The following is a 121,896-nucleotide window of genomic DNA, read 5'->3' on the forward strand; positions in this document are numbered from 1 at the left end:
GCAACATAATTAAATAAGTGTGGTTATAATAGGCCGGAGCGTATCGAAAGTTGTACAGTCGAGCTACGGCAGCTCAACAAACTGTGCAGAGAATGCTGGTGATAGTCCTGCAGCTGGGTACCCCGGTTACGGACAACACTCTTCTCTACGGGAAAGGGACCTAAGTGTCCCTTCACCCTGAATCTCGACGAGTGCGATCAAAAAAAAAAAATTAATTCTACCGATGCCGTCTGCCAGAATACCAGGAGACATATCTAGCCAGAGCACAATCTGCACCAACTCCTAAGAGTTATGTGGCAGTCCCACCATCCCACCAGGTATAGTTAGAAAATTTGTGGCTACAAATGTAAGCAAGGGAAAACAGCTCTGAGGGGCTCGGGAAGCCATAACGGCTACTTTCTTGGTCGTCGCGTCCCCAACGTGCTTACCCACATGTTCCCGTCTAAAGATGAGCAGTTGGTTATCCGGGGAACGACCCGAGACGAGATATTCTTTGGTCAGCGGCGTACCCCCCTCCATCACAGTCTCCGTACATCGAGACTCCCAGGGTAAGAATCAAGCAACCCGTAGCCAGCTCTTCATCATCAGGAATAATAATAAAGAATAGCCTGGAAGTTTCACCACTGGCACTTTTTAGGGCCATCATAAGTATTTACGTTCCCTACTTAACCATCAATTTTATCGGTTCTTTTTAGGGGCCACCTAAGTTTAAACTACCTTGCCAACAAATACATTTTTATTACCATTTCCGGAAGCGATTCGTCGACTAAAAGACTATATTAACTAGAGACGGGCACTATTAAACCAAGTCAGCCATTCACTAGCAGACGTCACCTGCAAAGTTGTTCTTCGCAAGGCTGGAAAACCCGGTGACTGACGACCCTATACTACCCTCTCGACTCTAAGTATCAACCAGGAATCAGTGATCCTCTCCAAGGTCTGCGTTGGGCAAACCTACAACAGCTATGAAGGAAAAAAAACTTGAGCCAACGGGACAGCCTCCACTGGACAAGTATCACTAACCAATCTCCCCATCTAAGATCACCAAAACAACTGAATCTGCAAATAAAAAAGGTGCTTTAGACACCAACGTCTTCGACGTTATACCGGGAGACGTTGGGAAAGAGCACTACAACTAGCCCCAAAGCTTCGGACTTTGTAATTTTTCTCCCAATCAGTCTGGGTCTTCAACAGTAAGCCAGAGAAGATCACCCTGAGGTATCCAGGCAGTCACAATTGCTGTTAACTGCAGTCAAGAAAGAGTTAACTTAAGAAGCTCACCGGTCTTTTTTAGGGCCATCGGACGTCGAACTACCTTGCCAACAAATGTATTAAAATTAACAAAGTTGACTGAAAATAGCCTTTAGGGGTCATAAAAGTCGTAAGCTTGCCAATAGTCGCAAAAGGGTAAATTGGAAAGAAAACTTCAAATGTATCTAATGAATACGATTTGTGGCGTCAAGAAACTGACATAGAAAATTTATCGAGATTGAAACAGCAGCGTCAAAATCGACAACTTAAGAGTCCATTACGTGAGAGATCAGCTTTTCATTGTACCCTTACAGCAATCTCTGAAATCTTTGAAGATCCTACTTTAGATTTTTAAATAAGTAGAAAATGTATTTCTGTTTTTGTGGCAATAAAAATGTTGGGTTTAAGGTCCAGGACTTAGTTGCTCTGGTAATAAAATTGTGAGATATGAGAAAAAAAAATTTTTTTTTAATATAATTTTTTTGGGGGTTTAAAATCTTAACAGCTTTAAAAAATAGCCCTTTTTGTGAATTACACAGAAAAAACTGTAAATCAACAACTTCTTATAGCCATCGATTATTTTATGGCATAAAGAACGCACGGTACTTTTCAGCATAATTATTTTTTTGAATTTTTACACCTTATTATTTGACCAAATAAACTACATGGATTCTGAAAAAATATGTTTTTAATAAGAAGATTTTTGTTCTGAGATGTATCGGGAATATGTGTAAAATTTTCTAACTAAAAATGTTTCACATTACATGTCAACACACTACGGTGTTTTATTTAGTAAGTCTCGGGCGAAGCCGAGACGGGGGGCTGCTAGTTTACGAATATGTTGTTGAAAATCTTTTGGGCAATAAGTTTCAGTTCCCCTGTAAACTACATAAAGAGGATGCAATATCCAAATCTATCTATTATTACACTAGCATGAGAATGAGACAGTACGTTAACATACAAAATAAGGATGTTTTAAAAAAAAGTAGAGAGAAAAAAAAGTAATCAAAATTGGTTTCAACCTAACTTTTAATTCATTAATTTATTGCCTCCGTTGTATCTTATTCTCCGTATTAGTAGTAGATTGTGAAATTTGTAAATAAATAGAGTTACGATTTTATCAAATAGATTTTATATCTATATATTGTGCCTTTCTTTCTCATATGCCATCTGACGAGTGTGATCGGTACTGCCAAAAAACTGCAACCCGTTGGAGGTGGTACTTCGTACCACCTGTCTTATCTTACTCCGTGCTTCGTATATAACAGATATTTTCGTATAAATACTTTATCCCTACTCTAAAACAACAGTATTTATGTTTTAGGCCAGGTATTAATAAACATATAATACAATCAATATTTACGCGACTATCTTATTAAAATTGTTATAAGACAATTAATGGTATATTCGTGTATATCTCGTCAAGCTACCCCAAATTCATTCCAAGCACTGGTCTCTCCCGCCACTCCGCCGCTGTATGCCTGTCGGCACGCTTGCCTACCGCACGGTAAACTTAAAGATTGCTTTTTGATACCAAAAATAGCAATAAGAAACTGAAATACTTTTTTTTGGGGGATTCCGATTTCTGTGGCGCCGTGATCTGAGTGTGGTTTTTTGTATATTTTGATGCCAGGAATACAGGAAAAATAATTTAAAAATTCCTTCTTATCTCCTTTTCGAGATATCGAAGTCGAAAGTCGAAAAAATCGTACTTTGTAAAAATTGTATATTAGGGTTATTACTTACTAATTTTTCTTAAATTTCTACTGGTGTACTTTTTGATTTTACTTCATTTTAAATGTATGTTTCTTCTTCAAAAATGTTTCGTGTGTTTTTTTTTCTTAAGTAAAACATGATAAACATAATAACAATTAAAAAACAAATACTTTCCACTAACAGAAAAAAATAATGCAGATCTTTAGCGTTACCCAGATTCGAGTGCGACACGAGGAGGTAAACCTACGTGCACTCCAATGTGTGTATGTGTAAGCCTAGCATGTATATTTGTGAATTTCTCTTACTCTTACATGAAGAGCGTATCAGATACCAAGCTGATGAGAATAGATAATACACTTTGATCTGTGTCAGTGTGCCGGGAAGCGATGGTAAAATTAACTGAAATTTCATCATTTTTAAATCAATAAATAATATCAATTTATCAAGCGTTTTCAAGAATTTGAATTTTGAATAGTCCTTACGTAAAAAGCGTATCAGATACCAAGCTGATGAGAATAGATAATATACTTTGATCTGTGTCAGTGTGCCGGGAAGCGATGGTAAAATTAACTGAAATTTCATCATTTTTAAATCAATAAATAATATCAATTTATCAAGCGTTTTCAAGAATTTGAATTTTGAATAGTCCTTACGTAAAAAGCGTATCAGATACCAAGCTGATGAGAATAGATAATATACTTTGATCTGTGTCAGTGTGCCGGGAAGCGATGGTAAAATTAACAGAAATTTCATCATTTTTAAATCAATAAATAATATCAATTTATCAAGTGTTTTTATATTAAAATCAAATATATTTAAAATGTGTTTTTCGAAAATCGAGATGCTACATTTCGAAAAAAAAACAAATAGAATGGTTTTCATTTTTTTTTTCATATTTATTACTATCAAATAAGCAAGAAATAACCCTAATATCACATGTATACAAAATACGATTTTTTCGACTTTCGAGTTCGATATCTCGAAAAGGAGATAAGAAGGAATTTTTTAATTATTTTTCCTGTATTTCTGGCATTAAAATATACAAGAAACCACACTCAGATCACGGCGCCACAGAAATCGGAATCTCCCCTCTTTTTCATATTTATTACCATCAAATAAGCAAGAAATAACCCTAATATCACATGTATACAAAATACGATTTTTTCGACTTTCGAGTTCAATATCTCGAAAAGGAGATGAGAAGGAATTTTTAAATTATTTTTTCTGTATTCCTGGCATCAAAATATACAAAAAACCACACTCAGATCACGGCGCCACAGAAATCGGAATCGTGCCCTTTTTTTAACAAAATAAATCTACTTAGCTTATACCTCACCAAATTTCAGGAATCAACAACGTAAAATACGCTGTCACAAACTTAAAAAAAAAAAAATTTTCTCGGCTCCAGAAGGTCTTAAAGTAAAAGTATTTGTTTTTTTTTTTTAAATTCGTAAAAAAATATCAGCTTTTCTACTGTGCCAGAGTAAATCCTTAATATTTATACTTAAAAAAGTTATATGACTTCTTACGTCTGTTATAAACCAATATGATTAAAGAAATCATTATAAAATCGGTAAAATTTAATTTTTTTTTTTAAGTTTGACGGTATACTAAGTTTAAATAATTTTTTGAATTTTTAAGCCAGGTTTAATTAAAATTAGACGGTATCAGAAACTTTGGGGCGTTATGAAACTAAGCTCTTTCAAAAATTTCGATCGTTAATAACAAAAAGTTTAAAACCGATTATTTTGAAATTTGGTATACTTCTTTGTATTAGTGATATAAATGTATTCTGAAAGTTTCAAGTCCGTAGATTATACTTATGTGTTCGACATGTTGTTATTGGTATTTTGATTTTTAGATGCTACATAAGAGACCTATTTTGCTTTCAACTTTTTGCCCTAACCACACGGTGTGCGAGGAGTCTTCCGTGCGGGCTCCTTGCAAAGTTCCCCTTAGACGACTTAGTCATCCATCCTACTGAGGTACTATTTACAAGACGCAGCGATTGTCTCAAGCACGCCCCAGCTATTATCAAGTTTAATAGAAAGATATTTTCCAATGAACCATCTAATTCGCTGTACCAACCTTCTTATGACCAACAGAGACTTTTACTCGGTGAGCTGGACATTTAGCTTTCCTTCGAAAAGGAAAATTAAGCCCCTGGAGGTCCAGACACCACCAGAAAAATCGACTATTAGTTTTAAAACACGGGTAAGTGGTGTTTCGGCATCCTGAGTACTCGTTCCATCGAAAAAGCCTGAGAAAAATATCTCGAAAATTTTCGACGGGATTTAAACCCACAACCCCTCGAGTATCTCCGGCTAAGATGCTAGCAAGTTAACCACTAAACCATCGAAGCTCTTTGTGTTTGAGATATTTGAGATATTTAATGTATGAAAAAAATGGATTTTTGACGTTAAACGCAATTTATTAATGAACAAAAAAACGTAGCGACTTTTAACCACCATTTTTTTGTAGATAATTATAAGGAGAACAAAAATCTGTAAGGCATATATGGCAAAAAATGCACTGGAGAAGACGTATTGTGTAAAAAGTAAAAAAGTAATTTTTTTCCCAGAAGTTGTTAAATTAACAAATGCCCCCCTACTAACTCAAACTGTGGATAACGAAATTCGTAATTAAAGAATTTTCTTACTATTTATACGAAAATAAAAAGGCGTCGTGACGGAAAAGTTCGTTATTGAGGGTAGAAGAGCCTTGTTGACTGAGCTAATATAACAATAAAGTAAACGAGTGCTATGCTAGCGTATAAATGTCAGCGTGATCAGAGTAGAGAGATACAGCTGCGTGTGGGCCCCATCCATCCTTGTCTTGCCGACGATTGGCTGATGCACTCAGCAAGGCATCCTTACAGAACAAGCTGGCGTCCCTAGAAGTCCCTACCCATACCTTTAACCTGAGCCACGACCACTTCTCACATAACTTAAATATAAGGTCTTGTATATCATAGATATGATTGACGATAACTTCGTGGGCTAACCCTCCCAAACGGAAATTGTAAGTAGGCGATCAGTACTTAGGCTGCCTCTCTTGCCAACTGAGGTCCTACGTTGGCAGCGTCAGGTTAAGGTGGCGTTTGGTAGGCCCTAAGTAGGCTGCCTCCATTGACGTAACATAACCACCTTTCAATCGATAAATATAGATATGTACATATATGAATACACATTGTATTATGATTAAACAAAAGTTATGCTACATTTCAAATGAATCATACTTAATTTTTTCATGAAAATTTTTCATCACGGCTCTGTTGATCACGTGTAGTTACAAAAATATAAAATTAAGATAAATAGGAATTTTATATAAATAAAAATACAAATATCACCTTAAAAATATCTCTCATTCACAATTGATATAAAGTTTACAATATGAACATGTAATTCGTCAGTTAATTCTGAGTAACTGCCAAATAATCACTAAGGAATTGATACAAATTAAATGCTTACACTGCAAATTACTTTTTTTCTCGCAAAAACATATTGATTCAATTTAATGGCAGATAAACTTGATTTGACGGCGGACCTCTAAAGGACAATGTACAGCTGTTGAATGTTAAATTTCATAATCTTAGTACGATTTTTAAATAGTTTTTATTGAAATTTTTTGAAGCACCAATTATTATTTCTAATTGAGTACTTTGAGAAACTTTGTTTAGTTGGCAACAAATTTAATATCGATTAATTTTGTCAGTCTCATATATGTATAAGAAAACTCATTAATCATTTGTATAGGGCTCAATGAAAGACACTTGTAACTTGTGTACCTGTGTGTAATTTTACGCTACAGTTTACACTGCAACTTTAGCTGATATAACTATATATCATAGACATATAATGAATAGACTGCTTATTAGTAGCCGGGGCAGTGAAGCTCGCGTAGAAAGAGAGACAAGACGAGGGCAATTAGTCTTTCTCTCTCGCACACTCAGAGAGTGGGGGCGGAAGGCAGACGGACGGAGAAGGGGCACAGTTGCATACATATGTAAACATATATATAAATGCATAATGTTTGTTTACTCAGTAGCAGACGATGCAGTGCACAGGCGACAGCTGTATTATACGTGCTTTAATTCATTTATGTCAACAAAATAAATATATCTTATTTCTCAAATTACCCCAATGCGTAGATGATAGATGATTTCTAAATAATTTCAAAGAATAATTAAAAATTATAGTTTTGTACAATTTACTAATGTACACTATTGACCAGAAAACAATGTAATTTTATTAGTTTTCATTCTGATTCTTTTCATTTCATCCTTGTATCGCAAGCACTCGTTGTGTATACGAAAATTGAAGAATTCATTTAATATAATCTTCATAAGTTGTGTTCTATGATCAAACATTGCTAGCTGATCGTATATGTGATATCTCCATCATTAAAAAGTGTTTTTGGCAGTTGTCTAAAACATTTACTAATCAGAAAATCTATGATCATTTTTTCTGTAAACAGATTATTCTTATACATTCTCAGAACCCTTTCGACTGTCTTACAGATAGTGTTAAAAAAATCATCTGAAGAGAAATGGTCGCTGCATATTACAGCACCACTGTATAGCAAGATTCTCGACCAACACTTTGTAACCATTCTTTTTTCTTTGTTCATCTTTTGGAATCCTCGAAAATTATATTTTTATTTTCAGTTGCATCTTATAAAATACCTAATTCTTTAAGTCATCGGAAGACTTTAAGTAACTTACTTATGAAAAGATCGGTTGCTATTAGCTGAACTTTGCTCTGCTGTACATACTATACATAATTTTACTATTGTACAAAATAATTAACTTGCTTCCAAAATATTTATAATTAAAACTATCCTGAGAATTGCTCAGCTGTATCATGCATCAACCTATATGACCTGCACTGCATCGTCTGCTACTGAGTAAACAAACATCATGCATACATATATGTGTTTACATATATATGTAACTGTGCCCATTCTCCATCCGTCTGCCTCGCGCCCCCCTCCCCGAGTGTGCGAGAGAGAAAGACTGACTGCCCTCGTCTTCTCTCTCTTTCTACGCGAGCTTCACTGCCCCGGCTACTACTAAGCAGTCTATTCTTTATATGTCTATGCTGTATATACTATTCGAGAAGTAAGATAAAGGTAGGTTATGTAGGCTGCCTATAGGCATTATAATGAGTACTTCACGAACGCCCCCTGACGTGCCTACTTGTGCCCTCAGTAGACTGCCAGCTGCCTAAGACGCCTAAGTAGGGCCTTATGAACTAGAGAGGCAACCGACTTTCATTTCTGTGCGGGCTATTGCTCTAGCCAAATGGTCTGGCTTTTGATTTCCGTTCATTTTTTTTTTTTTTTTTCTATTAGCACAATTTTAATAAGTTTTCGAATTGACAAAAAGGTTTTATTTTTGTTTACATTAATTCTTAGGTACATGATAACTGTCATTATTAAGCACAATTTCAGCAAAGCTTACTCATAAATTACTGTTTTTATTAAAAACTGCTTATAATTGTCTTTTCTGAAGTGAAAACTTCTTATGGCGCGTTGGGCACTTTTGTTGGTGAGCATTTTTAGCCGTTCTTGCGACAGACGAGATTTTACACAGATATACTCCGCGTGTATATGTATACTGTACGCGCTCTTTGCATGGGCATTCGTTTTGTGCTCTCGCGACAGACGGGATTACATACCTATATGTATACTCAGAGTGTATAGGTATGTGAGAGCGCTGCATGCTATACGCAGCAGCGTATTATTCATTTTTTTCACTATCACAGTCCATGCTTGATCGCACATAGCGCCGCTGCCTGGATCTCACTGCGAACTATTTGGCGCGAGAATTCAAATTCAAAATCGTATGATTTTTTCAGCGGACAGTAGGTGCAGAAATTCAAATTCGAAATAAATCTTTGTATGTATTGGCTAATTAATGCCTAAAAATATTGGATAATGTTGTATGATTACATACATAAATAGTATACCAAGAATTCTTTCGAATTTGAATTTCCGCGCCTACTGTCTGTTGAAAAAATCATACGATTTTGAATTCGAATTCTCGCGCGAAGTAGTTTCCGGTGGGATCCAGTCAGCGGCGCTATGTGCGATCAAGTGTATTTATGTATTAACCAACATAAAATCCGGGCACTTGCGAGAAGGTCGAGTTAAATGGTTAGACATCTAGCAGATGGTTGGAAAAGGACGGAGAGCCGAAGTGTACATGTGTGTGAAAGGGTCCCCACACAAGCATGAACTGTGAGCGTGGAATAATGCTCAGAGTCTCAGACCAACGCTGATACGCAGTCTTTGCATGGGCATTCGTTCGTGCCCTCGCGACAGACGAGATTGAGAGTTTTTTATATTTATTTGTAAATGAATTTTAAATGGGAAATTTGTTTATTTAAATATCTCATTTGACTTGTGTTGCTGCTATGGCATTGTGTTCAAAAAATTGATAAATTTTGTATTTACTTTTTATTAATATTTACTCATTTGAATATAACCACTTCCTTTGAATATAGTTTCTAAATTATTATACTTCATGTCCATTTAAAAAGTGCCCACATTGCTTTGATAAACTTGATTTTTTATGTACAATTTCTCATGTCGCGAGCGCACCTAAAAATGCTCACCCAAAAAAGTGCCCAACGTGCCATAAGTACAAGTTTTCACTTCTGCCTGCACTCCCGGAGTGCTACTTGTACTTGGTTATCTGTGAACCATAGTACACATAAAATGGAATGCCACGTTTATATAATTATACATTTACATGTGTAATGTTTTAACACCAAACCAAAATTTTCACAAATACTTTGTAGAAAGTAGTGATATATGGCAAGATAATGTCACTTAAATTAAAATCAATATGTTATGTTGAAATTTTTATTATTTTTCTGTTAAGAGCAAAAAACTACTCAATAATAAATAGTTTATAAATGTATACTAATTTCTTACAGTCCTAATATTTTGCACCTGTAAACATTTCGTTATTGTTTAGGTAAAAACAAAAATTATCGCTTGAAATTAAACCAAAAATCACTCGATTGACAATAAATAGTATAATATTCATGATGATTCTATACAGTCTAAATAACTACATCAGTTTTTGATAACTGACGACTTGCGTAAATAAATTAATTTGTATTTTATTCTATTTTGTATTATATTTATTCCCTCAATGATAAAATTTTAAGACTCTTAAGAGTCATACTTAACGAAAGTCATCACCTAACAAAGCTGACTGTGTACTTCGTGGCTCTCGGAAGTGTCAAGTGACAACCGAAGCGAGTCGCTATGTCTAAACACGTGAAGTCAGCAAGTACCGGCTCCATATCATGTAAGACAAAGAAGTTTCAATTAAAGCTTCGCGCAAGGTGCACTTCTTCGTGCGGCTTTTTAGTTAGTAGCTTTCCATCGCTCATCGAGTGTGATTCTTAATTATTAGTTCAATATTTCAATCTAAGTTGTTATAATTGTTTGATAAATTCATTGTAATTTATTGTGAAGCTAAGAAAAAAAACAAGTATACCAGATAGTGCAGAACACTTCAGTAGTTAAAACAAAATTGAATTAATAATATCAAAAGAAACGGTACTGAAGGATCGTACAGAATTTAACCTACAAAAAGACAAGGTACGTTGACACATATACTTTACAAAGCATAACACTTTTTTTTCCCTCCCCAGTATACAAACAAACAAATAGTTAGACAGTCTGCTAGTCCCGCAGCCCGTTAGGGAGCGTGAGACCCAAATCCACAACTATCCAGTTTTTACCAAATAATAAGGTTCAATAATTAAGATTAATTATTTAACACAAAAAGGTTAAGTCATTAATTATTTGTTTGTTTATTAGATGGTACTTTATTACTATTTAAAAAAAAAAAAAAAATCATTCAAAGAAGCACGTGAATGACATAACAACCCATATAGTGCAGTGTGCGTGGACGTGAATATGCTGTCCCTTTGCGGAGAGCATAATGTGTGCGGTATTTTGGTATAATTAAAAAAAAAAGAAACAAGTAATTAATAATACATTAAAAAATAAACGATAAAATAAATAAGAAAAGCTTACCATTATGAAGTAAAAAATTGAAAAATGAGATAACATTGTGTATTAAATAATAGAAAACATAAAAATAAGTGATCTCTTAAACTACACACACAGATACACAGCTTGACATCAGATCTTCTCATGGAAGCGGTCTATCTATTCCTAACCTGAATCTGCTAGTCAATGCGATTCATTTTCTTAGTCCTGCTTCAATAGCGGACATTCTAAATCCAGGATCTGCTTATTCGAGCGATCTTTTCCTAATTCACAAGAACACAGTAACACAGTAAATAAAATATACATGTATATATATATATTGAAACGTTAGGCCACATTAGTAGGCTAGGGTAGGTAGGAAAGCAAGGAAAGGGGGAAAGAGCGTTAAAGGGCTTAAGTGGGAAAACGGTAAGGGAAAGTAGGGGAACGGGAAAAAGGCCGAGAGGATTAGCTTGGGTCAGCGAACGCGCGTGAGGTGTTTTCTGCCGTCTCTCCTTGTTTCCGTTTGTTTTGGTACGAAAATTTGTGTGTTGGAGTGATTGGGTGATCCACCGATACCGTGGACATCGGCGACCTGTGGAGGGAGATAATTCGACGTCGCGGTACAGTGTTAGTGCCGTGACCCTGCTTCTGAACCAGCGGACAAGGTTGAGCCAAGACTAACCCCAACGACCTTGACCTTTGAACGCAGCCAGTAGGGACGCCTACTGGCCTCTGCGTACTCACTCCAACAGCGTCTAGTTTCCGCCTATTTAAGGCACCGACGAGGAGCGACCCCCCGCATTGCTGTAAGTACCTGCCAATAGGCAGTTTATTGTAAAGGGTAGCGGCCCTAGATTAGCCCGCGTAGGTCTGCCCGGTTTGCGTTTTCGCGCCACGAGCCCGTCGAGCAATCGCGCTCGACGTGCGAGAACACACACCTACACCCGCGAGTACAATTTGTAATTTTTTATATACTTAATTGAATATATTTCTCATTTTAAACTTACTCGCGAGTGCTTCCTTTTGTGTGTGCCCGATCCCTTTTGTGTCGTGCTAAAGTCGTCGCGAGAGGCGACAACGTGCAAGGTCACCGCGATATTTGGCCCCAGCGGTGTCTCAGAGAGCGAGACCCGCGCATAACGTTTATTGAAGGTGTCGCCGAGAGTACCCGGGCAACACAGGCCCGGTCGAGGTTGCGAATTTCGCCTCGTAATTTCACATCGGCTGCACCCCGTAACAATATATATAGCCATATTATTTTGATATAAATACATAATTTTTTTTTCTCCTCAGAGAGAAGTGTTACGTACAGGTAGATGGAAAAAACGGAAAAGTATGCCTGTAGAGTAAATCATTCTAGTGTACCATGCATGTGTGTACGCGTGCGTAACTGCGTATTGGTGCGCATACGGAGACAGCCAGACAGGCCAAAGGCCGAATGGTTTTGCAACATACGGAGTCGAGCCCGAGCATTGTTGATTACCGAACATATGCTCATCTTACTAATATATAAAGCAAAGTCGCTAAAACCGTTGTAATCGCTAACCGCGAAAACTACTGAACCGATTTTGCTGAAATTTTGCACACTGATTCATGATACTTCCTAGATGGTTTTAGTATAGTTTTTATCTTGAAAAATTTAATAACAATAGCAATAAATAAGCTCAAATTTTTGCAAAAATACGCCAGCTTTTCACTTTAGTTCAGTAAAATCCGCTAGGTGGCGTCGACATAAAATCGAAGCTACCTGCAACAGAATTAAATAAGTGTGGTTATAATAAGCCGGAGCGTCTCGATAGGGATGTAGTTGAGCTTCGGCAGTTCAACGAGCTGTATAGAGAATGCTGATGATAGTCTTGCAGCTGGGTATCCCGGTTACGGACGACACTCTTCTCTAAGGGGTAAGGGACCTAGATGTCCATTTACCCTGAATCTCGAAGAGTGCGATAAAAAAAAAAAGATTACTTCCAACCGATGCCGTCTCTGCCACAATACCAGGAGACATATCTAGCCAGAGCACAATCTGCACCAACTCTTCAGAGTTGTGTGGCAGTCCCACCATCCCACCAGGTATAGTTAGGGAATTTGTGGCTACAAATGTAAGCAAGGGAAAACAGCTCTGAGGGGCACAAGCAGCCACAACGGCTACCTTCTTGGTCGTCGGGTCCCCAACGCGCTTACCCACATGTTCCCGTCTAACGACGAGCGGTTGGTTATCCGGGGAACGACCCGAGACGAGATATTCTTTGGTCAGCGGCGTACCTCCCTCCATCACAGTTTCCGTACATAGAGACTCCCAGGGTAAAAATCAAGCAACCCGTAGCCAGCTCTTCATCATCAGGAATAATAATAAAGAATAGCCTGGAAATTTCACCACTGGTGCTTTTTAGGGCCATTATAAGTATTTACGTTCCCTACTTAACCATCAATTTTATCGGAACCTTTTAGGATCCACCTAAGTGTAAACTACCTTGCCAACAAATACATTTTTATTACCATTTCCGGAAGCGATTCGTCGACTAAAAGACTATATTAACTAGAGACGGGCACTATTAAACCAAGTCAGCCATTCACTAGCAGACGTCACCTGCGAAGTTGTTCTTCGCAAGGCTGGAAAACCCGGTGACTGACGACCCTATACTACCCTCTCGACTCTAAGTATCAACCAGGAATCAGTGATCCTCTCCAAGGTCTGCGTTGGGCAAACCTACAACAGCTATGAAGGAAGAAAAACTTGAGCCAACGGGACAGCCTCCACTGGACAAGTATCACTAACCAATCTCCCCATCTAAGATCACCAAAACAACTGAATCTGCAAATAAAAAAGGTGCTTTAGACACCAACGTCTTCGACGTTATACCGGGAGACGTTGGGAAAGAGCACTACAACTAGCCCCAAAGCTTCGGACTTTGTAATTTTTCTCCCAATCAGTTTGGGTCTTCAACAGCAAGCCAGAGAAGATCACCCTGAGGTATCCAGGCAGTCACAATTGCTGTTAACTGCAGTCAAGAAAGAGTTAACTTATGAAGCTCATCGGTCTTTTTTAGGGCCATCGGACGTCGAACTACCTTGCCAACAAACATATTAGAACTTAACAAAGTTGACAGAAAACAGCTTTTAGGGGTCACAAAAATTTTAAGCATACCAAAAGTCGCAAGAGGGTGAATTGGAAGAAAAACTTTAAGTGTAAATAATAAATAAAATTTTACTTAGGCGTCAAGAAACTGACGCAGAAAATTTATCGAAATTGAAACAGCAGCGTCAAAATCGACAACTGAAGAGTCTATTACGTGAGAGATCAGCTTTTCATTGTACCCTCACAGCAATCTCTGAAATCTTTAAAGATCCTACTTCAGATTTTTTAATGAGTAGAAAATGTATTTGTGTTTTTGTGGCAATAAAAATGTAGGGTTTAAGGTCCAGGACTTTGTTGCTCTGGTAATAAAGTTGTGAGATATGAGAAAAAAAATTTTTTTTTTAATAGAAATTTTTTGGGGGTTTAAAATCTTAACAGCTTTAAAAAATAGCCGTTTTCGTGAATTACACGGGAGAAACTGTAAATCAACGGCTTCTTATGGCCACCGATTATTTTATGGCATAAAGAACGCACGGTACTTTTTATCATAATTATTTTTTTGAATTTTTACACCATATTATTTGACCAAATAAACTGCATGGATTCCGAAAAAAATATGTTTTTAATAAGAAGATTTTTGTTCTGAGATGTATCAGGAATATGTGTAAAATTTTTAACTAAAAATGTTTCACATTACATGTCAACACACTACGGTGTTTTATTTAGTAAGTCTCGGGCGAAGCCGAGACGGGGGGCTGCTAGTCTCTGTATATAAACTACACGTTATAGGTTGGGTGCACTCCGACTCCCGCGCTCTCCCGAGGCTTGCTACTGAAACATCGTGGTGAAAAAAATTCAAAAAATACACTAACAAAGCTGATTGACCAGAATTAATTTTTTTTTTCTTGCGTTTTAATGGAATCTTTTTTAAGGCTTATAATTAGTCTTCGAATGTACCTAAGTACTATTTTCACGTAAGTTTTTTTCAGCGCAAGAGAATGCTTGTATAAGCCCCAAAAAATCATTTTTCACTTTGGCTGCAAGTCGGCAGGACCGTTTCTCATCTGACACTAAATAGTCTTTTTTAATGATCTTAACGTCAATGAGTCAAAATTATTTGTTATATTGAGCTGAATATAAAAAAATGGATGGATTTGCAACTTATGAATTTTTGCCCATTACTGAAAATATATTATGTTTGAGCAATAAAAAGAAGGGGAAAGTTTTGTGTGAGAGTAATCATGTACATGATGTGATAGAACAGAATAAAACAAGCTCTGGGCTACATAATATAGAGGCGAAATGCATTACCCACACCAGAATTCATATTTTTCCTTACAAAATTAGATTGGCAGTAATAATAAAAAATGGTATTTTGTATTTTTCTTGTAAATGAACATAACCTCAAACTGTTTTAGTTGACAGATGACATAATTGTTGAAAATGCAGTTTATTCATGCAAATGTGGTTTAGGAGCATGTAAGCATGAACAAACTGCATTTTTAAAAATTCTGCCATGTGTCAACTAAAATACAGTTTAAGGTTAGGTTTATTTACAAGAAAAATACAAAATACCATTTTTTTATTACTGCCATTCTAATTTTTTAATTCTAATAATATAATAAATATCTAATAGTTGTGTATTACTTGTAGAATTGTAAAAATACTAGTAGCGTAGTAAAGTGAAGTTTGTTATTTTTTATTGAAATTTCATTTTCGCATTATCTGCAGGCGCAGGAAAAATCGAAAAAAAGGCATACTACCGTTTGTGTATTAAAGCTCTACTGTTTCTGGTGTCAGTTGTAAATTAATCAACCCATCGTTTCTAATGTAAAATTAAGTTGCAGTTTTATGTAGCAAATAAATATACGGTAAGATTGCAATGTTATTATTAGTGCACCATATGCATAATTCTGTTTTTCATAACCTCGCCGTCAGCATATGGCCAAAGACGAAATGAGACAATGTAAAATAAAACGAAATCGTGTTATCGGAAAGCCATATATACGAATGTGTTTTTATTGCTTGAGATAACTCAAAAGGTTAGTGGAGTGTATACGTATACACTAGTAGTACTGCCTTATTACGTACTTACTACTATTATTAATTTACAGCCTCTCATTGCGTGCATCCGGAAGGAAAAGTACATACATGAAAATTTTCTATGATGGCACAGTAAACTCATCAGGCAGTACCTTTGATAAAGATTATTATTGTTTATAGGAGAACACGTGCAACATTGGGATGCGATGAATAAATCACACCCTGGCAATCAACTGACAGAAATATTGTGCCACTCCAGTTATTAATCGCATAAATTTAAAATAAAAAATTAACATAAATACTGGGCAAGTATTTTTATCACGAAATAAAAGCTTATACTTTGTACAAGATATTGTTTCCTTTTTATAGATAAGCCTCGTATTTTAATTACTGTTGCACTAGAAATGTAACTCGTTTCATCCATTCCCAGCGTGTTCGTGATTTTTACTACGAACATAGTGTATTCACTACACAATGAAAATTTAAGCCACCTGGTTGGAAAATTACAAGACTGATAGTATTCTGTCTACCGCTGTCGCAGTTGTTATAATTCGTAAATATACTATAAACAGGTTTTCTTCTTAATTATTACTATTCACGTAGTAATTTTTCTAGAAGTATTTTAACTGTATCCATAGTTAACCTACTGAAAATATTCAGGTGACTTTTCATGTTATTTATCAGGTGACTTGTCAGATCAAAAGTCGTGCCAATTTACCATATAAAAGTGTCATGTAGAATTGTCAAATGAAAGTATCATGTGGATTTTTATAAGCTAGATTTTCGGCGATTCAAAAATGAAAAAGTAGAACTTCTACTTTTAACTGCTTAAAAGCTATTAGAATAGCTAATATAAATAGTTAAAAAAAAAAAAGCATCCAGTAAAGGGATTGGTACCTGGTCCAGATCATTGGTAGTCGAGTGTCTTTACCACTTGGCCAGAATGGATTAGACATTTGGGACAGAATTTACGTCCTTATCAGGTACATCTAAAACTAATGTTTACTTTACGATTTCGTGAATAACATTTACCAGCTCAGTTACCTAATTGATAATTAACTTTTTGTCAATGTACATTTTATATTATTTCGTGTCTTTTAATACGTTCGTCAACAGTAAATTTAGTAATTGATTTTACAACTACTTTTCGTTCACGGATTTTACTTAAACTTTACATATACTTTTGATTCCCAAGGAAAATAGTCTATTTATCAAAGTGTAATAAATTTGTTTTAACTGCTACAACAAAGTTGTGTATTACCTTTTCCTCTTTAATACTTTAATGTGCTTATCGAATACCAACAGAAATGTCTCAATGATAATGCTTTTTACAATTTCCAATTCTAGTTAAGATAACAATTTCCAAATTTTTGTTTGAATCTAATAGTTTTCGAAAAAATCTTATTTTATGTATACACTTCGTTGCTGGAATTTATATAATTTATCAGAGTACTATACAAATAAGTGAAAAATTATTTTTTCTGCTTGTATTCGATACGCACATAAAAGTAATAAAAAGGAACAGGTAATCTACATCTTTGTCGCAGCAATGACAACAAATTTATTACACTTTATAGACTATTTTCCTTTGGAATCAAAAGTATATGTAAGGTTTAAGTAAAATCCTTGAACAAAAAGTAGTTGTAAAATCGATTACTAAATTTACTGTTGAAGAACGTATTAAAAGACACGAAACAATATAAAATGTACATTTACAAAAAGGTAATTATCAATTAGGTAACTAAGGCGGTAAATGTTATTCACGAAATCATAAAGTAAACGTTAGTTTTAGATGTACCTGATAAGGACGTAAATTCTGTCCCAAGTGTCTAATCCATTCTGGCCAAGTGTTAAAGACACTCGACTACCAATGATCCGAACCAGGTTCAAATTTCTTTACTGCAGCTAAGGGATGCTTTTTTATATTTTTTTACTATTTATATTAGCTATTTTAACAGCTTTTAAGCAGTTAGAAGTACAAGTCTTACTTTTTCATTTTTGAATCACCAAAAATCAAGCTTATAAAAATCCACATGACAATTCTACATGACACTTCTATATGGTCAATTGGCACGACTTTTGACCTGACATGCCACCTGGCAAATAACATGACAAGTCACCTGAATATTTTCAGTAGGGTAATATCCTACCTCTAGCATTGGTCGGATTATTTCCAATGCGTAGCGTAGTAATTTTACTACAAATTTTTTTACTGTGTAGGGATTGTGTAATTGCCCGATCAGAAATTTAAGGACGTACACGGTAGAGATAGCGGGGTGGAAACATTGCGGGGCAAGGGGAAACCAGCGATGAGTGAAGATTTGACAACGCCGTACGGGTCTTCAATGTGTGAGTGTTCATGTACACGCATCATCAGGTGTCTGCTCGTCTGCTGCGTTGGTTATGACAGTGTTATGCGTGTATATGTTCAATGTTTTTGTGATAAAGCAGTAAGTATTTGACTTTGATTCGTTATGAAAATGTACTGAAAATGGAACAAATAAGTAATATTAAAAAGACTTGTGACCATTGTATTTATATTCGTAGATTTCATTCGTGTAAAAATGCCCAAAGCCAAACAGTATAACCTCCAAAGTACGACAAATGAGAAACGAACAGAAATAATCATAAATTTTAAATTTTATAAGAAAAATAAATAACGTGTTATTAAAATAAATTGTTATTTTCTTATGGGGAGAGGTGGGCGTAATGTATTTACGCTCATCATACACATGTATAAGATTGTATTTTATACGAAAATGTGTAAAATCTACGATAATATTGAAACATTTACTGATTGATGTCCCAGAGCATTTTGAATTTTCCGCCACTTGCGACGTTGCCATTTCGTTTCTATCAAACGTTTATTTATTTTTTTATACATTAATAAATCAGACAATCGTCGTGAAACTTGGTGTGCATTAAACTCATAACATTATCTGTGACAAAAAAAAATTGACGAAATTTACTAGGCCAAGTTGCTTAAAACTGAGTTTTAATCAGTTTTCCCATAAGCGACCGTGTTAAACTGACTGAGCTTTGAAATTGAATACCTAGAAAAGAAAACAGACGAATCTTTTAAAATTTTGACTCGTTTACTGCAACAACAACAAGAACGTCTGGTCAAAATTTCGGAAAAATTCACTGGAAAATTCTATCTCTACCGAACGTCCTTAACTAGGCTGCCTCGGTAGTTAGAGGGGGACTAGGTAGGCCCAAGGTAAGCTTTGTTACGGTGGAATTGGTAGGGACTAGGTAGGAAGCCTATCTAGGTATCTTCCATCTCATTCTTTCTTATACTGTAGCTACAATATACACAATTGATGCGAATGACAGCCATTTCGAAGCAGTGTGTGTAAGATAATTAACTGACATGTTAAGGGTTCTCTGCATTTTTATTGAATAGTTTTTAAAATTTTTTTCTGTAAAATTAGTGAGACAGTGAAACGCTCGTTGTCATTAAGTAAGAAAAGGGTCAAGAGATATCGTGCTTAAAAACATGTAATTGTAAATGAGCAAGAAAAATTAATACATGGCTCCAATATTCGCGCAAATTACGATGGGTCATTGTGTTATTGGATCAAAATTAAAATGCTGAGGACTAAAACATTAAAAATATTCTCACAGTTTTATTTAATTGACACTATTTTTTCCCTACTGTATTTTTTTACATTGTTAAAATAATTAATTTTTTTAATAAAAAAGTTACCATTGTTGTAATATATACTATTTTTTATTCTCCTAGTCTAAGAATTCATTATTGAAGTACAGTATATTACGCACACCTAGCGAGTGAGGTCAAGGAGCACAGCAGAACATATGTTTGAAGCATTTTCGGTGGGGGTATGCAGAAAATACTAGAGAGGTTTCCTCGGTAGGCCAAATCTAAGCCACGTTACATAGCACCATCTGCCTCTATACTTTTCCTTTACTAAGACCTCTGAAAAAAATTCTCTACGATTTTGGCTGAACACACCACTACCGTTTCAGCGGCTCGGCCAGTGGTAACTGGTAGTTGCAGAGAAGGGAGATTGCCAGTGCCTATGTTAAAGAGTGTGCCGATGTTTCGGCGCTGACTTGAGCGCCAATCCATCGTGGCCAGCAGAGGAACCGTGCACATGTTTTCTATTGGCTGGCGGCTTGTAGGCTCGGCTCGCGGGGAGAGGTAAGGGGAGATCAGTGAGGGAGACATGAGAATCCAAATGTGTGCATCGGTGATGGAGATGGAGATGGAGGAGGAGAAGCTAAACCTATATGTATACAACGGGCTACATATCTATAGCTGTAGTTGTACACTGCTAATACGGAAAAGAGCTGCGCGTATTACTTTTCTCGCTTTTCCTCCCTGAAAGAAAGATAAGCTTTTTAAATGCAGTTGATCATTCGTTCAACTATAATAAACAAAAACATAATTGTCAGGTTATTAGCAATTTTTTTTTTTCATTTTTTAAAAAATGACAAGCTCAACGCAATTAACATATTATTATACTTTATTAATAAACGAACGCCTTTATCCAAATAATGCGGTGCGCTCAATTGTTCTTCACTTTTACGATAAGTGAAATTATTGAATAATAAATGAAGGCATTCACCACAACGACACTGTACGCTCAAATATTTTTTGTGCTCAGTAATATTATTTACTAATATACTGAACGCATTCATCCAAACGCCCCATTGCGCTATCTTTATTATTTAATTAATTTTTTCTTTTTCACCATTAATACATAATAGCTTAACGGCAGTAATGCGATAAAGCTTAAATTAAATCTTAAGCTTCGAAACTTTACGATAAACATATGTAACTTTTAGTCTCTTCTGACCGTGAGCTTCGATAGCTCAGGTGGCTAGAGCTGCGTGAGCGTACAATTTCGTTTTGCGGCAGCGGGTTCTAATCTCACTCGGAGCAAATTTTTTTTTTTTATTATTACAACATTACTAAAAAGGTTTAACACTTCTTTTTCATGATTACTTACGTATTTTGTTTGACCAGTGACCAAAAACATTTTTTTAAATTACTTTTCATGAAAAAGTAATTATAAAAAAATAAAGTTATTATAGCTTTGTTTGTGGTAATACCTGTAATGATTTATTATAAAAAAATGTACGCTCTCTCTGTAGTTTTTCCGGGCTTGAGACCGGCACACTAAATGTGGCCACATTACGCGCGCGTTTTTTTAAATTTATTTTTTATAATTTGTTGAGTGCTCGACAAATTTATTGAAAATACTATTCTAAGACAAATTAAACAATGAAAACTACTGATTAAGTAATAGAACGAATTAATAAAAACTGCGAATTTTTGTAACTCTTATAATTTGAAGTACTGATTTGTAAGTTGAATTGTTTTCCGAAAGCACTATAATTATTTCATCAAGCGATTATCTTACGACTCGAATTTAAAGATATAATACAATTCTCAGTGACGCATTCATTATGTACATAATTATAAAAATAATAAATATCGTGTAGTGAACAAAATTTTTACAGAAATTTAAATTCGTGACTCCTATCACACACAGCAGCGCATCCTATCTCGTTTGTATCCTATTTAAAGCGAGAAATTATTTACATTTATTACAGCTAATATTAATAATAATAATAGTAAAAGAAAAAAAAAATAATAATAATTTCTACTAAATGTTATGTACAACACAAAAACAATCTACATTCTTTGGCACTACAACAAGAAATTCTTTCTACATGACTTTCTAAGACATACTAATCAATCATTTTTAATGTACAATAGATGAAAAAAAAAGTATTGTGTTCATAATTTTTAAAAAAAGCTTAAAACTACTTTTTGGAATACTTTCGAGCAATTCAAGAATTCATTAACGTCATTAATTGTAATGCAAACTAAAATATGAAATTTTGCTGTACGATTCTTCTACAATAAAATACAGTACGTTTACTTTATTTAGCACTAGTAATAGAATTTAACATATGTAACTTAACAAAATTATTTAACATTGTAACTATATCTACTAAAAACGTCACCCAAAGGTTACCTCGAGCATTGAATTACAAAAAATCAAATTATCAATGTTTTTAATCTTAAAACCGACATTAAACCTCAAATATTTTGTCACAAATTATTTGAAAAATAAGATGCCAGAATGATGAATTATTTCCATATTTCTATAACACTTAATTACCTTAAGACTACAAAATAAATATTTACATATGTATACGCAACATGTTATCGATGTTTTACGATTCGCAATTTCTTATTTTTAGTGACAAACTCATTATCTAAATCATGCCTTTTACTGTGATTATGATCACTTGTCTTCCGATAAATTTTGACTAATAACAGCTTTTCTAACGCAAACAATCTGTGGTTGTAACATTTATTGGTTTTATCAAACCATTCAGGAAATTTCTCATTCGTGTATTTTTCGACAATTTCTTTCAAATTTAAAAGCAATTTTCTTTGATACCAAACACTTAAGTGGTGATCGTTAAAAGCATGCAACTGGCAACTTATTATTTTAACAAAGTAATCACTCGCTCTAGTTAAATAAGCGATGCTGGGCAAATTCGGATCTGAATGAGGATATTCCCTTTTTTCTAAATATATTTCGCTGTCACTTAATTGCTCTGTCAAAGGCTTACACATAATTTTTTCACAATCAGAACACTTATTTTTTATTAGCAACGCTTTACATACATAGCCACTGAGAAATGTAATCGAATTTTGTTCGAACAAATGTTTTTCTTCGAAATCTGGCGCTGTACTAGAATCAATGGGTACAAATGATTGCATTATTTCAGCAACATTTAAAAGTTCATTAATTTCGTCAACTTCAGCAGAGTTATATTCAGGTAACATAACACTTTCTTCTACATGTGGATTAAAATTTAGATCAAAATTTGATTGTTCACTGTTTTCAGTTGTACCCAACGATGTTGTTTCATTAGTATTTACAGGTTTTGCACTCAGTGAAACCGATGAGTGAGTTTCATTTAAAATAACATTACCTCGCTTACTGGTACCAATATCATCAGTTGATAAGACGTGTCTAAAACTTAAACGATACATTCTGCAGGTAGGATTAAAATTAAAACCGCATCTTCCTCGAAATTTGGAATGAGAATGTTCAACGCTATCTTGGTTGCAAAGACCTGTCGCGAGCGCAAAGTTAGGAAAATCTGAATTTAAATCTTGATAAAGTAAAGTTAAAGCTCTTACTGTTTGTGGTAAACCAGTAAAACAAGGTGGTCTCGAGCGTCTAATACAAGTTTTACCCGTAGAGCTTTTAGTTACAACCACAGTATACCATTTTTCAGACCAATCAATAAATGAATTTAAGCGTTCCAGGATCTCTGGATTGTCATTGGATAAAGGGCGTTTCTGTTTGTCAACTGTGCGCAAAGAATAACTATTGCAAGCATCTATTACTGCATCTAATGTCTCGATAAATTGTACAGATTTTGCCGCAGTATCTGATGCTAACCCATGAGGATCCTGAGAAGTAGTATGAACAGCAGCAGCCATGCGACGACTCAACAGTTGCATAGCTGATTTAACATTCATAACTTCAAAATTGTTTGGTGTGAAATGGCTTTGATTTAAATATCCTAATACGTTTGATGTACAGTTATTTGAGTCAAGCTTCCACGTCTCAAGTATATCTCTGAAGTTCATGACAATTTCATCATTTACATATATATACCTATGAGATCTCAATTGAACAAGCAATCTTTTAATAAGGTGAGGCCAATCAAAAATTACATAAATTTTACGATCATCAAGATGAAAAAAAGGTTCTTTAACGGATGAATTTAGCAATTTCCAAGCAAGTTTTTGATTATTAGAACCCTGATCGCAAACAATGGCCTTAACATTCGCTCCTATCTTAAATAAAGCCCTTAACGTTTCCAACAAAATATCGTATAATTCTTCGCACGATGCACCATGTTCATTAAATCCATAAGACAATAATTGGCGCCAAGGATTTTTTGCATTTATACTATCCAAACAGAATAATAACGCGTGATTTGCTAATTTCGATCCCCTTCGATTCTCACCCATATCAACAAACCCTTCAATTAAATCTTGAGCTTTAGAATACTCTTCACCGGATTTTATAGACATTTCATCGAATTTCAAAGCACACACACGTTCTTCAGGAGGTAACGACGTAAGCATTTTATCAAGCATTTGCAATACTACATTGTTTAATCCCGGTAAAACATCGTATTCAGCGACCCACCCTCTAACCGTTGATTCTCCGGCCAACCGCACTTTAAGGTCCCGCAACCGACTGTAACACGCTGCTGAATGATAATAAATAATTTTACAAAGGTTTCTTTCTTCTTCATTATACTCGGTTTTGTCTCGTTTTAATTGCATTTTAATTAAAGTAGTTGCAGCTTTAGAAAGACCTTTGCCTTCTAAGATGTCGTCGATGGTACGAATTTCTGTGTTCATTAAATTTTCGATGGAGTGTTCCTTACGTTTAACTTGTTGTTTTAAATTTTTAATTAATCTTTGGTAGTTGGCTTTGTCGTCTTCTAAATCTGCAACTCTTTTTCGGAGTCTAAGAATCATCTGCCGAGCTTTGAGTAAAGTAGATTTTGATTTAATCTTTGAAGAAGTTGTATCAGTTATATTTGAAGAAGAATTAGCTGTATCAGACACTTTAAAATCGGTCGTTGGAACATTACAAACGTTAGAAACATTGTTAATGCGACTATCAAATTTTTCAGTCTTATTCTCTTGACTGTCCCTCTCATAACTTAAGTATTTTTCATTACTCTCAACATCTTCAAAATCAAAAAATAATCTTTTACCGGATGGATACGTTACATCGCTTGGTCTTTTTCTGAGAATCGGAATTTTTTCTACGTCATTCACGCCGAAAGTTTGTTCACTATTTACAGCAAAACTTTGTTCGATATGGAAATCAACTGATACTTCGATGGGATTAATTTGAACGCCTTGACATTCGTTTAGCGATTCTGATGCCCCATCAGCATTATCTGACGAGACATCAGCATTACTAAATGATGCTGAAGACGCATTGTCAACTAAAGCCGTTGTTTCTGTAAGTAACATATTTTTTACTTTAGATCGCTGCTGTGTGTGTGCTACGTGATATTTTTGCATATAATTGTCATAAACAACTTTTGCTTCAGGAGCCTGCCAATGAATAGGAGTACTGTTCCGTTTTAAACCCTTTATTTTGCCGGTATTGTCTTTCACTAAATCAGCATCATTAATATGTCCGTCACAAATTCCCGCAGATCGCTTGGAAGACGGTGCCCAGAATTTCATTGCAGTGTTACCTGTTAGAAAAAATATTTCTGGCTGGTACAATCAGTTTCGATATTAAAAATTATTCTTGATTGATTGGATGGCGTCTATCATTTACTTAAATGATCGCCAATAATGTAAAAATATTATCTGAATATTTCAAGTATTTTTTATTATAAACGGAAAAATCCTACACTTGAAATTATTGTGGATTATATATCTACCCCATCCATGCCGTTCTTAAGCATAATTCTGCTTTTAACAACTTATGATGTACTATGAGGATTGTTACACTCAACTAACATTCTGGGAAAGATATTAATTAGTTTTAAGAAATTCGTTTTTGAAGTTATACTTCTATAGGCACGTTATGCGTGAGAGTAAATCAACGATTTCAGATTGACGACCTTGAGAAAATGTGTAACGGAAGTGGATTTTGCATGTTACTCCCTCTTCACCCCCCCCCCTTTGACGTACTTCCGGTTCCATTTGCACCATACAACACCTCAGCAAATAGTTTCATTATTAATTATTATTAATTTATGACGTTTACAATACATATATAATTGTTTATACGATTTTTACATATTTTTTCAACACTTTTAAGAATTAAAAAAAAAAATGTTTGTATACTGTAAATACAATAATTGATTTTTATTGCGTTTTATTCTTTCACAATTTTCACTATGAGATTAAGGTAATTTTGTGACTTAAGGACGTACATCACATAGTTAGCGGGAGAAAAGTTCTGAAAGATGAGAAGAGCGCAAATATATGCAGCAACACTGGCGGTTATTTTTCTCATATGGATGGACTAACATAAACTAACACACACGCTTTAACGCATACTTGACCCTTTCTTTCTTGCGTTATTAAAAAAATAACAACTTGTAAATCTATTTCAAAATTAAATAGGTTTATCTAAAAGTAATCATACGAAAAAAATTTGGAGATTTCTACAGATCATAATTATAAATGCAATTCTAAATTATTTTTCAATAAGGTTACATGTCATATTGAGATATGAAAAAAAAAAACATAAAAAAAAGGACACAGTTAGACAAGCTGCAAATTCCAATTCTGCGGTAAAAGAATGAAGCCATGGCGAGTGCACGTAAAAACTAATAACGTACAGAAATACACACGAAAACACACATATGTATTTGCCTTATCACCAAACTAATTTATATCTATAACTAAAAAATACCTGAGTTCGTAATCCAAACAGATTGTCGCTTCTTGTTGTCTGCAGGGAATCGACGCAACGTATGTCCATTGTGAGGGCCGTTGTGGCAGTGACAATTTTGGCACCTTGCATAAACGCTGTTTTTTTCCATTTTTCTGTTGTACTCGCTTCAACTATAACAAGTATATACAACGGCAGAAAAATGCTACATAATCGTAAAACACAGCAAAAAAATAGCAGGTACACTGAACGCATACATTGTGGAAAAAAAAAAAAAATGAATGTCAGAAAAGAAACGTAATTAATACTCTCCCTGCTAAGATAAATCTCCTATGACGAAGTATAAATATCTTGAAGTGATCGTTGCCAAAAACTGCACAACACTGTATACTAATTACTAAAAATTAGTGTCACGGTAATATATGATTAATGCAAGAAAACTCTCTAAGCAAGACTGATTTGCGCGATCGACAGCACCGTCAATCAGTATGATAAAAACAAAACAGACGCGGTTGAGAACAAAACAACAGCGCTGCGGGTAGTAACGCGCTAATACAGTTATATATATATATATATGTCTATGTAGATGGGTGTACTGTTTGATCATGCGCGCAACACAGCGCGTTGCGCGCACCGAGCAGATATGAAATGTCATATGCTTTTTTGAAATTGGCAAGAAATAACTGATAATGCTAATTTATTTTCTAGAAACTTAAATTATATACAGAATTAAAAAAGTGTTGAATAGTGCAATATAATATTAAATATTACTAATTTTAATAACTGGACAAATGTGTTTTTCTTTTTATAATTCAATGAATGATCAACTGCACTTGAAAATCTTGTACTTAATGCGACAAATGATTTTTTTAGCCGTGAATGGAAAAAAATTTTCTTGGATCGTATACTAATATTGAAAAAAAATAAAAAAATGTTTTTGGTCACTGGTCAAACAAAATACGTAAGTAATCATGAAAAAGAAGTGTTAAACCTTTTTAGTAATGTTGTAATAATAAAAAAAAAAATTTGCTCCGAGTGAGATTAGAACCCGCTGCCGCAAAACGAAATTGTACGCTCACGCAGCTCTAGCCACCTGAGCTATCGAAGCTCACGGTCAGAAGAGACTAAAAGTTACATATGTTTATCGTAAAGTTTCGAAGCTTAAGATTTAATTTAAGCTTTATCGCATTACTGCCGTTAAGCTATTATGTATTAATGGTGAAAAAGAAAAAATTAATTAAATAATAAAGATAGCGCAATGGGGCGTTTGGATGAATGCGTTCAGTATATTAGTAAATAATATTACTGAGCACAAAAAATATTTGAGCGTACAGTGTCGTTGTGGTGAATGCCTTCATTTATTATTCAATAATTTCACTTATCGTAAAAGTGAAGAACAATTGAGCGCACCGCATTATTTGGATAAAGGCGTTCGTTTATTAATAAAGCATAATAATATGTTAATTGCGTTGAGCTTGTCATTTTTTAAAAAATGAAAAAAAAAAATTGCTAATAACCTGACAATTATGTTTTTGTTTATTATAGTTGAACGAATGATCAACTGCATTTAAAAAGCTTATCTTTCTTTCAGGGAGGAAAAGCGAGAAAAGTAATACGCGCAGCTCTTTTCCGTATTAGCAGTGTACAACTACAGCTATAGATATGTAGCCCGTTGTATACATATAGGTTTAGCTTCTCCTCCTCCATCTCCATCTCCATCACCGATGCACACATTTGGATTCTCATGTCTCCCTCACTGATCTCCCCTTACCTCTCCCCGCGAGCCGAGCCTACAAGCCGCCAGCCAATAGAAAACATGTGCACGGTTCCTCTGCTGGCCACGATACAGTCTGCTACACAGCCGAAAGTAAATTAAAACCTAACCTAAAACCCAAATACGCAATATTAATATTATATAGCTTTAGTTTATCTGTATATGTATAAATACGTCATAAGAATTAATATCGTTTTGATGCATATACAACTAGCCTGTGGTGTATACAAATCAAAATTAAGCCATAAACACTTTTACGTTTTGTGTGTTTCTAATACATTATGTTGTTTTGTGTACATACACTACAAAACTGAACTTAAAATAGTTATTCAATACATATATATTTTGTACAGTTCATTAAATGACAAATAAAACTTCCTGGAGTATGCACTTCCTGAATGGCTTGCTTACACTGTACTTCCGGCAGTGTAGCAGACTGTATGTGGCGGCAGTGTAACTATAGCAGACGAGCCAAGCCAAAACGGCCTGGCACAATGCTGTTTTAGTATTGCAGCAACTACCACTAGCCGAACCGCTGAAACGGCGGTGGTGTGTTCAGCCAAAACGTAGAGAATTTTTTTCAGTGCTAGGCCGCCTAGGTATAGGTACAAGCTAGACCCCCACTAAGCTTTCCGATCGGGCGTGATTCAAGATCGTTCTCCAATAACTTTTTGGCAACTTAAACATGACATACGATATTATAAGACACTATAAAGTTGCCGGTGAGTTGTCGGAAAAAAATACTAAAAACTGGAACACACGCTGAGTAGTAACTCTACTTATATCTTTTTTTTATATTATAGTGTACTAAGTACTGAGTAGTACCATAGACATATAAAGAATAGACTGCTTATTAGTAGCCGGGGCAGTGAAGCTCGCGTAGAAAGAGAGAGAAGACGAGGGCAGTCAGTCTTTCTCTCTCGCACACTCGGGGCGGGGGGCGCGAGGCAGACGGATGGAGAATGGGCACAGTTACATATATATGTAAACACATATATGTATGCATGATGTTTGTTTACTCAGTAGCAGACGATGCAGTGCAGGTCATATAGGTTGATGCATGATACAGCTGAGCAATTCTCAGGATAGTTTTAATTATAAATATTTTGGAAGCAAGTTAATTATTTTGTACAATAGTAAAATTATGTATAGTATGTACAGCAGAGCAAAGTTCAGCTAATAGCAACCGATCTTTTCATAAGTAAGTTACTTAAAGTCTTCCGATGACTTAAAGAATTAGGTATTTTATAAGATGCAACTGAAAATAAAAATATAATTTTCGAGGATTCCAAAAGATGAACAAAGAAAAAAGAATGGTTACAAAGTGTTGGTCGAGAATCTTGCTATACAGTGGTGCTGTAATATGCAGCGACCATTTCTCTTCAGATGATTTTTTTAACACTATCTGTAAGACAGTCGAAAGGGTTCTAAGAATGTATAAGAATAATCTGTTTACAGAAAAAAAGATCATAGATTTTCTGATTAGTAAATGTTTCAGACAACTGCCAAGAACACTTTTTAATGATGGAGATCACATATACGATCAGCTAGCAATGTTTGATCATAGAACACAAATTATGAAGATTATATTAGATAAATTCTTCAATTTACGTATCCACCACGAGTGCTCGCGATACAAGGATGAAATGAAAAGAATCAGGATGAAAAATAACAAAATTACATTGTTTTCTGGTCAATAGTGTACATTAATAAATTATACAAAACTTTAATTTTTAATTTTTCTTTGAAATTATTTAAAAATCAATTATCATCTACGCATTGGGGTAATTTGAGAAATAAGATATATTTATTTTGTTGACATGAATGAATTAAAGCACGTATAATACAGCTGTCGCCTGTGCACTGCATCGTCTGCTACTGAGTAAACAAACATTATGCATTTATATATATGTTTACATATATATGCAACTGTGCCCCTTCTCCGTCCGTCTGCCTTCCGCCCCCACTCCCCGAGTGTGCGAGAGAGAAATACTAATTGCCCTCGTCTTCTCTCTCTTTCTACGCGAGCTTCACTGCCCCGGCTGCTAATAAGCAGTCTATTCATTATATGTCTATGAGTAGTACTGACACTGCTGATCCCATCTGGATTATGTGTGGCAACCCAGCCGAAACACCCAGCGTCATCTTCCAGACGCAAGCAGAAGCTCTTAACTCGAGAGCCCTTCTAGAGCAGGTTCAATCACTGGTGCGCACGCGGCGCAAGCTGTTCCCATCTCTCTTCAACCTCAGGACAACGGACCGCTTCAGCTATGGCGTTGGAGAGGAGAGCAGCGGCCGTTCTCTTGTGCTTTAGAGCTCGAGGAGCCAAGTTGGCCAGCGCGCAAGGCCTCTCCGCCGAGCCCAGCATGAGTGCCAAGCACTTTCACACTTTAAGCAACACTTCCAAGTTAATCCCTTTTAATCAAAGAAATCCTATGTAATAAATAGAGTTTAAGACGTTGATAAGTTTAATATAAAGGTTGCAACCAATTCAGTCTACTTATTTCTCCTCACACCTGCTCCTGCTCATACCTCACGAGTTCCCCTAAATATGTACACTTCTATATCTATAACGCACAAGAGCTAAAGAGCAAGAGCAAGAGCGGCGTGTGGTCGGCTGTGTCCAAATAGGTACAATAACATTATTATACCTCTATGACTGTGTCACTGTGTGCTTTACGTTCTTGGCGATATGGATATAATAGACCGTGAGGCGAGCTTAAAAAAGCATGTCATACGAAACCACTTAGAACTTTTTTTTTAGTTAGTTTATAGTGGTAGTAATTGATAATGCCATGTCTGGCAGTCAGCGGCGGGGGCGTTTAATTTGTGCACATTTTTAAAGTGGACGAAAATTATGGTTTTTACCAACGACACGAAACCAGTTAAAAATTTTTTTTTTATTTGTTTGTAACATGCAAGTTACAATAAATTTATGCCAGACATCGTAGATGGGGGCATTCTTCCCGCCAGACCGCCCGCAACAGGACGATTTTGGAGAAATTTCTGCGTAATACGAAACCGGTTCAAATTTTAATATGGTGTTTTTAAATTATTATTATTTATAAGTATAAATACGCCAGACACGTGCAGTAGGGCTAAAAAGCTACCAGACAGCCCGAAACAGGGAAGATTTGACCGCTATCTCCGGGTACTACGAAACCACTTGATTTTTAGAGTACATCCTAATTGTATACGTTGTACATTTAATTTTTCTAGTGCCAGACACAATACAGTGGGGCCATTTTATTTTTAAGAATATTTTATACTCCAAGAACCATCGATAAAGCTGCTTTTTCGTGCTGGCCCACGTACACTAACCAGATATTGATTAGTTCCCCGCGAAATTGAAATTCTGCTATTTATTCAAAACATTCCAATAAAAGTATCAATTTTAACGACGAAGTAAAAATTTTGCAATAAATCACTTGGCAAATTTATAACTATTTTTGAATTGTCGATATCGTTTAGGTAAAGTAGTTAAAGCATTTTCATTTCGTGAGAAAAGTGTGCGATGTGCTTATGTACAAAATAAACATTATACATTGAGCGGTAAACTACGCGATACCAAAAACATAAACACTGACAGAGGACAAAAAGAGGAGAAGAGAAAGAATGAAAAGAAGAAGAAGAACAAGTGACTAGATACAGAGAGAATAAGAGAAATAGAGATTGCTGATTCATGTATAAACAGCGTGCGTGCGAGTGTGCTTCTACAAAGTTTTCGAGGAAAAAGAACGTCGTAGAAGAAATGAGAATTCTGTAGAGTACTCTATAGGTAGACCAACCGAGAAACTTCTGAATTAGAAAGTTGTTGGAGAAGAAGGCGTTTTTGATATTTTATGTAATTTGACCTGCTGATTACGATAAAAATGAATAAAAAATTTTTCGAGTCGTGGATCAATATTGAAATCGCATTTGAAATTTTATTTTGCTTATATCTCAGTAACGATAAGAGCTATAGTAAAAATATAAATAACAGCGTATAGAGCGGAAAAATACCTATCAATTTGGTCTATTTGAATTATTTAGACAAGCACAAAATTTTGAGAAAAAAAAATTGTAAAGAAGATTTTGTACTTAACTTGTAAGAGTAAGTGAGACAGAGAGAGCGACCGAGTCCCCTGCACCCAGCAGTGTCCCCCACTACTCCACCGACAGTAGCAGCGAAGGAGAGAGAGAACCAGAGATAATGTGAGTGTTTGTATGTGTGGCTGCTGCACACGTGCACACACGGCAACACGGCTTATCCAACGGTGAAAGAAGCACCAACTCACTCAATCCACTGAAATATCATTTGAACCTTCTTGTATGCCTATACAGATTTTTTAGACGACCGGCTCACACGTTTTTAAAGTAGCCACAAAAAATTGATAATGGAAACTGTTTTTTCCTTTATATATGGATTTTTTTCACTATTTTGATAATTTCCTGTCGATTAAGCATAAGCTTCGTATGAAATTTTTTTAATGAAAATCCGTTTTTTTTTATCATTTACTATTTTTATTGACTACTAATTATTTTGAAAATTGTACATAAGATAAAGTTTGAATGGACAAAAGTGACTTTTATGAAATAAACTCATGAAAAGTAACTGAAAATCAAAATAATTTTAAACAGGTAAAACTGGAATTTTTATGTAGAATTTTAAAAGATGCACAGCTTGATGTATTTCAGAATTTTGAGTACTCTATGCTCAACATTACATAAAAATGCAACGATACAATAAATTATAACGCGTACAAGAACTATTATTTTGTTTTTCAAAAATCAAAACTTGAGATTTCAGCATGATCCAGTTTAATTTGTATATTATACCTAAATTATGCCCAAATTAAAATAAAAAATTTAAAACACGAGGTAATGCACAACAAACTATTTATATAATAATCTCACTATTATAAAAAAAACATACTCATAATTTGGGCCTAAGAACTATGTTGAAAATATTTTTCTGCAGAAAATTTAAAAAAACTGAAAATTTTTGAATCAATCCACAATCATTGAAAAAGTTGGTTATGTTACATATAATTTTGGTTAAAACGCGCATAAAAAAAATCGATTGCGACTGTCAATTTTTTTTTCCATGTTTTCATATATCATCTTTAGAAATAAACAAGAATTGTAGTTTATTAGCCAGTACACTTATGTATAAATAGTTAATAGTTTAGCATTCGTTGAAACGTTTTTCCATTTTCTTAACCAAAAATTAACAATTCTACAAAATAATACGGACAAGTAAAAATATTTTTTTTCTCTACAGGATATTTAAAAGCATCGAGTATTGCCGGTTTCAAAATCGCACCCCTGCAGCCAGCCAACGACGAGCAGAGATTATTTACAGGGCAGTGCAAGGGAAAAAGTACTGTTTATTCATAATGGTTCCATAAATATATACAAATTAAACTGGATCATGCTGAAATCTCAAGTTTTGATTTTTGAAAAACAAAATTATAGTTCTTGTACGCGTTATAATTTATTGTATCGTTGCATTTTTATATAATGTTGAGCATAGAGTATTCAAAATTCCGAAATACATCAAGCTGTGCATCTTTTAAAATTCTATATAAATAATCCAGTTTTACCTGTTTAAAATTATTTTGATTTTCAGTTACTTTTCATGAGTTTATTTCATAAAAAGACACTTTTGTCCATTCAAACTTTATCTTATGTACAATTTTCAAAATAATATGTAGTCAATAAAAATAGTAAATGATGAAAGAAAACGGATTTTCATTAAAAAAATTTCATACTAAGCTTATGCTTAATCGACAGGAAATTATCAAAATCGTGAGAAAAATCCATATATAAAGGAAAAAACAGTTTTCATTATCAATTTTTTGTGGCTACTTTAAAAACGTGTGAGCCGGTCGTCTAAAAAATCTGTATAGGCATACAAGAAGGTTCAAACGATATTTCAGTGGATTGAGTGAGTTGGTGCTTCTTTCACCGTTGGATAAGCCGTGTTGCCGTGTGTGCACGTGTGCAGTAGCCACACATACAAACACTCACATTATCTCTGGTTCTCTCTCTCCTTCGCTGCTACTGTCGGTGGAGTAGTGGGGGACACTGCTGGGTGCAGGGGACTCGGTCGCTCTCCCTGTCTCACTTACTCTTACAAGTTAAGTACAAAATCTTCTTTACATTTTTTTTTCTCGAAATTTTGTGCTTGTCTAAATAATTCAAATAGACCAAATTGATAGGTATTTTTCCGCTCTATACGCTGTTATTTATATTTTTACTATAGCTCTTATCGTTACTGAGATATAAGCAAAATAAAATTTTAAATGCGATTTTAATATTTATCCACGACTCGAAAAATTTTTTATTTATTTTAATGTAATCAGCTGGTCAAATTACATAAAATATCAAAAACGCCTTCTTCTCCAACAACTTTCTAATTCAGAAGTTTCTCGGTTGGTCTAAGGTGGTCCTCAACAAACAAGGCCGAGTAATTTTGCAGCAGAGTTAAGAAACGAAAAATTCAAAGTAGCTATAGTAAATTTTTTTATTGACGAATGGGCTTCCGAAAGTGCAGCAAGAATCACACAAAATAAACATGTCCATCTTACTTTTGATAAATGCTACAAGTATCAAGTTTTACGTGGACGGGTAGTTCGGACCGTGATTGAAGACCACATGACTGGCCATGAGGAAGCAGACACCAAAATGGTTTATCATGTATGTCAAGTTATTGGAAAGAAAAACATCGTCATACGCACTATAAGCGATACAGATGTAGTAGTTATCATGCTTGGCAACATGCACAACATGATAAGTGATTCTTACATTTGGATTTTATTCGGTACAGGTAATTTACAATTTTTTATTGAATTTAACACATAAGCGCCCGCGGGGACGATTTTCCACACCAAAGTTCAGAGAGTCACGGTATGCAGAATTCGAGCGAAAAAATCGTTTACTTGGGCGCTACTGGATCACCATACACCGTTTTCAACGATAACAGTTTTTTAATGTGACAAATAATAGGTACTCACGAAAGGTATATTGATGTCAAAGAAGTCTGCGAACGCATGGGACGCAAAATGTGTAAGGCATTGCCGGCATTTCATGCGTTTACCGGGTGCGATCAGAACCCTGCATTCTATCGGCAAGGGAAAAGTAAGCCCTTACACATTTTAAGAAAAAATCCTCAATTCATGAGAGCTTTCAGTGACATCAATGGCTTTGATTGTTTCCATCTTTTTCAACAGTTTGTGTGCAGGTAATTTTATTCAATTCGTCAATATTTTTATTGATGATAATTTTAAGTGGAAAAGAAAACAATGTAACATATACTATCTCTATTCAAAATTCAAAACTCTTTCCAGAATGTATTCATTAAAGGGTATCGACGATGTTGACGACGGAAGGCTGGTTATCTTTCAAAAATCCTATAATTTCAAAAACATCAACGATTCATTTTTAAAATCAATCAAAGCCTGTGACGCGTCGTCTTTTCCACCGTCGAAACAAGAACTACTGCAGCACGTTCTGCGAACGAAATACATCAGTAGTATTTGGTGCAATGCCTATTTAAGACAACCCTCAAAATTACATCCGGAGAACTGCGGATGGGTCTTAAACGGTGCAGAATATGATTTCAATTGGTTTGAGGGTCATATGCTACCCAGAACGATCGCGGATGTAATAATAGATAATCCGGAGTCGGTCACTGTTGACGGTGTTTATAAAAAATTTTAATTTCAAATTGTATATTCCTTTTCATAGTCTTTCTACAACGATCTTTTTTTTTTTTTTAGAAACTTCTGAGGAAGCCGAAATCAGTAGCGTCGATTCGGGTGAGGAGATGGACGACAGTGGAAGTAACAGCGAAGACGAGAACAACTTTTTGTAATTACATGAAGGAGTCAGAGTAACTTAGTGTAATGATATTTTACTTCTTCTGGCGACTTTATTTACGAATGTGGCGAGTGTCATGTTTTAAAATAATTTTTCGAAATACTAAGTAGCGATAAGTCGATTTTTCCTTTTTTTTTTTTAAACAATTTCAATAAATCGCACGCAAAACATGTCTTATTATAATTTTATAATTTTTTTTTTTTAATTATGTTACTAGTAAAACTGCATTCTCTAGAGTCTTACATGAGTGTGTCGTGTACTGGTTATAATTTGTTACATTTGATCCCACCTGCTTTCAAGATATATCAAACGTTTAAATAAAGTATTATTTATAAATTGTACAGCTATTTGTTACTTTAATAGTTAGTCCTTACCACCTCTACAGAGCCGGATTATAGGGTAGGCAAAGTAGGCACTGCCTATGGGCCCCCACCAATAAAAGGCCCCCACCAACCGCCACCAACGACAAAAGAAAAAATTTTTTTTAATAAAATAAATAAAATAAATGACCATGAGTAAGCGACTTAACCCCAACAGTAACAACTAGTAGAAACCACAGGCGAGCGACGGAACCCCACCAATTAGTTAGAGAATCTTAAAGTACAAGCGAGTATTTTGTCCAAAGCTTTGTTCTGTGTGTATTTTATTGAATTTATAAAATTAATGAATTAAATTTTTGTAAATTATTTTTATAAATTAAATAAATCAATTTAATTTATAAAAATAATAAATACAAGTGATGTATTATTAAAATTTTTTTTAGTAATTCATAGAAAACAGTACTACAAAAATTTAACGACTCAATTATATTATTTTATAAATAAATTATTCATCTAAAATACTTAATAATGTAGATAAAATAATGTTTAAACGTAAAATGCGCTCTTCTGATTTTTTCACATGGTTTTTGTTAATTCATAACATAAATGTGACAAGATAATAATAATACTTTATATTGTCTGATTTATCTGATTGAAAGCGATCAGTATTTCAAACAAGATTGAACTTGTAGGTATAATAGTTAGATACATTTTTGGTTTTAAGATATATTTTCCGCGGGCATTTAAAGGAGTGGCATCACTACCTTACCGATCTTAGGTAACGTATCGATAGAATTAGATCTTCTTGTTGTAGTAAAGCATTGAAAAGTGATCCCTGCAGAAGTTTTCTCTAGTACTTTCTCTCAGAGATTCTTTTTCTCACGTTGTACTTACCTACAGTTTTTATTTCTGTACAAGTTTCGTTTTTGTCCCTTGTCCGTACAAGTTACAAGTTCTGTTACTAGAAAAACTGTAAAAAGTATATAATTTTAGGTACAAAAATTTAACAATGATGTAATTTGTTTTGTAAACAAAATAACCTCGAAATTATAATTGCAAATAATAAATTACTTTTAAAAAGCACGTAATATTTAATTTTCTAAGACGTAAGTTTTTCATTAAAAGTTTTTTTCGTTTGATACATCATATCATATTTATTAATCAAGTGTTTCAAATTAAAATTCAGCCTACACATAGAAGAATCATGTGTGATAGATCAATCGATCGTCATAAATCAAAGCGTATTTACAAATCTGGTCACGAAAAGTTGAAAGAGAAACAAGAAAAACAAAAAAAACAAGACGATGTCATATCACGAACACCTAAAATGACAAGTTTTTTTTTCACTCAAGAAAGAAGCATAGAACTCGATGAAGTACAAGTGGGTTCTTCAAGCACCAGTAAAGAGGTAAATAGAAGAAAAAAAACAAATATATAGGGAATTTGTAACAAGGTGTCTTAACTTTTTTGAAAAAATCAATTTACTTCATGAATACATCGGCCTAAGCTTAAGCTGTAGCTCAGTCTGATTTTTCGTTCTTGTAAAAGATGTGTTGGGGGACTGCTTTAGGGTGAACTAACAAGCATTTTTTGTATCGACTTCAAGAAAATCCGAGCAATTTGACTTAATTCTAGTTAAATCTAGTCGAGTCAGCCGATCATTATCTTTTTTTTTTTACGGGTATTTTAAAGTTTATTTTTAGACGAAGACGATTCATCAAAATCTTGCATTTACCATTTCATTGCAATTAATTAAAATAAAATGAAAATAATGAAAAAGCTTTTTCTAACCGACGTATTGTTTCTACCTGTTATTAGCTCAACATAAAAAAACGACCAGCTGACTCAACTAAAATTAATTGGAATCGCTCAGAACTGCTTGGAGTTGCGACTTAAAGAACGCGCGATATTGCGCGGCAGGAGCTGTTTCGAGCTGTTCGGGTTCGGCTCAAAACAGTCTCCGAACAAGCTAATGATTGTGTCGTTTCATTGTCAACTCGTCCAGCTTAATTCATTATAATTCAATAACGATTTTTTTTTATTTATTACAAAACTTGATAACCTTTTACCAAGTGACTCAACTTATTCAACCTATCACCCCTATACAGCACAATAGCACATATTTTTAATACCTTACTCGAAAATATTAAAAGTTGTAACGTTTGTCATTTAACCTGACAATATTATCCTTAGTACAAAATTCACATCCAATTTTTAATTTTTTGGGCTAATTGTCTTCCTTCAATGAATTCATCAGGAGTCACCAGGGTAAGTTTTTGCAACATTTTCCCTGGTGACTCCCCATGAATTTATTAAAGAAAGATGAGGCCAAAAAATTGAAAATTAAATGTGAATTAAAAAGGTTTCAGGTAATTTGTTGAATTTTTCCTGAAGTTTATCAGAAAAATTGAATAAAATCTTATCCACAAAATCGCATAATTTTCAGTACCAATCATATTATTGTCACGTGAAATTAAGGTTTTTATAATTTTTAATACAAATAAATTTTCTAGTAAAATATTGAAAATATGTACGTATAATAAAATGTCAATACAAATATATAGGAATGATAGACTGCCTTAAAAAATGTCACGCTGACACGCTTGATCTTTTCAGACTTTTATTCATCGATCGTTTTCCTGAAACTGGTATATTCTAGTTTTGCCATGAATTTCCGAAAAAAATGAAATATTTATACAATACCCTCTAGTAGTCTTTTAATTTAATTATTGATTATAATTACTTTACAAATATACTTTTAAGGTCCAACTAGAAGTGATAGAAAACGATCGAACAGAGAAAGAACAAGAGGAAACAAATCTGTTTGATAGTGAGAACAATGAGTTCAGTGGAAATAAGAGAGAAAGAAACAGTCGTCAACAACCATCGAAAGTTACACCAAATAGCTTTGAAGTGCTTCAAAATTATGAGAATATAGTTAAAGCCGACCGTGACGCTACAATCGATTTGTCAAAGTTTGATTTAGATATCTCTGAGTGGCATGAACACAATATAAGTGAATTGATTGATTATTGGATAAAAAAAGGAAGCTCCGAAATTCAATACAACAACTCAGACTTATTGAATCGTAACTCATTTATACAAAAAGACATACATAGTTCTAGAAAATGAACTTCGTCAATGTTTGAGAGAAATATTAAGAATGGAGACTCAATTAAAAGGACATGGTTATGTTTCTCTCCTGTAACCGGAAAATTATATTGTTTCCACTGCATAATTTTTAATTTAATGCAATCACAGTTTACTCGTGAAGGGTATTGTGATTGGAAAAATGCCCACCATCGCCTACATGAGCATGAAAAATCACAAGCTCATTTAGACGCAGTTTATGCATTTACAATGAGAGCTTCTTCTCTTGATTTGATACGTGACGATTTAAAAAAACAGATAGGAAATGAAAAAAATTATTGGCGTCGAGTTTTAAAAAGAGTTATTGACGTAATTATTTTTTTAGCCAAGCGAAATCTTCCTTTTCAAGGAGAAAGTGAAGTTATAGGTATGCCTAATAACGGAAACTTTTTAGGTATTATTGAACTACTAGTTAAATATGACGATTTTTTATCAGCTCATTTACAAAAGTTCGCCAACTGCGGGAAAGGAAAAGTAAATTATTTGTCTTCGACGATTTGTAACGAGTTGATAGAAATTATTAATGAAAAATTAATGAAAGAAATTGTTACTAGTATAAAAAAATCGAAATACTTTTCGATTTCAGTTGATTCAACAACAGACGTAGGTCATACTAACCAATTATGTTTAACTATTCGTTACATTGAAAACGACGAACCAGTGGAAAGGTTCCTAATATTTTTGCAAAATAAGGGCTACAAAGCTATAAATATGTTCGATGCTATTAAGACATTTTTAAACTCTCATAATTTAGATTTACAAAATTGTCGTGGACAGTCGTACGACAACGCATCTGTTATGAGCGGACAGTATAATGGTTAAAAAGCGTTCGTAGATCGTGAAAATCAATTAGCTTTGTGGATACCTTGTTTTGCTCATTCTTTGAATTTAATCGGTACAGCTGCTATGACGTGTTGTTTAGAGGCAACAAAATTTTTTAATATTTTTGAAAGTATTTATACTTTTTTTACGGACTCTTCCGACCGCTATCATGTTTTATCTGAAAAATTAAAAAAAAGTTCAAAAGGTAAAGATCGAGTGCTAATTCCTAAAAGAGTAAGTTCGACAAGATGGGAATCTCGAGCTGAAGCAGTACGATCGTTTTCTAAGGGTTTTGATGCATACAGGACTATTTTACAAGAACTCTCACAGGATAACGTTGAAGCAAAAGGTTTGTATAAATATCTTACGAGATTAGAAACTAGCATATATATCTTTTTTGGAATGATATTCTGGAGCGAGTTCAAGCGAGTAGTCTCAAGTTACAAAGCTGTGATACAGATTTAAACACGTCCATAGCTCTTTGAAAATCTCTGAAATCTTTTATAGAATCCTCAAGAGACAATTTCGATAATTTCGAGGAATTGGGAAAAAAATGTCTGAAAATAATGAGTATGAGTCAAAACAAAAAAGAGTACGCAAACAAAACGTAAGAAAAAATCCTCTTGATTACGGAAGATCTGAAGGCATTCAGTTGAGTGGTTCACAACAATTTAGAGTTGAGTCTTACATTCCTGTTATTGATCAAATACTTGCATCATTAAATCAAAAGAATTAGAGTTCTATGAAAATGACTTAGATAGTAACTTAGTGAATGAACTAGTACAATTCAAAGAATTTGCTAAAGATTTTATTAATGATTCCGACGAAAATAGTAAAGACAAAATCAGTTATGAACTTTAATTGTTCAAATTAATCGCTAAAAAAAAATTGATAGACATTTTTCCTAATGTGTTTACTCTATTAAGGTGGTTCTTCACGAGGGTGCCGTATCAAAGCGACACGGGACCCTGTGGTTTTCTAATTTTCGATTAGCTTATTATTTGCAACCTAAAATATGTTTTACTGGCACTTGACTAAAATATCATTGCATTTACGTACAAATAAACAAGCTAATAAAGTCAGAGTAAGAGTTATAAAAAAATTTTTTTTTGATGTAAGGTTCTGAAAATGGCATGTACGCTCCTACTCAAGCAGACGTTGCCGCAGTTTACACGGCAGACATTTCGTTTACGATTAAATATCGTATACTAATTCCCTGATCAGCCCAAACTTTTATTATGTTATTAGAAAGCTGAAAAGTTCTTCTTTCACTACAAACTTTTTCTATTACGATCTTAAGTCTACTTTACGAGATATTACATGATTTCGTAGTATGGAAAAGTAACCTACATAAGAATACATGTTAAAAGTGCATTTTTTGACTGACTTGTTTTCAAAAATTTGCCTGATAAAGGGACTTAAAATTTTAAGAGAAGATGCCTTATAACTTTAATAACAATCCCTTCAAGTTTCCCTGTAAGTTTAAGTAAATGGGTTAGGTGAAGAACCACCTTAAAAATATATCTTGTTTTGATGACAAGGAATTGCACTGGAGAAAGATCTTTCTCTTTACTCAAGCTGATTAAGAGTTGTTTACGATCATCCATTAATTAAGATCAACTTAATAACCTGTCACTTATGAGTATTGAGTCTGATTTATTAAAAGCAATAAGTTATGATGATATCATAGAAGAATTCGCTGAAAGAAAATCACGAAAGATATTATTATAAATAAAACATAATTTTCAAACAAAAATATAAATTACTTTTTTAATAAATGTAAACATGGTAAATCTTTAAGTAAATATTAAAATATATTTAATACAAAATTTCCAGTTTCTCAATTTTGCTTCACAAAAGCCCCATAGCCATTATGTAAAAAAAATGTATATCAATTTTGTTTCACAATTCAAATAAATATTTGTTAATTTTTAAAATATAGTAGTATGTAATAAAATAGTTTGAAAATTGCTCGCCTTACATGGGCCCCCACCAAAAATTTGCCTAGGGCCTCTCCGCTTACCAATCCGGCACTGCCCCTGTATTATTCAATTGAAATAGTACGGTTCAATATTGTAAGTCATTTTATACGTTAATATTGAATGGTCCAATATTGCATACAAATTTTGCTTTTTTTTAATGGCTGGTGGGGCATTTGCCCCACCCAAAATGTCTGGCATGCAGAAAAACGAAATGTAATGTGTTAATAAAGCATGTGTTTAAGTGCCAGATAGTTTCGTATTACCCGGAGATAGGGGTAAAATCTTCCCTGTTTCGGGCTATCTGGTTGCTTTTTAGCCCCGTCCACGTGTCTGGCGTATTTATATTTATTAATAATAATATTTAAAAAACACCATAATTAAAATTTGAACCGGTTTTGTACTACGCAGAAATTTTACCAAAATCGTCCTGTTGCGGACAGTCTGGCGGGAAAAATGCTCCCATCTACGATATCTGGCATAAATTTATTGTAACTTGCATGTTACAAACAAATAAAAAAAAAAGTTTTAACTGGTTTCGTGTCGTTGGTGAAAACCATAATTTTCGTCCACTTTAAAAATGTGCATAGATTTAACGCCCCTACCGCTGGCTGCTAGACATGGCATTATCAATTACTACCACTATAAACTAACTAAAAAAAAAGTTCCAAGTGGTTTCGTATGACACTCTTTTTTCAGCTCGCCTCACGGTCTATACGATATACCAGCTCATGTTATCCTTGTGTGCTGTGCATTGTGCGTTATGTTAATCTTGCTACATAGGCCCTTAGGGTGCAGTCCCATGGTACGAAATAGAGCTCTGTAATAGAAACAGCCAATCAGAGCTATTGCGGACGATCGAGCTGTTGCGGGACAAATCTAAAATAAAATGAGTGAAGCTCCTAACAATAATGCAGCATAATGTAAAAGCGTAAGTTGTATTCTTTTTGCCTTAAATTTTGATAACTTAGTTTTCGTGTAGTTCAATTAAGTTTTCATTTTAGTATTATAAATGCAAGCATTGTAATTGGATGCTTCCCAAAGAAAATGTCAGTCATTTCACACTATGCTCCAAAACATACCAACAAAAACAAACAATCACTGTTGATCAGTTAGTTATGTTATTCTATTTCGGAGAGACAAAGTTCGCTATGGTCATATGTGCAGGAACGACCGATGCGTAACTCTTTCACGCCCGGGAGTGCCAGTGAGAAAGAGATACTTCGAACCTCTCACTTGCACTCACGAGCCTACATGGGTTACGCATCGGTCTTTCCTTCACTTGGAACCATAGCGAACTTTGCCTCTCCGAAATAAAAACGTCCACAATAGCTCTGATTAGCTGTTTCTATTGCGGACAGTCTATTGCGGTTGCGGAGCTTTTTTTTTTAGGCTGCAGTCCCATGGTACAAAATAGAGCTCCGCAATAGACTGTCTGCAATAGAAACAGCCTCTTGGCTGCTTCTACTGCGGACAGTCTATTGTGGAGCTCTATTTCGTATACCATGGGACTGCAGCCTTACGATGGGACTGCACCCTAAGGCCTCGGTTACATGGAGGACCGTAAAGGCCTACGCACGTAAAATTGACATAAGGTGCACAGTGCACAGTGCACAAGAATAACATTGGTCGATATACCTACATACACAATGCACAGCGCGTTGTGCTTTACGTTTTTATAGATATATGTACCAACCAATGTTATTCTTGTTGTGCACTGTGCACTGTGCACCTTGTGTTAATTTGACTGCGTAGGCTTTAACGCGTACCGCGTAACCGTTTAAGCCCATAAGAGTGAGAGAGAGGTTAGCGTACTTTACGTCTCTCTCACTCTCATGGGCTCAAACGGTTACGCGGTACGCGTTACGCTCTCCGTGTGCCCGCGGCCTGAGTCGTCGTGGTCATTAAAAAAAAGCCTTCAAGTCGCATGGGTGGTAATGGCAGCCTTACGAGGTATTTGTACATAACTTCTGTGTAATGCCCTTGTAAGGTTAAATTTTTAAAACAAAAAAAATCATATGCATCAGTTAGTTCTCAATACGTAATCAGAAAATTTTTCTAATCTCATACGAGGAAAATTTTTCGATTTTCTTGTTTCTCTATGACGTGTTATCAGAAAATTATTATTTTTAGAAAACAGTTTCTCATTAACAATTTTTTTATCGGTTACAGAGATTTTTTTAGGTGGTTTTAGTACTATGCGCATTACGTTTTTTGGTACTAGTTTTTTATCAAGTAACAGTGCTAGATGTCTTCTATCGCAGGTAAGACAGTATGCAGCTAGAAGAGGAACAAGAGAAAAAGCAAGGAGAAATAAGATCAAGAAAGAGGTGGTCAAGCTCACCCTAGCTGACAAAATTCGGCGGTCGAAAAAAGAGTTAGCTGATTTTGTTATAACTTTATTCAATGTGACATAACCTAAGTCAGTCTGATTAAACTAATGACAATTCGTTCACAGTATCATTGTTAAGCCTGCTGCCTTACGCTTTGGAGATCATTTTTTGCCGGAAGCTAGTGATAATGTATACTTTACAAAGTATTATAAGGTTAAAAAGTACTCCTTTGAGGAAGCCTTAAATTGTCACAGAGAATTACTTCATCCAACAATATTAAATGGACCGAAATCAATGGTTCTAGTCTTTGCAGAGCTTAACTTTGAGGTTTGTTACTTAAATTTTCTTCATTAAATGTATGTGAACACTTGTAATTATATGTATCTTTTTTACCTAAGGGCGTAAAAAAAAACAAGCCAGTTGAAGCTTTCCATAAGATAGTTCCTGTAACTCATACGTTTGATCATGGGGAAGATAGAAAAATATTGGTGTTTTGTAAAACTGAGGAGCAAGTGGCTGAGGCTTTAGCTGCAGGGGCTGCTCTTGCTGGAGGAGAGGATGTTGTGAAACTCATTGTAGTAAGTTAATTTTTTAAAGACTTAAATGTTGTATATAAATTAGCTACAGAAAGTTCGATATTGATAATTAAATATGGGCTGGTGACTTCTAGAATGGAGAAATATCAGTTCATTCTTATGACACAATCTTGGCTCATCCAACTATGCTGCCCGTCATTTTAACCATCAGAGGCTTGTTGAAAAAAAAACACCCAAGTTTTAAAACAGGTATCATATGTGCTTTTTTAAATACTGATTTGTATCAACTGATATGTTAGCATTTGTTTTAATACGCATCAAGTGTATCCTTAATACAGTTTTCTAATGTCAGAGACTTATGCTGTGTGTAAGACTTGCCAATAGTCTGCTTTTTCAGACTTATACAACTCTACTATTTGCTGTGCGCAAGTACGGACTTGCTGGATGATTTCAGACTCATTGCATTGTCGGCCGCAATGCCCCAAATAGTGATTGGCGATACTATTTGATACCACGATACTATATCGATACTTTTGTCCTAATAATAATAGTTGATACCAGTACCGATACTTATGGGTATCAAAAAATAGCGATACGTTGATACCAATAACCCACAGTATCGAAGTATCGGAATTTTTGGTCAAGTAAAACCGTGCGACGTTATATTCGTAAACATATCAGAAGTATAGACTGCTCATTCTTATGTACGGCACTGAAGCACGAGTAGAGACACAGCATAGAGGGTGAGTATGTCTATCTTGCACTTTCCCAACGCAGGGGGTTTGTCTGCAGACTAATGCAACCATAGAGATAAGGATCGAGTGCGCTAGAGGCTAAATAAAACGATACGGTAGAAAAAAGATGGTCACTGAGTGTCCTCTGTCTCTTACTACCCAAGCGCTGTAATTGGCTGATGCTCTCCCGATCGGAAATATAAGCTCGGCGATAGCTCGGGCCTACCTTGGCAGCCGAGGTAACCTACGTTGGCACAAGTTTTGCTTTCGTACAATGTCTTATGTATCGATGAAACGTGGAGGTAGCTCGGATTTAGGTTGGGAGCCAACGTAGAAAAATTAGTGCAGGAAATATAACTCTAAAAAGGCATAAAAAAATAAACAACTACTGTACTACCAAACTACAGTAATTTTTTTTTTTTTTTTTTTTTTACTAAAATAGTAGACGGATTATGTTATTTAATTGTATTAAATATTGTAAGTTTATTTGATTGTTAATTAATTTCAGCTACATTAAAATGTTCGTTACTATCTATAGCCGCTTTTCTTCCGTCCCACTCCTTGGAACGTAGAAAGACAGTTCCAATAACAGACAAAACCATTTTTAAAAGTTTCAAAAAACAACTTTCCATAATTGGGTTATGTCATTTTATAAAATAGGCTACTCCAAACTCAAACTGCTCCAATACATACACACGTCTATTTTGTAAGATCATGATTGTTCACTTAAGGTGGCTCCTCACTATAAATCCCACAAGAAGAGTAAGCATACTGCTACACAGCTTTTCACTGGCTGTGGAGGTTCTTGACTAAAAATCGATAGGTACCTATAGTCCCTTCAAAAAAAGTTTAGTCACATCTACACCGTTGACCTACATCGTACATTACAGTGACCCGAGCAGACGTGTGTATACAAATCCGACAACATAACCCTTGTATGTAAATAATACTAAGTTGACGATAAGTACCTAACAAAAAACTTCATCGTGATATATTCTATTATTTTTTTCTATTAGTCAAAAAAGTACATAAGTCAGCCCCGCATTAAATTATTTTCTTAGTTCAGCTTCTCATTTATTTTTATAATAATTACGATTCCCCACAACTCCTTTTAATTTTACGTACAACTCTCTGACCAATTCAAACTACGCGGGCTACCGCTCTTCGGTGTAGCAGACGCCCCACACTTTTCATCTGTTCCGTGACTTGCACAGTTATCTACTATTTTCACCAAATATCCTATAAAACCCATGGTAATGTCCAAGTACCTGAATGTCGTTGGAAAGATTCTGATTTCTTCTATCTGCTACATAGTTTTCTATTAAGAACTACAGTATCTTTGCTGAGATATCATACAACCTGCGCCACCAATTTGACGACCCTCCATAAGAGGCTATGTTACAGGGTCTATTTTCCAGTTTGTTTTTTTCAACAATTTTGGTGGTGACGAGGTCTAAAATTTTAGGAAAAGACTCTTTGCACCTTCAAAGATCATCCTTTAAAATATCATTTATTACTTCAGTGTTTTAATTTAGTGAGGAGCCACCTTAAGTCACTATATTTGTCACAACGATGGAAAATATTACCTGTAAAGTGACAGTAAGTCTTTGTTACATTATGGGTTACGGGACATCATTGTACGTGTGTAGACATATTGTTCCAATAGATATAGATATGAAGTGCCTTGAGTGTATGTATGTATGCAAATACGTATAAGAGAAAATGAGACAAAACGTACAAAACTTGGCTCCCTAGCTAGCGCCAACCTCACGCCGCGTTTCATATTCCAAAAATTTAATGTTGGCCCGACCGTGGCAGCCTACCTCGGCTGAATCTTGCGAGCTCGGTAGCCAAGCTTACACATAGACATATAAAAAATAGACTGCTTATTAGCAGCCCGGGCAGTGAAGCTCGCGTAGAAAGAGAGAGAGAAGACGAAGGCAGTCAGTCTCTCTCTCGCACACTAGGGGAGGGGGGCGCGAGGCAGACGGACTGAGAAGGGGCACAGTTGCATATATATGTAGACATATATATGTATGCATGATGTTTGTTTACTCAGTAGCAGACGATATAATTATTTCGTACAATGGTAAAATTATGTATAGTATGTGCAGCAGAGCAAAGTTCAGCTAATAGCAACCGATCTTTTCATAATTAAGTTACTTAAAGTCTTCCGATGACTTAAAGAATTAGGTATTTTATAGGATGCAACTGAAAATAAAAATTTAATTTTCGAGGATTCCAAAAGATAAACAAAGAGAAAAAGAATGGTTACAAATTGTTGGTCGAAAATCTTGCTATACAGTGGTGCTGTAATATGCAGCGACCATTTCTCTTCAGATGATTTTTTTAACACTATCTGTAAGACAGTCGAAAGAATTCTAAGAATGTATAAGAGTAATCTGTTCACAGAAAAAAAGATCATAGATTTTCTAATTAGTAAATGTTTCAGACAACTGCCAAAAACACTTTTTAATGATGAAGATCACATGTACGATCAGCTAGCAATGTTTGATCATAGAACACAACTTATGAAGATTATATTAAATGAATTCTTTAATTTTTGTATACACCACGAGTGCTCGCGATACAAGGATGAGATGAAAAGAATCAGAATGAAAAATAATAAAATTACATTTTTTTACGTATAATACAGCTGTCACCTGTGCACTGCATCATCTGCTACTGAGTAAGCAAACATCATGCATACATATATTTGTTTACATGTATATGCAACTGTGCCCCTTCTCCGTCCGTCTGCCTCGCGCCCCCACTCCCCGAGTGAGCGAGAGAGAAAGACTGCTTGCCCTCGTCTTCTCTCTCTTTCTACGCAAGCTTCACTGCCCCGGCTGCTAATAAGCAGTCTATTCTGTATACGTCTATGAGCTTACATTTCCGATTGAGCTAGAGCAGCCAATCATATTACTCATCTAGAAAGAGACGGAGAAGACATTCAACAGCCATCTTTTTCTTTTATAGTATCGCTTCCCCTTATGTACATGAGTATAATTAGCGTACTTTATCCTTATATCTCTATGGATGCAACCTCCTTACTGTTGACCACGTGCGAGAGAGACAAGTACCCACGCTCAATTATGTGTCTTTTTCTACTCGTGCTTCAGTGCCGTATATACAAACGAGCAGTCTATACATCTTATATGTCTATGGGTATATTATTACGGTATTTGAGAGTTTGTCTTTTAATCCTAAGGCCACGGTCACATGAAAAGCATAATGCGTACCGCGTAACCAGTCATGGAATGAAGTTCCGGCTAGACTTGGGAATTCTCTGGAACCCAACATCTCTGACGTGGAAAATCACTAGATCAAAAAATAAAAGTACCAAACGTGAGGCGTGAAATTCAAATAAGGTCCAATAACACAAGCGCCTATCACCCAATGACCCAGGGCGCTTGCATGCCACTCTATCAATTAAATAGTTATTAATAACACACACGTTTATCTATCGATAACCTAAAGAGTGTTCTGGCCACTCTGTTAAATTAATAATTATTAAAAACATAAGCGTCTAACACCTGATAACGAGTGGCCAGTAAATGGCCTGCGTCATTAGACGATAGGTGCTCGGGTTATTTATTAATAATCATTGATTTGATAGAGTGGCCAGTAAGCGCCTGGGATCATTTGGTGATTGGTGCTTTTGTTATTATTAAATATCATTCATTTGATAGAGTGGCCAGCAAGCGCCCTGAGTCACTGGGTGATGGGCGGGTGTGTTATCTATTACTAATCATTTATTTGCTAGAGTTGCCACTTAGTGCCTCGAGTCATTAGGTGATAGGCGCTTGTGTTATTGTTAATTATTATTTTATTGATAGAGTTGCCACTAAGTGCCCCAAGTCATTGGGTGATAGGCGCTTTTGTTATTATTGATAATTATCTACTTGATAAAGTAGCCAGTAAGTGCCCCAGGTCATTAAGTGATAGGCATTTGTGTTATTTATTGATAGTTATTGATTTGATAAAGTTGCCAGTAAGTGCCATGGGTCATTCGGTGATAGGTGCTTGTGTTATTTATTAATAATTATGAATTTGATAAAGTGGCCAGTAAGTGCCCTGGGCCATTAGGTGATGAGCTATTGTTTTATTATTGATAATTTTTTATTTGATAGAGTGGCTAGTAAGCGCCCTGGCTCATTGGATGATAGGCATTTGTGTTACTTATTGATAATTATTAATTCGATGGTGTTGCTACTTAGTGCCCAAGGTCATCGGTTCATAGGCGCTCGTGTTATCTAATAATAATCATTTATTTGATAGAGTTGACACTTTTTGATTTGATGAAGTGGCCAGTAAGTGCCCTGGGTCATTAAGTGATAGGCATTTGTGTTATTTATTGATAGATATTGATTTGATAAAGTTGCCAGTAAGTGCCTAGGGTCATTGGGTGATAGGCGCTTTTGTTATTATTAATATTTCTTTATTAAAAAGAGTGGCCAGTAAGCGCCTTTAGTCATCGGGTGATAAGCGCTTGTGTTATCTATTAATAATCATTTATTTTATAGAGTTGCACTTAGCGTACCAAGTCATTGGGTGATAGGCGCTTGTGTTATTATTAATAATTTTTTTATTGATAATGGGACAAGTAAATGCCCTATATTATTGGGTGATAATTGTTTGTGTTATTTATTAGTAAGTATGTATTTGATAAGACGGCTAGTCAGCGCCCTGGGTTATTGGGTGATAGGCGCTTGTGTTATAACTTATAAACATTTATTTAATAAGAGTGGCACCCAAGTGCCCTGGGTCATTGGATGATAGGTCTTTGCGCTATTTATTAATAATTATTGGTTTTATACAGTGGCCAGTAAGTGCCCTGAGTCATTGGATGATGGGCGCTTGTGTCATTTATTTTTAATATATTTATTTGATAGAGTTGCCAGCAAGCGCCCTAAGATATCTGGTGATAGGCGCTTTTGTTATTATGAATATTTCTTTATTAAGCGGTCAGTAAGCGCCTTTAGTCATCGAGTGATAGGCGCTTGTGTTATCTATTAATAATCATTTATTTGATAGATTTTCTATTAAGCGTACCGAGTCATTGGGTGATAGGAGCTTTTGTTATTATTAATAACTATTTTAGTGATAATGAGGCAAGTACATGCCCTTGATCATTGGGTGATTGGTGCTTGTGTTATTTATCAGTAAGTATGTATTTGTTAAGGTGGCTAGTTATCGCCTGGGGTCAATTGGTGATAGGCGCTTGTGTTATATTTAATAATTTTTTATTTGATAGAGTGTTCAGTAAGCGCCCTTGGTCAGTGGGTGATAGGCCCTTGTGTTATTTATTGATAATTATTCGTTCGATAAAGTTGCCAGTAAGTGCCCTGGGTCATTGGCTGATAGGCGCTTGTGTTATCTTTTGATAATCATTCATTTAAAAGAGTTTCCAGTAAGTGTCCCGGGTCATTGGATGATACTCATTTGTGTTACTTATTGATAATTATTTTTTCGATAAAGTTGCCAGTAAGCGCCCTAGGTCATTGAGTCATAGGGGCTCGTGTTATTATTTAGAATTCTTTATTTGATAAAGTGGCAAGTAAGTGCCCTGGGTTAATGGGTGATAGTTGCTTGTGTTATTATTAATATTTATTGATGCGATACAGTGGCCAGTAAGCGCTGGAGGTCATTCGCTGATAGGCGCTTGTGTTATTATTATTAATTATTTATTGGATAGAGTGGCCAGTAAGCGCTTAAGGTCATTCGGTGATAGGTGCTTGTGTTATTATTAATAATTATTTATTAGATAGAAAGGCTAGTAAGTGCCCTAGGTCATTGGGTGATGGGCGCTTGTGTTATTTATTAATATATATTTCTTGATAGATCGGCCAGTAAGCGCTTTGGGTCATTGGGTCATAGGGGCTCGTGTTATTATTAAAAATTCTTTATTCGATAAGGTGGCAAGTAAGTGCCCTGGGTTAATGGGTGATAGTTGCTTGTGTTATTATTAACAATTATTGATGCGATAGAGTGGCCAGTAAGCGCTGGAGGTCATTCGGTGATAGGTGTTTGTGTTATTATTAATAATTATTTATTTGATTGAGTAGCCATCAAGCGCCCGAGGTTATTCGGTGATATGTGCTTGTGTTATTATTAATAATTATTTATTTGATAGAGTGGCCAGTAAGCGCTTGAGGTCGTTCTGTGATAGGTGCTTGTGTTATTATTAATAATTATTTATTAGATAGAAAGGCTAGTAAGTGCCCGAGGTCATTGGGTGATGGGTGCTTGTGTTATTTATTAATATATATTTCTTGATAGATCGGTCAGTAAACGCTTGGGGTCATTGGGTGATAGATGTATGTGTTATTTATTAATAATCATTTATATGTTTAACTTGCTAGTATTTGCCCCGGGTCATTGGGTGATGGGCGATAGGTTATTTCTAATAATTATTTATTTATTGCAGTGGTCAGTAAGCGCCTTTTGGTGATAGGTGCTTGTGTTATTGGACCCCATTAGAAATTCGCGCCTTATGTTCGGTACTTTTTTTTTTTGATCTAGTGATTGCCAAAGTTAGAGAGGTTGGATCATAGAGAATTACTATGTCTGGCTGCAACTGTAGCTCTACACTCCCCGTAACTATTTGAGTTCATGAGAACGAGAGAGGTTCGCGTATTTAACCTCCCTCTCACTTTTATGGGCTCAAATGATTACGCGATACCACTGATACCGTAGCGCGATACGCCTTACGGTTGCCATGTAAACGCGGCCCAAGTTTTCTCTTGAAGAAAAAGACACATAAGAGGTCGGGAAGTTGTATGATGGCATGTAAAAGCAAGAAAAACAACTTAAACAGGCACTAAATAGTCATTATTCATCAGAACTTTAACAGTTTTTTAACTTACTTAAAATTGGGTGACAAAAAAATTCTGTTATTTACCGGGAAAAAAAGAGTGAAGCATTTCCAAATCTTAGCAGCATTTTACTCTAGTACTTATGTGCTTTTGCTACTTCTGCACCCTCAGGAAGTGTGTTTTTGAAAGCAGGATCATAAAAAATAAGTTGAGTAGAAATCATTTGAATATGATAACTTTTTGAAATGCCTTACTTTTTTTGCATTAAAGAAATGAAATCCAATTTTTTGGCCGTAGCTGTTTATTTTAGAAGGTTCCACCATCATAGTGGCGCCAAATTAGACGCATGTCACTAAATAGTTTAGATTACGCTGAATCTAAGGGTACTCTTTTTTATATCTTTAACCGGTCAAAATCTTGAGCAATTAGTGCTTGGAGCTTGCTTTTTTAACTAGAGCGCTTATGGAAGGTATACTGTGGTTGGTGATTTGCAACTCGAATCGAAAGTGTCGGGTATTATCAGTACACATGTGTTGTAGGTTAGAACTTTATTTTTTAAATGCTGTTGTGAAAAATATGGACAACCGAAAATTTTTTTGAGATATTATGTTCATAATTTATGAAGTCGTCGTATAAACATAGGTTAGCCTATGTTTTTTCTTGCGGCAGTGGTGCCAGGTATCAAAGTTTTTTGTGCAAATTAAGGCTCTAAGATGCGGGTTTGTATCCCTACTCGCTGGAACTTCCTTGAGGTGTGCCCAAATTTTTAAAAACTTAATGTACCTTTTGAATCATTCAGTTCCTAATGAACCCTCATGGTTTATGGTCTACCGTGACTACAATTTCTTGGAAACCGAGTAAATAGATGCGTAGGAAAATTCGCTGCCGAGACTCCCGAGAAAGTTGGTCGCCGATCTGGTGAGTCTACCTGGCCGTTCTTGACGTGTAACGCGTCGATGGATTCGACCCCTTAAAGATTGCCTCCCAATCTTACGAATCGCCCACCAGAGAGCGCCTCACAACAACTCTAGCCGCTGTGCCACTGAAAATGTTTAGCGATTCTCGGTGGAACAAGCTTCTCCTCACAATTTAGTACATCTAACACAGGTTTACATCTTTGTTTACTCTACTACTACTTAAACTAATTCACATAAGGTAAAAGGCACAATTCAGTTTTGTTTCGATATTACTCTCTACGAGTAGTTTTAATCTTTAGAACTCGAATAATACCATTACTCCCAGGACACACCTCAACAACGACTCCCAGTGGTCACTGATTACAAGGCTTATTTCTGTTAATTATAATGACAATTGATTCAAGTTTGATTTCTCCCCTGGCATCCAACCATTTCTGACGCCTTAACAATTCGGACAACTTCCCACCGTTTCCAAAAATCTTGGCGGTCCTTAGATATAAACCTCCAAATTGATAGACGGTTACCTGGAACTAATAAATAATCTTGGTCAGGTAAGACTATCAACGGACATCCTATCAAAAAATGAGCTGGGGTCAAGGCTTTGAGGTCGTTTCGATCTGAGGATATGGCGCTGACAGGACGAAAGTTCTGTATTGCTTGAGTCTCAACCATCAAAGTATAGAGGGCCTCGAATGTTAACGTCTGTTTAAACAACAACCCAATGCCTCGTTTTAAGTGGTGTTTCGCTGATTTTGGTAGCATGCAGATTAACAAGCACCCATAGACCTTTAGGATGACACGGTTGCGAAACTACTTCTGTTTTATAGGCATTGGACCGGAATAATCTACCCCCACATGACTGAACACCGCAGATTGTTCAACTCAAGATTTTGGTAAATCGCTCATTTTTGCTTGAGAAATATCTGGTTTGTACCTGACACATTTAAAACAGCGTCTAATGATTCGACGAAATAGACTTTTGCCGTCCACTAACTAGAAGCCCCGAAGGATTAAAAACTAGTAGACAGTGGGTGCTTAGGTACCCAAGTAAGAAGTTATACTTCTATAAAATTACATGGCAGATAACATATATATAGTTATAAATATAAACATACCTTTCATAAAACGATACTGCGTACAAAGGTGGTGCAATTATCGTTGGAATGAGTATACCTACGTTAGTCAAGACTGTACACTTTCATCAATTCTTCCAATGGTTTCAAAACAACTTCCTATACTGCCTACGCTAACTATATCTGTGACGTCATGCTCATATTCATCACATATTTATAACATTTTTAATAGCATAGTAGTACAGGCCAGCGAATGTCCCTTCAGGACGTTCACTACACATAAGGTTTTTTTGACAGATATTCTTCAAGCATCAAAAGTATACTAAAAATACCATAAAAAATACCTCGAAAAATTGCCGATCATGTAACTGTACTCTCTTTCACATGTTTAATTTTAAAAAATAGCAAAGCAGCTTTAAATTGCATTTATTAGATCTGTATAAATCCCCTATTTTTGTTTGTATGAAAGATTATTTTTAAATACACCTGTTTCATTTTCAAACAGATCTATAATTTTTTTGTTTTAATAACACAAGAAAGAAGGGGTCAAGTATGCGTAAAAGCGTGTACGTACGCTTTTCTATACAAGAAAAATAATTTCCAGCGTTGTGGCATTCATTAGTGCTCTTGCCACCGCCCAGAATTTTGTAAAAGAAGAAAACGCAATAAAAAACGATTATTTTATTTATACAGTACCGAAAATTTTTTTTGCCAATATTAAGAAATGTGAAAAGATGTATAAACAATTATTTATTTTAAAAGAAACAAATCAACGATAAGTTAATAAAAAATAAATGTTCATTAATATATACGAAAGCTGCTCTGCTAATATATATACTCATTTCTTAATTTTTGACAAAAGCGTGTACTAAAAAATATATTTGTATTCAAACTGTTAAAGAAAAAGAAATAGAATTGATCAATTTCAAAATGTGCAGTGTGGTGCTGTGGTGTGGAGTCACACTTTCGTTACACTTTTTCTGAAGGTCAAAATCTGAAAACGTTCATTTACCCTCGCGCGTAACGCGCCTATAGACGTATAACTTCAACAAGGTGGTTCGAACACCTGAATGTAGAGTATCTTCGTGAGTTTTTCTGATGATTAATTCAGCGATCGGGTCGTTGGACGGCAAAAGAATCGGATGTTTTTTATTTTCCGATAACTGCGTTCGATTCAATCTCTCCCCTACGTGCAGCAGGCTGAAATCATTTAGGAATAGGCATAATTTACGAAGCTTAGAATTTTTAGGTGTAAGTCCCTTGCACAAACGATTTACACCTTCGTCATTATGCTCTTGTTAAACCCATCGCAAAAGTCTTTGTTCGGCGTCTTGTTTTTCTGAAACATTAATAAAATGGTTCTCCTTCGGGTATTTCCAGCGGAGACAACGTGCAATTGCGTTGACTAGTACCGGATACGACGAACACCCTGATGTAGTCTGATTTTTTTGGGTGGTTAAACATATGATCGCCTTCAAGCTCGGCAAATTAACAACTATATTATTAGTCGATTTTAACCTAGAAGACTATTCCGGTTGCAACCACGCTGGATCCATGAACCAATCGCGACCTGCAAGAAACTGAGACGGCGTTTGCCCTCTTGCTAGTTGATCAGCGATGTTATTTTGACCTGAAACGTGACGCCACTCCACATTTCGCACTTCTCAGATTTCTGATACTCGGTTTCCTATGAATATCTCACGTTCGTTTAGAGGTTTTTTTATTCACTGCAATACTATTTCTGAATCACACCAGAAAAGTATGCGATTAATTGGATATTTAAACGTACTCAGACACTCTTTGAATAGTTACACTAGCATTAATGCTCCACATAATTCGAGTCGGGGAAGGGCGATAGTTTTAGTTAGCGCTACCTGGGATTTTGGGGCCACCGACACATAAGGTGAACCAACGTATGACCTTCATGGTCGACAGAACGCACGTTCAAGGCTGCACCATAACCTACTTGGCTTGCGTCGCAGAAACCTGGAGAGTAATGTTGGTAGCTTTGAGAAGTAAGATTAAGCGTGGTATCGATACCCCTTATAATTCCGGAAATTGACCAGCAACGATCTTCCATCTGGTATGCAGGCTCTGCTGGACTGACTCATCCCCATTCTAGCTTGTCCCTCCAGCAGTCCTGCATTATTATTTTGGCATTCAGAACAATGGGCCCCAATAATCTTAGAGGTTCAAAAATTTGTGCTATTTCGGACAAGATGCCCCGCTTAGTGACCTTGTTAGGCAGATCAATTGCCCTAACCGTGTATGCGAAACTATCGGTCTCGAAGTTCCAAGTGACGCCCAACGTTTTTTGGATCAATTGGAGACCGCTCGTGTCGACATTACACAGAGAAAGAGTTGGGAGAGGTGCTATCTCATAACAGATGGCTGCTGCACGAACCACGCAGAGCGCAGAGCTCCGTTGGCGTTGACTAGAGGCTCTCCGTTGTGGGAAAGCTACGCTCCCACTTTTGGTACGGTAGCAGCGCCAGCTTAGTGAGAGTGCTTCTGCCATGTAAGGAGTGGTAAAGTAACTCTACTGTACGTTATGTGATATATACGCTCTCACTACTGGGAGAGTTGCTCGGTGCATAGATACTTATGTTGTGTATACATATAAATGAACTATAAACTCATGGCGTATACATTTCTTTCTCTTTCTCTCTCTCTTTCTCTACACACACGAGATAGTTCTTTAATTTTTTTTTTGTGCAAATTATATTAATGTATGTATGTAAATAATACACGTACACTCAAATTTTAAAGTAGATTTAAAACTTTACTAAATTATTTTTTATGTAGTGCTGGTTCATTTTAAATCATTTTATAAAATCTAAATAATTTTTTTCTTGTATTTATCTACAGCGTATTTTTACAAATATAATTTTGACTCTTGCATACTGTTATACTTGGCCTCCCAGCCAAAAACCACAAAAGTTGACAGTTGTTCAGAATGAATTTTCACTCCAAAACATTAATCGTACTAGTGAATTGGATGCTCAGGAAAAAAATTCGGTTTAGGTGGTAATGATCGCATGCTAGAATTTTGAACTTTCAATCCCTGAACTGGTACAATTTTAATAGATGGTAAATCTTTCTTTCTGTACATGTCACACACTGGCCTTTCGATTTTAAAAGATCATGGTATAGGGTATATAAAGGGTATATAAAGAGAAAAATTTAAGGAAAGTACAAATTAAACTTGTTCAGGGTTTTAAAGCTTAAAACTCTTGCAAACTGTCTGGTACCATCCAAATTTAACTTTTTTTCTGAGCATCCAAGTCACTTGTACATTTTCTTTTTTTGAGTGATAGATTTGAAACTGCTGTTTTCTTTCTTGTTGTATTTGTAAGAAGCTTAGAAAAAAAAATTCAAATGGAATTGGAATTTTGATAAATTATGTCAGCAACCTAAAATTTGATTTCTCTTTTGAAAGAGGTTTTGAAGAGTCAACAACACTTTTCTAATTTCTCACAATACACAAAACCTAAAACATACCTACTCATATACACATGATAGTTCAAATTTTGCATTTTTATAGAATTTTTTAGTTATAACATGTCTATAACCTGTATTTGTATTTTTAAGGCAGTCACATGCCATTTCATTTTTATATTCTGTATACAGATATATCCACGTCATAATTGTTGAAAAACATATACTTATACTGCACCCATCATGAATTTAAATATACAGGCTTTTTCAACCTTTTCTAAAGATAACCGATTTCTCATTCATATATTACCAGAATGATTCGTGATTCTGATGTATATTGATAAACTGCTTACATGCACACATAAATAAACACATAAGCTGCTTCTTTCCATCTTCGTCAAAATAATAACCAAAAGTTTTATGCATCAGGTGTTGTTGCACTCAAAGGAGAGCTATATTAAAGTGATCAGCTCTCTCAGTCGATATGAAAGCCTTTGTCTCAGATATTTAGTACAGTAACTGCACCATACGGGGCAACAGCGCTACTGCATGAGTGGGGCAGTAGCTCTCCCACTTTTGAGGGCAGCTACGGTACGCTATGGGAGAGGTGCTCTCCGAAAAGTAGGAAAGCACTGAAACCAATGTGAGAGAACGCTGCTGTATTACCACGCGCACAGCACCTCCACCAACTCTTTCTCCGTGTACGCACTTCGTCCTCCAAGCCATTCAAAATGCTTGCTTGATTAGAGTTCCACTTGTGGATCTTAAAACCTGCGCTATTCAATGCCCCAATCAATTCGTTCCGAATTTTAACCGTTTCTTTGATCGAATCCGCTCCTGACAATAGATCGTCGACTCGTCGTCGTCGTAAAAACCTTTAAGACCTTGTAAGCTAACGGAAAATTTATTTTTCATTGGGTTGGATTGTTGGACCTATCATAAATTGACTATTTAGGAAAATGCCCATATCTGTCTTGCTAGAAGCGTCAAAAACTACTCGAGTTTTAGTAGTGGTGCTACTAGCTTTAACAACCGCGTGATGGGGTGAAAAATAACCTTCGGACGGATTTCCTGTGACTAGTGTCATATGTCCCTGATTCAAGTAACCTTGCATCACGAACTGTATATTTGTCGCAACAACAAGGGTCGATCTTAAATTCTCGTTCCAAAGCCTTAAAACGTTGAAATGCCCGGGACTTACCAAGTTCCGTTTTTAGTAGCTTGAATGATAATTTAACTATGTATCGTCCCTCGTCGCTGCGTCGAACATTGCAACGTAATGAGGTTCGCGGTTTATTTCTTTCTGAGATTTAATATCCTTTAACCCGTTTTTTTCTATTTTCCAAAATTTGGTTAATTGCCCATTAAGGTCTAATAAATTGTACGTTGCTGATTTCTGTAGACTAGGATTAATGCCGCCCACAAATTACCCAACCTAACAATGTCTTTTGCAAATAAAGGTCGCAATTTCCTTTCTTTAAATTGATTTGACCTATCGAAAACAAGGACAAGGTAACACCAGAGGCAATTAACAAACCTATGGGGCCGGGGCTGTGAAAGGCTCGATCGGCTAATCGAATTTTTGGTGGAATATGTATACTTTCGCTTGGAAAAATTTCATTTGGAACTCTGTTTGCGATCACATTAACCACCAACACTTTCAAAACCCTTTGAAATTCGTTAATCCTAGATTGAAGAGTTAGTTGGATGCTCCCCCTTGACTTCACTTGCACTCCTTCGATTGCGCTAATCGTTATCTCATGGTTTTTTAATGCTAAGCTAAGACGCTGCACCAAGTTTTCTGTAATAAAGTTAGCTGTAGCACAAGTACCTAACAACGCACGACTATTGGTGTACATGCCGTTGTTTCTTCGAACCTTAACAACTGCACTCATCATCAATTGAGAATTGCAGGACCTGGAAAAAGTGCAAAATATTTGGATTGATAGTCATGTAGAGTTTTCAACGTCCTTTGTGTTGCTCGTATTCGAATCCGTACTGGGCGGTAAAGATTTAGATCCTGCATGTAAGAGGGAATTGTAACGTTTAGGGCAGTGTTTGCATGTTCCTAAGTCACATGGACCAGTATGACTTCGCAAGCAATTATGGCATAATTTGTTTGTTTGCCTTCACTAGTTCCCGGTTTTTTTGAATTGCTAGTTTCAGGAACTCTGGGCACCTGTAAAGAAAATTATTTTGATCACAGCAGACACAGGATGTGTTAAGTATAGTAAGTAACACTCTAAATCCATCGTTTAATTTTCTAGCATTGATCGCTGGCTGGCCTCGATGTCCTGAAAAACTATTAGTTCTTATATCAGGCTCGGTTTGAATGTCATTTTCCATGGTATGTAACCGGGAAGTCGTTTGCTGTGCGAAAGTGTAAAATTTTTCAATCGATGGTAGTTCGTCGAGTGACAAGTTCTCCTCTCATTTCTGTCTAATTATTGGGTGAAGTGGTCTTTCGAGCAATCGGACTGAAACACGGCCTGAAACCTCGACCTGTAATACCTTCAAAATATTCAAATGTTGTTAAGTATTATCTACTAATTTAGATAGCTCCTTAGAGGAAGTAGAAGTCATCGGGGTGACATCGAAAATCGCGTCGAGGTGTTTAGACACCAAGATGAGCTTTCGCTCGTATGATTCGATTAAAGTCTGCCACGCTTTGGTATAATTTTCGGGGCTGATATCATAGAGGGCGATCTTATTGTAAGCATCCTCTTTGAGAGATGCTCGCAAATAGGTGATATTGGTTAGATCGTCAATATCAGTTCTTGTGCCGATTAACTGAGTAAATGAATTTTTGTACGACAACCAATTATCATGGTCTCCCTTGAATTGTGGAAGTTCTGCAATAGGCAGCTTTAAGGAACGTGTTTTCCCGGAAGATGTGACATTAGCCATTCCACTTAAATTCGCTAACGCTAAATTTTCTCCCAATGTTTCGATTTTCAACTTTGCATCGTTCCTACCTGCTACAAAGTAACGATCCTCGATTTTATCGTAATCCTTGATAGAAAATAATTTGTTTGCTTTAATTGTACGTACGTCCATCAGATCCTCAAAAGCTTAATACTGTTTATTCAAGTTAGAGAAACGCGACTCGACCTAAAAATAATCAATGTCTTCCCTATTCAGTAAGTCCTTGAGGGTTGCTAATTTTTTTCGAAACATGGAGGATTTCCAAAGTAATTCTGTTTGTGATTCTTGGTCTATGTTGACCGTACTAAATTATTATGATTAAGCAGACACGTGGAGTCATAGTGATTATAGCAAACTTAATCTATTTCGGACGATCATTAACATTAACTGCAATTCACTACTCAATATTAAGAATAGTTGGACTATTAAATATGTAACAAGTCATGACTCTATGACAGAAACCATGGAAAAATTGAAATTAGAATTAAAAATGAGAGGTAGTGCAGATGGAAAATTAAAGATACTTTGTATAACCTTAACTAAAACTCCAGATAAGAGAAATTTTATTGTACCTGATTAAATACAACCTTCATCATTACATACAGTTATATCGAACCACGAAGTATTTGCAAAAGTAAAAAAAAGTATAACAAAAAGAAATCAATTTAGGAAAATCTGGATAACAGTAACTAAACAGATTAGAGTAGACTACCTAGATGAAGAGAAAAATTTACGATTCAAAGATTATTATTTAGAAGAATCAACAATGAATAGTAATATAGTAAATGAGTCTGCACAAACAACAACATTAAACAAATTAATAGAAAAATTAATTGAAACTAACCAAAAATTAGAAAAATCTATTTAAAAAATTGCAAAAGACTTAACTATAAACAAGTTTAACAATAAAACATAAAATGCTAGTTATTGGTTGAAGAAATTTAAAGATAAATGTAGCAGATTTAATGTGACACAAAATGAAAAAAAAAAAAACTTAATCTATTAAAGCTTTTCCTAGACAAACCATGTGTAGACTGGTATGAATGTGTTTTAATAAAACTGACTATTAACTCACAATGGTTGGACTGGAGAAAAAAATTTTGACACTTCTGCTAATAAAGATTAGAGCCCAATCAGGTATGAAATTAATTTCAAATATCAAACAGGATCATTAATATGATACGCACTAAGAAAAGAAAAGTTAATGTTAGAAACAAGGAAGGACATTCATGTTGGCATACTGATTGATTTAATTGCAGTAGGTCTACCCAACTATGTAAGTGTTACGTCCGAACTTCTATAAGTAAAGGGCGGAACTCGTAGATTCGTTCTACAAACAAATAAATTTAATTTTTGTTTGTCAGAAACTAGCCATCGGCCCAAAAGCCTTATTTGCTTTTACTTACAGTATACTTTTTTTCGAAATCGTCGTCTCGGCGTTGGCGTTGTGGTGTTAGGTTTCACCGAGCGATATGTATGAAGTGGTGTACGCTGAGCGAGCGTTGACTTACTGTTAAAGTTTATGTCTTATGTCATACGGTAGTAGCGTATCTTATTCGTCTTTTTACCTCAAGTCCTTGTAAAGGTCTTTGTCACAGTGTCTAGTTTATTTTTCCTCGATACTCAATTTATTCATTAAGGTAAAAATTATGTGTCAATCAATCAGAATTATTAGATCTTAAAATGTTTCATGTAATGTAGTAAATAAAACGTTTTTAAATTAAGAAAATTAATTCAGTCAACAACCAAGTTGTGTCTTATCTGATGATTTAATAAATTTAGAAAAGCCAGAAATAGTTAATTTTACAAATAGTATAAATAATAAGGTTTCAGATTCGCATTGACAATGTTATACAATTCATAGTTTCCTTAACTTAACTTACTTCTATGATCGTTGTTTAGCCGCTCCTTGCGCGCGCGCACTCGCAAGATCTGTAACGAGGCAAAACAACCTCCATGTTCCAAAATGCTCTCGCTGATGTAACGTGTATACAAAAAAGCAGAAAGTCGAAGCTTCTCCGAATTCGTTTGTTTTCGGGAGCTGTGTATACGCTAAAAGGAGGAGAAGAAGACGCCAACGGACAAAGAGCTGAGATGCAGAGGTACAGCAGCGCCAGCAGAAAAGGGCAAGGAAAATGCGAACGCGACTACCGAGACACAGCAGATGCTAAGTATGTTGAGAGATACGTAGCAGCAGCAGTGGCGGCGGCTATTGCTCGAGCGAGAGATCGTGAGTCAGTCTGGATTAGAGCCTCGAGCTGCACGCTTAAGCGCGAGCAGCGAGAGCTTCGGTGATTTTGCGGGGTTTCGTAGCAAAAGTTAAGAGAGAGAGAGAGAGAGAGAGAGAGAGAGATAGTTGAGAGAATTTTCGAGAAGGTGCGTAGAGTGTTGAGAGAAGAGAGAGGAGTGTTCGTGCGAGTCTGGAAGCTGCTGTGTTCTCCCAGGACGACGAGGCGTCCAGGTCGAGAACTACGGCTGCTGAGTGAAGAAGAAAAGGGTAAGAGAAAGAGATCGAGAGAGAAGAGAAAGGGTAAGGCCGCAGGACGAACGACTCGTTCGAGGACGCCGGGCGACATTGCGCTGGATTAGACTCGCGGACGTTTGACCAGGAGGTGAGGCTAGAGAGAGAGAGAGAGAGAAAGAGAGAGAGATTAAAGATTAAAGATTAAATTTATTTAAGGCTAAGGACTCAGGGTCCTTAATAGCCTAAGCATTATACAAGGCTCAAAATATGAGCAGTCTACTTGTGCTTGCAAGCACTAAACATATATAACTAAGTACAGTCAGCTTAGTGTAATTATAGCTTCTTCGAAACAAAAAATAAAATGTAATATAATAGAAAAATGTATAAGCTAATTAAACCAAAGGTTAATAATTATACTAGATTAAGAGAAAAATAAAGTTAAAGTAATAACTGCAAGTAAAAGGTGTCGATTCATAGCACTAATGATCACTGAGTCACTTAAAAATAAAGATAAAGTCAGTTTGAGAGGCGAGGATCCAGTCGCTTGAAGTGTGCAAAAAGCTCTCCATGAAACGAGCTGGAAGCATATTTAGCTCGTATATTAGGAGGGACTTCATTCCACAGCCTAGCCGCTCCCACAGTAAAACTGCTTCTAAACAATTCAGTACGAGCCCAGGGGACAACCAGATCAAAAGAACTAGTCCTCGTAACCAATGTGGTGCGATCAGGCTTGTAGTGAAAAATCTCACCAATGTAAGAGGGAGCACCAGTTTGTAGAATGGAGGCTAGAAGGCAGATTACCATGTAGTTAATCCTACCCTCGAGACTTAGAATAGAATATTTCTTGTAGACTAAAGTTATGTGTTCCCATTTTCGTGTACCCTCAATAAAGCGCAGAGCAGCATTCTTACATCGCTCAAGCTTTAGTTTCATTTCAGCAGAAAGTCCCAACAAGAGGGTGGAGCAATAGTCAAGATGTGGAAAGACTAAAGCTTTGACCAGCAATAGTCTAGTGTCTTTAGGCAGGCAGTCACCACATCGTCTAAGTCGTGATAAAGCTCCATAACACCTTCCAGAGACCAAGGCACAATGGGCCCCCAAGGAGAGCTCAGCATCAAGCGTAACACCCAGCAGTGTGATCTCAGCAGAGAATACAATAGGGGTCCGATCCATAAGGAGCACAGGTGGGAAGTTTAAATCATGTAGAGCACGTAGTAGTCCCCGAGATCCGAACCAGACTGCTTTAGTCTTACTATTATTGACGATTAAGCCATTTCTGATTGCCCAGGCCAGAATAGCGTGAAGAGCCCTGTTGATTCTCTCCACGATCCTGCGAACATCTCCAACTTCGCCCGATGCGTAAATACAAAAATCGTCAGCATATTGATGTGAGCTTACATTCATGCACACATCAGGCAAGTCGCTGACAAATAAGGCAAAGAGCAAAGGCCCAAGTATACTGCCTTGTGGCACACCACAAGCACGAAACAAAGCCTGGGACGTCCTTCCATCATGAAATCTAACAATCTGAGTTCTATCCGTCAGATTAGAGAGAGAGAGAGAGAGAGAGAGAGAGAGAGAGAGAGTAGTGTAGACAGTGCGAGAGAGAGAGAGAGAAGAGAGTTGGGCTGACGAGACGAGGTGTATGAGAGACCTCGAGGTGCATGCTTGGGGGTGCCGCCATTGTTCATGCGTTTTGTCGTGTGTAAGGATAGATAGCAGAGTTGAGAGAGAGAGAGAGAGAGAGAGAGAGTGTCGTAGTGTGTAAGATTGGGGACGGAGTGTGAGTGTGTGCATAGTAGTGCGGGTCTAGGACAAGCAGGAGCCCCTCCTGGTCGAGAACCAGCAGGACATGGTGGACGTGCGCTCGCGGCTTGCGGGGTGCGAGGCCAAGTAGTTGCAGCGCAGTCCAGAAGATGAGGTCAAGCATTGTGTAGTGTATTGTGTACCGAGATACTGTGTATTAGTGTAAGTGATTTAATAAAGAAATAGTTCAAGGTATTTGTTGTGTATTAAATTAATAGTTCTCCTCGTAAAACGGGAGAACTCCCGCGCCAATCCCCCTTTTTCAGGAGAAGAAGTCCAAGAGGTGAAAAGGACTAAGGTGACGAACGTGATCGAGATTTGCTAATGCTGCATCGGCGCCTCTTTTCGTTTCAGATCAAGAAGCAGTGTTACAGATCTTACAAGGTTGACCGCAACGATGTTCCTAATCCTACACGACAGCACTCGTGGCGATTACAATAATTAGGCTTCTGCTTTTAACGTGGCAACCTAAGTCGCCAGTCCTCTCTTTCTTGTTCCTCCTTGATTTACTTTTTGGGCGAGTTTACAGTGGCCTGGTTTACTCGAGCTTTTTTCACACAGCTTAGTCACCGAACTAAGTGTTAAATTTGCTTGAAATGCAAGCTTTTAACACGTAGCTTAATCACTGAACTAAGTCTTACATCCGCTTAAAAGACGTAACAGAACTCACTCTCCAACCTTTATAGTTCCTTTAGAGCACTTTATGAAAGAGAAAAGGTGAATATTGTTATGTGCGAGGAGTTTTTATACTCTTGCGTTTAAGGAGGACGCGTCAAGTTGGGGATCCGAACGACCAATCAGAGCTTAACCTAATTACCCTCGACTGACACAAGCACAGTCGTAGTGCAATAATTTCACAGTAATTGATGGTTAAAATTGCTGATCTCTCGAATTTTACATCAAGTACAAGTTGCTGTCGAAATTGTGTATGATATTTCTTGTATACATCCACAGTAAAGACTGTTAAAATTGTTGAATAATCACACTATTTAGTATATTTGTGCGAATTGATTTTGTAAGATGAGCATTTTATAAGATTATTTTAGGCTGCACAAATAGTTCGAGTTTTGCGACGGTAGCTTATTTCAAAAGAAGTAAGTTATATGTCACGGGGTTGCAGAAGCGGGTGTAGGTACTGTTCAATGGTTCGAGATCGCTGAGCTTTTGCTTTTTATAATTCAAAAACGAAACTATGGGTTTTAAATTAATAAATATTAAGTATACGACATGGGATGTCACATAAGTGATAAAATTTATGGAAACACCTTAATTGAAACAGAAGATCTAGATAATCAATTGGATAAGTTAGCACACCTTACCTATAAAAAACCAGATATTTCTACAAAAGTAAATAAACATAATAGATATAAAAAAAAAGAAAAAAAATAAAAATGAAGAAAGTATCCATGCAATCAATTGTAATGAATGCATTGATGCCAATAATTTTAAAGCAACAACAAATTACTTAAGTGTAGAAAACAGAAAATCATTTAATAACCTAGTAAATAAATAGAAACACATATTTGATTAAGATGAATTTGATATTGGGGCTGTACAAGAAAATGAAGCTGTCAAATACATTCACTTAGTGGTAGTGAATCAACAAACGCTTTACTTAATAATACGTAAACAGATTTATTTAACAATAATAAACTAGATTATATTGGATTACAAAATACTCTTTCTTTGCACCGAGAGACCCGACAAGAGCATGCGTGCGCACCAACGGTCATGTTCTTTCTGTCCATCACTATACAAAGTCAATACATATACATATCAGCCTGTACTCTTAGTGTTTATGCCGCACGATGGATTTCGCTTGTTACGCAACGAATATAAATTTACTTATATTCTAACACGCTTCCTTCAATTTATGTAACAATCTTTATTTTAATATCATAAACTACTTTACATTCAATATATCTCTCAATCTTTCGAACTTATTTCTGCCTAAAGCTTCGGTATAAATATCTGCTATGTTTTCTTCTGCATCAAATTTTACAATATCAGTTTCGTGTTTCGCAGAACTTTCGTTTACAAAGTGATAATGAGTTTCAATGGATTTTGACTTTTTAGTAAAGTTTCCAAACTTTGCTATACGTATCGCTCCAGAATTATTTTCACACATATTGATTGGATCATAAACTTTAATATTAAAATCAAGTAACAAATCTTTTATAACTGTCAATTCACTGAAACACTCAGATAACGCTACAAACTCAGCTCCTGTTGATTATTTTGTAACACTATTTTGTTTTCTGGATTTGCAATACATTACATTTCCATACATTCTTATGATATAACCTGTCGTCAATTTTCTATCAACTATATCACCAGCCCAATCAGCATCAACAAAGCAATCAATAATATTATTATTACTACTCTTTTCATAAATTATCTTTAAATTCTTTGTTAAAAATGGATATTTTAAAATTCTCAAAGCATATTTAAAATGTGTTTTATCATAACTACTTTAAAATCTACTTAAAAAATTTACACTGAATCTACTGTCAGGTCTAGTTCCTGTACTTACATACAAAAGAGTTCCAATTAAGTTTCTAAACTTAATATTATTACACACTGATTGCGCTGCTTCTAGTTTCAAATTTTGTTCCATAGGAATAGCATACAATTTTGAATCTTCAATGTCATACTTTCTTGCTAATGTTTCAGTATAGTTTTTCTGATCAAGTATCATTTTCCCATTTTTATAGTCATAATTAATGCTACTACCTAAATAAGTACTTATTCTACCTAAATTTTTCATTTGAAACTTCTTACACAGTCATCTTTTAACAAAATTCATTTTTTTTTTATTTTTACAGCAAATTAATAAGTCATCCACAAAAAGTATTAAATATACAACATCATTTTTGTCATTTAAGATGTATAAGCAACATTCATTTTCGCTTCATTTAAAATTTAAACTTTTCAAATAAGTATCAAAACACTCATACCAAGCTCTTGAGCTTTCTCGTAATCTATACGATGCTTTATCTAATTTTTATACCTTACTATATAGAGCTATCATCATAGCTTTGTGGCTGTTTTATATATACTTCAGATTTCACCTTTCCATTCAAGAACGCCGTTTCGACATTTATCTGTTTAATAATTAAATTGTTTTGACAACAATAAGAAGGTAACATTTTTGAAGTTTGCATTCTTGCAACTGGTGAGTAAATATCATCAATTAAATAATTTTTCTGGTATCCTCTAACAACTAATTTATTCTTTGAAATATCATTAGTCTTTTTAGTATAAACCCCTTTTAAGTCTAAAGTTTTTTGATCATTTGGTTTATTTACAGAAATCCAAAATTTATTCTTATTTAAAAAATCTACTTCTTTATCCATCGTCTTCTTCCAATTTTCAGACTCATTACTATTCATCGCATCATTATAAGAAACAGGTGTCTCAGCATTTGTATAATTTACATGAATAGTATTACTACATACTAAATTTCCATTTCTGTATCTATCAGGCTGTCTCTTTTCCCTAGTTGACCGTCTTAAATTCAAATTTTTGTTTTCTTCATCGCCGTTTGTTTTTGAATTGCCATTTGTGTTTTCAACTTTGTTTTCATTTAAATTAATTTTTACTATGTCATCTTCTGATTTTAAAGTAATACAATCTGTGCATTCTTCAATGATATCACTATGTCTAGCTACTACTATTTTATTATTTATCAGAACTCTATAACCAACATTTCCATAACCTAACAAAATTCCTAAATCTGCATTTTTGTCCCATTTTGAATTTAACTTTTGTTCGGGTATTCTTACAAAAACTCTACTTCCATAAATTTTTAAATTTTCTATACTAGGATTTTCCCCAAACATAATTTCAAAAGGAGTTTTATTTTGTTCAACAGTATTAGTAATAGTTCTATTTTTCAAATAAGCTACTGTTTCAACTATTTCTGGCAAAATCTATGACAAACCCTTGCCTCTTTTAATAAAGACTTAAAAATATCCATAATATCCTTGTTATACTTTTCTGCCGTTCTATTCAGTTCATATACATAAGGTGGACACGGTTCAATAGATATACCTTTTTCTCTAGCAAAATTACTTATATCATTATCAATGTACTCCTTGCCATTATCGTATCTTAACCTTTTTATCTTTTTTTCTGACTCACTTTCAATGAAATTTACATACTCAACAAAACAGTTACGTACTTAATCTTTTGATTTAATACAACAAACTTTAGCTACTTACTGTAATCATCGATAAAACTCCAAAAATATTTTTTACCGCTTAAGCCAGTAGTACTATGTGGTCCATTCAAATCGGTATGTACGATTTCTAAAATTTCCTTGTTCCTTGACCTTGCACTTTTAAATGGCAAATTATGCATTTTATTTTTTAAACAAAGCCCCACATTTTAAATAATCAGCTTCTAATTTCCTGGGTAAACCATCAAGCATTAGTTTATCATACATTGTCTTTGAATAATTAAAATTTACGTGACCTGGTTTTCTGTGCAATTTTTTTTTTTCTGTTAACTTATTATTTGTCATTAAGTTTGACTTGCTATACATAATTTCACTTGTTATATGATAAATATCATTATTTTTAATAGCCAACGCAATTAAATTTCCATTTTTATCAAAAATTTTTGATATTTTTCCTATTGACAAAATCTAATTTGTTTCTGTTACTTTAACACAACTTATTACATTTCTATCCGTATCTTTAACAAAAAAAAAAACATTTTTCATTATATTCATTTTACTTTGTCCATAGACATTAAACCTTTGCCTAATATTACCATTTTAAGTCGTTTTTAAAGACCTTCCGTCTCCTACTTTCACATTTATAGGCTCTTTTAATTTAACAGATTCATAAAAATATCGATCATCATTTACAACATGATCTGAACAACAGCTATCGATTAACCAGTCAACGTTACTAGCACAGCTGTTTACTTCAACACGCGACTCATTAGGTCTTTACTCAAATTCTGCATTAAAACTACTCACATTACTGTCTTTGTTTTGATGCCTTTGATTATTTTGCTGCTAACCGCCTCCTCGACGATGTTGACTAGAGCCTCTTCCAGCTCCACGACCTTGGTCTCGGCCGCCACCTGTGCCACCTTGATGTTGCCACTGCTGTTACTGTTGGCGCACGCCTTGTTGCTGCTGCGCATCACTTTGCTTCCATGAATTATTGCTCTGTCTCGTTCTTGTACAGTGTGCCTTAAAGTGTTCATATTTTCCGCACTTGAAACATGCTCCATCTTTTTTCTTTCAGTTTTAAACGCACTTCAACTATTCTTGCTTCCATTTTTCTTTTCTTTTATTTTACTTTTCACGTACTTAACTGTTTGATGAGATTCTTTAACACGTCGATTAAATCACCAATATAATTTTCTTACCATGGGCCCAAAGTGCAACTCCTCCGAGTTCTTATCAACGATCAAGTACTCCTCCAAGTGCTTTTCGACGAAGGAAAACTCATATATGGTCTTCTATACGATTAAAAATATCTAAGAGTGCTTTTCAACGATCAAAAACTCTTCTGAATGGTTCTCGAGGATCGAAAACTCCAAGTGCATCTCGTGATGGCAAACTTCTCCGAGTGCTTTGCGACAATCAAGGACTACTCCAAGTGCTCCTTTTTTCTCGACCATCAAAAACTCCTCCAAGTCCATCTAAAAGATCGAAGACTTTTTCGAGTGCTTTGCGACGATCGAGAACTACTTCGAGCGCTCCTCACTTATCAACAATCGAGAACTCTTTACAGTGCTTCTTAATAATCGTTTTCTGAGTGCTTTTTTACGATCAAAAACTCCTCCAAGTGTTCGACAGTCTAAAACTCCTTCGTATTCTTCTATACGATTAAAAAATCTTCAGAGTGCTTTTCGACGATCAAAAACTCCTCAAAGTGGTTCTCAACGATGCAGAGCAGATATTGTTGTCTTTATTAAAACTTTCCTCGTTGTGCTGGCGTGCATGCAATAAAGCGAAGTATTTGTTTTTGGCGGTGTAGGCACATTGAGGCTTAGGGCAGGGATAGTTCTTATCAACATGAGTTTGCACTGTTGCGTAGATTTCTGGATTACCCGGGACCCATGAAACTGCCGTACCTGGGAAAATAAAGGTCACAAACTTATGCGCAAATGACTGCCAAATTGGATTCCCAACATTCACTGCCTCGCATAAGTTCACGCCGGTATTAATTACTTGGTGGTAAACGTAGTCGCACAGATATATGAGACAGCCAGGGGGTTAAACGACTGTCTCATACGGCAGTCCTTGAGATGCGATGTATGCCGGAGTCAATGCAAAATTTTTATGGTGCGTTGGTGTGGTACACCCTGCAATCCACGCACCTCAGTTTTCACCAGAATCACGCAAGTTTTGTATGGATTCGCTCACTTTTTGACTCAATTGGTATGAGTATTGAAGGTGAATAAACGTCCACAACTTATATGCATTGGGTAACCCCCAATGCATAATATTGCATGAGTCTAAAAACCCATCCTCTATGTGCATTTCCGTAAACGAATATGTACCTGCTATGTAAAATGATGGTATGTTTACACCAGCAGATAATTCTATGTCTCTATTTCATTTAATAGAAATGTGAAGAGGCATCTTTCCTAGTAACGAAGGGGTCATTGATCCTCGATGAGCCATGTTCATGCAATAAATTGGTGTTAATTGCCCTTCACCGATCGAGTTCAGCACCCAATTTACTTTGGCATCAGCTTTCGCTAATGTCAAAGGCATCTCATTCGTTGTCTTTTGACCCTAAAAAATAGATATTTTAATTATAATATCAATTCTTACTCTTTCTCCTCCCACTACCTTTCCCAATAATTTAATTATTTTAATGAAATATCAGATAATTCGATTTAGTAAGTATTAGTTCTGACATAAATTATTTTTATAACAAATAGTTAGACTTGCCAAAGTAAAGTATTTGAGTCGTATGCGAAAAAAGTAGTAATCAAAGTTGCTAGTCATATAGTTGTCAAAAAGCTATGAGACACGTTTAGCCAAGAGCACACGTATATGTGTATGTATTTGCTATGTGAGTTGCTGCTAGCGACCTCTGGTGGTTTGAAACAGGTTGAGCTTTCGGAAAAACCATACAGTTCTGTATATAGAGTTAGTAAAATCCGTAAGAATAATGTTGCTAAAATCTTAAAGTCAAAGCATACTTTTGACTAACAATATTGGTGAAAGTTGTAGATAAGAAAAAATGAAGTTTACACGGTCAAAATTGACGAGCATATATTCAGTAATTATAGTTTTGTACATGATGATTCATGTAACCAAAAAAATGCCTGCAGGACTTTGAACTGACATGAATTGCCCTTGCGCTGCAGATGACAAAGTGGTTCTCAACGATGAAGACCTCCTTCGAGTGCATCACGCGATGGACAACTTCTCCGGATGCTTTGTGACGATCGAGAACTACTCTAAGTGCTCCTTACTTCTGGACGATCGAGAACTCCTCCGAGTGTTTTGCGATAATCGAAAACTACTTCAAGTGCTCCTGACTTCTCGACAGTTGAAAACTCTTCCAAGTGCTTCTTAATGATCGAGAACTTCTTCAAGCGTTTCTCGACGACCAAGAACTTTTTAAATTGCTTCTCGACGATCAAGAACTTTTCAGAGTCTTTTTCGATGATCGATGATCAAGAACTACTCCATGCGCTTATCGACGATCGAGAATTCCTTCATGTGCTTTTCGACGATCGAAAACTTCTCTAATCGCTTCTTGACGACCGAGAACTTTTTCAATCGCTTCTCAATGATCAAAAACTCCTCAGAGGGCTTCTCTACGATCGGGAACTCCTCCGTGCTCTTCTATACGTTGAAAAACTCCTCAGAGTGCTTTCCGACCATCAAAAACTACTCCGTTCGCTTATCGACTACCTAGAACTCCTTAAAGTGCTTCTCAATGACCAAGAACTTTTCCAAGTGCATTTTGACGATTGAAAACTTCTCTGGCTTTCTTTTCACAATTGAAAACTTTAACAAGCATTTATCGACGATTGAGAACTCCTCCGATTGCCTTTCGACGATTGATACTCTTCCTAGTACATTTTGACGATTATAAATTCCTTCGAGTACTTTTTAATGATATTGAACTCCTCTTAGTGATTCTAGACAATGAAAAACTTTTCTACACGCTTTTTGACGTTCGAGAACTCCGCGGAGCGCTTTTCGACGAATAACAACTCCTTTAAGTGCTTCTCGACGATCGAGTATTTCTCCAAGTGATTCTCGGGAATCGAAAACTTTTTCAAGTTTGTTTCTACGCCATAACATACTTTTGAGTACTTTTTAACATTGAAGAGCCTTTCCGAGCGCTTTTTAACAGTATAAAACTCCTCCAAGTACTTCTCGGCGATCAAAAATTTCTCTGAGAGTTTCTAGACAAATAAAACTCTTGCCAAAGCTTTTCGATGGTATAGAACTTTTCCGAGTGCTTCTTGATGATTGAGAGCTCCTCCAAGTGTTCTTAGACATTCAAAAACTCTTCTGAGTGCTTCATGACGATGGACAGCTATGTGGACCACGTTTCAATGACAAAGCATGTTTTTAAGTGCCTTCGACGACGTATCAAGAGCTTTTTCTAATCTTTTCGACAAACGAGAACTTACCAAAGTATTTTTTGACGATCGAGAAATTCTCTGAGTGACAATTCAACACGAATGGACAGACATTTTTCAAATATTTCGGATTTATCGATTATCATCTCTGATTATGACTTTTACAAAAAAATTCTATAATACTAGCCTTTGTTATTACAGCATTATGACATATTTTTTATAATTTACTTCGACAAAACTTCTACGGGTTAGTAAAAGGATTAGATGGGTGTTTGTCTCTATGCACTGAGCCTCACATGAAGAGAAGGTGTCTTTCAAGCCACTTCTATAGTGCTAGGACGGGGAGAAGGTGACCTGCGTAGTGGTTCTTCTGGACCATGGATAGGATAAAGAGAGGGCAAATGTTTTCCTGCTGCAAAAGATCTAGAAAGAGAAAAAGTTGGTTTTAGTGGTAATTAAGCTTTGGATATTGTATAAGGAGAAGGAGAGATGGTCACCACTGCATCAAGTTGGAGGCATGGAGATGGTATCTTTTTAGCCGTGGCGTTGAAGCTGGGATAAGAAGAAGTCACCATGCGCGATTGCCCCTAATGTTCTAGGCCCCACTGGAGGAGAAGTCGTTTTTTGAGCCGTTGCTCGTATTATGGGATGAGAAGAAGGTGGCCTGTTTGCCTGTTCTTACGCATCGTGCTCGGCATGAGAAGGCGGCTGTTTAATTGCTGCTGTTACAATGTTGGGACGGAGTGAAGGCACCTGAAGATTCTGTCACTAAAAATCCGTACTCCAAGGTTAGATTGTGGCCTTTCTTGTAGGTGATATGGAACACAGTGTTATTAAATACCAAATACTTCGACATTCTGAGACAATATAGTTGAACAATTACTTAAGGTTATAATAATATAAATATCATATTTATAAGAGATCAACACTACTTTACCTAAGTCTAATGGGACATACTGTCCGCAGCAGACAATCAGGTTATTTTTGACTTACATGTCAAAATATCATATACAATGTGCCTGTATATAAAACGTACTATGTATGTTTACTACCCTGCATCGCCTGTCAATGTAACCTTGACTAAAATGCGCAAGTTAAATAATTATTTTCTCTAAATCTGTCTATTTTCGGAGCTCGCGGCCATAACAACTTTTGTTCAGGAGATCAATAGCTACAACATACTTAAATTTTATTAAAATCGACTGAGAACCAAAAACATGAGGATTTGTGTGAGGTCCTTTGCAGTGCAGTAGACTCCTCCATATACATGCCATCGAATTTCTTCATTATTTCGTACGCCATTTCTTTGTGTAACTGTTCATTCGAAATTCCACTATATATTACACTGATCGCCTTGAAGTCCTTTTTGATCCACTCTCGTTCTTCATCATTCTTTGTAATTGCTCTTGTTGCTACTTCGTCGCATTTTTTCAGTGTTAGAATCATCGTGATTCTTCTTTTCCAACACTAAAAATCGTTTCCATCAAATTCCGGAATTTTCACTTTATTCGCCATTTTGGCTTCTTCTTCATTCGAAGCTGCTAAATTTTTTTTTATTGTAAGTACTTTTCTTGTTTTTTTCACGAAACTTTTTCTTAAATATTTTGTAAGTGTTGAATTGACACTTTCTTCTAATTTCAGTGATGTTGGATTGACACTTCCACTCGAACTCGTAGTGGTTGATTATCATGGGTTGCCGAAGCAACACGTGAAAATCAAAAAGGAGAAATACTAACCAAGGACTCGGCTACTATGTTAAATACATTCACTTAGAGGTAGTGGGTACAAACGGTACACTAATAATACATAAACAGGTTTATTTAACAAAAATAAACTAGATTAAATTGGATTACAAAATACTCTTTCTCTGCACCGAGAGACCCAACGAGAGCATGCGTGCGCAGCAACGGTCATGTTCTTTCTGTCCGTACTATACAAAGTACAATACATATACATATCATCCTGTACTCTTAGGGTTTATGCTGCACGATAGATGTCACTTGTTACGCAACTAAAATAAATTGACTTATATTCTAAAAGAAGCTAGAATTGATCTGACAATTCACAAATATTGCAGCAAGCGACCATACAAGTGTATAATGGAAGATAAAAAAGAAATAGAGTATCAATTAGCAGTACTGTTAAAGAAGAACTTACTAGAAGAATCTTGTAGTCCTTTTGCAGCACCTGTAACACTTGCATTTAATAAGGATGAAAATGAGAGGTCAAGACTGTGTATAGACTTTAGAGAATCAAACAAAATAATAATACCACAGTCACAACCATTTCCAAGAATTGAAGATTTAATAACAAAAACTAGAAATTGTCAAATTTTTTCAAAATTAGATATTAATTCTCTGCTTTCTAGTCAATTACACTTATAATAGAAGACAGAAGTAAAACAGGTTTTATCACACTAGAGGGTCATTATTAGTGGACATGTCTCCCCTTTGGAATGAAAACATTACCAGCAATATTCCAAAGAATGTTAAGTATTATAATCAGAAAATATAAATTGGAAAATTTTACATTAAACTTCATTGATGATATATTGATATTTTCAAAAATATTGGAAGAACATCTAGTTCATCTAGAAAAATTATTAGATGGTATAATAAAATAAGGTTTCAAGTTGAAATTATCAAAATGCCTTTTTGCAACAGACACAGTAGATAACTTAGGTCATATAATTAGCCATAATACGCCAGTACTGGAAGCTGATGAAAATGAAGATGATATTCTGAAAACAATAAATATAATAAGTCTAGAAAGTATCAAGAAAGACCAAGACACAGATAAGGAAATAAAAATTAAAAAAGCAATGTGCAACGAACATAATTTATATTTACAGAAAAGTCAAATTATGATTTGCTAGTATATATCGGTGCCCTCCGGTGAATTTGGAAATTCGAAGTGATCAGTGATCCGTTGGGGGCGAAATGTAAGAAAATAAATAAATACAAGTAAAGTGTATTTAAATTTTCTGCGTTGATTTATTGATGCGCAACGTTTCGCTGACAATATGCGTCAGCCTCATCAGGCTACAAAATTAAAATTAAAAACACACAATGAGTGATCTGGAAGGCTCAAACACAAAAATACAATAAATTTATTGTAAATTGTTACCGCAGATACGCGAGAATTCGTAAGTTTGGTTGACTTACTCGTCACCTGTCGTGCTGTCGACTGACAATCAATTACAACCACAAGCCAGCGCTTATATAGGCGGAGCCGCAAAGGTAGACGGTAAAGGGCGATGAACTCGATCGGGACATTTAAACTTTCGTAGTAAAGGAAGGTATGCTCTATTAAAGGAAAGCACATCCTCCTTTCTATTGATGTTGTGTTTATCGAGTTTTATATAAAGCATTTCGGAAATAATTCTTTTTTTATAATTGGATTCTTTGTCAAGGATTTTAAAGTTATCCCAATCGAATTCATGGTCAAAATTGATTTGGTGTGCACAAACAACGGAATCGGAGTTTTTACTTTTCATATGTTCACTGATGCGGACCTCCGCCGCTCGCTTTGTTTCACCCACATATGACGCGGGACAATTTTTACAATAAAACTTATATACTACATTTGTCTGTTTATGTTTATTCGTTGTATCTTTTCCCAAGCGGACGATATGCTGCAGTTTATTGTTAATAAGAGGGTAAGTGTGAATATTGTAGGGTTTTAACATGGTTGAAATTTTTTCAAAATTATTGTCAATATATGGTATGCCAATTTTGCAGAGAGGGTAGGTGTTTGTAGTGCTTCTGTTATGATTACTATATTTGTGTCTTTTTAATCTGACCTTTATGTTTTTATTAATAAAGTTAAAAGGGTAATTGTTTTTTATCAACAGGTTTTTCACCCTAGCAATATTCACACCGTGAAAACGTGTACTGGCAAGTAAGATCGCCCTATCAACCAAATTAAAAACAATATTTCTCTTATAGCTAACTGGATGACCAGAAAAATAATTTAAGATTCGTCCGGAAGAAGTAGGTTTTTCAAACCAGTCAAAATTAAAATTATTAGAATTTCTTATTATCGTCAAGTCTAAAAAGTTGAGTTTCTTGTCAATCTCCATTTCATATGTAAATTGTAGTTTGGGATGATATGAATTAAAAATATTTAAGATTTGGTCAATATGGTCGACATTAATAAATAGCTTTGAATTGAAAAACAAACTAAAAAATATAAAACCCACTACTAATTATAGACTAATGTCTTTAGATGTCAGCTCCCTATTTACTAATATTCCTCTAGAGTTGGTACTACGGAGCATCGATCGACGTATTGTGACCATAATGAATAAATGTCGAATCCCGGTTGATGAAATTCGACAATGTACAGAATTTTTGTTCAATAATACTTTTTTTACTTTTGATAACATTTTTTATCAACAAATTTTCGGCACGCCAATGGGTTCTCCTATTTCACCTTTGTTTGCTGACCTTGTAATGGACGACCTGGAAAATGATTGTCTCTCCATTTTAAAAAATACCTATAATATTATTCCATCTTTTTATTTTCGTTACGTGGACGATGTATTGCTTTTTATTAATGTCGATCATATTGACCAAATCTTAAATATTTTTAATTCATATCATCCCAAACTACAATTTACATATGAAATGGAGATTGACAAGAAACTCAACTTTTTAGACTTGACGATAATAAGAAATTCTAATAATTTTAATTTTGACTGGTTTGAAAAACCTACTTCTTCCGGACGAATCTTAAATTATTTTTCTGGTCATCCAGTTAGCTATAAGAGAAATATTGTTTTTAATTTGGTTGATAGGGCGATCTTACTTGCCAGTACACGTTTTCACGGTGTGAATATTGCTAGGGTGAAAAACCTGTTGATAAAAAACAATTACCCTTTTAACTTTATTAATAAAAACATAAAGGTCAGATTAAAAAGACACAAATATAGTAATCATAACAGAAGCACTACAAACACCTACCCTCTCTGCAAAATTGGCATACCATATATTGACAATAATTTTGAAAAAATTTCAACCATGTTAAAACCCTACAATATTCACACTTACCCTCTTATTAACAATAAACTGCAGCATATCGTCCGCTTGGGAAAAGATACAACGAATAAACATAAACAGACAAATGTAGTATATAAGTTTTATTGTAAAAATTGTCCCGCGTCATATGTGGGTGAAACAAAGCGAGCGGCGGAGGTCCGCATCAGTGAACATATGAAAAGTAAAAACTCCGATTCCGTTGTTTGTGCACACCAAATCAATTTTGACCATGAATTCGATTGGGATAACTTTAAAATCCTTGACAAAGAATCCAATTATAAAAAAAGAATTATTTCCGAAATGCTTTATATAAAACTCGATAAACACAACATCAATAGAAAGGAGGATGTGCTTTCCTTTAATAGAGCATACCTTCCTTTACTACGAAAGTTTAAATGTCCCGATCGAGTTCATCGCCCTTTACCGTCTACCTTTGCGGCTCCGCCTATATAAGCGCTGGCTTGTGGTTGTAATTGATTGTCAGTCGACAGCACGACAGGTGACGAGTAAGTCAACCAAACTTACGAATTCTCGCGTATCTGCGGTAACAATTTACAATAAATTTATTGTATTTTTGTGTTTGAGCCTTCCAGATCACTCATTGTGTGTTTTTAATTTTAATTTTGTAGCCTGATGAGGCTGACGCATATTGTCAGCGAAACGTTGCGCATCAATAAATCAACGCAGAAAATTTAAATACACTTTACTTGTATTTATTTATTTTCTTACATTTCGCCCCCAACGGATCACTGATCACTTCGAATTTCCAAAGTCAAATTATATTGTCAGAAGAATTTAGCAAGACACTAATAATAAATGCACATAAAGAGTTCAGTCACAGTGGAATAAGTCAAATGAACAGTATGATAAAAAAATATTACATAGCCCAAAATCTTTTAAGAAACACCTAAGATACATATAGAAAATGTAAAATTTGTATACAAAATAAATCAAGAGACCAATATATTATGTATGGATTGTTATCATAATTGGGTTCAGCAAGAAAAGCTTATGAAATAATATGAACGATACGAGGCTTTGGAGGCTCAAGGTCAAAAAAAAATATATGCATCTGCTAGTAGATCATTTTACTAGGTTTGCACAAATTTTAACTTCAAAAACTCCATAAACTAGTGGTTTCTTATAATTGGTAAAAAAAGTAAAAGATCATGAAGAAATAGGAAAAATTTTAGTCGACCAATGTCCAGGAATAAATTGTTATGAATTTAAAGAATATTTAAAAAGCAAAAACATTCAGCTAATTTTCACAGCTGTGAATGCACCTTTTTCTAACGACTTAAATGAATGGTTAAACCAGACATTAATGAATGAAATAAGATGTAAAGTGAATGAAACTAAAGACAAAAAAGCCTGGACAACCATAGTGCAGAAATGTGTACAAAAGTATAATGAAACGGTGCACACAGTGACAAAATTTAGTCTAAAATATTTTATAAAGGGCACTATAACTACCCTTTTACCGAAAGAATTAACTACAAATCAACAACTCACAAATTTAATCAAGGCACTACAAAACAGCATAACATATCATAAGTATAATAAAAAAGTATACGACAGAAATAGAAAAGATCATGTTTTCCAAACTGATAAAATGGTATATGTACAAAATGGAAACTCTTTTAACAGGAAAAAATTAGATAAGTTATGAATAGAACCTCATAAAATATTAGAAAAGATTTTTGAGACGATGTTTAAAGTAAACACTGGATACAAAAAAGACAAGTCTAACGTTTTTCATTACTCAAAGCTAACTGCACTGGAAAACGACACGGATCAAGTTACTGGAGACGTCTCTCTCCCCCGAGAGGGGAGGTATAAGAAGTATACTTCTTAAATATTTAAATTCTACCACGTTAGTCGAGAGATAAGGTATAGTACTGGTAAACATAACATGTGATAGGAGAAGGTGACTAAGCAGATTAGAAAGTAACTATCATGCTTAGAACAATATCAAAGTTGAAGCAAGTCGTTAAAAATAATTTATAATCTGTGAGAGACAGGATTGTAATAAATAAACATTGAATGTTGCTTCTTAATTTTACAGTTTTGTAAATTATCTTATAAGTAAGTTGTAAATACTGTAATTAGTCTTATAATATGACTAACCTGAATTTTATAGAGAAACTTTTCAGTTTATTGTTACACTTGCCCCAGATTAACAATAAATATAAAGCATATATATATACACAAGCTCCAGCAGGAAACCCCAGGATTGGGCGTACTACAACAAAGGAAGTATACGTCCTGTTTAATAATGAACCACTAGTTGATTTAAGGTAGTATTATATAGGAGAACCGCTGAGGTTGGTGCTCGAACAAGCACTGAATGTAGTGCGATACATAGTTAAGTACATAGTGTCGGCTAGGAATTTATTTCCTCTTTATGCTAGTTATTTAAGGTTGAATATGCCACAATACTCCCTCCAAGTTATGATGATAACATTTTTTCCTAAACATTCCTTGTTTTAAAAAACTGCGAGCAGAAGTAGGAATGCATGACAACTTTGACGTTTGGTAATCACAGCGGAAACAGTCCATCGATTAATCACAACCTTATAATGTATAAAGCTTTTACACAATGCCCTTTACAGTATGTTCATTCTATCGATTTTCCAATTTGTATAATACATAATAACTTTCATGCAAGCGCTACAAAAATAAATCTTGTTAAACATTAACATTAACAACACGTTTTGTCTTATAATCATTAAAAATTTCGTTCTTGTTAGTGTTAAACACCACTGTTTTTTTAGATCCATCAACATTTTTTTCATTTCAATACGTCTTAAGAATATGACGGACTTCTGGGGACTGTTTAGGCAGTGCAAAGGTCTTCGAAAGTGGTGGAGGCTGTAGGTCTTCCGGGACAAATTGAGCTGGTTTCAGCAATTTGCTCGAGACTGTCTTGGGCGATCCGTTAACATTGATTTTATAATCTTGATCCGGAATACGCTCGAGGACCTTATAAGGATTAGAGTAAGACTGTTCGAGAAGTCTCTTTGAGGGTGGAGCTTTCAGAAATATATGCGTGCAGGTACGCAAATCCTTAAAGAAGAGTGCATTTGGCTTATAATAATGCGTGACAGGAACGGGTTTAACTTTTTGCTTGTGCACATGAAACTCTAAGAAAAACTAAGGGTTTGGCCTAAAATCATCCGGGAAACAGAACTCACCGAGGATCTTAAAAGAAGTACCATACAAGAAATCGGTGGGCGAAACCCTGGAGTCAAGACACACAGCTGTTCGCAAACCAAGCATAACAGTAGAGAGTTGCCTAAACCAGTTTTCATTATTGTAGCACATCAAAGCTTTCTTCGGGTCTCGATGCTAACGCTCAATCATAGTTTGCTGCAGGATGATACACCGCCGTCCAGATTTGCTGAATGCCCAGGTAGAGGCTCAGGAGCGCTTTGGAGATCTGCGATTCAAATTGAAGACCTTAGTCGGTCGTAAAGGTACAAGGGGTACCAAAACGAGCGATCCAATTATCGAAAAAAGCTCGCGCTACAACACTTTCCAAAATCTCTTTAAGTGGTACAGCCTCCAGCCATCGAGAAAACCTATCAATCATTGTAAGGACATACGAATAACCCTCGCAGTTAGACAGTGGACCAACGACATCCATACGTGTATGTGTAAAGCGACCATCCGGAGCAACAAAGGTACAAGGATCGTTTTTAACATGGCGGGAAACTTTTGAAGTTTGGCAACCGACACAGGTCTTACACTAATCTCTGATGTCTATTTCTCTAAAAATATCGTTTTTAATATTTTAACATCAAATTTAACATCAAGAGCTCGTAACGCATCAAGTCCCAAAGATGGTTTACTACGCTATGAACATGGCATTTAATAAGTCTATGCAAACGTTCCTCCGCTGAGGACCCAAAAGTAGAAATAAGTTTGTTTTTTACTAAATCGAAAATATCAGTAATCACGGGTTCCCGTGACATGATCTCCTGGATCACCTGAACGGCTTCGTGGTCCAGCTTTTCAGCAATGAAATCAGCCTTCGTCACTGAGTTCCAAATCCCAGCATGACATAGAGTAATTTCGGCCCGCAAAAACCAAGTCTGAGGGTTTTGCCACATAGTCAACGGTAACCCGAGTCCCCGGCCCTTGGGGCCAACGATTCGTGCCAGACTTCCGTGAAGCCGGCCCACAATTTGATAAACTGATATTTTTCGTTTTAAAACTATGTAAACTTCCTTAGAAAAAATATTTTTTCATGAAAGTTTTTGGATCTTATAGGTATGATGACAAGAAATAACAGAAAATTAAGGAGGAATGTAAAAAATAAAATCCTAACATACAAATTTTAGATTATTTCAGAAATTTTTCAATTTAATTTTTTTTTTTTTTTGTTGGAAAATAAGTTTTAAAAAGTTGGTATTATGCCTTCATATTTATTTTACATATATTATTCATTTTTTAAAATAAGGTATCAAAATTGCGTCTAAAAAGTGACTTTTTTGTTAAAATCAAGCATAATTCCAAAAAAAAAATTATTTTCTTCAGAAAGTTTTCAGAAGTGTAAGTGTTGTGGCTAGGAGTGATAAATAACTACTCAATGATATAAAAAAAAATTAACCTATTTACTAATGTGGTATTTGGAAATTTTGTTCGTGTTTTAAAAATTCTTTTTTGTTTTTTTTTCAATATTATTGTTATATGCAGCGATAGATAAAACAGGGCACAGTTACATGGCTTATAGCTTTAGTTACTAAGCCTTGACACGGAGGTACACTTATTTGCGTATTACACCGGGCGCCAAAATAGGTGAGTGTATTAAACTCAAAGTGCATTACCATTCTTGCTTTATCCGGTCCACGCATTCCGAACAAACTTATTCTATTGATTCTCATAATTTACGTGTTCGGGGCTTACTGTTGTGAACTCTAGTCTACTGTCTGTATTACACATACTTATGGCAGAATTTTAGGATACGTGCCAAATAGATTTTGAGAAACTTTAAAAGGTTTTGTTTTATCAAACGTAAGAAGAAAGAAGTATTCCCGTAGGACAGTCATGCAATGTGTGTGCTAAGTAGAAGAGTTTTTATCGTGGATATAAGTGATAAGTAAATATTGGCAAGTAAGTATTGTGTATTTTCTTGGTGCTCGTATCATTCATTTGCTGCCGATAGGTTCTACAATTATTTAAAATATCGTAAGAAACTTAACAATTCACATTTTTTGCATGGAGAGTGAACGTTTTTATCAGTCTATTAAATTCAGAAAAGAACATTTCTTCTTTGATTTTCCTAATGCTAAAAGTTATAGAGCTACAATTACAAGTAAAATGAATCTTAACCGCGACGTTATCCTGGTAAAACATTAATTGTATTGACAATTAGTCTCGTCATAACCTTACTTGTGCGCATTTGGGCTTACGGAAACGTACATAACTTAAATAAATATAAGTATACTTTTAATATTTGCAGTTTAACGACTAAATTACAATATCCTATTCGATTCCATTTGTATTTCTTACACATCGATATTTTGTGAATGAGAAAAAATATGAGCTAAACAGAATCGCTGTTGAATGTGTTTACAGATTTTCATTTTAGTGATTATGATTTGTACTTTGTGTGACTTCGCACTGAAAATGTTCGAGCTTATGTTGATATTAGCTGCAGTATGTACTATTTGTATGTAAGAAATTTTTACTTTAGTTGATTTAAGTCAAAGCTGCATGTCATCGAAATATCTTGGGACTCCTTATATCGATGTTGAGCCCTTATAAAAAAATTTTATTTTTTAAAAACTTAAATAATCCATAAATAATTCTATTAATTATTAGTTTGATGTGTGTTTCAACGAAAAAAATTTCAAATGCTCAATAAAAATGCTTTAAGAAATGAAATGAATCAGGACAAAATTTATTGCAATCACTTTTAATTACAAAACGAAAGGTAACATCTCGTGCCTATGAAATGAAACTTAAATGTTCATAAATAGTTTGAGAAAATTTAGTATATCATTTACATTGTTTTATCCAATGACTACTTCATTCCAATGATTTATTGAACAGCTATTTTCACGTGATGAAATGAGTTTATGAACGAAGCTGGTAATTAGAAAAACTAAGCAAGCACAACTTTATTTCGATGACATGCGTATGGTGAGGGAAAAATAAATGTAAGATATAGATAATATTACGATAAAGATTTTTAATTAAAACTGTGTTCTCTTAATTTGCGTTCAATTAATATTGTTATTAACGTAAGTCACATGAAAATTGATTAATAATTAACATATACCGAAGTGAGATAGTCTGTAAATTAGTCGGTATATTAAGTTTATATGATATACTGAATGGGCGTTCACAATAGCTGTTTTGTTATCTACATGAAATTACTGTCTTTCATTTCGTATACGTCAATAATTGTAGAGTAACTTTCAAATTTCTCTTACAAATAGAATGCCAAGCTACCCAACTAACCAAAAAAGTAGATAGAAAAAAGTTTTAAAAGGACGTCCCCTTACAGCGAAGAAGGGTACTGGTAAAGGAGGACGACTACGTATTCAAACAAAAAAGGCCAGTTCGAGCACCTTATATAGGCGAGCCTACGAAGTATTAGATTATGTCAAATAAAATATCGAATTGTTGAAATTAGCAGTGAATTTATGCCAAATTCATCTTACTAAAAATGATACGCATGAAGAAATGAATAGAACAGATAATTATGTAGAAGAGATGGAAGTTTAAGATCATACTCTACAGCCAAGTACTGAAATTGCTGAATACAGGCATTCTCCTAAATCGGCTCTTGCGTTTTACTGCGAACATGATTTTAGTAAGAAGTCGTATGTAGCTCTAGTCAGGGATTTGCGTATCAGAAAATGTAATATTTACCCTTCTTACTCTGTGATACAAAAAGAGATGAAGAATTGCCTCGTATTACCCTATGATGTACATACAGAAGTTAGAATTCGCATTTCTCTCCAGAATATTTTAAATAAAATAGCGCAACAACTATGTTCTGCAGTAGCAACTTCTTGGAGCAAACAGAACTTACAACACTTGCAGCTAACTGTGACACTTGGGTTTGATAGTTCTGCTGGTCATTGTAACCCACAGCTAGGCTATACCGATTCAAATGTAATTAATCAAGATCCTCTGCAATCTTTGTTTGTTTCTACTATGCTCATTGTTCAACTACAAAGTAGATCTAATGGTAAGCAAATTGACTGTTTATCGTTTGTATCGTTTGCACAGTGAAAAATGTGTCATAAAAAATTTCATGATTTAAAGAAGTATTGAGAGTAATTTTAGTTGGGAATGTAAATATTTATACACAAGTAGTAAATTTTATATAATCGATAATATCTGCGTGAACAATGCAAAAAATTTTATAGGAGAAAAATTTCTTGGGTCTTCAAAACTATACTTGTATCTTAATATCTGCCTTATCACTTTGTCATTTGATCTCTTCGAATATATGTTTTATACTATTCTAAGTAAGGGCAACGTCTAATCATCAGGCGTCCTTAATATATTATGATGCTTGGTCAATAAAAATCGCTGTCTCAGCACAAAATTTAGGAATTATCGTAGAGACTATTTTGGTAATATAAATACTAAATTATTTTGTTACAGCTAATTGCACATAGAAGAATCCGCGCCCACAGAATCATAGATTCTGTAGACCGGTACGAATTGCATTAGAGAAGGAAACGCTAGATTACATACTTACAGAGTATAATCGTTTAAATCGTGGAATATCCACACTTACATCGTATGCATTTCAGTTAGATAATGGACAAGAAGCAGAAGTGTCATTTAAAGTTTTTGTTACATTACTAGACGTAAAATGTGTAAACGCAATCGTAGGAAACAAAGCTACATGTAGATGCAATATTTGCTTTTGCACTAAGTCTCAATTCGATAAAGATGTAGCAACCGATTTTCATCCCATTGATGAATCATTTATGGAGCTTGGCCTTGGTCTTCTACATGCTGAAATAAAAGCTTTTGAAAATCTTACCCACATATCATACAGACTTCCTTTGCAAACATGGACGATTAATGCTAATATTAAAGGTGAAATATAAACTGAAAAACTCTTCTTTTCGCTAGTCCGTAGCCCATGCAGTGACTGTAGTTAATGTGTATCTTTCGTGGGTAACTAAATAAAGGATACGATATATTACTTTCTAATGAAAATTGCAATACGTAATTGTAATAATTAGGCCACGTTATCGCACTGGAAATTTCAAAAAAAAATTTCACTCTTTTCTGACCTTACACAGCAGAGTTTAATAGTTTTTTTAAGTGACGCAATACAATTTTTAATTCTAAATAAAAATCCAAACAATTGGACGAGTTTGTCACTCAGTTGCATTTGATGTGTTCTTAAGGTTGTACCTTCCAAGTTTGACCAATCGTTTAAATTTAAATAACTATCATTTACTTATAGATATTCATGTAAAAACACACATACCATCATTTTAAGTAATTGAGTTAGCATGCACATACGATTGGGTTTTCCACATGAAGTCCGAAATTGATTGCTACTGGATATTTTAATGAATAACTGTGTTAGAAAACTCAAATTTACAATGTTTCTTCAGAAATAGAATTGTATATTCAAAGTATTCTTAAATGTAAATATTATTGATCATGAACGAAGTTGGCTTTTGTCAAATATAGCTATTACGTCTTGCAAAAAAGTTCATATTTTGAATTGTTAAGAAAAATAAAGTGTCAAATCAGTAACCTAACTATATTAGTTTGCATAGTAACATCCATATTATTTCAGAAAAGGCAGATGAGCGAACTCAAATTGTACAAAATAAAATTTACGTAAAGTTCAAGATTCGAGTTGACCAAGTCCTTCAAGGGCATGGTACCACTACAAACGGTAACGTTGCTCGAAAATACTTCGTGGAATCAGAAAAATTTGCTGAAGTTCTTGAACTAGATGAAATGCTGGTGAAAAACATTTCTCTTATAATATCATTGTTTAAAAGCAAGCACGTACTAGTTCTAAGCAAAATGAGCACATTGTGTACTGAAACTTATAAAAAGTATTACGAATGTTATCCCTGGGCGAAATTGAGCCCCACATTACACAAATTGCTTGCTCATAGTTGTGAGATCGCGAAAAAATTCCCTTTATCATTAGCATATTTTTTCGAAGATTGTAGTGAAAGCTGGCACAAGTATTATCGCAAAAATTGGACTGCACACGCACGACAAATAAGCAGGAAGCTTAGAATTCTGAACATTTTTAATAGGGCAGTTTACATGACAGACCCTATCATTCAAAATACTTTTAAACATTTGTGTACATCATCACGAAACTTTGATGATATCTTACACTTGATTGAAATTACGTACTGAATTGTAGAGTAGTAAATTATATGATACTTTCTTGATCACTTTAATTACAAAAGCGATGAATATTTTTCAATAAAACGTTGCCACTTTGTACATCTTATAAGGCTATTATTTTGAATACCTAATGTAAAGTAAAAAATGGACTGTTTTGTCTCTTGACTATGGTATTAAAGCAATATTTTAGAATTTAGTATCACTCTGTTTATTGAATTTTAATACCCGTAATGGTGAGATAGACTGATTATTACGCGAATGTAATCAAAATCAATAACATGATTAATTTTTGCAAGGTTATTGGAGAATGAAACTATGTTAGAAATAAACGAAAATAGTCATAAAAAGTATTTTCATGTAAAAGTATTATTCATTATAATTATTAACCGATGTCAATCATGAAATTATGAACATTTACAGGAAGAATGGCGATGATATAAGTTACACGGAAACGGAATCTGATTAAGATTGGAACAAACATGTAATAATTTATAAGCATTTGTGACATCATCGCAATTCATCGTTTCTCTATCATTATATGATTTTAATTATCAAAGGCATCAATTTGATCAAGCTATTTTCCATTCCTGAGAAATCTAATATTAGGAGAATGAATGAAGAGAACAAGAAAGAATTTTCAAAACACGAAAAAAATTTCCGAATACCATATGAGTGTATAGGTTTTTTTTTATATCATTAAGTAGTTATTTATCACTCCCAGCCACAACACTTACACTTCTGAAAACTTTCTGAAGAAAATAATTTTTTTTTTGGATTATGATTGATTTTGACAAAAAAGTCACTTTTTAGACGCAATTTTGATACCTTATTTAAAAAAATGAGTTATATATGTAAAATAAATATGAAGGTGTAATACCAGCTCTTTAAAACTTATTTTCTAACAGAAAAAAAAAAAAAAAAAAAAAATTAAATTGAAAAATTTCTGAAATGATCCAAAATTTTTAGGTTAGGATTTTATTTTTTACATTTCTCCTTAATTTTCTGTTATTTCTTGTCATCATACCTATAAGATTTAAAAACTTTCATGAATAAATATTTGTTCGGAAGTTTACATAGTTTTGAAACGAAAAATATCAGTTTATCCCACTGTGAGGCCAATCTCCGACCGTCTATAACCCTGTTTACGAGTATAACCTGCGTAGAAGACCTCTAAACCCCCACCCACGGCTTCCAACTGCCGAGGGCTAGGAACACGCGTGATAACGCTCGAGACCAGCGTAAGCGACAACGAAGACCCATCACACCGGAGGAGATGCCTGACGATCGGGGAGAAAAACGGTACCCCTGAGCTAGTGGGCAAGCGTTGAATGACCAGTCAAGCTTGGATAGCGAGAGTGAAGCGGAGTTCACCGGGCGGCGGGTTACTGATCGTAATAGGCGACGTGCTAATAGATCGGAGCGTGGTTAAGCTGAAAGATCGGCTGAACCACGTGAGAACTGGACCTCAAAAGCTCTTTGGAATTGGAAACTTCATTTCTCGGGTGAGTGTAAGGGTGAAAATGCGGAGGATTTTCTCGGGCGCTTGGAAGACTGTTGTGTAAGTGTGGGCGCCAGTGAAAGCGAGTTTTATCGCGTCGTGCCAGTGATCTTGTTCAAAAGAGCGAGCCGTTGGTTTAAAGCCTTGAGAAGCGAGGTGGTGACATGGCGACAGTTTAAGCGGCAATTTGTGGGCAAGTATGACCGAGAGAATTTGCTAGACGATCTGTGACGCCAGACTCTGGGGAAAGGGGAGAATCTGAACAACGACGTGACCAACATCCGATATATCGTGTCGCGTTTTGTCAGGCCGCCGTCCCAGAATAGGGTTACCGAAACCGTGTACCGGAACTTACTTCCGGAGTACCATAAGGCCATGAGTGGGCAGCTCATAATGTCGCTTGACGACATCCAAGAGTGCGAGCCCCTGTGGGAAAGACAAAGAGAGCTAGACGGGAAATACGCGCCGCCTCCACCGCCGGAGAAGATGCACGTTCCCCGAGCTGCTTTTATTAGCTCCGCGTCAAGGGCCAAGGTAGCGGGGATCGCTGAGGAGAACCCCGGGCTGGTCGCCGCTACCGTGGTGAAGACACTGGGCATCAATAAGGGGGCTAAAAAGTAGGGACCTGGGAAGTCATCCGGGAACTCAGGTCCATTCACTGCCGTGCCTCCTGTGCCACACTGGCTGGGTCCAAACCCTCCATTGCCCAGCCTGGCGATCGTGGAACCAGGCCCGCATCTGTCATACGCGGCTGCCGTGCAAGTGACACAACCTAACGCCGCGAGAAACAACGGAGCGCCGGCGTGGACTGAAAGCCAATGGGTATGGTCATCCGTACCCTGACCCAATGTTGGGGGGGGGGGGACTTGGGACCACGACCCACGATCCCGCCTCCACCTGCTCCCGCCGCACGGGCAGACCCTTTCCGAGCGCTTGGAGAAAATCAAGCTAGTGATTGTTAGCGCTGTTGACCGTTTATGGGTTTCACATGTAGTGATGTAGTGGCGTAGGCCATCGATTGGCCCAGTGCCCCGAAAGTCTTGACTACGCTCGCCAGAAAACGGGCCATATGTCGCGCGGTTGCCCTAACCGACCGCCTCGGGTCGAGGGCGCGGTCAGGGGCGCGATGCCGTTAAATGTGTATTGCCAAGTCTGCGGTCTTCGAGGGGTGACCTTCAAATCGTGTAGCGTATGCGAGAAATTACGTGAGAGTCTGGGAAACTGGCAACTAGGGGGCCAGTAAAGAGCTTGCTTCCTGGACCCCCCAGGGTGGAACGTGAGACGACGGAAACAGCGGAAAAATCGTGTGAAGCGATAAAGCGAGACGAAGCGAATGAGAAAAATCGGTCGAGTGACAAGAAGCGTAGCGACCCTACGGGTGATAGCGGTAGGATTAATTTATTCGGAAAGTTGAGGAGAAAGCGGATAGTGAGCAACGAGATAAGCGTTGAACCTGATTCCGAGTCAGAAGAGGTGATTCGTGGGTTTTTCAAAGGGTATGATGAGGATATAGGGGTCAATCGAGCGATAGCGCCAAGTAAAAGCGTGATGTTAGGTGGTGACGTACTGAGCAAGCTCAAGGGTACACGAGCCTTTAGTTGGGATAGGGACAGAAGAAATATTTGGCTGATGCCTCGTGGGGGGAGGGGCTGTGAAGCTCCTGAGCGATGAGGAGCGCGCGAAGTATGCAGGTGGGTTGCATGTGGGACTCCGCGAAGAAATTGCCGGCGTGAGCGATGATAATCGCAACCATATTTGTATGTCGTTAGGGGGCCATAGTTACAAGGTTTTATTAGATCCAGGAGCTACCTCCTCACTAATCGGACCTAAGGTGGCCGATAAATTCAAGAAGCGCCTGTTGCCAAGTAACTCCGCGATGCGTAACGTTAATGGGGAAGTGACTAGGGTGTTAGGGGTGCTTAAGGCATGGATAGACCTTGAAAAAAGAGGAGGCGTTTTGTATTTAAAAGTAGTGCCAAACATCGATCAGGACCTTCTTTTGGGGATAGACTTTTGTTAGAACTTCGATATCGAAGCTAATTTCGGCAAGAGACTTTGGCGAGCGAGCGAAGGGACATAGGCTTCATTCGTAAGGGGGAATGACGGACCCGAGAGAGTGATTTACGCGTAATGTGCTGGTATCGTAGAAGTGGGTAACGAAAAAGTGTTATCGTCGGCTACCGAAGCGCCAGGGATAACTAAGCTAACCGAGCACGTTATTCGCGTGACCGATCGTACACCGATCTGACATCGGTTGAGGCGTATGTTGCCGCAGATGCAGGAAATAGCGACAGAGGAGGTAGAGTGAGTGTACAACGAGGGAATAATCGAAAAATCGTCGAGCGATTATAGTAGCGCGCCAGTGATGATAAAGAAACTGGATGGGACTTACCGATTTTGCATCGACTTTTGCGACTTAAGTAAGGTGACGACCCGCGATGCGTACTCTTTGCCCAGTATGGATTCGGTTCTGGATCAGCTCCGAAGTGCGCGGTATCTATCCAAAATCGACCTAAAACAGGCCTTCTTTCAGATACCCATGGAAGCCTCAAGTAGGAAGTATGCCACGTTTTTAATGTCAGGTTTAGGGCTGTGGCATTTTCGGTGGATGCCGTTTGGCTTGACTAATGCGCCAATTTCAGCGGCTCATCGACGCCTTATTCGAGCCGGACTTACAGCCCAACGTTTTCGGGTACCTACACAATATAATTGTAGCGACAGACGATTTTGACGAACACTTGCGTTATTTAGAAAAAGTGATGCATCGAGTAACGGGAGCTTGGTTAGCGATTAAATTTGAGAAGTGCGAGTTCTGTTTGTCTCAACTTACCTACCTGGGATTTATCTTAGATAAGGACGGGTTGCGGCCCGATCCCGATAACGTTGCGCCGGTACTGAAATATCTCACCCCTAGGGATGTGAAGCAATTGCGCCGATTTTTAGGGATGGTCGGGTGTTATAGCCGATTTATCGAGCGTAATTTGGAAATAAAAATCCTTCTGGTTAAATGACTGAGCAAAAAGCAAGCGTGGACATGGGGAGGGAAGCAGCAGGAAGCGTTTGATAAATTAAAGGGGTATTTGACGGATGTGCTAGTATTAGCGCGGCTGGACTTTGCTAAGCCGTTCACTGTGCAGACCGACGCGAGTAACTACGTGATCGCTGCTGTGTTAGCCCAAGAGCATGACGTTAGTGAGCATCCAATCGTTTCTGTGAGCCGTGTATTAACACCCACGAAAAAGAATTACAGCGTCACTGAGAAGGAGTCCGTCTTTTGTGTCGTTATTTGTAGGCCATTGCCAGACAGCGTTTTCTTTCAGGTCGTGGGACTCGTTTTTCCTTAAAAGAGTAGCTTGCTTCCCGACGGGCTACCCCCGGCAGGACCTCCTCTAAGTAAGAGTCTCTAGGAGCCGAGCTGGGTTGGCCGAGCCGTGAGCGTCGTTAAGTGGTGGTATTTTTCGCGTTTTAGGTGCAGTGCCATTCACGTCGTTTCCAATGCAGCCATCGGTGAGAATTTAAGTATCTTTGTTCGTTGCTTCGGGACCGCCCTGGCCGTGACACTCTACGTGTCGCAGGGCAAGAAAACGCATTGTTACAAATGATCCAACATTGCTTATCTATTTTACATTTGTATGTGCCCTTTATCCAAGAAATAAAATCAATCATTATAATTATACAAATACTAAATTTTCTGGGTTTTAAACGTTAACTTACCCACTTTAGGCCACTTTCCCTTACGCAGTTCCAATGCAGCTTTTAATCAGACCCTTAAACCGTAGCATGTTGAGTTCGTTATCAATTAATATCTATTAAATGTAGAATGTTTTTCCAATCTTTTAAATAATGTATAAAAGTCTCTATTGGCTACAGATGAAGGAAACTTATTTATTTTTAGCTCCGATACACTTACAAGATGTACTAATCAATCAAAAGAAAGGATCTACCTGCCACGCTTTATTTCTAGGTCTTAAACTGGATCTCCGTGTTCTGCTATTCATAGCATTAATTACAGATTTCACTCATCTACACAACTTGATTGTTCCTCCACAGGAAAATAAATCTAGATGGTTTTCTCTTAATAGTTCCATACTATTGGCTATCCCAAAAAACTGTTAAATAGAAAACGATTATTTATTGAAAATTGTAAAATTCACTGTGAGTTTTTAATTACTCAAGCCATTAGTGTTAATACAAAGCACAGTTACTTACAGTTATTATTTCATAATTATTTATAAGAAGAATTATATACAAGTTAACTACAACTAGGTATCCCGGCTACTGACATCGCTGTGTTTTAATGGACAAGCGGCTTACGTCGAACTTTATCCTGAACCTCCGTGATTGGCGATTAGCCACTAATACTAAGACGTTATGAATGACGTTAACGTCATTCATAAAATGAAGTTAACGTCTCCGGCAAAATACCAGGAGACGTCTGGCTAGAGCATGCTCTGCTCTAGTGATTTAAGGTTTTATAGCCATTCTTCTAACTGACCTGCTACTGCTACCAGAAAAAGTTATAGTTACATTACAACAACAAGCCAGGGAGAACAACCCTGAGTTCGGGCAGCCCCAACAGCCTCCTCAGTGGTTCGTAGGAACGGCATGTCCACAGAAAAGATATTCTCCAGGCTCACTTTCTCAACTACCGTTGAGCGATTGGTTATCGGGTGAACGACTTGAAGACGAGATATTCTTTGGTCAGTGGCGTACCTTCCTGCAGCACGGTCTCCGTACCTATGGTATCATATTTTTCGATCTACCATCTATCGTGATACCTATAGTCGCTAATGTCGTGGCTATAAAGTTGTACCTGATGAGGGCCTTGTAACGTGGTGTACTGTACGGGCCGAAACGTTGTTCACAGCAATAAACGATTTTGACAGCATCACCAAGAGAGTCATTACTTCTTCATAATAATAATCTGCTATCACGAGAGCCACTGACGAACTATTATTATTTTTATCAATATGTCGATACGCGCAATCTCAATATTATTGAAAGCTACCCCAGATTTAAAAAAACAACATCAATTTCTGATGCTTAGTTCCGGAGATATCGTTGGTTTTACAACGCGTAGTCATTTTAAACCTACACGCTCGAAAGTGCGCTTAGCGCTCAGCGAGGAAGTGGGCGTGGCCTAATTCGGTGGCTCGCCCCACCACGTGCCGTCGACGGCCTCCTGCAAAAATCACTGTTTTTCGATGCAATTTTAACAGTACTTCTAAACAAGATGGGATTATGAAATTTAAGCATGTTAAACACTAACTCTTGACGAAGAGCAGCGCGTTCGAAAAATGGCCGTAAGTGGTCTCAAAACTTTTTTAGAGACATTTTTCGAAGGGACCATTTTTTCTTCAACACGACGGTTTGCAAAAACTATTAACTTTATCATCTTGAAATTTGAAGCATATGTTAAGGACAACGAAAGGAACATTATATCAAATTTTCAGCTCTTCAGATCCAAATGGGACTGAGTTATGAATTTTTCAAAAAGCGGCCAAATTTGCGGTTTTTTGTAATTTGCAAAAAAACTATTTAATGAAATTAATTTCAACAAGGCTAGTTTTGTGCGGCTTGAAAAAGCTCATCTTTTTTGGATTCAACTTTTTTTTTCATCTATTACTGTTTTCGATTTATTTGCGATTTAGGTGATTTTGGCAATTTTACCATTTTTTTAGGCATTTTGCTGACAAATTCAAAGGTTCGTTCTTGGTTTCAGCAATTTCTACCACTTTTATCTCGCTAATGCAATTTTTTATTCGCTTATAGGAATTAATTTTTGGAAAAGTCTAATTCTATCAGTCTATGTGATCTTATTCAGATCTCGGAAATCTATACACAGCTTAGATTTTATTTCTTTATATTTTTTGAATACTAGTGTTGCTGGAGCAGCAAATGAGCTATAAAGTTAATCAATCAAATTTTTCTCTAGTAAATTTGCCACTTGCTGTTTAATTTCTTTTTTGTCTTCGATTGTACATCTATATGGCCTTTTACTACAGTATTTGTCTATCACCAAATCTATGCGTGCTTTATAATCTTTTACTGTTTCTATACCATATTTATCTCTTGCAAATACTGTTCTGTAATCGTTTACTATTTTTTCTATCGCATGTTTTTCTATTTCTCCGAAATGATCGGTTTGAATTTGAAACTCCCCTTCATTTATATTCTCATTAAAATTTACCGATGATACTATTAGTTTTTCTTTTTTTTTTTTTTGTAAAATTTTTAAATTTTAATTTCAATTAATTTTAATTCTTTAACCATGTCTAGACCATAGACGTACAAAGAATAGACTGCTTATTAGCAACCGGGGCAGTGAAGCTTGCGTAGAAAGAGAGAGAAGACGAGGGCAGTCAGTCTTTCTCTCTTGCACACTCGGGGAGGGGGGCGCGAGGCAGACGGACGGAGAAGGGGCACAGTTGCATCTATATGTAAACATAGAAATGTATGCATGATGTTTGTTTACTCAGTAGCAGACGATGCAGTGCAGGTCATATAGGTTGATGCATGACACAGCTGAGCGATTCTCAGGATAGTTTTCATTATAAATATTTTGGAAGCAAGTAAATTATTTTGTACAATGGTAAAATTATGTATAGTATGTGCAGCAGAGCAAAGTTCAGCTAATAGCAACCGATCTTTTCATAAGTAAGTTACTTGAAGTCTTCCGACGACTTAAAGAATTAGGTATTTTATAAGATGCAACTGAAAATAAAAACTTAATTTTCGAGGATTCCAAAAGATAAACAAAGGAAAAAAGAATGGTTACAAAGTGTTGGTCGAAAATCTTGCTACACAGTGGTGCTGTAATATGCAGCGATCATTTCTCTACAGATGATTTTTTTAACACTATCTGTAAGACAGTCGAAAGGGTTCTAAGAATGTATAAGAATAATCTGTTTACAGAAAAAAAGATCATAGATTTTCTGATTAGTAAATGTTTCAGACAACTGCCAAGAACACTTTTTAATGATGGAGATCACATATACGATCAGCTAGCAATGTTTGATCATAGAACACAAATTATGAAGATTATATTAGATAAATTCTTCAATTTACGTATCCACCACGAGTGCTCGCGATACAAGGATGAAATGAAAAGAATCAGGATGAAAAATAACAAAATTACATTGTTTTCTGATCAATAGTGTACATTAATAAATTATACAAAACTTTAATTTTTAATTTTTCTTTGAAATTATTTAAAAATCAATTATCATCTACGCATTGGGGTAATTTGAGAAATAAGATATATTTATTTTGTTGACATGAATGAATTAAAGCACGTATAATACAGCTGTCACCTGTGCACTGCATCGTCTGCTACTGAGTAAACAAACATCATGCATACATATATTTGTTAACATGTATATGCAACTGTGCCCCTTCTCCGTCCGTCTGCCTCGCGCCCCCACTCCCCGAGTGTGCGAGAGAGAAAGACTGACTGCCCTCGTCTTCTCTCTCTTTCTACGCGAGCTTCACTGCCCCGGCTGCTAATAAGCAGTCTATTCTTTATATGTCTATGGTCTAGACCTATTATAAAGTCTTTAAAATCTTCTTTCTGGATTATAAATATATTTATCTCTTTTTTAATGTTAAAAATTTTCATTTTCATGCTAATTAAACCTTTTGTACTTTTCACACCATTAGCCGTTTTAACAAGTGCTTTATTAACATTTTTTTTTTTTTAAATTTATTTTATAGTAATCTTGAGTTTATTAACGATATTTGTAAGCCAGAATCGTATACTCCTTTTATTTCTAGTTAATTACTTAATACAACATTTACCTTGACTAATGGTGTGATTACTTGTTTTTCTTCTCTGTGTTTGGTTCCACTTCAATAATTGTGTTACTGTGCACCGTATCTCCATAGTTTTCTCCTTTTTTTGGTTCTATTGTTTTAAACCAACATTTCTCTTCAGAATGGTAACTTATACCTTTATTGAAGCTCTTACATATTTTGCATGGTTTTCTTTTTTTATTTCTTTTTTTTTATTTGATCTATCTTATCATTTCTTGTTTTCGTATAGTTATACTTTTTTATTTACCATACCCTTATGTTTCCTTATCTCGTTGAATAAATCTATACTATTTTTCACGTCATCTCTATTTATCTTAATAGGTACATTAGAAAATGATTCTAATGCTTGTTAATAGCTTGTTAAAGCAATATTGATACATTTATCATTGTATCAGTTGGCGCACATGTAGATGGTGACACTTCTATGTAAGCACTCTTAAAACCATCCATGCCCTTTTTAATGGTAAATATACTTAAGATCGATAATCAAAATTCACAATTTTCTTAAGAAATGAATAAGAATGAGAAAAATATCCTCCCCGGGTGCGGATCGAACACACAACCTCCTGTTTACTAGACAGTTGCTCTACCACTTGAGCTACCGAGGAGCCGTGCATTCACTCGCACCGTAGGTTTAGATAAGTTCTCACTCTTATTTTTTTGAGCTGTTTTTCACGTCAACCTTGATTTTAATAAGTATATTAGAAAATGATTCTAATGCTTGTTGATAAGTCAGAAATCCAATATGACTCTAAGAGGTATACAAGCAATATTGATACATTTATCATTGTACACTATTTACAAATGATAGATGTTATACGCGATCTTACCTGTAAAGAAAGAAACGACAATTAATGTTTATTCTTTATCCACTTTGTAACTGCCTTGTATTCTGTTCTGTCTCTGAGTCTGCACCGCTGAGCCACGCCTTGACACAAGCGACTACGTCGTGCCTCTAAGTGTCAGCCTCTCGTATACACTTTTTGTGCTTCTATAGGGCCACGTACTAACTCCACGTTTGTCGTTCTCTTATCTCCTAGCGACTGTATTTTTCGAGTGCACATATGGTGCGCTAAATTCAAATTAAAGAAACTACATTTTCTTTACATATATTCGTAAGACATCTTCCCCCCCTGTTTGCACTGCCTGCCAACCCATTAACAAAGTAATAATACATCATCAGTAGTAAGTTGCTCAATTAGAGGTGCTTGTGTTGCCACTTATTCGATAAGAGGTTAATCAACCTATATTAATTTAGTTAAATTAAATTAGTAAAGAAGAAAAACTTACTAAGGGAGAGCTTAGCAGATTTAAAATCATATAACTACACTTTTTCACCCTCCTGTGCGCTGAGTGACTCTCCATTACCATCAGTTAAGAGATCATAGTTAAGTTTAAAAACAATGTACTTGATGCGCTCACCTTTCATACGCTGAAAATTCAGAGCGATACGCAAATGTTAAGAGCTGAATATATTTACTTCTTTATTAAAATAATTATTCAGGGTTTAAAATAATTATTCTCTTTGAGAAAGTAACAACCTATGTTTATACTATAGAATTTCAAAAACGTGATTCACCATATTCACATCTTCTTGTAACAAACCTAACAATAAAATAAATTTGCCTGAGCGTATTAATGAAATTGTATCAGCTGAAATACCTTCAAAAAACAAGAAACTTGCAAAACAAATGCAATGCAAAAAAAGGAAAATAAAAAATACTGCAAGAGAAAAATTAAATACAGTACATTCAAAAAATCATGGACGATACTTTTTAAATTTATATTGAAAAAAAAATGGAGCAACTTAAGTTGAAGATTTAAAAACATATAAAAATATGAAACGTAAAACATTTAAAGATAACGCGAATGCTATGGGTTTAATTGAGTATGATTCACAGATTAACAACATTTTCCAAGGAGCTAGTACTGTTATGCTTCCTCATTAATTAAGAAAATTTTGTACATGGTTTTAAATATAAGAGAATATACAAGGTGATAAAATTTGAAATAAGTATCAAAACTTTTTTTGTGAAGATACTCATTCATAATAAAGAAAATTATGCTCTTCTGCACATTAACAACATTCTTGAGCTTAAAGATAAATTATGTAATTATTTAATTTACTTTTACCGTTTAAAATTGACCTACGAAACAATGATGACGCAGAGAAAGTCGCATTCTGTAAACATACGTTCGATTCGATGTGTGCTCAGCTAAATAATGAACAAAAAATATTTTTTTAATTTTATGTAAAAGCATTATAAAGATTTATTATGTACATAACCCTGAAAGATCCGGAAAAACCTTTCTGAATAAAACATTAGACTTATTACGACAAGAGAAGACTTATTACGTCATATCACGAAGAAAAAAAATTTTGTCAATGGTATGGACTGGTATTGCGTCAGTACTACTAACAAAAGGTATGATTAGTCATAGAACTTTTCGCTCACCTTTGAATTTAAACAATATTGAGCCTGCATTTTTTGAAATTAAATCTAAAAAAATTAAATTACGTGAAATCGATTTGATAATTAGGGATAAGGCTTCTATGATTTCGAAAAAAGCTTTAAAGATAGTAGACAGAATTTTGCGTGATGTATGCAATACACACATACATTTTGGAAATAAATTATTAATTTTGGAAGGTGAGTTTTGTCAAACACTTCCTGTTATAAAAATGGTAATAAAAGTATAGTTATATTAGAAACTATCAAGTCATCATTTCTTTGAAGTTCTTTTTATATTTTAAAATTAAATACAAACATTCTTTCGAGTGATGGAAATTTTTTAAAATTACTTTTATAAATTGAAGGGGTAAAAATTAAATCACTCATTATTCCTGAAAAATGGAAAGTCAACAATACATGTTTAAATGTTGAGTAAACAGTACCAATCTTCATTAAATAGTGTTATTCTGACTTCTCATAATGAATACACTATTTTTTTTAAACAACGTAATTTTAAATCTAATGAAAGAAAATACGACAACTTATTACAGCATGGATCATGACACGTACAAAGGTGTCGATGAGTCGGATGATGACATGTACATAAATTTACTTATTAAAATATCAAAAAATATTCGTGAAGGTTTTCCACCTCATGAACTAAATTTTAAAGTTAGAAAAATAGTTATGTTAGTAAGAAATTTATGTATAACAGACGGTTTGTGTAAAGGCGCACCAACTAAAATTAAAAAATTATTTAAGTATAATATTGAAAATGAAATTATCACAGGAAAAAAACTTGGAAATAAAGTATTTAAATCGAAAATCACTTTAAATACAGGTAATAACTCGTCGTTACCTTTCATACTTGACAGAAAGTAATTTTCTTTAGTCTTGGCATTCGCTATGACAATTGATAAATCGTAAGGAAAAAGTTTCGATAAAGTCGGTATATACTAAAAAAAGCCTGTATTTTCTCATAGACAACTGTACGCATCGTTATCACGATGCAAAACTAAAGAAGGGATATTTATGCAAATTAAACAAGAAAACAATTCGGAATTAGAAAATGTTGTTTTGGAAGAAATTTTCGATTGAGAGAAAATGCACTTATTGAAAAGAAAAAAAATTTAACGAATTCAAAGTTATCACATAAATTAAAACAACATAATTTAGTGGTATCACATGACATGATATGTTTATATTTTATCAAGTTACAACTCTGTTAGAAATCATTGATGTTTAAATTTCGACTCCGGATAACTTTTTAATATACTTTCCTAAATAAGATCCTTTTTTTAATGTTCTTTAGCAAAATTGGTGTATTTTTGGGATTGCTTTGTAAACGAATTGAAAAACAATAATTTCAAAGACTCAAATTTTAAGATTTTGCACTGAAAATCTTATCTTATGAAAATTAGATTTATGTATAAAATAATAACTTTCACGTGTTGTATAGTTGTTTTTTATCTCGTGTACATTAAAAGTAGTAGGTTTTAGACAGACGGATTTTTGAACAAAAAAAAAATATAAGTGAATGCATAGAAGTATGAATTAAATATTATTTAATTCCTATATCTAATAATGGTTACATTTTTTTCTTTAAATCGAATATCGGGGAGTTCTGTCTCTTCGTGGTTTTATAAGGCTACTAGCGATGACTACCACAGTTTCTATTATTTTTTTACTACTTGATTTACAATAAATATTTGTGAGCATATCATGTCATACGATTACACGTATTAATTAAAAACTCAAAGTTAGAAAGAAATACTACAAACCAAAAAAGGTTGACACGCCCCAGATTTTATACTTATCAATATTTGTACTAAGTTATGAATATATTTGATGTTTTTTGTACTCGTTGTTACTAACAAGTAAACCTATTCAAGTATCAGTCACTGATTTTGATGAAACTTTGCATAGTGGTAGAGAATCAAAAAATAAATAACACGTTTTTTTTTTTTATCGGTGGAGAACGGTTCCTAAGGGGTGAAATCTATCCTTAAGTTTTTATCCTTAAAACACATATTCTGTAATGTTTTCTTTTAATCTCAATATTTTTCGAAAAAATTACATGAAAATTGTTCCCATCAAAGAGTACTTATAATTAAAGAAACATTTTACAGTCAGGGTTGCATCCCCTACATTGTAAGGGTTGAAACTGTGTTTTATACAGTCAGTTTTTTTTCTGAAAATTCTGAAATTCGTTGAAAATTAATCAAAAAAATATTTTTGCATGTTACATAACATGTGCAGTTAACCAATATTTGTATTTTTCTTAAAACAACCCCCTTTAGAAGTAAACAACCCCTATTCAAAATAAATTACTAGAGCCGTTGAAGATAACAAGTAAAGCATAAAAATTGATATACGGGGGTTTTTCGGGTCGCTGATTGCGTATTCGTTGTCAGATTTTGGAAATTAACAATAATAAATCCAATATGGCGGAACACAGATTAGAATTCAATACATCAAGGACAGCGAGGGATTAGAAATTATATAGATCATAACGTTAAATAATAATTGTTCAATATGCAGCAAAAATCTGCAATAACGCATTTTTCAAAATTTTGTGAATTTTTGCGGAGAACCTAGACGATTTATGTGCCAATGCTATCAGCGTACATTAGTATCGTCAATAAAATAATACATTAGAATTTTATATGTAGTTATTTTTCAGTTAGAAGTAATATTTATTTTTTGATTCTCTACCACTATGCAAAGTTTCATCAAAATCGGTGACTGATACTTGAATAGGTTTACTTGTAAGTATGAAATTGATCTATTTGCCTTATAGGCGCTGTGGAAAAAATAGATAGCTTTCTGTAGCTAAGAGCTTGTTTACCTTAAGTTGTAGGAGCTGCCACTTGCGACTGCTGGCTTTTCAGCTCATGTACAGTTTGTGTATACAATAGCCTGTCGATGTATTATAGACTGAGCTGCTACGAATCTGTAGAATTATCCCTCATATTGCAAGGGGTTCTGGATCGGCAAAATATAATTTAGGGGCCTTGGGGGGAGGGGGGTTGGCAAGGGGGCACTTGAAAATGTGCGTGAATGGCTAGGGGCTTACAAAAATAAAGTAGATTTTAGATAGGTTAAAAAAACGGTGAAATGAATGGAATTTTTCCTTATTTTGTGGGGGGCTGCGGGAGGTCGTGGGGGGAGGGCGCTTTGAAAATTGTGCGGCGGGCCTCAGTGGGTCTTCAGCTATTATTTTGTTGGGTTAGAATATCATTAACAGTAATAAATTTTTCCCGTATTTTGCGGGGGGGGTCGTGGGGGTGGGAGAGGGTCCGCGGTTGGTTCAGGAGGGTAGTGTGGAAAGCCCTTCCCTTACTGTTTAAGTATATATATATATATATATATATATATATATATATATATATATATATATATATATATGCGTGTGTGTGTGTGGGCGTGCGCTCGCGTGTGTTAGTTTATGGCTTGATCGGTGGTGGCGTTGAGCTCTACTAGGCTTTACGGACACACTACCTAAAGTTTGCGTTTGGCATTCAACTGTTTACCATCATGGCCAATGCTGACTAAATTTGGTTACTCCTTGACCACCTAGTTTACGTCCTTGACGTAGTGCACTCGTACTTGCCTGCAGCGCCCCCGTCTTACTCAGCTACTACACTCGGTCACTCCTGGACATACCAGTTAACGTCCCCGAGGCAGCGTACTGATATATACCCGCTGCGCCCATAGTGTTGTCCATCTACTAAAGTCAGATACTCTTGATATGTTAGTCAACGTTCCCTAGGCAGCGCACTCATATCTACCCGCAGCACCGTTTGTAGTGCCCAACTATTATTTTCGGATTTACCTGGATATGCCTGTCAACGTTCCTGAAGTAGTGCACTTTATTTTTTTCATATGACATATCATCCAATGACATTAGTACTCACAATGAGTACAAAGAAATCTTAAGTTTATGGTTTGAATGAAATAGATTTTTAATTTATTATGAACAATTACGTGCTATATAGTACTCATGCAGTACAGTAACATAAGTGTAAGAAATGATGTTTGAAAAAATTGTTCTTAATAACGTTTGATCATCCAATTCATTGTAAAAAACAATAAATAATATTCAAGTAAGTATCAATTAAATAAGAAATACTTTGATTTAAATATCAGTGGTGCAATATCACATTCTAATAAAAATAAATTATTGTATATACAAGTAAAAAAAGCTTTAAGTATTGCAGGGGCTAATAAAACAATAAAGGGTATCTTAGTTCTCTGGTACGTAAGCCAAGAGTAATCGAACGCGATTGTGGTGTACTTCTACATACAACTAGTGCTATAATAAGGATTACATGACTCTTTTGGCTTCAAGCCAGAAGTAAGAGAGAGTAAGATGCGGGGGCTTGGAGATTTCCTTACTGTTGCGCACGCTGTAACTATATTTATGCCTGCACTTAGGCTAATGTCTATGTATGTATGTATGTAATGTCACGTATATATGTTCCTGAAAAGTTTATAGAGGTATTAATGTCGATACTTATACGTCGACATATGTAAATCTTATCCAGTCTAACTGTAGCTGATATAAAAAGAATCGTATGTCATTTTTTGGGGCATTTATAAATATGTAGATGCGTATATTTTAAGTTTTGATAGTGGTAATTCACCTAAATCTGATATAAACCACAACAAATGTACTTAAATCTATGTACTGATAAGTATTTAACGGGTATTAGCAATTTATTGAAAAGCCCATATTTTTGGACTATGGTGCTTTCTCCTTGTGTTTGTGAATAGACACGGTGCATACGCACGGCAATTTATTCTCTAGCACACGAGCATATGTTAATAGAATACCGCAAAACTTGTTTTATAGTGTGTTTTTAATAGTTTTTTTTTTGCAATAAACAAATAAACAAGCAAGTAGCTAGAGATCACAACCACGCTCTGCTACAAATTTTTTCGTTGGATGATTAATTATTTATTCATCATTAAAATTTTTTTGACTTTCAACTAAAGGTTGAAAGATCGTAGACTGGACATCATTTCCCCGGGCCATAAATCTTTCAAGTATGTAGTTGAATTTGTGGTTACTACAACTAACTGTATTTACATTTATTTGACTTTTATTTATACATTTATTAATTATTACTGCGTAACAACAAAAACTATTAGCCATTCGCATTCAATGAGTAGTGGTAAACTTAATTAGTTCTTCGTGTCACTCGCGATGAGCAGCTCTTTCCTTTGTTTTACATACTATGGGTATGGCACTTACTGACTCCATGTATTCAGACTTAACGGCTCGCTTCAGTTGTCACTTGACACTTCCAAGAGCCACGAAGTACTGTCAGTTATGTTAAGGAACGATTTTTTTTAAGAAACTCAAGATTTTATCATTGGGAAAAAAAAAAATAAATTTATGTATAAAAATCGTCACCTAAAACTAATCTGCAGCGCTTACTTACCGAAAAACTAATTTAACTATGATACAAATGTCTAAACAGTAGGGCTACTTATCGTTGGTACTTACTCGCTTAAGAATTAATCTAACTATTGCAAAACACTAAAAAATAGTTAGTCTTATTATTACTAGAATAGAATACGAATGAGAGTGAAAGCACGCAAGCTATATTTTGCGTATACATAGGTAATGACAATTTTCCGTAAAATACCTCACTTACTTACAGACTAAACTTTAACTCTTGAGTTTAATAATTGGCTCAAGGTGCTTTGCCTCAAAAATCATGTTTTATAGATTTACAACATTTATCCGACTTTAGTAAATTTTCACCTCTAAACTGTGGGTCAAATAGTATGAAAGAATGTCAATAAATCATATAATACCGGGTCAATAAATCATATAAAACTAGGTGATAGGAAAAATAGTTAAAAAGTAATTCTTAAGACTATGTTTTCGATACCAATCTAATGTGCAAACATTGTTAGGAGTTCTGGTTGTCAGTAAATGTAGGAATGGTAAAGTATTTTAGTTTTTAAGTTTAATGGTAAATTATGTAAATTTGATGTATTCATCAAAAGTATGTAGATGTCAATACGATTGACATCGATGTCATGAAAAATAAAAAAAGTAATCATCTGCGTAACATCTAAACAGCAAATTACTTGATCCAACAAATGTCATCACTTCCTTTTTTTTCCTCAAATTCTTTATTAAAAAAAAAAAAAAAAAAAAAAACAAACAAACAAAAAAAAAACGATTGTAACAAGAAACAACCTGTTCTAAGAAATTCTGTCCCTGACAAAGTTAAACTCATATCTGTCAACATCGTTTCTTTATATCCTAACTTGCCCCAAAACTTGATTGGAAAAAGTGTTTCAAAAATTTGGAATTGGCTCGCCAATAATTTGCAGATGTATGACAAGATTTCACTGATTGTTGCAGACAAGAACTTATTGATGATGTTTGTTTCTGTTTACAATCAGCGTCCTTTTCTTTTTAATAGAAAATTTTATAAGTAAAATATTGGCTGTCCAATAAAAGATTGCAGTTGTATAATCAAGGCGAATATTGCACGGGGCCTTCTATAAGAGGAAGTGCTGACATCTGTTGACTCTAGTGTTTTAATATTTGGACGTTATGTAGATAATTGCTTTTTCATTGTTTGTAACATCAATGTCAATCATATTCTACATAATTTTAATGAATGTAACATATTTATACTATTTACCATTGAACCTAAAAACCAAAATACTTTACTGTTCCTAACATTACTACCTACTAACCAAAATTCATGACAAAGTTAGCACATTCGAATGGCATCGAAAAAAAAAATATTTAAAATTACTTTGGAACTATTTTTTCTATAATCCAGTTCAAGTTAAAAAAGACACTATTACAGGATTAATTGAAAATTGTTAAAAACTGTTAGACCCACTATTAAGAGGTAAAAATTTGCTAAAATTTTGTACAACAGAGAAATATTATAGATCTGTAAAACTCGATTTTTATGGTAAAGCACATGAAACCAAGTAATTCATTAACTTCACCATATCTTTACTTACAAAAATACACGAGTCAGCCGTTGTTTAATACAAATTAAACGATTTCAAGCATTTAACAAATATTTTGTTCCAATATTTTGCAGCTTGTGTAAGACCATATAAACTCTTGTAATTTACATACTTTTTCCTCGTTGTTACAAAAACCCTCTGGTTAATACATGTATACAGTTTCAGACAATTCGCCGTTTAAAAACGTGGTTTTTACATTGAACTGTCGGAAATGCATTTTTCCACTCGCAACCACTGATACAAACAGTCTAATTGAGTCATGACGATCGATCGGACTAAAAGTTTCATTATAATCGATACCAGAGCGTTGTTCGTAACCTTTGACTACTAATCTTGCCTTAAAGATTTTATTTCATCTTTATTTTTTATTTTGAAGACCCGTTTATTCCTCAAAATAGGAACGTCGCGTGGGATATCAATAAGTTTCCCTGCATTATTTTTTTATAAAAAATCTATTTCGTCTTCCGTGGTCTTTAGCCATTCATGCGCGTCATAACTTTTCATAGCGTCTTCAAACGTAATAGGTTTACTAGTCTGAATAATAAATAAGTCTTCTATATCGACATCATTTTTCAGAATTATTGGTATCCCATATTTTTCGGGTTGTCGAATAAGATTACGATTTAGTAAATTGTACCCAGTATGTTGCGCAGTATCATTATTATTCATTTGATTAGACATTTATTCAAGATTTTCAAGATTTTCAACTACGTTGAATGCGTTACTCGCAACATCATGAGGTATATCACCTGGTCGTTCATTTATCCCTTGATTATCAACATTATTTTCTTCAGTTTTGTCGTCATTAAAATTTTCAATATTTTTGTTAAAATCGTCTTGAAATTTTACTATTTTTTTATTCAAAACAGTCTTTTTTAATATTATTATCAACTTTAGAATCTTCTAATTCATCTTTGAAGACTATATCTCTATGCAACTCAACTTTATTAGTATCGTCAATTAAGATCTTATATGCTTGTGTGTTTTCGTTATATCCTATGAAAATTCCAGTTTTGGCTTTCGCATCCCATTTCAATCGTTTTTGTTGTGGTATATTAACGTAAAACTGAGTTCTGAAGATTCGAATATGGGAGAAATTGGCCTTTTTTCCAAACCATATCTGATGTGGGCTTTTATTTTGAATTTTTGTTTTTCTCGTGTGATTTAAAACACATGCAACGGTATTAATAGCTTCTGCCCATAATTCTTTTCCTAGATCGCTTTTGATTAGAATTGTCCTTGCTGATTCTACGAGGGTCCTATTTTCTCTTTCGGCCTTCCCGTTTTGTTTGGGCGTATACGCAACGATGCGCTCATGCTTTATGCCATGCTATCTATACTGGCAGCGTCAAGGAGCGTTTGATAGGCCCTAAGTAGGCTCGCTCAATTGACGTAACCTAACCACTTTACAATTTATAAGTATATATATATCTGGGACATTCCACGTCAACATGAACGCTGAAACATTAGCTTTTGATTTTACATAGTGCAATTGACAGTACTCCTCGAAAAAACCATCCCCTAATTTTTCCAGATTTTTGACTGACACCGTGTGTCAGTGACTGTCACAAAATCAGAATTTTTCCCTCTAAACTGAAAATCATCATTTTTTCAGTAAAAAATACAATACACATATAAGATAAGGGTTGTTCCTTGAGCGTTTTAGTACGTAGATTAAAATGAAAATATTTTATAAAATTTCGGGGGTGTTTTTCACCCTTAAATTGCTATTTTTTAAATTAAAATTAATTTTTAAAAAAGTATGTCATGTTTTTTTAAAAAACTTTTTCCTTAATAATGTCTTATTTTTATTCACTTTCGATTAGTAAACATTTCATAATGAGCATCACCCGGTAACTTGCCTAAAATAAGTGTTAAAGTAGAAAATTCATACAAACACCCTTATATATTAGTGCACCAGACGAAAAAAAATCGAATTTGGAATGCATTCATACTTTTTTGAGGTCCCTCATTACGAATCTGAAGTTGGATTTACAATAAAACAAAATGTTTATTATAGAAACTATTTATTTTGTTAACAGTTTTTGGGGTCGCTGATTACGAATCTGATGTTGGATTTTCAAAAAACATAATGGCAGATCCAATATGGCGACCTTTTTTTGAAAACTAAATATTTTTTAAATTTTAAAAATGCTATTCTTATCGACACACAAAAAAAAATTTTCAGTTACTGTTTTTTATAAAAAACTTAATTAAATTTTTATTTTAATAATACACGTATATAAACTGTATACTCATATACCTGTAAATACTACCAAGATCGAGCTGAAGGCACGTAGCCCTATACGTGCATGAGTGTATACAGATATACACACGCACAAAACTATGTATACTGTGTCCCATTGTTAAAATGGAACCCTCAGTATATTCGCACACGCACGATGTCACGGAGTTCCAGCTCAAAGTTGGTATTATAGACATTGAGTGAGAGAAATTGTCCCTCGCTAAGATCGCCAAAATGCATGGAGTCTTATAGACAAATTTTCAAATAAATTAAAAAAAAGGTCATTAAGAGTGAATGGACCAAATGAGAATCAGTGATTTGAGTGTGTCTTATGTTAGTGTACAGTAATAAATTTTGTTTGGTGTTGCTATGTGTACTACAAGATTGGAAAAAATGAAAATATGGATTGCGTCTATGAGAACACAGCATATTTGAGTGCATATTCATGCTTACACTTGTGTAAAGCTAAAAAAACACAAGTAATCCATGGAAACGTAGTATAAATGTGTAAAAGTTAACCTAACCTGTCATTAGTATTAATTTTTATTGAACACTGTGTTGTGAGAAATAGATAAATGTAAGCAGTACTTGTGTTTCTCAAGCTCCATACAAGTGCAAGCATGTGTATACACATATATATGTTGTGTTAGCACAGTCGCAATCCATGTTTATATTTTTCCCAATGTTGTAGTACATATGACAACACCAACCAAAACTTATTACTGTACATTAACGTAATACACACTTAAATCACTGATTCATTTGGTCAATCCATTCTTAATAAACTTTTTTTTAACTTATTAAAAAGTTTTCCTATAAGGCTCCATGCATTCTGGCGATTTTAGCGAGGGACAATTTCTCTCACTCGACGGCGCCACCTGACATAGGCGCATAGTGAATAGCTCGAAGGTGGTAGTCTCCAGATTTTTTTGACCATGGACTTAGGGGTTTGGAGGTGCCCTGAGCGCTCTGTATTTTTAAACCGGTCACCTGTGTTGCTTCGAGCAACTCCGAGCTGCCTTTAGCTGCTTTTTCAATGCTCAATACAAGTGCGAAAGACACTGCACGTTACTGTATGATGGCCATTAATTCCAGTGTCTTTTTTGCACTCATATTGGGAATCGAAAGAGCGCTTGAAATCGCTCAGAGCAAGAACAGTTGTTTGGTTTAAAAGTACGGAGCGCTCGACGCGCTCGCAAGTTCATAGTCGACCAAATAGTCAGACTACCAATAATGAGTTGAAGTGTGCCGAGCGTTTAGATTTATGCATGTCCGAGAAAGTCAGAGCTTTGTGCGTGTCCATTGCTTTTCTGTGTAATAATATTTAAAAAAAATTGAAAGTAGTGCAGTCAATGTAAATATGTGTTCATAAATTATGTTTAACGAGTAATCAACGAATACAAAAATTAGGTTCTGATTATTTGATCTACAGATCAGTGTCGCAAAGCATTCCGTAAGCAGTCCAATAGTATCCATACGATCTTGTAGACTTTTGATGTGCACTGGGTTCAAAATTCTTTAAAACCGTTCGATAATGGTCGGATTATGCAATGTCGGTCCTGATATCAAAATTGCATTTTGATAGATATTGCAATCCATTCAAGATTAATAACCATGTCAAGAGAGAAAGCTTTCATAGACCATCTACAACTGCAAAGTTATTATTTCCACATTAGACGGATGCTTACTACTTATGCAGAGTGTGTAGAAAAAAGATTGCATCCTTAGGTAAAAAAAAATTATCAAAATATAACTTTTCATGCTGCAGTTGTTGAGAAAGGTAATTTTTAATGTTATTAAACATTTAGTAGCTTAAACACGTGAATAAATCCTCAATTTAAATTTTGTAATCATTAAAATAATATTTCAAATTATTTAGTAACTTATATAAAACAAATGCTAAGGAACGGATTTTATATTTTTTGCCAAAAAGTAAATAAAAACTGTCAAAAATGTATTATTTTCTGACGATTTCTTTTAGATGACCTAACCTTTCGCGGTTAATACAATTAATAATAAATAACACTTTCGTAAAGGATTATGTCTTTTAAATCTTTAATTATTAATGACGTTTTAACTACACTATTGGTAGGCTCTACCAAGTCACTAAAACTTTACAATATACAATATACATTTGATACATTGGTTAATAACAACAAAAATGTATACAGTCGTTCTGTACTTTTTAATCATCATCTATTTTAAATATTGACGTTATAATCAGCTCATATACCCTAGTTTATTTACATTTAGTCAGTGCTTTATTTATTTCTTGTATCTCGCCCCCTACGGATCACCAATCACCTTGAATTTCCAATATACTCGAAATTTTTGGTTTTTCATTTTTTAATTGATTTTAAATTACACTTATGATTTATTTAATCAGTGAAAAAAGTATATTGAATATTGCAGTATTTTGGTGACTTGATAAGGGCTACCCGTAGTCGAAACTTTGTCATAAATCAAGACTTGAACAGCGTAGCCCTTTACTTCATAAGCTCCTGTTGGATGTATAAATTAAATAATGTTCAGTTAACAAGATTTTTTTAATTTATGAATTAAAAAAAGTCTAATCTACAAGCTCTTTTTGTGACTTATAATTGTGCAAAAATCATTCATTAAAATTTGAAATGCTGTTTCACATTACTTGAAATTCAAAAAATATAGGAGTATGAAATATTATATGCGCATGTGCCAGGGGTCAGACAGGGACTGATCAGCTTGGATTAAGTATAAGTTGCTCGATCCCCGTCTGAGCCCTGGCACATGCACAAATAATCGACGTTATTTAATGACTAAATCGGATTAAAATTTGAGTAGTATATTATGTAGCTATGCCAAAAACTTTAAAAAAGCCTTATATTGTCCGCTCGGATAGCCCTTCGGTGTATACAATTTCTTACACACTGTGGCCAGGAAACGATGACTGCTATTAGCACAGCAAACAGAACATAAACGCTTTCTGGCTGAGGATACGAAAATCCATTTTCCAATCGTGCATTTAAAGTTTATTGAAGTATGACACATAAATATTCACAGATTCGTAGTTTCCACTTTTTCCTGAGTGACACTTTTTTTAATATTCATGACTGAAAATCAATTTGTAATGGCATTTAGACGTTTTTAATGACTCCTGCTTTGAAAAATACTTTTTTAACTACAAGACTAATTGGTGAAATAAAATTGAGGATCACATTCATTTAGTCAATAGATATATTGTTGCATGATGAATGTAAAGTGAATAATTTTATTTAAATGACTTACTTTTGTTTTAAGAATTTAAATTAAGATGGATCTTATTATTAAAGAACTACTCATTTTGAATTGTTTCAATTTTTGTAAATTTAAATAATATACTTAGCAGTTATTATTAACAATGAATTATAAAAAACAAAATTTTTTTTAATTATTTGTTGAGATCATCATTACATCACTCTCTGTACAGTTTATAAATTTCCAATTAGATAATTTATTACTTTTTTTAAATGAGTAATTGATAAGCTCAGTAATATTGAACCATACATAAAACTCTTATTTAAATACATCGTTTTTAAGTATGACTGCATCGAATTTAATAATAGATTTATACAGATATTCTTAGTGAAACCTCAGTAAATGCAGATCAAAGCTTTGGAAGTAAATTGACTACAGCAGGTATACTTGATTTATTGGAAGCTGAAATAGTTAAAGATGGGGCTGATGGAGTATTACTATTAAAACTTATTAGAGACGGTACAGTTACTAAACAATATCAAATCAGTTTTCTATAATGAATCATGCTCGTACGATCAAAAATTGAAGTTGCTTAGTCTTTTACCCAGTTATTGGACCTTAAAAACTATTCAAGGAAACTTTGATGCAAGCAATTACATGATTAAAAAAGCTACAAACTTGCTTGAAGAAAATGGAATTTTATCTACTCCTTCTATGAAATTTTAGTAATCATCATAGTAACCTAGTTTCAAAAAAATTTCTAAAAGCGAAAACGTTCAATATAACAATTTTTCTTTCTTTTATAGGGAGTAATAATTATAGGGAGTAATAATAATTCTTCTATTATTGAACCTGAAGTTTGAAAAAAAAGCCATTTACTTGAATTCTAAATACTTCAATACGATTTTTTTCTTAAAAATTTCTCACCATTATAACCTACTATGCATTTTTTAATATAGTAACTAAATATTTATCTTATTCATAAAAATTTGCACAGCCAAAAGTTGAGATATAGATACCGTTACGCTGGTAAAACAGTTTTGTAGCAGAAACGATGTTTCTGCAACTATGTCTGGAGTAAAAGATGTTAAAAGTGTATACACGGAAAACATACAAGATAAAAAGTGCAAAAACAACTCTTGTTGTTGAATTTAAAGGATATACATGTTTCATTTAAAGATGAACACCTTGATTTGCATATTGGGTTTAGCAAATTTGCAACTCTAAGATCAAAGCAATGCGTATTAGCAGGCAGCAGTGGTACTCACAGTATTTGCGTCGGTCCTTACCACCAAAATCTCAAATTAATAATAACAGATGAGATATTACAATTAATAAATTAAACGAGCTTACAGAGTAGATTTGACCGCTGTTACATATAAGTCACGACTGCTCAATTCATTACCAGAGCAAAAAGTTTAACTACTATCAGCACGAAATATCGGATTTGAATATAAAAATTTAATTTTTTTCAAGACCTAAAATTTTTGTTATTGATATTTTATTCCAAAAATATAAAATGTTAGCTCTTTCAAAACGATTTTCTTTGTAAGTTTAAACTGATTTTTATTGGTAGAAAAGTTGGAATAGCATTTTAGAGTAAAATGTATGTCACAAAAAATTTGTATTCTTCAAGATCTAGAACTTATCCATTGAAAAATTTTATTTTCACATGTTAAATAAAAAAATTAGGTGTTATTAAATGATTTTTTTTCAATTTAAAATAAATTTCAATTTTTACACTGTAAAGGAAAATGTTCAATATAAAAAAGTGTTTTTCTTAAAGATCTATTACTTTTGCATTTGATACTTAGTCGTAGATTATGCAATTTTACAGAGAACACTGTACCCATCAATGATTTTAATATTTACAGATTCTCGGCTATTAGAAAGAACAGAAAATAAAACCTTTCATTTACGTGAGTTCTTGTAAAGAATGCATCAAGTTCATCGTTTGTGACGAATCACATGAAGAATGCTATTTCACATCTTGCAATAAATGTCCAGGTATTGAAAAATTGAAACTTTGATTGGAAGAAATATTTTAGAATATCACACAAAACATTAAATATAACCAGTGGGTTCTACAACCAAGAGCCACTTTAAAATCCTTGACGAATGACGCATGTCAGTTCGTAGAAATATTTTATGAAACAGGCTCGAAAATTTTTTCACATGCTTTTATAGCTATAAAACAGTCGCTGCACTTACGGCTCGTGAAAGAAAACCTCTTAACTGGTGAGTTCGTAGTTTTAGCAGATTTTGCGGAGAACTATGCATTTACCGTCAAAATGCTGCTCCAGGATTTCCCTAGAATAATGATCAGGCTACAATATACAACGTTTTAGTATATTTAAAAGATAAAAATTCGTCGAGTCATTGTTGTATGTAGTATGGTCGTTAATTTCGAATGTTTGCACCATGACGCAGTATCTCTCTACGCTTATAATGCTATTGTGATAAATTATTTGAAAGAAAAGTTTGGTACAGTGAATAAAATATATTACTTCGCAAATGGTGCTCCACAGCAAAATTAAAAATTACAAAAATTTTATTAATTTGACTAATTATAAGAACAGTTATGGTGTAAATGCGGAGTGGCACTTATTTCCTACTGCCCACGGAAAAGGTCCCAGTGACGGTCCAAGAGCCACTGTAAAACGCAGTGCTGCGCGAGCTAGCCTCCAGTCTACGTACGTGATTTCAATTGCTAATGATCTGTTTAACTGGCTGAAGGATACTCCAATATTGCTGAGTATTCATTTTGAATTCTAAAATCTAAAAGTGTACGACGAAATGAAGAAAAAACTTGACAAAAGATTTATAATTAATTGTAGGATTAAGTCTTTGCAACAAAAGCATTGCCCAATAGCTTTAGAAAACGGTAACGTTTGTGCAAAAACACTCTAAGTCGAACTTTTGTGAAGATTATCAGATGTTGTAATTTTTTTTTTTTTAGTTAAGGTTATTCGTTTTAATCTTTACTTATCTATGGACATGAATAAAAACATTGATTTACTTTTTTTTTAACGAGACACGAAAAAACTTCTCTATTCGTTCTATTAAGTAACTAAAAAATCTTTTGTTTTTGAAATAAAATGCCCAGTTCATTTCCCTCACGCACATTAATAAAATATCCTCTGCAACTATTCAACATATTTTATAAATTCAATTTTAAAAAAGATAGCCGTGATATTACAACGGCTATTTTGTTTTTTTTTTGTTTGTTAATATTACACTATATTCGTAGTCAGCAACACCAAAAACTGTTAACGAGATAAATCGTTTCTGTAATAAATATTTTTAGCCTGTCTGTAAATAAATTAAGCTAATCGACCTATGTGAATACGTGTATTATTGAAAATTAAATTTGATTAAATTTTTTGGAAAAAAAATAACTCTACAAATTTTTTTGTTATATTGGTAGTTTTCCTACGAGTTTGAAAAGTCTCTGTTTGCGAACCGAGAGGTTTGCGGCCCGAGCCGAAGACGAGGGATGTAACGAGGTTCGTAAAGGAGACTTTTCGAACGAGTTCCGGAAAACTGCTTTTTCGCCCGAGGAAGTACCAGCCTCCCAAAACCACTCGAGGGCGGAAAATGTTATTTACTTAAGATTTTGGCGTAGATTACAATGGTAGTTTTTAAATTTAAAAAATGTTTATTTTCAAAAAAATTGTCGCCATATTGTATCTGCCATTTTGTTTTTTAAAAATCTAACACGAGATTCGTAATCAGTGACCCTAAAAAATTTGTCAACAAAGTGAATTACTTCTATAATAAATACTTTTACCCTGTCTAAAAATGAATAAAGCTAATCGACCTTTGCATACACGTGTATTATAAAACAAAAATTTCATCGATTTTTTCTCAATGATCGTAGCTTTATAAAAAATTTTTTAAATATGTTTTCAACTTCAAATTTTTCTTAAAATAGGATGAAATTTTTTAAATTTGGAAACTTTAACGTTTTCGAAAAAATGCTCGCCATATTGGATACGCCATTTTGTTTTTTTAGAAATCCAACTCCAGATTCGCAATCAGCCTTCAAAAACATATAAATCCATTCTAAATTCAATTCTTTCTGTCTTATGCTCTAAGATATAAAAGGGTGTTCTAATGAATTTTCTACTTTCACTCTTATTTTGGTCAAGTTACCAGGTGACGTCAATCATGAAACTCTTACGAATCAAAATTGGATGAAAAAAGGATACTATTTTAAAGAAAATTGAAGAAAAATCGTACTTTTTAAAAAATCAATTTTAATTTTGAAATACGCAATCTGAGAGTGAAAACCAGCCCCCAAATTTTTCTTAAATATTTTCATCTTAATCTACGAACTAAAATGCTTAAGAAACAACCCTTTTCTTATATGTGTATTCTTCTATTTTTTACTGAAAAAATGATGATTTTCAGTGTAGAGGAAAAAATCATGGTGCAAAAAATACATAAGGTGGGCTCTTCAGCCATCGAACTGATCAGCCAATCAGGAGGCTTGGAACAAGTGACCTTCCACATTAGCTTTTCCACCAATGAGCGTAGAGAGCGCGTTGTTTAACTACTGCTACACATAAACAAGAGTACAGTTCTCGGAGTCTCTACGTTCAAAGACTGTGCTGAAGGGAGTTATGCTACTGGCCGGAAAATATCTAACTTTCGGATCATTTCTCGGTCCATATGTAATAACCAACCGGTCATCGTTCGTCGGAAAAGTGGGCCTAGAGAATACCTTCTCTGTGGGTATGCTGTTGGGACGACCACTGAGAAGGAGGCCGTTGTGGCTGCTCAAACTTTTCAGGGTTGTTTTCCCTGGCTTGCTGGTGTAACAAAATCTGCTCTGGTAACCCTAGGATGGTTGGAAGAATGGCCATGAAAACTCAAAAAACTAGAGCAGATAGTGCTCTGGATAGAAACGTCTCCTGTTATTTTACCAGAGACGTAAGCATTGAGTACATCTTTTTGTTGGTGGCACTCATCAATCCTGGTGGTTCAGGATGGAGTTCGACGTAAGTCGCTTATCCATTAAACAACAGCGATGTCGGTAGCTGGGATACCCAGCTCTATGTTTAATGCACTGCCAATGATCGACTGTGGTATTCGGTACTTTGCTCGAGGGTATAATAACCAGACTTACTTGATTCTATTGCAAGTAGCTTCGATTTTACTTCTACGCCACCTAGCCGATCCTACTGAACTGAAACGCTAGGATATTTCTACAAAACTTTGAGCTTAGTTATTACTATTGTTGTTGATTTTTCCAAGATAAAAAATATACTAAAACCATCTAGGAAGTGTCAAGAATCAGTATGCAAAATTTCAGCCAGATCGGTTGAGTAGTTTTCGCGGTTAGCGATTACAGCGGTTTCAGCGACTTTGCTTTATATATCAGTAAGATGTAACTCATATTAAATTGAAGTTTTTTTTTGCTTTAAATTATTTACAATCTAATACTGCTGCTTATTGGAGTTTCTACTGGAAAGAGACATTAGAATGCGTAAAAACAATTGTAGCACGAAAAGTTCATTACAGTAGACTTATTTTATTTTCTTTCATTATGTTAACCAACGATATTTGATTTTCTCTATAATTTTCTTTTTAACTTAGAAGTGATACATTTGACATTTGTTTGTAAGAATACTATAAGAGTGATTTTGTTCGTTATTGATTTTGGACTTTCATATTAGAGTTTATTAATTGAAAACGAAATCATACAAGATCTTTATTTATTTGCCTATACTACTCTTTTCCTAACAAACACCACGCAATATATGCGTTTTGTATGTTGTTCACATTATATACTTCTCTGGCACTGTACACACCTGCGTGATACCACGCGATGACACGTCTGCAGAAAATAGCTGTGTATTGCGGATTTCATCAAAAAAAAGTTTCCTCACTACCACCGATTTATTTGTATTTGAATTTGAATTGAAATAGAATTCGAAGATCGCAAGATTGTCATGAAGAATATTTTAAATATTGTCTTTATTTACAGTTTATGTGGCACGCAGTGTTTAACATGTAAATTCTTGCAAAGATTTTGTATGGAAATATTATGATGGTAGTGTAAATAAAAATTTCGCAGAAAATAATTGAAAATTTTCTTAATTACCTAGTTGTTGCAAATTTTTCACTCATGCGTGATGTACAAGATTTGATAGTAAGCACGAATGATATTTTTAATATTTTATATTTAATAGATCTTGAATTTATGTAAATCCTCTACAGTGTATCTGCTCGACAGGGCACCATCGTAATAAACCCTCAGTATATTTTCTAGAGAACAGTAAAAGGAAAGACTATAATTTTTTTTTACTTATCAACTCACTGTCATCTATAAATAGGTATATAGATAGCATATTGGATACAATTTTACAGTTTTACATACGTTTAGCTCTCCTTGATGTTTTTGAACCTCATTTTAATGCAAGACATTTTATGTTTTGCTTTGCCCGTAGAATTTTCCTACATACTACTCTTTAGGACTTTTAACATTGGTTTTTAGTTTGTCGAGATAACCTAAATCTCGCCTTAATTTGGAATCATGCAAAGTGCCAAATAACACATAAAATCAAACAATATGCAGTTCCAAAAAAAGAATTGGAACAGTAATACTAATAATACAGTTTGCTTCGGCTTTGAAGACTTTCAACTTTTTCTACGAATAAATATTTTGTAAATTTTTTCAGGAACTTTGTCAAATGATATAAAGAAGATGATCCATTCTCATATGCATGGAATAAAATATACTGCTAAGGCGTACGACCAGTTCCCAATGTATGGGAAAACAACTATTGCTATAGGAACGGTAATTAACTTAAACTTTTAATAGAAATTAAGAGCAGTCTAAAGATAGTAAAAGTTTCTTACTTAATCGATTATATTACTTTGATTGTATAGCTTCATCACACTATTTATTCAACATGTAGCTGTTTTATATATCGATAAGATAAGAGTAGATGCACATATTTGCAACTTAAAAAAATGAATCTAGCCTAAACTTTGCAAGATTATTAAAAATTCAAGGTAAAAAGTGAAAAATGATAAGGCGATCTGATTATTTACTTTTCTTGTTCATATTTCCATGAATCTTTCCGAAATCAAGCGGTATTTCTTGGTAGATTCAAGAATTGGCGACACTTTTTTTGTTGTTGAAAAATTATGTAGAAAAAAGTTACAGACCCTTATAACACCACCCACTAGAATCAGGCATAAGATTTTACTTCGATTAAATTATAGTTTTCTACACTACAGATTCGTTGAACTATGAAGAAGAGTGAAAAATTAGATTATACCCTTTCAATTCGACATCTAGTTTTTACTCTTGGCCTTGAATTCCGAATCACCCTTGCAAAGATTAGGCTTGAATTGTTTATTGAAAGGTCAAGAATATACGTCTACTCTCATTTTTCGATGAAATAGTTAGCTGTTAAATAAATAGTATTATTAAGCTACACAATTAAAGTAATTTTATCGATAAGGAAGGGAAATTCAGTTATCTTCGGCCTTACAAGGAAACAAAACGTTAATGCGAAATTTTAACGATGCTCTAAATTACTTTCAGCTGGACATGGATATAAAACAGTTGGAGGAAAATTTTCAAGATGTTCTAAATTCTCTTATGTCAGCAAAACCAAAACGACCAGGTTGCTTCATCACAAGAGTTACAATTCTGTGTTTACCTTCCCCTGAACGATTCAAGATTGATATTTCACCTTATATCAAGGAAGAACAAACTGCAGAAGTTCCAGGACATGATGCTTTAGATGAAGAAGATGAGGAAGACAGTGCTGCGGTGGCTCTTTCTGTTTAGATTCGATTGCTTATCTTTTATGTGTACATATTAGTATAATGTTTTATAAGTGTAATTTTTTGTTTATGTTTGTTCTAAATCAACTAATACTTCTGAAATAATATAGCTTTTGAAACTTTATTATAAATTTTTAAGATCTTATTTTAATTTGTATTAATATTTTTGCATTAAATAATAATTAAATAGTCACATAAGTCGTGGGAAAATATTGACTAACAACTTTGAACCGATAAGAGCGCGCCAGGGAGCTAAGACTAGCCAACCAGAGCACTTAAATATTTTATGTATAAAGGTAAACACAATACAGAGTCTTGCCTTTCTGGCGCCATCTCAGTTGAGCTAGGTTGCCATTCCCACAGTATTCTATGTAAGAATTTTCGTACTTAGTAGTGCATTTTACCAGGGTGATCTAGTGATCCTAGTAGTAGTGATCATAATGTGCTCTGCCATGTTGATCTAAAAAAATCACTATAGATATATATTTCCTTATCCGTAGCACCATCGACATGTGTGTTGAGTTATACGCAGTTTTCTCTTGACCACTTTCTACAGTTGTTTCTGCCGTTTTTAAATCAACATGGCGGCAGCCAGTAGAAGAAGCGTATATTTTTTCCAATCACTTCTTTTAGCATCATTAGGTGTATATTTTTTTTCGTTCGGTCGGTAAGTCGTTCTGATGACCCATCATGCCGCTTCGTTTCTTCACATTTTCCAGAGTTCCAGACTTTACATCAGTTCTGTGGCTGAACAAAGCTGCACTAGAAGGGTCGTCAAAAACTGTAATAAGATATAAAGATTCATCTACGATTGTTGATAATCATTAATTACGATGTACAACAATGTATATAATCTTGCCAAAATTCAAATGTGCTACACATAACAAAGTTTTTTTACATAAGGATATAGCTTTGTTCAGCCTCAGAACTGCGATCTAGAGTCTGAAATACTTAAGAGAACTGAGTGGCATATTGATGTATGGCGCTAACGCATAAGTAGAAAGAGATACAGCATCGAAGGCAAGTATTTGTTTAAAAGGTAGTCTTATGTGTGTAATTAAAAAAAGAAATTTATTTTCATATAATTAATTAACTACTTCTCATAACATATTTTCTTATATACAATTTAATTATTACTTTTCACTATACTGTGATGGAAAGAGGAATCGTTCTTACTACTTCGCGAGAAAAAACATCCGCTTCCCGATGCAGAATTGGTGAAAACCGCATACAACCTACGAGAGGAATATTAAAGAAAGCCTCAGATAACTTGCTTGTCACATACCTGTGACATAAAAAGCTTTATTTTTTTCTTTCTATGTGAGTAATATACTATTTTATCATAACTGAATTATTGAATTAAAAAATTCATAT

General features: G+C 34.9%; 1 protein-coding gene across 1 annotated transcript; it reads left to right on the forward strand.

Annotated features, from left to right (window-relative positions):
- The first annotated feature begins 44,299 nt into the window (after nt 1-44,299).
- Nucleotides 44,300-120,653, forward strand: mRpL1 (mitochondrial ribosomal protein L1). Its single transcript, XM_014360625.2, has 7 exons — nt 44,300-44,411; nt 44,631-44,835; nt 44,917-45,118; nt 45,190-45,369; nt 45,462-45,576; nt 119,403-119,521; nt 120,278-120,653. Exons 1-7 carry the CDS (start codon nt 44,396-44,398, stop codon nt 120,524-120,526), a joined length of 1,086 nt encoding a protein of 361 aa, XP_014216111.2. The 5' UTR covers nt 44,300-44,395; the 3' UTR covers nt 120,527-120,653.
- Nucleotides 120,654-121,896: the final 1,243 nt, after the last annotated feature.

This window comes from Copidosoma floridanum, unplaced genomic scaffold (assembly GCF_036245765.1).
Source record: "Copidosoma floridanum isolate Cflo_tuat_1 unplaced genomic scaffold, Cflo_Japanese_pri ptg000004l, whole genome shotgun sequence".
In the NCBI taxonomy this organism is placed as follows: domain Eukaryota; kingdom Metazoa; phylum Arthropoda; class Insecta; order Hymenoptera; family Encyrtidae; genus Copidosoma; species Copidosoma floridanum.

Excerpts from the sequence above, each read along its gene's own strand:
- mRpL1 (XM_014360625.2), top strand. Across the intron at positions 44,836-44,916 it reads ATTCGGCGGTCGAAAAAAGA|TATCATTGTTAAGCCTGCTG; the intron begins GTTAGCTGATTT and ends ATTCGTTCACAG. Across the intron at positions 45,577-119,402 it reads ACACCCAAGTTTTAAAACAG|GAACTTTGTCAAATGATATA; the intron begins GTATCATATGTG and ends AAATTTTTTCAG.